Below are 144,179 nucleotides of genomic sequence, written 5' to 3' on the forward strand. Positions count from 1 at the left end.
AGGTTCAAAACTCCATTTACAAAGGGCCTGCCTAATCAGAAACTCCAGAACCTTGACGCAGCCCCTAATGTCAAGAAAATGAACAGCAACATATCTGCAAAAGCATTGCATCTGCAAGGGACGCTCAGCCCAGTTTGAAGGAGTCTAGAGTCCCAGGGGAGCCCCAGGTCTCCAACAGAGGAAAGCAGGGAGTGTGTCAATACCAAATGTAGCTGATAAATCTATCTACGTACTGGCTCAATGGGAAAATTTTAGAAATTCATTAAGAAATCACTCGTATCAATTTTCTCAGTTCCAATGGCATTTAAGGCCCAGGGAAGTGAGGTATAAGGCGAGGGGTGAGTGAGCCCACCATAATCCCTGAGGTGTGCAGTCATGTCCTAGGGGCTCCTCAAGGAGTCATAACAGGTGATATCCTGCGGCAGGATATACGTATAAGCTAAACAAGCTATAGCTTAGGGCCCCGCGCTCTTTGGGGCCCCCGAAAAAATAAAAGTGAAAAAAACTGGATGTACATTTCCAAAATATAAGATAAAGAACAAATAAAATAAAACCTACATACAGAAAGAGTGTTTTGTGTTGTCTAGGCTCCTATGATGCTAGGCCCCACCTGCTAGGCTGCTCCCTAAAATATCACTGGTTTGCTCATTTCTATATATAGGGTTCCTACATTGTACATGGACTAATTGTGTGGCAACGTGTGCAAATGGCTTTAGATACCTATTAGTTCCATAAATTACCATATAGCTTATATTCAACGCAAAAAACAGTGAGAATGTGTTGTTGACAAAGGACAGCTGGACATGTAAAGGGCCCCATTACCTTCAGTAGCTTAGGGCCTCATCAAACCTAAATCTGGCCCTGATCCTGCCCCAAGAGTGTCAGACAGATTACCATCTCAATCACAATGCATACCCATGGCATAGTCAAATGAGGATCAGACAAGACAAAGGGGTGCATTTGACTTGACTCAGGGACCAAGCAACTGTAAATACAGTGGTATCTTGGGTTAAGTACTTAATTCGTTCTGGAGGTCCGTTCTTAACCTGAAACTGTTCTTTACCTGAAGCACCACTTTAGCTAATGGGGCCTCCTGCTGCTGCCGCGCCGCCGGAGCACGATTTCTGTTCTCATCCTGAAGCAAAGTTCTTAACCTGAAGCACTATTTCTGGGTTGGCAGAGTCTGTAACCTGAAGCGTATGTAACCTGAAGCGTATGTAACCCGAGGTAATAATAATAATAAATAATAATAATAATAATAATAATAATAATAATAATTTATTATTTATACCCCGCCCATCTGGCTGGGCCTCCCCAGCCACTCTGGGTGGCTTCCATAGAAAGCAAAAATACAGTAAAATATCATAAAAACTTCCCTGAACAGGGCTGCCTTAAGATGTCTTCTGAATGTCAGGTAGTTGTTTATCGCTTTGACATCTGCTGGAAGGGTGTTCCACAGGGTGGGCGCCACTACCGAGAAGGCCCTCTGCCTGGTTCCCTGTAGCTTTGCCTCTCGCAATGAGGGAACTGCCAGAAGGCCCTCGGCACTGGACCTCAGCGTCCGGGCAGAATGATGGGGGTGGAGACGCTCCTTCAGGTATACTGGACCGAGGCCACTGTACTTTCCTTTGTACTGTGATGGAGTAAATGTGAAAGACTGTGTTTCAGGGGTAGGCAACCTAGGGCCCATGGGCCACAAGTGGCCCATGGGGGTTGTTTAACCGGCCCATGAGCCGTTCCCGAACCAAGCCACCCGCTCAGTGAATCCCCACCCACTGCACTAAACCAGCGCAGGGTGGCATGGGGACTCGCTTCCACAGGGCCAGAAATCACGTCTGTGCATGCAAAGACACAAAAAAGTGTCTGCGCAGACGCAGACACCAGAAATCATGGGTGGTCGTGTGAGCAGGCGCACGCAATCTGGCCCACGGAGGGATCTCCGCTGGAGTGAACCAGCCCAGTAAACCTTGCTGACCCCTGTTGTATTTGATTGACAGGGGCATGCCTGGATCTCAGGTTCTACTTGAGACCACACCTGCTCTGTGACATATCTATGATATCTTGATGACGCTTCTGGAAATCCATTATGGGAAGGTTTGGGAAACTTTTAAAAACCTGATGTAACGGTTTTTCTGGCTGCTTCGTCTTTGTGGTAGTGGAAAGTCTTGTTGCAACAATAAAGATCAGGCCTACAGGCTGCCGTTTTGCCTGTTATCACCTGGCTGAAGTCTCTTGCCTGTGACCCCTGACCTGAACCCATGGGAGTCAAGGTTAGGCAATTGTGGGGTGCTCCAAGGACTATCTTTCACAAATATTTTCTTTTATAATGTTCAAGAAAATAATATCTTGTATTTCTGTAAAGTATGCTGCCTTAAATGTCAGCCTTTAGAGTATTTGTATCTGTTTGATATTTTGTCGTGATCTGTTTGTTTACTTAAGATTCATTTTGCAGCAGGAAGTGATATAGAAATGCTTAAAATAAATCAAATAAATGATGATACGAAAACTGTTCATATCATTAAAAAAAACTATATTAAGTCTCTATTTGAACTATCCAAGGGTTTTTACTTTTTGTATTGCATCCTTCTGAACTGTTTGGAGACTATTGTAGATAGCAATGTAAATTGTTTAAGTAAACAAACAAACAAATGTCTCCCGGCCTTCAGATCCCATATAGGCTATTGTAACAGGTTTATTCATTTATTTATAATTGAACTTAAACCCCACCTTTCCTCTACAAGGAGCCCAGGGTGGCAAACAAATGCACAATTTAAACACAAAGAAAGCAAAAACAATCTGTATTGTATCCTTCTAAACTGCTTTGAGACTATTGTGGCTAAGAGGTATATAAATTGCGTAAGTAAGTAAGTAAGTAAGTAAGTAAGTAAATGCCCCCAGGCCTTAGAATTCCATATTATAACAGATTATTTATTATTATTAATAATAATAATAATAATACCACACCCTTCCTCCCCAAGGAGCCCAGTGCAGCAAACAGATGCACAATTTAAAAACAAAGACATCAAAAGCATTCTAAAACAGTTAAAATATTCTAAAACTAATTGCAATTAAAAACATATAAAGGTAGCTACTATTAAAAACATTTTAAAAGCATTTACAGTGGTACCTCGGGTTACAGACACTTCAGGTTACAGACTCCGCTAACGCAGAAATAGTACCTTGGGTTAAGAATTTTACCTCAGGATGATAACAGAAATCGTGAGGCGGTGGTGTGGTTGCTATTAGCTAAAGTGGTACCTCAGGTTAAGAACAGTTTCAGGTTCAAAATGGACCTCCAGAATGAATTAAGTTGTAACTCAAGATACCACTGCACTGTGCAGTTAAAAACATTATCCCATCTAATTTTTGAGGTGGTAAATATGTCCTCTCTTTTCCACTCACTTCACTTACTTTGTCCTTATTGAAACAACTTTTCTTTACACTCAGACCCAATACACTCCCCAATAGGAAACCGTGCCAGTGAAACACAAATATAACAGCAACTGAAAGAATGCAAGAACTGAAAGTAGAAGCGGGAGTTTTTACATGTCAGTGTCATTTTGTTTCATTTCTTGGATATTCTACATACAAAATAATTTCTGAAAGAACCCCCCCTAACATTAATCCGGCCATTTCAAACATTTTGTTATTCTGTTCACTAAGACTGCCCTGTTAAAAAAACACTATGTTGAGTAGTGGGTTTGGGGGTGGGGGGGCGGGTGTAAAACATACAACAGTCACGTGTGAAAACAAATGACATGATCCAGCACAGTTACAAAATCAAGAAGGGTCAGAATCATAGCTGTCAACGATTCCCTTTTTTTAAGGGAAATTCCCTTATTCCGAATAGGATTCCTCGCAAGAAAAGGGAAAAGTTGACAGCTATGGTCAGAATACCAGGGAGAATGCTGCAAACCAAATTAAGCTAGATAATCAAATGAAGAAAGTATGTAGCATATCTGTCATTCAAACAAATTAGGGAAATATACAAGGATATACAAGATCTGTCAATCAAATGAGAGGTGCTTACATCCTTCATATCCAAGCTAGGGGCTAAATTTTGAGACAAAGGAAATCCATGCCCAGCCTTCCCCCATGATGCTTACTTTCCCCCCAAGATATTTGTTCCATTAGAGGAGCTTACGTGGATATATAGTGTTTCCAAATAGCTGCAGGGGAAAGTGTTAAATCCACTTCCTCCAGTGTTTCGTCCTGACCATCTCTCAAACAAAAACACATGTCTTATCAATTTGCCAAATTTTAAAGAGATTGGGGGTCCCAGCAAGTTTCTCCATCACCTTGTTTAGTATAGAAGCCCAGGAAGCCAGCCACCAAATAATAAAATATAATTGGCTTTTAAGATGCCAATAATGATAATAGGGTGGAAATGTGTTCCAGGTGACCAAATACGTTTCTGGATTAAGCTGATGGCCAACTTCAATTGGACAGTAATCTGTTTAAATGTAACCATTTCAGTTCCACTGGGCTTTGGATTGGGCCCTAGGCATCTTTAAATCTAAACTATCAAAAGCAACGCAGCTCCAGTTTCTAGACTTCTGGTTTCTGTAGCACAAAAGAACATTGAAACATCTTACCTTATTCCAAGTATTTTCTTCTGTTCACAAGAGATTAGTAATAGATCCTAGCAGAGTAGCAGTCTCAGTCTCAAGTATCACCTTATCTGAAGCCCTAACTGGCAGTAAAGCTCCGACGATTTCTCTCATCTAAACATTTATGTGTACGTACATCCTGCTTATGCAAATCTAACAGGTAATCTCCACCTACCAAGCAAAAGTTCAAGGAAGGTAAATGTTAACGGAATGGGTTTGCTGAAAGTGTTGCAACAGTAGGCATTTTTGACGTTAATCACATGACTTACCTGGAAAGACCTGGCAGCTTGACAGAAAATGACACAGCTGTTGCCCAAAAGAAAGAGCACTTCCTTCTCTGTTTATGGCTTGTTTTTCTCTCCAAACCTTAATGTGTAAACAGGTGACTCTGTGGACAGAAACGCCTCCTGCCACAATATGATGGATGGGCTTATTTAACTTGGGACCAGTACACAAAAAACTAGAGTTTAGTTTTCATGCGAAGAAGTCAGCTAGGTTGTGACAGTTGCCACGTATCTGCACATCAGCTGAGGCCAAGACCCTGCACATAAAAATATGAACGTAGTATTCAGAAATATACAACTTCCAACCATGGAGGCCAAGCAAAGTCTCCATCATGGCTAGGCATTGATAGGATCATCCTCCATGAATCTGCCCAGTTCTCCTTTGAAGCTTCCTGCACTGTGTAAAGAAATTGTTGTTACAGTGGTACCTGGGGTTACATACGCTTCAGGTTACATACGCTTCAGGTTATAGACTCCGCTAACCCAGAAATAGTGTTTCAGGTTAAGAACTTTGCTTCAGGATGAGAACAGAAATCGTGCTCCGGTGGCGCGGCATTAGCTAAAGTGGTGCTTCAGGTGAAGAACGGACCTCCAGAACGAATTAAGTACTTAACCCAAGGTACCACTGTACTTTATCTATCCTGAATCTTCCAACATTCAGCTACAGTGGATGTTCGCGAATTTTGGGGGGACGGGACTTTTCTCTAACTACTCTCTCCATGCCATGTAGAATTTTATAAACTTGTATCACCTCTTGCTTGCTTTTTCTCTAAACTAAAAAGCCCCAAATACTTTCCGTGTAGGGGATTACTGCATTCTCATTCTGCAGTTTAATCAGTGCAATAAAATCAGTGCTGCTGCTGTTGCTCTTTACTTCTGTGAGGGCAATATGGCTACCAATTACTTTGATCTATCTATTTAGATCACACAGAAATATGCCTTTGTAAGGCTTCTAATCTATGCTAGAACTGCTGTTGGCTGGAACATTTCCTCCTTTCATTATTATTTTTTAATGAAATCTCCATAGCCCAGATGTAAACGACCGCAGGTCTCCTGAACCTTCAGTAGCTGTATAGAAGAAGGAATTGCAGCATATGTAATTTGCCATGCAAATGACACCTCCTGAAATTCTTTCTTCTACACTACTATTTAGGGTGCAAGAGACCCTTTCTCTGTTCCATATGGCCATCCTTAATCTTCGCCAGCCTACTTTCTGATGGAAATGCCCGAAATCCACTTTTCATTTGTTTGCATTTAAGGTATTTGGAGTTGACAACCCTGATTCCCAAATAAAGTTCTTCTTTAATCCTCTTTTAATTCTTCTTAGACATTTTGTTTAATATGCATTACTTTTGGGGGGGGGTTACACTACCCTATGTGGAGAGAGAAATCTTGCAGTGGGTAAGAATAAGTTGCAAATGGAAAACTGAGGTTCCAGCATTTCCAAAAATCATTGGTCAAGTAAAACAAATAGCTTCTCTTGCTGAATTCATTTGGTTAAATTTAATTGGTTTCATTGCACTGACTACAGCCCATAGAAAACTACACGAGTCCCTACAACTGGCTTCAGGTGCCCTATCCTTCCTCAAGCTATGGGTCATAGAATCACAGAGTTGGAAGGGATCCCGAGGATCATCTAGTCCAACCCCCTGCAATGCAGGAATATGCAGCTGTCCCATACAGGAATTGAACCTGCAACCTTGGCGTTATCAGCACCACACTCTAACCAACTGATTTACAGCCCCCATCAAGCATGACCCAATGGACAGGGTGATAGGAACTGTAGTCCAACAATATCTGAGGACCCAAAGTTGGGAAATGCTGCTCTAGCTCCCTTGAAGAGCAATCAGACTGGTATCCAGAGCCGAGGGCCTTCTGGCGGTTCCCTCATTGCGAGAAGTGAGGCTACAGGGAACCAGACAGAGGGCCTTCTCGGTAGTGGCGCCTGCCCTGTGGAACGCCCTCACATCCGATGTCAAAGAGATAAACAACTACCTGACATTCAGAAGACATCTTAAGGCAGCCCTGTTCAGGGAAGTTTTTAATATGTAACACTGTATTGTTTTTAACACTTGATTGGGAGCCACCCAGAGTGGCTGGGGAAACTCAGCCAGATGGGCGGGGTATAAATAATAAATTATTATTATTATTTATTATTATTATTATTATTATTATTATTATTATTATTATTATTATTATTATTATTCGGTGATGGGCCCAATGTACCACCCCAAGAACTTTGCATAGTTCTCTCACTTGCCTTATTCTGCCAGGCTTTTTGTTGATTTAATTACTTTTCCCATCCCCGATATACAGTTTTATTGGATGCTGTATTTAAAAAAATCATTGCTACCTTGCTTTAAACTTTTATATGTATTGTAAGCTGCCTTGTGAAAGCTTGCCCAAAAATGATATGTAGAAATACAGTAGTAGTAGGAATAATATTTATTTATTTTTTGCTATGTGTCCTCTTTTTCCAGCACACACCATCTTTTTCGGGGGTAGAATTTGAGACAATTTGCGTTTATTTGCTTTGAATGGGGTCACAGTGTCTTTTTTTCTGCTCTTCAAAACACGGCAACCCTATTAACATGCCAAGTTTGTAGACATTAAACCAAATTTACTATTACAAACACGAGAAAATATTTTTATAAAATTTATCTACTTCCTCTTAGGTGACTAATTTTGAGGCACTGGTGAAGGTAGCGAGTCTCTTTCTTCAAGCAGATAATGAGTAAGCAGTTAGTCACTCTCAGGTTTGGAGGGAATACACTTCTGCATAAACCTCACTGTCTGTGTTAGGAGACATTGCGGTTTATGAGGAGATACACTGATGATGTCCAGCTCTATTTCTCCATAATATCTGAGTCAGGTGAGGCTGAGCATGGTCAGGAATGGCATCTGGTCAGGCTGAGCATGGTCAGGAATGGCATCCACTTTGTCACTTGAGGCTCAGGTAGTCTCAGTGGCTAGGGGTGGCTTTTACCAGCTATGGCTAGTGCAACAAAGACAGGGATAGCCTAGCTGCACTGAGTCATACAGTGGTGACCTCAAGACTTGGTTATTGCAACGCACTCTATGAAGGCTACCCTTCCACCTGGTTCAGAAACTCCAGCTGTTGTAAAAGGCTGCACTTAGACCATTGTAACCACACCCCACATAACTCTGGTGCTCAAAAGTTGGCACTGGCTGCCCATATGTTACCAGGCCATGTTCAATCTTCTTGTATTAATTTACTAGGCCCTAAGCAACATTCTTAAGGAAATCAGCCCTGAGTGCTCACTGGAAGGACAGATCCTGAAGCTGAGGCTCCAATACTTTGGCCACCTCGTGAGAAGAGAAGACTCCCTGGAAAAGACTCTGATGTTGGGAAAGATGGAGGGCACAAGGAGAAGGGGATGACAGAGGACGAGATGGTTGGACAGTGTTCTCGAAGTTACCAACATGAGTTTGACCAAACTGTGGGAGGCAGTGGAAGACAGGAGTGCCTGGTGTGCTCTGGTCCATGGGGTCACGAAGAGTCGGACACGACTAAACAACAACAACAAGCAACATGGGTCCAGGATATCTTCAGGACCACCCAATCTCTTATATTCCTGCCAAATTACTGAGATTTGTGGGGGACTTTCTGTTGGTAGCAATGTTCGAAACTCCCATTGTTCTAGGTGCATTATGCGACAGGGAATTTCATTAGCATGAGCACTTTCTAAGCTCTGGGTGCAGTACTGTGCCTAAGATTTCAGATTAAAACTGCAGAGTGGAGGGGAAGGAGGACCTTTTTCTGTCTCCCCGCTTCCAGCTACTCTTTGAAGACTGGAGAAGAGCCCCTCTTAAGAATATTAGTGGGGTGGGTAGGGGAAGGACTAGACCCTGTGAAAAATGAACGTAATATTTTAGCTGAAGTTCATTTACTTTCAGCTTTGTATTCTTGTTATTAAAAAACATGCCTAGACATTCCTTTGTTGCACCCATAACCTAGGTTTAAGGTGCCATTTAACTCCTAGATTTCATTTCTGTTTCTAACAGTAGTTGGTAGCCCCCCATGGTTCAGATACATGGTTTCTAACTAATGGAAGCTGTGCAGTCAGTGTCGTGGGCCCAAACCTGTGGAACTCCCTCCTAATTGGGATTAGACAGGCCCCTTCCTTGAACTTCAGGCTCATAGTCCAGCAGGCATTGTCAAGGTCATGCTTGGTTTTATCTTCATTTTTTATTGTTTTACTGTCCCATCCATCTTCTGTAGACTGTTTTATGTGCATGGCTAGGAAATGCAAATAATAAAGTGGTATATAAATGCCTTCAATAAATAATAGATAGCAAAGGCTGTCTATTAATATAAGCACAGTACAGTACGAAACATGCTGAAAAACACGTACAGGTGAATAATATAGAGACAGAATGTTGTGAAAGGAGAAAAATAGCAACAATCACTCAGTTGCCACCTACTGAGGGACCTGGGTGGCTCTGGGGGTAGAGCCCAGCGAGGGTCATAAGGCAGAGTTACGCACCCAGCAGGAGGGGTGGGTGAATCCCTCCATTTTGGTTTCTCAGCGTTTCTATTTTTTTTCCAATAAGTATGGCTGTCACAAGTAGGGTTGCCATATATATGTCCAGGAGCAGTATCCAGGAACCCCTTCATGGATCACTGCCTTGCCATGGCGAAGGGGCTTGAAGAACTCAGAGAAGCTATGAACTATGCCGAGCAGGGCACCCAAGATGAACAGGTCATAGTGGAGAGTTTTGACCAAACGTGATCCACCTGGAGGAGGAACCAGCAAGCCACTCCAGTATCCCTGCCAAGAAAACTCCATGGACAAAGACAACAGGCATATAAAAGTTATGACGCTGGAAGATGAGCCCCTCAGGTCGGAAGGCGTCCAACATGCTACTGGGGAAGAGCGGAGGGCAAGTACAAGTAGATCCAGAGCTGATGAAGCGGCTGGGCCAAAGCCGAAAGGACGCTCAGTTGCGGATATGCCTGGAAGTGAAAGGAAAGTCCAATGCTGTAAAGAAAAATATTGCATAGGAACCTGGAATGTAAGAACCATGAACCTGGATAAGTTGGAGGTGGTCAAAAATGAGATGGCAAGAATAAATATTGACATCCTGGGCATCAGTGAACTAAAATGGACGGGAATGGGCGAATTCAGTTCGGATGACCATCATATCTACTACTGTGGGCAAGAAACCCGTAAAAGAAATGGAGTGGCCCTCATAGTCAACAAAAGAGTGGCAAAAGCTGTACTGGGATGCAATCTCAAAAATGATAGAATGATCTCGATACGAATCCAAGGCAGACCTTTTAACATCACAGTAATCCAAGTTTATGCACCAACTACTGGTGCTGAAGAAACTGAAATTGACCAATTCTATGAAGACTTACAAGACCTTATAGAAGTGACACCAAAGAAGGATGTTCTTCTCATTATAGGGGATTGGAATGCTAAAGTAGGGAGTCAAGAGATAAAAGGAACAACTGGCAAGTTTGGCCTTGGAGATCAAAACAAAGCAGGGCAAAGGCTAATAGAGTTCTGTCAAGAGAACAAGCTGGTCATCACAAACACGCTTTTCCAACAACACAAGAGACGACTCTACACATGGACATCACCAGATGGGCAGCATCGAAATCAGATTGATTATATTCTCTGCAGCCAAAGATGGAGAAGCTCTATACAGTCAGCAAAAACAAGACCTGGAGCTGACTGTGGCTCAGATCATCAGCTTCTTATAGCAAAATTCAAGCTTAAACTGAAGAAAGTAGGAAAAACCACTGGGCCGGTAAGATACAATCTAAGTCAAATCCCTTATGAATACACAGTGGAAGTGAGGAACAGGTTTAAGGATTTAGATTTGGTGGACAGAGTGCCTGAAGAACTATGGATGGAGGCTCGTAACATTATACAGGAGGCAGCAACGAAAACCATCCCAATGAAAAGGAAATGCAAGAAAGCAAAGTGGCTGTCCAGTGAGGCCTTACAAATAGCGGGGGAGAGAAGGCAAGCAAAATGCAAGGGAGATAGTGAAAGATACAGAAAATTGAATGCAGATTTCCAAAGAATAGCAAGGAGAGACAAGAAGACCTTCTTAAACAAGCAATGCAAAGAAATAGAGGAAAGCAATAGAATGGGAAGAACCAGAGATCTGTTCAAGAAAATTGGAGATATGAAAGGAACATTTCATACAAAGATTTCCATAATAAAGGACAAAAGTGGAAAGGACCTAACAGAAGCAGAAGACATCAAGAAGAGGTGGCAAGAATACACAGAGGAATTATACCAGAAAGAAATGGATGTCTCATATACCCCAGGTAGTGTGGTTGCTGACCTTGAGCCAGACATCCTGGAGAGTGAAGTCAAATGGGCCTTAGAAAGTACTGCAAATAACAAGGCCAGTGGAAGTGATGGTATTCCAGCTGAACTATTTAAAATTTTAAAAGATGATGCTGTTAAGGTGCTACACTCAATATGCCAGCAAGTTTGGAAAACTCAGCAGTGGCCAGAAGATTGGAGAAGATCAGTCTACATCCCAATCCCAAAGAAGGGCAGTGCCAAAGAATGCTCCAACTACCGCACAATTGCACTCATTTCGCACGCTAGCAAGGTTATGCTTAAAATTCTACAAGGAAGGCTCAAGCAGTATGTGGACTGAGAACTCCCAGAAGTGCAAGCTGGATTTAGAAGAGACAGAGGAACCAGAGACCAAATTGCAAACATGCGCTGGATTATGGAGAAAGCTAGAGAATTCCAGAAAGACATTGACTTCTGCTTCATTGACTATGCAAAAGCCTTTGACTGTGTCGACCATGGCAAACTATGACAAGTTCTTAAAGAAATGGGAGTGCCTGATCACCTCATCTGTCTCCTGAGAAATCTCTATGTGGGACAAGAAGCTACAGTTAGAACTGGATATGGAACAACTGATTGGTTCAAAATTGGGAAAGGAGTACGACAAGGCTGCATTTTGTCTCCCTGCTTATTTAACTTATATGCAGAATTCATCATGCGAAAGGCTGGGCTGGATGAATCCCTAGCCGGAATTAAGATTGCCGGAAGAAATATCAACAACCTCAGATATGCAGATGACACAACCTTGATAGCAGAAAGTGAGGAGGAATTAAAGAACCTTTTATTGAGGGTGAAAGAGGAGAGTGCAAAATATGGTCTGAAGCTCAACATCAAAAAAACGAAGATCATGGCCACTGGTCCCATCACCTCCTGGCAAATAGAAGGGGAAGAAACGGAGGCAGTGAGAGATTTTACTTTCTTGGGCTCCATGATCACTGCAGATGGTGACAGCAGCAACGAAATTAAAAGATGCCTGCTTCTTGGGAGAAGGGCAATGACAGGCCTAGACAGCATCTTGAGAAGTAGAGACATCACCTTGCCAACAAAGGTTTGTATAATTAAAGCTATGGTTTTCCCAGTAGTGATGTATGGAAGTGAGAACTGGACCATAAAGAAGGCTGATCGCCGAAGAATAGATGCTTTTGAACTATGGTGCTGGAGGAGACTCTTGAGAGTCCCATGGACTGCAAGAAGATCAAATCTCTCCATTCTGAAGGAAATCAACCCTGAGTGCTCACTGGAAGGACAGATTGTGAAGCTGAGGCTCCAGTACTTTGGCCACCTCATGAGAAGAGAAGACTCCCTGGAGAAGACCCTGATGTTGGGAAAGATGGAGGGCACAAGAAGGGGGCGACAGAGGACGAGATGGTTGGATAGTGTTTTCGAGGTTACCAGCATGAGTCTGACCAAACTGCGGGAGACAGTGGAGGACAGGAGTGCCTGGCGTTCTCTGGTCCATGGGGTCACGAAGAGTCGGACATGACTAAACGACTAAACAACAACAACAGTATCCAGGAAAATCCGGACATATTGTTGGCAGTGTTGTTTTTGGCAATTTTCAAAAACTTTAATTTTTTTTGTTCGTGATTTTGCTCAGAAAGCTCAACAACTTTGGGCAAAACTTTAAAAAGCGCAACAACTTTGCCCCCCAAAAAAGTTCATTGCGCCTTGGTCCAAATGCATAGGACCTTTGTGTCCAGATTAGGAAAAGCAACTTTGTGAATTATGGCAGCCCTACCATAAGGACATTCAGCTGCACCATAGAACTACTCCACCCTTTTATTTCCTTGCGTGCCTCCCCATGAACCCTAAATCTGTTCCAGGATTTCCTCTAACGCTCTGGGGCATTATGGGACATGCAGGAAGAAAAGAGAGCAAGGAAGTTCCGTTGTGCAGCTAAAAGTCCTTGTGCTAGCAGAATAATTTTTTACTAATATATATATTTTTTGTATGGAATTTGTTCTAATATACACCTTTTTTCCAAAGCAATTTTCCTTAAAGGAATGTGTTTTTGAACGTTATTTTCAATCGTATATGCATTAATTTGTACACTTCCTCCTGGCATGTGCATTATATATATATATATACACTACTTGGCAGGAGAAGCGCATTGCAGAATTCAGAAAAGGTAACTTTGCCTTTAAATGCGAATTGAATTAAGTTTCTTCCCTGACCTGGAATGAGGCCCAGCAGGGCCAACGGATAAAGTTTTGTGCGTAGAGCTGCAAAGGGTCAGAGCCTAAGCATTTGGACCAAGGCACAATGAAAATTAGTAACAGTCTGGGGCAAATACCTTGTCCTTGCACAATCCATTCTCCCACATATGTCACAAAAACAAAGCAAGGACTAAAACTGCATTACTCACGACAGTGATCCCAGCCACATGTACAGCACATGTCAATGAAATGCAGAATGCCACTAATAAATTAGGTTTAGAAAGCATTCTGGAAACATTACAGAAAATAGTTTTAAATGCTAGAAAACAATTCAACATTTTATACAGCAGACTGTTCCCCCAAAAAATCGCCGAATCCATGGCAGAGAACTCCAGATATTCAAAGAGGTCCCTGAACACTCTGTGGTTTCCAGGAACTGATATTACTGCCTCCAGCTGAATAATAATAATAATAATAATAATAATAATAATAATAATATAATAATAATAATAATAATATAATACAGTGCTTTTTTTCTAGAAAAAGAGGTGGCAGAATTCACTGTGAACGCCTCCCTTGTTCTCTTAGAATGGCAATGGTGCCCACCTGAGAGGTGCCAGAACTGAGTTCCAGCAAGTTCCAGTTTATAAAACAAGCAAACCCTGAATTTATATATTTACTTATGCCTCACCTTTTTTCCTGATAGGGACTCAAGGCAGCTTACAGATAAAAAAATAAGATAGCCAAAACATACAGGAAAACAATCATCAAAACAGTTAAAGATTGATAGGATTTTATCTATCTATAATCTATGAAAAAACATAACAGATAATTGCAAGAACAGCCAGGCACTAGCATTTTCATTAAAAGCAGGCAGTTCCCCAAAGCCTGTTGGAACAAAAAAGTATTCACCTGCCAGAAGAAAGACAACAAGGAGGGAGCCAGTCTAACTTCTCTAGGCAGGGAGTTCCAAAGTCTGGGAGCCACCACTAAAAAGGCCTTCCCCTTCTCCACAGAGCATAGTCATAATGGTTAGTAACCACTGATCCCTTAACCCCCATGATTTTGCATAATTCTCTTTTAAATCTATCCAAGTTGGTGGCTCTGTCTGGCTTCTGTGGGATCCACACTTCAGCTATGCGGAGCTATTTCCTCCTGACTCATAGCCATTGATGCCCTTTAATTCTCATTTGGTTTGAGAAATCCCTTTTAAAGGCCGCCAAGTCACACCTTGTGGCAGTGAGTCCCACAGGTTATGTGGTTGGTTTGTAAAGATGTCATGCCTTTGGCCTGCCTTGAACAGTTACGTATTTGGGGTGTACAGTATAATCACTAGAAGCGCCCTCAGACAGATTCTCTGCCTGCGGTATTTTCTTATGAGACTTCTAAAATCCTCGCTCAAATCCTCGTTCTGCCCTCTAGGTGGCGCAATGCATTCTCCAGCACCGTGCCTTTGGCTTTGCAGGCACCTCTGAGGAAGCTTTGGCTAGGCTGGCGTTGGGTGCAGCTGATTCCGCTACCCACTGCGGTGCTGCGTTCTATAGCTTTCTATCTCTACGGTGACTTTTTGCTGGCGGCTGAGCGACAAGTCTTTCCGGGAGAGCGGCCATAAAGCTATGAAAAATGCAGAGGTGGAGGTGACAAGTCTGCGCAACCGATGAGGGCCGCTGCCGTCGCTCTCCATTTCCAGCGGCGGGCTCCTCGCTCCCCGGTCGATTTCCATTTAAACAGCCAGCTGTTTTGCAAGAGAGGCTGCTGGCTGCTATTGCTGCTGGCTGGTCCTGCGGCAGAAGAATTTATTCTTTGCAGATTAGCTCATCAGCCCTCGCCCTTCAACTGGGAAGCCTGCAGAAAACTGGAGCTCAGAACTCAATTGATTTATCAAAGCATCCCCCTTTCTGAGCTTATTTTCAACAATCATAAAATTGCTCCTAGGCCAAGCAATGAAGTGATAAGGAGGAAAGAATACTGGCAATCGATTTAGCTTTGCACCTTGGAGATTTCCACTAGAGAGCTATCTATTTGATTTGATTTTTTTTTTTATGACCTTCTTCCATTTAATGCAGATCAGGCAGGACAGGAATAATTTGTAGCATTTCTTGCTAAATTACAAAAATGTTCAGCTGGCTGGGTAATGAAGACGGGCGAAGGAAGGACCCGGAGGTGTATCAGACTGTGAGTGGAGGTCTTAAAAAACTGTACAAAACCAAGCTTCTCCCTCTGGAAGAACACTACAAATTCCACGCCTTTCATTCACCTGCCTTGGAAGATGCGGACTTTGACAACAAGCCTATGATCCTTCTTGTTGGGCAGTATTCCACCGGGAAGACCACCTTCATAAGGTAAAATGTGGCAGCTCTTTACCTTCCAGGTGTACACTAGGGTGTATTGTTAGATAGAAGTGCATGCATGCATGAAATATCCCTAGGTTCATCTTTCAGGATAAATATTTAGCTGCTAATTGTGTTCTTTGTTTCTGGCTTGTGACTTTGAAGGTTATTATTCTTCCAGCTTGTGCTTTGAGCACACTCCAAAAACACTGGCTCAAAGGAAAATCTCACATGTCAGCTTCCAGGCAATGATTTGTTTGCAGGGAGGTTAGAGGGTGCTGGGTTCAAGTAATGGTTATCCCATGCTTTTCCTATGCCTTTCCCCATCACTTTCCTTATTGCAAACAGTCCAGGTTTTTTTTGGGGGGGGGGGAGCAGGTTTGCTGTGCAAGACCTGCCAATCAACTATCATTGCACTACCTGAATTTGCAGGTGTGTGACTGAATCTAGCCCGGAAATAGCAGCAGTCTGGAAGTCCCTCCAGCAGCTCTGTAAATAGTCTCCTGGTGAGATGTAGAAGACCTCTATGCAAACATGAATGAATTAATCCATGCAAGAATGAAAGGCTATTCAAATGATCATATCACCACTGGGAAACAAGTTGTGCTAATTCTGTTTTGGACAGAAACTCACTGTTGTACATTTGTTACCTTTTGCATATAACTGGGGGGAAAGGTTCGGAAAAGAGCAACACAGATGATCAAGGTGATGGAGGAAAAGGTTGCAGCATTTGGGACTTTTTAGTCTAGGGGAAAGGCGAGGAAGAGGTGAGATGATGGAATTTTTGTAAAATTATGCATAGCATGCAGAAAGTGGATGGAGACAGGTTTCCTCCCTCTCTTGTGACACTAGAATTTGTGAACATCCAATGAAACTGAATGTCTGAAGATAGATTCAGGACAGGTAAAAGAAAGTACTTATTCACGCAGTGCAGAGTTAAACTATGGAGCTTGCTCCTGCAGGAGGCAATGGTGGCCACCAACTTGGATGCTTTAAAAGAGGATTCAACAAATTCATGGAGGATTCATGACAGCCAGGCTCTGCCTCCACAATTGGAGGCAGCAGTGCTTCTGAATGCCAGCTGCTGGAAACCACAGGAGAGAAGAGGGCTCTTGTGCTCAGGTCCTGCTTGCAGATTTCCAACAGTCACCTGGCTGGTCACTGTGAGAACAGGATGCTGGACTAGATGGACCATTGGCCTGATCCAAACGGGCTCTTCTTTTGCTCTTCCATGTTATTACTCTAGACCTGCCCTTTTCTTCCTATTCTGTAGTGAGGTTGTGCTGTCTCTGGAGCTTAGTTAGCAGCAGACTTCCTTGTTATCAATGTAGCCTATTCTGATGTAAAACTGTTTTACCCAGGGAGTAAGTACCAAAATGGATTGTACATGGTTGATGTTTCATCACTGTCTTCTGCTTTTATACCAAACGGAATAGCAGACACGTAATGGTCTCCTTTAAAGTCCTTCAGAATGTTAAGCAGGGTTTTAGAGATGCGATTAAAAGATGCATGATATAAAATCATAGAAGTTTAGAGTTAGAAGGGACCCTGAGGATCATCTTCCTAGCCTAATCCCCTGCAGTAAACCAGCAACCTTTGCATGATCAGCCCCACGCTCTAACCAACTGAGCTATCCAGTCCCAGAATAAATTTGGACCTGGCAGATTAAAAACCTTTAGTGGCTATCCGTGATAGCATAATGCTTTAAGTTGCATCTAAAGACAATTGGCTGAAGAGCCTCAGTTTAGTCTTCAGTCTTCCTCCCTGACATCTTGAGCTATCTGCTTTAGATCAAGGCGAAGGGTCAAACGAAATGGTCAGCATCATGACCCGTGGATGAGGTTACAGAGGCATGGCCGGGAAAGCTGGTTTTTGGTATTCTTAGACGGGTTTGGGAACTGAAAATAAAAAAGAGGCCTGCTGTGCTTAAGGTCAATGGAGTATATCTGTCTGGTTCCAGGGGAATCCAACTGCGTTTTCTTTGCAGATCCAAGAGATGGTCTCTTTTGCCAGCTCTCCCTTAAAATCCTTCCTGCTGTGTACTCATTTTCTCACCCCAGGCTGTCTTCTCTGAGTTCCAAAGTGTGCAAACTGCCTGCTGGAGCTGAACTCTCCAGTTGCACCTTCCTTTGAAATTTAAGTGCATTTCTATCTGCTACTGAGCATGATCCAAACTGTAGTTGAACGCAGTTGCCTTTATATATTGTTTGCACTGGACAGAGAAGGCAAGAAGGGACAGTAGAGTCACAGTGCTCTGTATATTGTCATCCCTGCTTACTCGGCTAGAAGCGATTACCGAAGAGGAAGAGGAAGAGGAAGAGGAGGAGGAGGAGGAGGAGGAGGAGGAGGAGGAAGGGGGAAATAGCTTTAGCTTGAGTCCACTAACCTCATTCATAACAAATTTCCTTTTTATTTATTTAGCAAGATTTCTATACCACTTACATAAAAATTGTATTAACTATTCCTTTAAAAATATAGTGGTACCTCGGGTTAAGAAGTTAATTCGTTCCGGAGGTCCGTTCTTAACCTGAAACTGTTCTTAACCTGAAGCACCACTTTAGCTAATGGGGCCTCCCGCTGCCGCCATGCCGCCAGAGCACGATTTCTGTTCTCATCCTAAAGCAAAGTTCTTAACCTGAAGCACTATTTCTGGGTTAGCAGAGTCTGTAACCTGAAGGGTATGTAACCCAAGGTACCACTGTAACCATAAAGTAAACTTTTAAAATACTAGGTTGTAGCCAAAGAAAGTTATCCTATTAACATAAGGATTTCTGCCTGTGTGATTAGACTTCTTCTCCCTGCGTATTCCCTGAGTCTGTTCTGAGGGTTCCCCTAACTCTCCAGAACACTTTTTTTGGGGGGGAGGTACATGGGGAAGAGGAAATTTCCTATTGCTCAGGTGGAAATCCCTGCACTTATGAGCCAATTCTGCTGGATACAATCCTTCAGACATCATAAAATTATCCAAGTATAGATGAAATCAATAGGTTTTAAAAACAAATGCACCTAATGAAATTGCATGCCTGGGTAAGCTTGCTTAAGCAGAAAAGGGTTTTAGCAGACGTCAAAAGCAGTACAACCAAGGCACCTGCCTAATATCAATGCTATTAATAAAATAAACACAAACTGACTACTGCAGTGCTGGCTGCCCATGTGGGCTGTGTTAAAAAACCTTCTCCTTTTATTTGCAGCTTAACCACTCTTTCCACCTTGGAGGTGATATGCACTTCTTCCTTGCAGATTTTTAAGCAGAAATTGATGGCCATCTGTTGTGTATGATTTAGTTGAAACTCTTGCTCTACAATTCTATGGTTCAGTATCACCCACAAGTTTTGTTTTGTTTTCATTGTGCTATTCCTTTCACTGGGCATATCTACCCTAGAATTGCAGACTTGGAAAGTATTGCCCACCCCTCTGCAATACTAAAAATGGTATAAAACATAAAATAGCACAAAACCAATATGGCGGTCATGGTTTCATTCAAAGTATCCTGGGAATTGGAGTTTAGAGAACGTGCTGCAAGTGTGCTGTTAGAGATCTCTAGATACACACACACACACACACACACACCTGTCATTGAACTACAGGTCTCCAAAGAGAAGAAATGACCACAAAAACCAGCCCAGGTTCTGGCCTGTGAAGTATCTATAGCAATAAAAATTGTGAACAGAGCAGGCCAAATTAAACCAACATATTTACGCAGGGCTGTTCATAGTACTGCCTGGTCAGGTGTTAATGGGTGAGTTTCACTTGTTAAGACTGAAGGCTGTGGTCAAGGTTCTTGGATGGATGCAGGCATTGTGTGTTCTCAACCCTTGGCCCTCATGGCTGATAACATCTGGCAGGGAGGTAATTAATCTCTCAGAGAAGTGTCCCAGGCTGTGCTATTTTTCTTGATATTTTTCTCACCATGAACGCCTCCCTTGTTCTCTTAGAATGGGGATGGTGCCCACCTGAGAGGTGCCGGAACTGAGTTCTGGCAAGTTCCGACCGAAAAAAGCCCTGGTCCCAGGCCACCTGAAAGCTACGGCAGTGATACTACTCCTTAAGAAATCCTCTTTGGACCCAGAACTATAGGTTCTGCTTGTTCCCCTTCCTGAACATTGCCCTTGAGTGGGTTGATCAACTCCAGACAGCCTTGAACAAGATGGATATTTTAGGTCTATATCAACCAGTAGTACCAGGGTTCATGCTGGTTTTGACACAAAAACTGCCTTGGTTGCCCCATATGTATCACCTATGTCAGAAGATTCTCTACAATCTCTCAGCCTCATGATTCCATCAACCATGGTATCTTTCTGTGGAAACTGTCTGAATTGGGAGTAGAGGCCACCACTGCTGTGAGTCCACTCCTACCTGGATGGTTTCAGGATGTTGTGCTTTTGTGGGGGGGGAGGGATAATGGTTGGCCCCATGATGTCTTCAAAAAGGGAGTTCCACAGACTTCAGTTGTATTCCTTATGTTGTTTAATATCTACATGAAACCACTGAGTGGGGTCACCTGGAATTCTTGAGTGTGTTGCCACCAGTATGCTGATGACACACAACTCTACTTCTCTTCTCAGTCAGCCTAGCCTCAGTATGAACTGGATGAGAGCCAACAAACCCAAGCTCAATCTATATAAGCCTAGGGTGCTATTGGTGGGAAGTTAATGCTGAAGGTTCTGAGCTGTCTTCAAGAGCAGCCCCACCTAGAACATACTGCAATAGTTTAATCGGAAAAGTTGCCAAGGTGCTTCTGTTTCACTTGACCAGGCTGAATATAGAAGGCACCACTGCTCTTTAAGCAACACAGAGAAGAATATCAACTTGTCAGCATGTGATTCTTCCACCAGTAGTGAATGCATCATGCTTCAGTGATGTGTTGTTTGATGTCCTGGCACAGTCTGTTGCTCACAACAACTTCCTTGTCTCTCTTCTTCCTCACTCTGAATATAATAAAATCCTTGTACTGTTGAATTCTTGTTGCACCATTTCCTCGGCTCTCCTTGGGCAAATGTTGCTGGCTAGGTTTTGCTGCCATTTGACCTAACTGGCTCTCCATTTTTCTTCTGTACTTCATGCAACACCAGATTCTTCTGAAAAGTCCCAGTCACAGCCAGTCTAGATGTGATGCTGTTCACATCATTTCAGCCTTGCGTGTACCCCCCCCCCTTACAGACACACACTCCAGAGAGATTACGTGTGTGTGGACCCAGATTAGCACTGTGCAAGACAGGTGGGGGCTGTTATTTGCTATGGGGAGAAAGCACCCATTGCCGATTGAAAAAACAATCCTTTCTGCCCGTTGCAAATAGTAGGATGTGGGGTGGGGGAGATTATTCACACTGGGCATGCAGCAGAGGCAAAGGATTAAAGCCACACACCCTCCACACCACAGTCCTGATCCAGCTCTGCCCCACACCCTGCAAACTATAACTATACAAGACCAAACAACATCAACAACACCACGTCTAGATTGGACTGTGTTCTGTCTAATTTCACTGTGGGCTGATTCCCCCGCACAAAGTGTTAGGTTTATGTACATGCCACAAAGAAATGCTGTGCTGTCGTACTCATGATGTGCAGGGAAGACACAAATCTCCACACGCTTGGACATGCAGTGGACAAGAGGTAAGGAGAGCCATGCCTAGCCTTTCCTAGCCATGCCTAGCGCACGTCCACTCGGTGGCTCAGATATGCAGATTTCCTTCTGAGCTTGTGGTATTCACTGAACCGTGAGCATTGGTTTCTAAAGCAATAGCCATCGTTGCAGAAGTGGAATCAACTCTGATGCTCCCAGACAGTGTTGAATCTTCTCATAATTTAGTGCTTTTCCTTAATGAACAACTTGAAAAGAAGTTGTTACTAAGCGCAGCAGTGGCAACACCTCCTTCTGTTTCGTCAAGCCAGCATATTTCCTGGAGCACATCACCCCATTAATATTTTTATATATCCATCCATCACTGCCCACTATTTTTTTTAAAAAATGTAAATATAACAAAGAGGAAACAAAATGCAAACATTGCCAACTAACATCAACAATGCAAATATCCTAACCATCCTCATTTCATGATATTCAGCAGGATTCATTCACATAAACAGACCTTTGGAAACCCTGTGCAAGGACTTCTGTTTGTGAAATGGGGCTTTTCTCCCCTGCAATACCCCCCCCCCAAAAAAATGCTTGGGGGTGATCAGGAGAAGCACAGGGAAATAAGTCCACCTTGCAAACAGAATATTTGTAATGGTGTGATGCTGAATTCTACCTGTAGATTTTAGGCTGTATATGTCCACATAGGTTAAAGAAATTACTTATAATAAGCAATTTTTAAAAATTTCTTGGAAATTTGAGTCTACGTGCCTCACTGAATGTTATGTCTTCAGAGACGTGTTCCTTTCCCCCTTATTTGTGAAAACATTTGAATGAGGGGACAGTATCCTACAGCAGTGTTTCCCAACCTTGGGCCTCCAGCTGTTTTTGGACTACAACTCCCATCATCCCTAGCTAGCAAGACCAGTGGTCAGGGATGATGGGAATTGTAGTTCAAAAACAGCTGGAGGCCCAAGGTTGGGAAACACTGTCCTACAGTACTAATGATCTCAGGGACTCTGGATATCTGGAAAACTGGATAATTGGATGATGGGACTCTGTATTATTTAGCATCTCCCAAGAAATTAGACTAACATTGCCTGCTTTGAATGGCTGTATCAAACGTGCTGGGGGGAAATTGGCAAAAAAATAAGAGATGCTTTCAAATCCAAGGGCTCTTAAAGCATGAGGATGCCCTCCCAGTGGAGACCTGACCTTCTCGGTTGGTCTAGAAAGCAGACCACCAAATTCCCAGACCCATCTTCTGATTAATGCGAAGCATAAGTGGTTGGTGCTGGAAATAAGTGTTGATACTTCTCGAGTTGAGCAGTCCTTAAGATTTCCAAAGGCTCTTACTCCCTTACTCCCTGCTTCTTTTTTAATCCTCTTCCAGGGGACAAATAGCTCACAATAGAAAGCACTTCCAGGTAGCAGTCTGCTAACTTGCTAAAAACTGCTGAGGGTGGAGAAGATGGTTCTTTTAGGGAGGCTTGCTGTGATGCTGAACCTTTGCTGTTGAAGTGGCTCTGAGCCTTCCTTTCTCCAGAGGTTTGGCAGAGCCTGGATCTGACTGTCGCTTGCATGATCGTGTTCAGTTTGTCTCATGACTGGAGCCAGCAGACAGGCTGTCCACGCAGCTGCTGCCTGCCTCCATATATCACATGGTTGCTTGTGATGTATGAAGATTTCTTATATACGATAAGCCATTCCCCACCCTGCTCCTCTGAGTGTCTTCAGGAAGACACAGAAGTGAGTGATAGGGAAAGTGTTGTGTAATTGGTGGTTTATGGTTGCCCTTTGGCAGGAAATATACTGAAAGGCTTTTATTATTTTTGGAAGTTAACTCCCCTGACCCTTCAAACACAAGAGGCTTTGCAGATCCACAGCACTATTGCTCAGTTGGCAGAGCAGGAGCCTCTTATTCTCAAGGTTGTGGGTTCGAGCCCCACGCTGGGCAAAAGATTCCTGCATTGCAGAGGGTTGGACTACATGACCCTCGTGTCCCTTTATACTCTGTGAGTGTATGAACATCTGATAGATCTTGCCTCTCCCTTAGGTTCCCAGGGAGATCCCCAAGTCATACTTTTGGGTCTAGCACAGAGCAAGACGGGTCTGTGTCTCCAGCTTCCGGCATCAAAAACTGTCTCCCACACAGTCCCCCTTTGGCCTAATATTTTCCAACCAACCAGGTGAGATAGAAAAAGAAACTGGTCTTACTGGTTCCACAGCCCCTTCTATTAGATGCTAAGTTTCCCTTGATACAAAATCGCAGCCCTGGAAGGGACCCATGGATATCCTGCGGATTGACACACCTCCCCCCCAACCCTATAACAAAATGAAATAGTTTTAATATCACAAATCTGGTGCTGTCCAATAATTTTGAAGGAATCTAGCTCCACACCTGCAACCGCTAACAAGCCTCTGAGCATTCTATATCTCCATATCTAAGCTGAACCAATGACACACCCTGTGCTTCTTGTTTATTTCTAGGTACCTTCTTGAACAAGATTTCCCTGGGATGAGGATTGGGCCCGAACCTACAACTGACTCCTTCATTGCTGTGATGCAGGGCGATACGGAGGGCATCATTCCTGGAAATGCATTGGTAGTGGATCCCAAAAAGCCCTTCAGGAAACTTAATGCCTTTGGCAATGCCTTCTTGAACAGGTTAGTATGATATCAAGATGCTTTGCAATGCTACTGCCATGACAGAAAGATATTGGGCTTGAATTGGATCAAATTTGGGTGTTGTGGATAAAAAAACTGTACCCGGGGACCCCAGTCTCTGAAGTAACCTGTAATCTATCTACTTCTAAGTATACTTCAGAAGTCCTCTTCCAAATTTCTTGCTGGATTTTGTACCTAACCCTGTCTTCAGTGTGGAGCCAATATAGCAGAAGTTTTCCACTAGTCAGTTGTTTGATTTTCAAAGTTTATATAGCAGTCTGCTCTTGCTGCAGCTTACTGTTCATTTGCCTCTGAGCTTGTATGCATTATTAAATACGGCAGCAACCCAAAACCAAAACAAAACAGCATTGATGTCACTGTGTGCGCTATTGGTAAAATGCCGCACAAGTCTCATAATGCAATTGCTGCATTAGAATTGCTAGCTTGCTGTGTTTTTGTCAATGAACATTGAAATGGGAGCAGGAAAAGAAAAAACAGAGAGGGGGCTGAAAGCTGTGACAAACTGTGTGCTTTGGTTCTGGAGATTAATTTAAAACTCTTCGTAGTTAAAGAATTCTGAAGGGGTGAGACACAGGCCAAAGTGAATGAGAGAAACGACAATAACAGAGTGGGGGAATTCTTATTGTCACTTTTCCATGTATAAGATGCCCCCATGAATAAGACGCTCCCTATTTTGGGGGGATTCAGATTTTAAAAAATGGGCGGGGGGGAATTACCCAGGGTTGTTGAGTTTTCTTTAGGGGGGTTGCCAAAAAATTGCACACCCCGCACGTGACACAAATTTCACCTATTGTCTCCTCGCCGGCAGAAGCTGCTAATCGTCCGCCCAGTTGCCACAGCGTCAGCCAATCAGTGCCAACCATTGACGCAGCAACCAATTACATGCCCAATAGCCGCTGACAGCCATGGCAGCAACCAATCAAACGTGGTATTCTGCAAAGTTTCTGCCACTCACCCAGTTCGTCCTGCTCTTTGCTGGGGAAATGGGTTAAACTGTACAATGTGAGTCATGACTTGAATACTCTAGAGATATGCATTACTCTAGTGCTTTAGGAAGAAGGAAGAACCTTTGGCAGACAGTGGATTCTGGATGATTTAACGAGTTCCCTCCCCCTCCCACCCAGTTCTTTAAGATGTGTGGTATGCGGAACAAGCAGCCAGATTAGAAATGGCTAAAATGTTTTTCCTGTTCCCTAGAAATCTATGCGCGTTGTTCTTGAAAGTTCATGTTCCTTCTTGCCTGACAGAGCGGAACCGAATGGAAGAACAAAAGCCTTTGGATGCAGGCAGCAGCTGTAGCTGTAACTGGTGCTATGCTGTTTTTATTGTAATTATTTATATGGTTTGTAATAGATCATACACACAAACACACACACACATATATAGTTTTAATTCTATCAATGCTTACTTGTTTTCTAATGATTGTTTCTCCCCCTCCCCCCCGCAAAGTTTCTAGCAGTTCTTATTTTTGGCCTTAGTCTCATCATGGGTACAAATAAATATATCATAATCATAATAATAACTCGCCCTCCTCCTATCTCACCAGAGATTGTGGGACTCACACCTCTCTTTCATCCATAATCACTGAGCACACTGACTGGGGCTGCTGAGAGTTGTAGTCCAATAGCAGCTGGAGGGCACCCAGTTGAGGATGGCAACTGGCAACATGCTCCTTCAGACATTCATGGCCACTCTTTCCTTTCCCCATGACTCAGCCGCTCTCACATCTGTTCTACCTTCTGAATGTACAGTAGCCTCCGTTGGTTCCTATTTCTGTTCACCCAGTTGTGCAGATGATTGAAGTAAGCCCACTGCAGATCAAAGGATAAGAAGAGAAGAAGACGAGTTTGGATTTGATATCCCATTTTATCACTACCCAAAGGAGTCTCAAAGCAGCTAACATTCTCCTTTCCCTTCCTCCCCCACAACAAACACTCTGTGAGGTGAGTGGGGCTGAGAGACTTCAGAGAAGTGTGTCTAGCCCAAGATCACCCAGCAGCTGCATGTGGAGGAACGGAGACGCGAACCCGGTTCCCCAGATTACGGGTCTACTTCTCTTAACCACTACACAACACTCTTAACCACTACACCACACTGATAAAAGGTAAAGGTAAAGGACCCCTGGATGGTTAAGTCCAGTCAAAGGTGACTATTGAGGTTGCGGCGCTCATCTCACTTCAGGCCGAGGGAGCAGGCATTTGTCCACAGACAGCTTTCCGGGTCATGTGGCCAGCATGAATAAACCGCTACTGGTGCACGGAGGACCATGATGGAAACCAGAGTGCACGGAAATGCCATTTACCTTCCCACCACAGCGGTACCGATCTATCTACTTGCACTGGCATGCTTTTGAACTGCTAGGTTGGCAAGAGCTGGGACAGAGCAATGGGAGCTCAACTCCGTCACGGGGATTGGCAAGCCCAAGACACTCAATGGTTTAGACCACAGTGCCACCCATGTCCCTCGATCAAGGGATAGTGTTATGCTTCAGTGTTGAAATTTTAGTACTATTCTTCTGCTGATTCGTCAGTAATGAATAGATTGGGGTGGTGCATATAATTGTGATAAAATGAAGGTAGGCGATGAACAGGACTGCATGCCACTTGATGTGGGAAGATGGATTTTGAAAGAAGATGTTTTGTTTGTTCATGCAAAGAGATTTATGTTTAATATGATTCAAATAGCTAGAGTGGAGAACTTGAATACCTCACCAAGGATTGTGCCAGAAATACACATATGTGCTTGAAACACAATGTAAATTATACTAGTCACTCCTACTATTTATATCTTTTAATGTAGCAGTATGTGCATATGAGGCTTCATATCCCAAACACTTACCAAATTCTTCTTCCAGAAATCCTACCTTTTTTCTTCTAGCTCTGTTTTTTTTCCAATCATCATACTAAATTTTAAAATCTTGTTATATTTTCATATTGTGGTGACCTGCTAAAGAATCTTCATTATCTTTTTCTCTGCACCATTAAATAACGAGGAACTCGTGCTTAGCATTCTATAATTTGGGTGGCATGGACTGATCTCTTTTTCTGACTGTCAGCTTTGGCAGCTCCTGCCTGGATGTAGGGGCCTAGACCAGTGGCCCCTCTTCTGCCCTTGTATTTGCACATAAATCTGAAGACTGACACACAACATTTTGCATGAATAAGCATTCTATTCCTGCTGAAGACGTTTCATACTTCAAAAATGTAGGGTTGTGAATAAAGAGCTGATCCCCAATCAGCAAGCGCTTGGTTTTGTCTGGATTTTGACAGGCATCTTATATAAAATGTCCAGCTTCCAAAATATATTTGGCAGGTAGACACTCGTTTTTTATTTATTTATGTGTGTGTTTATATGCCATGAAATGCCAGAGTAGGCATCTAAGCAGTCATCGTTAAGATTCACATTGCTAAAATCCGTTTTCTTCCCCACTCCGCCCAATTATTGTACTTGCTGTAATGTTTTATTGTGTTTTTCCCCTCCCTTCACCTCTCTCTGTAGATTTATGTGTGCTCAGCTGCCAAATCCTGTATTGGAGAGTATCAGTATTATTGATACACCAGGAATCCTTTCAGGGGAGAAACAAAGAATAAGCCGAGGTAAGGTAAAGGTGCAGCTTCTTATTTTGGAGGGGGCAGATTTACATAGGTGCAGTTCTTTTGGTTTCAGCTTATGACTTGTTTCAAAATGCACAAGTCAAGATGGCGGCCTTACAATACTGTTCATTTGATCACTGATGTGGAATGTTCTAGAAAGCTTTAAAACAGATCTCAGAGGGGAAATCGGGACAGACTTTCTGCATCTCCTAGGTAAAATTTACTGCACCACTGCAGCAGAAGGGAATAGCTCATGTTTTGAATGCTTTCCACAATATGAAAAATCCTCAATACAGAGAAAAGTCATGCACTGTTGAGGGGAAAGAGTCTTAACCTCACTCGGGGTAGACAATGTGGTGCTCTTAGATGTTGCTGGACTACAACTCCCATCATCCTTGACCACTGGCCAAGCTAGATGGGGATGATGGGAGTTGTAGTCCAATAACACCTGGAACCTTATACTTCATTTCTGTATGTAGGCATGTTTTTCAAAATGGGAGATCATTCAAACTTGGGATGCTTCCCCCTCAGCCCCAGTCGTCTGGAACCTGCACCAATTAACTTCAATGAATGTGTCCATTGTATGTTACAAGCTTAAAATAAGTGTGTGTAATTATTATGTTGTTTGATTTACATCATTTTCTTCTTTCAGTTCTCCTGAGTTTGTTTGCCATGTTAAAAAAATAACCAGAAATAAAATATTTTCTATAAATTTCTTTTTTTTTCCATATAATTTTTATTATTAAACATAAAACAAGACAAACGACAACAACAACGAAAAATAATATATATATATACAATAGTTTCACATCATTTTCCTCACTGCTTTTTCTTTCATACTTCCCTCAGCTGTCCCGTAAATCATCCGTATTCGTCACTTTCATTACGCATTCCTCAAACTTGTATTGACATTATTTATCTTTTTTCCTCCTATTCCCTTTAATCAATACTTATTACTTTTTTACAGTGCTTCTTTGAATCCCTTAAGCGTCATCTTTCCTTTACTTAAACATTCCAGATACTCTACAAATTTCTCCCAGTCCCCGATGAATTTTTGGTCTCTTAAGTATCTAATCTTTCCTGTCAATTTATCTAACTCTGCGTATTCTAACAATTTTATTCTCCAATCCTCTATGGTCGGTATTTCCTGCTGTCTCCATCTCTGGGCCAATACCACTCTTGCGGCTGTGATTGCATATCTAAAGAATTTGCAGTCTTCCTTTTTTATTTCCTTTCCTATTAATCCTAATAAAAAGACTTCTGGCTCCTTTCTGAACGTATACTTTAAGATCTTCTTTAACTCATTGTATATTTTCTCCCAGAAGTCTTTCACCTTCCCACAGCCCCACCACATGTGATAGAAAGTGCCCTCCTTATCCTTACACTTCCAGCATCTATTGCATGTCTTATACATCTTCGCCAATTTCACCGGTGTCATATACCATCTATAGAACATCTTCATCGTATTCTCTTTTAACGTCATACATGCAGTGAATTTTAAGCCCTCCTTCCATAATTTTTCCCATTCCTCAAATTGTATATTGTGGCCCACATCCTTTGCCCAACTAATCATTACCGACTTAACTTCTTCATCTACCAGATTCCAATCCAATAACAGTTTATACATTTTTGATAAATTTTTCGTATCATTACCTATAATCTCGCTTTGAAATAACGATTCCTTATCCATGAAACCTCGTTCTTTACTGTCTTTCTTAAACACCTCGTTCATTTGGAAATAGTGCATCCAGTCATAAACATATTCCTTCACCTGCTCATACGGTTTTATTTTCCACTTTTCCCCTTCTTTATATAACAGTTGGTCATATGTTATCCATTTACTTCCCATATTTAATCTCTTTATACTCTTTGCTTCTAAAGGTGAAAACCAGCGTGGTGTTCTAGGTTCTAATAGATTTTTATATCTATCCCAAACCTCAATTAGGGGACCTCGGAATATGTGGTTCTCAAAGCCCTTATGGACTCTCTTTTTTTCATGCCATAAATAGGCATGCCACCCAAATCTGTTGTTGAATCCCTCCAAATCCAACAGTTCGTTATTCTTCAATTTGATCCACTCTTTCGTCCAGCAAAGACATGAAGCCTCGTAATACAGTTTCAGATCTGGCAGGGCAAAACCTCCTCTTTCTTTTGAATCTGTTAGCAATTTAAATTTGATTCTCGGTTTTTTGCCCTGCCAGATGTATTTTGAGATCACTCTTCGCCACTCCTTAAAGATCTTACTTCCCTTAATTATGGGGATAGTCTGAAATAGGAACAGTATCTTTGGGAGCACGTTCATTTTGATTGTAGAGATCCTTCCCCAAAATGACAACTTCAATTTTCCCCACACCTCCAAGTCCTTTTTGATTCCCTTCCAAGCTGGTTCATAGTTGTTTTTATATAAATCTATATTTTTGGGAGTTATCCAAATACCCAGATATTTTACCTTTTTGACCACCTCTATTTGGGTTAATTGTTGCATTGCTTCTGTTTGGTCTTGATCCATATTTTTTACTATTATTTTTGTTTTTTTCTTGTTGAGTTTAAAGCCTGCCAAATTTCCAAACTGTTCCATTTCCTCCAAAACTGCTTTTGTCATACTTATTGGTTCCTCAATCATTATAACCAAGTCATCTGCGAATGCTTTGGTCTTATACTCGTTCTGGCCGATTGTCACTCCCTTTATAACCTTATTTTGTCTGATCGAATTCAAAAGAACCTCTAATACCGTTATGAAAAGTAACGGCGAGAGAGGGCATCCCTGCCTCGTTCCCTTTTGTATCCTTATTCCTTCTGTAACCACATTATTTATAATCAGTTTAGAAAAATATTTTCTATAAATTTCTGCACAAATATTTCCTCAGCTAGAAATCAGCTTTTATCAGGATTTGATTACTCTTGTGGTCCCTTCCAACTCTACAGATCTATGAGCTATGAGGAAATAGCTGTTGTCCTTTTGGGACACCAGGCCTGTTTACTTAGGCCATTGTTCCTTCAAGCATCCTCTAGATGGGCTGTTTGTTATCCAGATTTCCATTGTCCAGGTTTCTTCATTTAACAAGTGTCTGATTTCATTTTCCTCCAGCCAAAGAAATGGGTTATAGCAGTCTGCACAGATGCCCATATGGAGGTATTTACATCAGAGCAGCCACCTGCTTTCTATAGCCTTGGCTATTTTGTTCATAAAGCTAAATGCTTTGAAAAGAGCAATGAGCTATTCAGGCATGTAGCAAACTAATCCTCACCATATGCACTGCATTGGGGTCTTTTAAACAGGGTTGCCGTTACTAAATATTTGGGATTGTGGGTTTGGCTTCAGTCTATTCAAAGAAAACGTAGGATTGATCTAGAAGGTAAAATCGCCAAATGGTCCAGGCCTAAATAAAATGGTTGAATTCTTCAACTTCATTGGCCCCACAACACCCTGTGATTGTTTAATAGCAATTCAAGGATGCTTAATTACACATTTAGATTGCTCTTGAGAATTTTGGCCTGCCGAGATAGTTTCCTTAATGGGATCTGAAAACTTGATTGTGTGTTAAATGAAAGCAGAGCCTTTAGTCACAAGACTTGGTTGAAGTAGAGAGCCAGCGTGACTTAGTGGATAGAGTATTGGACTAGAACCTGGGAGACCAGAGTTCAAATCCCTACACAGCCTTGAAGCTCACTGGGTGACCTTGGGGCCAGTCACCGTCTCTTAGTTTAACTTAGCTCACAGGATTGTTGTGAGGATTAAAGGGGGGGGGCATGTATTGCCACCTTGAGCTCCTTTCAGGAAAGGTGGGATATAAATTTAATGATGAAATCAAATAAAGACTTTTCACCAAATTTGGAGTCATCAGCTTCCGATATTCAGTGGCTTACATGACAGAGGCAATGCCAGCATGTGCAGATTAAGGCTTCCTGGTATGTTCACAGGAAGTGAGGGGAAATGGTCAGGCCTTCTGGCCTAGTGTAACCTAGGCAACTGTTGCCACACCTGTGCCACACTCCTAGATAAAGCCATAATTTTAATAGCAGCAACTCACTTGCAGCTTCTTACTACCACAGCACTGGAGAGCTTGTTTCTAACTGCTAATTTAAAACGTGATGCTAGGACCTTTAAAATGTAGCTTTGGGCTATAGTCACATCCACAGTATATGTTTAAAGCATGTAGCTTCCCCCCAAAGAATTCTGGGAACAATAGTTTGTTAAGGGGACTTAAAGAAGAGAAATTATCCCGTTCAGCCTAGCTGCCAAAATAGAAGTGAAGAGCCTCTGGTCTTGGCTAAGACCCTGGGATAGCTCAGCCAGTAGAGCATGAGACTCTTAATCTCAGGGTTATGAGTTTGAGCCCCATGTTAGGCAAAAGATTGCTGCATTGCACAGAGTTGGACTAGATGACCCCCAACTCTACAATTCTATGATCTAAGTAAAGTGATGGACCAGTTAGAGCCCACCATTTGCCTATCTTTCCCCAGGTGTTGGAATAACTATGATTCTAGCTGTAAAAGATGTTACCAGATCTGCACCACCTTGCAAGATTATATTAAATAACTGAAGGTGGCCCCCAGAGAGCTGCTCAGAAAGGAATGTGGCCCTCAGACTGCAGAAGGTTCCCCACCTCTGCCATACGGCCTTGTCTCTGTTCTTATGGGGATGTCTTCTTTCCCCAAAAGGTTATGACTTTGCTGCTGTCCTTGAGTGGTTTGCCGAGCGGGTGGACCGCATCATTCTCCTCTTCGACGCCCACAAGCTAGACATCTCGGACGAGTTCTCGGAAGTCATCAAAGCCCTGAAGAACCATGAAGATAAAATGAGGGTTGTGCTCAACAAAGCAGACCAGATCGAGACCCAGCAGCTTATGAGGGTTTATGGCGCTCTCATGTGGTCTCTGGGGAAGATTGTCAACACGCCTGAGGTAGTGAGAGTCTATATCGGTTCCTTCTGGTCACACCAGTTGCTCATCCCAGATAACCGCAAGCTTTTTGAGGCAGAGGAGCAAGACCTCTTCAAAGATATCCAAAGTTTGCCCCGCAATGCTGCTCTTCGGAAACTGAATGATCTCATTAAACGGGCACGGCTAGCCAAGGTGAGTCTCTCCAAGTGGATCTGCCCAGGTTTTACTTTTTGATTTTTTTAATTATTATTATTTTAAAACATCTTTACTGAAAGTTCAAAAAGTACATAACTATATGTGCACCAGACATGGTGAGATGCAAACGAAAAAGAGAAATAGAAATAGAACCCATCCAGAAGGGAAAACAAGGGGGGGGGGATCCAAAACTGTATATTTTACAAGGTGGTTATTGTACTTCACCAGATCTTAACCTATTACAGTATTGTAAGAATGGATTCCAAATATCACTGAATTTGTCCATGGCAAGTCTGTGTTTATATGCGAGTTGTTCATATGTTGCGAGTTTATATGTCTTCAATCCAATTGTAGAAGGGAGCCACATTTTTATTTTTTCCAATTCATCAGTATGAATTGCTGTGGTACAGAGAGCCCACTCATATTGTCCTTTTGTAAGGTTCCATGTGCTGGGTATATAATTCAAGAGATATTTTGCTGTGAGATGCTGTAGGAAAGGAGAAGGAAGGGAGAAGAAAATGAGAATGAAGCACAGATGATCCATTGGAAGGGTACATTATGTTAGCTGTGTTCTGGTGATCCCATTGTTGCAAACACATAAAATATGTACCCACCCTTTGAAATGCCCTTAGGTTCATGCGTACATCATTAGCTCACTTAAGAAGGAAATGCCATCGATGTTTGGCAAAGACAATAAGAAGAAAGAACTCGTGAACAATTTGAGGGAGATCTATGGACAAATCGTTCAGGAACATCAGATTTCACCAGGAGACTTTCCTAATCTGAAGAAGATGCAGGTAAGGGCCAGAAGCAATAGAATCCAAAAACCATGGCAGAATCTGCTCCATTTCAATTGCGCAGAATAAGTTTGGAGCAAAGATGAACACTGCTGCTGCGTCTGTTGCAGAAGCATACCTAGGGTCCCTTGCACCCTTGGAAAGGAGCTGTATTGGCACATGTGTACACACACACACACACACACACACACACACACACACACACACCCCAAGAAATCACCTTTGAGCCACAGTGCAAGAAGGGCTGGAAGCTACTTTCATGTTTGATCTTGCCACGATCGCAGTGGCGCATCGCCACACAGAGATGTGTCATACACTCCGTAGTTTGATAGGTAATTTTGGTGTGCCCCCAGCGGAGGCTGGTTTCACCAACCTCTGCTCTGTTGGGACATTTTGGTTCAAAAGGAATGTTTTAACCTGAAAGACAACCTAGTTTTTCATTTAGAATATTATTGTGAAGGGGAAGAGCCACTGTGCTTCTAAAATCCAGAATGACAGACATCTTAGTCTGTCGTAGTCAAAACGTAACTGTCCCATGGCACCCAAAAGACAGCGCACACAATGCAGGATAAGCTTTCGCTGGCCAAATCTCACTTTGTCAAATGCATGAGGTGGTCTTCTAAGTAGGCAGATTTATATAGTGTGAGGCTAACAATAGCAATAGGCTTGGTTTAGTTTATTACTTTTCCTCCACTTTCTCACAAAGTTATTCACAGTGGCTTACAGAATAGACGATTGCAAACATTGAAGCAATATAAAAATAGAAATGAGCACAGATCTATAAATAGCGATCAGCAAACAAAATTGAAAGGATCACGACGTTAGAATCAAAAGCTGTAAAAAGCCAAGGTCAGTAGCATTTTAAAACACACACCATACGGCTGACTGAAATATGAAAGTATTCAATAAGCAGCTGATAGCAAATGAAGAGGGGATCTGCCTGGATTGTTGTAGCCACTCCTCTTATGTTTTTTTTTTTTTTCAAAAACAAACACATATAATTTCACAATCTTATTTTCATATACCTTCTTTCCTCCGACTTCCCCATACCTCCCTTTCGCTGCATCCTTATTTTACAATTTTTTTTTAGCAACCCTTTAATCCATTAATCCCTTTAGTTCCCTTTCATTAAGTTTTCTTTAATTTTTTAGTTACAGCTGTAATTCTCTGTTTCTTACCCCTTGACATCTTAACACTCCTCAATTTTACAACAGTTTTTAAGATACATTTTAAATTTCTTCCAGTCTTCTTCCACTGTCTCTTTCCCCTGGTCGCGGATTCTGCCGGTCATCTCTGCCAGTCCCATAAAGTCAATCACCTTTGTCTGCCATTCTTCCAGAGTAGGTAGTTCTTGCATCTTCCAATACTTTGCCAGTAGAATTCTTGCTGCTGTAGTAGCATACATAAAAAAGGTCCTATCCTTTTTTGACACCAATTGGCCAACCATACCAAGGAGAAAAGCCTCAGGTTTCTTAGGGAAGGTCCACTTAAGGACTTTCTTAATTTCATTATAGATCATTTCCCAAAAGGCTTTAACCCTCGGGCAGGTCCACCAAAGGTGATAAAAAGTGCCTTCAGTCTCATTGCATTTCCAAGCCACTCCTCTTATATTGAATGGTACACTGAACAATAAAACAGTCCTCACCCGCCACTTCTGTTTGTGACGTTCTTTTCAGGAACAGCTGCAAGCTCAGGATTTCAGCAAGTTCCAGCCCCTAAAGACCAAGTTGCTGGATGCAGTAGAGGATATGCTGACCAATGACATCGCACAGCTCATGGTCCTGGTGCGTCAGGAGGAGTCACGGAGGCCTACTCAGATGGTGAAAGGGGGAGCCTTTGAAGGCACCCTCCACGGCCCATTTGGACATGGCTATGGGGAAGGGGCAGGAGAAGGAATTGATGACGCGGATTGGGTGGTGGCCAAAGATAAGCCCCTGTACGACGAGATCTTCTACACGCTGTCACCCGTTGATGGGAAAATAACGGGGGCCAATGCCAAAAGGGAGATGGTGAAGTCCAAGCTGCCTAACTCAGTGCTGGGCAAGATATGGAAACTCTCTGATATCGATGAGGATGGGATGCTGGACGATGAGGAATTTGCTTTGGCGAATCATCTTATAAAAGTGAAGCTGGAAGGTCATGAGCTTCCTGGGAATCTCCCATCCCATCTCATCCCCCCATCTAAGAGGAAACTAGCTGGGTGAGAAGCCAGCAGAAAGAAAATGGGGAACAGGGAAAGGAAGGGAAGGGAAGGGAATGTACCAAAGTTGTGCCTGCAGTGATGCTAGGCCACCTTTTGGCTTAGAACTGTTTTCAGATGTGAAGAGGAAACTGTTGTGAAGCAAAGCCCCAGTACTTTCTCATGATGAGATGCAACTAGCTCTGTCCTGGTGTCTTCCAGGCTTCCATGTATTTGTTGATAAGAACTGATACAGATTGAAGGTGCAAAGCTGGCTGGGATCTGGAGAGCTTTTTTGATAGTTTCTGTCACTGTCCAGTCAAGCAATGTCTGAAATTCCTGTTGCATATATCCCTGATGCTTTAGAAAAACATTCTAATCCCTGATAGACCCCAAAACTCTGGATGGGAGTTGTGCTTAAAACTTACATAGATCTTAAGTATTTTTGTGAAATAGTCTTTACTTTCTGTTCAGCCTTCCTGTCTGTTGTGCCTTTTTAAAAAAAAAATTATTGAGTACAGGAAGCCTACAATTTACAAGGGGGTTTCTTTCTGGAAAGCCAAAAGCATGTATAGTCAAGAGACAGTGGGTTCAATGGCAAGTGGAATTGCCAAAGTCTCCCCTCCAGATACCTGCCCCCTTTCTATGCCCTTTTTAATTTTTTGTTTTGTTTTGCCAGCCACTTAAAGCTGAATGTGCACAGGTTAAATGCATGTATGTTGCAGGCTTACTGTACACATTTGTCTGCAGAATATCTCTGGAGAACCAGCCCACAGGAAAATCACCTGCATTTTCTTATAGGTTCTTGGTGAGAAACTTGCATTGAAAATGCCACATCTTTCCATTGCTTTGGAAATGCTGGGTTCGAACCAAGAGCCTTAAATCCTTTTCTAGTTAATGGGGTGTCAGTTTGTAAGTTTGTGCCACTGTACTTCTGTGACTTTAGCCTGAGAACAGTGGTGCAGCTGGGAGAATGGGGTAGAAAGAGTGAGAGCTTAGGAGTTCAAGGGAGTCCCTTGCAAGGAAATGATGGCAAGATCAGGGGCAGGGGATCAAGGTTTTTGACAAGGAGAGCAACTCATCCTGGGATTTCGTATCCCTAAACGGGACAGTGCATTTCACATCTCTTTGAATTATGGTCAAGCATGGTTTTGGACTAATATAATTTAGTGTGTTTACATTCCATCACAGATATTGATGTTACAACAGAAATGGCAAATCTCTACTCTTTCATTGTCTGTTCAGCCCATGTAAGACATCTGTCCCCAGAACACCCATTTGCATATCAGTCAGAGGATGGTGATCTTGCTGTTGCTTGTGGGCTTCCCATAGGTATCTGGTTGGCCACTGTACTGAATGCTGCATTTCATAGAGCTTTCATCTGACCCAGCAGGCCTCTTCTGTTCTGTCCTCTTCCCACCTGCAACCTTCATCTTTGACTTAACCCTAGGATAAGTATTCTGAACCTTGTCCAGACAGAATAGCCAAGGTATTTTCTGCTGCTCTTTCTCAGCCTAATTTCAAATCAATCCTTTTTCTCCACCCCATTATTTAGTTGGTATCTGGGTAGAGGTTCGAGTCTATGTGGGTTTTGTTGATGCTGAGAAGGTGGATGAAGACAGAACAAAATAACTTATTTTATACCTGCACTAATATTCTATAGACAAACAAGATTCTCTTCAAAGCTCCTGCTTTGTGTGCCTCCCCAAGTGAGATGAGATGGGGGCTACTAAGCAGAGGACCCTCTTGCTGGTGCCTTCTCTATGGTCTTTCCATTGTCAAGTGAAACTTATTCATCCGGGACTTTAAACAACTAGCTTTTTAAAGCAACTAAAACCTGGGCTTTGATTTTGCGGCCTGTGTTTTTATTTTATCCAGCTGTTTGTTGAATGGTTGCATTTCTCTCTGATAAAAATGAAAGTTATTTGCTGCATTTTATTGTTTTCATTGATTGCATTGTATGTCAATATTGTATTTTAGGCTTTGTCCTGTAAGCCACCCAGGGGAGATGTGTTGATAGTTGGCTATATAACTATAATAAAATTAACAATAAATATTCAGTGTGTAAAAACAACCTTATTGCAATGCATTTATCACGACTTACGTTTATGCATTCATCCTGTTCACAGTCTTATTCTCCACTATGGTGAGATGTACTCTGTATTTAAATTGAGAAATAAATTTGTATCTGTGCCCTATAAATTAGCAGTTGCAGTTTTTATACAGATCTGTGTACTCTTTTTCGGCAGTGCCTAAGTGGTAGCTCTAAAGTGTGAACTGGATTAATTTGGCGCAATCTTTTGTGCCCCATTCCCCACTGTGTTGCATGCTACTAAACTGCAAAAGTCTGCAGGCTAGCCAGAACGCCCCCTGATTTTGCCTGTAAAATCAGTGAATTCCACCTTTGCATGTAAGCCTCTTTGGTGGATCTTGCATTTTTAGCCAGAAAGTATGAAGCTCAGTGTGAGGTCCTGAGTCTTCTGAAGGTAATTTCAGCAGGCAAGCCTTTCCTTTCCTTTCCTTTCCTTTCCTTTCCTTTCCTTTCCTTTCCTTTCCTTTCCTTTCCTTTCCTTGTTCTTGAATGTAAGAATTGTTTCCATTAAAATCTTCACATACTGAATCTATGTTTAAAAATACACATAGACATGCTTGTAGGAGAGGAAATGGGCAATACCTCTTTTAGACAATCCACAATTTTTGATGCTTTGGCATCCACAGCTTTTTAAAAGTATCATGGTTTGAGCACCCTTTGATGGAAATATAAGGGTGCAATGTGGAAATGAAGGTAATGGAAGTATTTCCTTTTTTTAAAGCTGGGGTTATCAATCTGTTGCATTTAAAATAGTTTTTATTGTATTGTAAGCCGCCTTAAAGGTATTAGCCCTGAAGGGTGGCTAAAAATGCTTTATTAGAAACAATAACAAATATTCTGCAGAAGAAAGCAATCGGAGAGCCATTCACATTATTTAAAGCATGTGGCTTCCCCCAGAGCACCCCAAATGTCTAGGTAGGATGTTCATAGGCTTTATTTACAACTATGTATTAAGAAGATAAACGGTTCCATTTAGATTAAGATGCCAGCCTTGGCCATTCCCCACAGACACCTGAAGCTGTTTGTAGTTTCCCATGTTATAGCATCCTTATGTATGTTGGAAGCACAGCTATGATTTGGGGCTCTTCGATCAGTCTCAGTTTCCCTGAAAGTCAGATAAGCAGGCAATGCCCACGAATGTGCAAACAGTACTTTAACCTGACCCTCGCAGTTGCTTCATCCCAGAGTAAACACTGAAGGGGACTCCTGCTGACATTGCTTCAGGTTACTTCCTCTGCTTCCATTAGAAGCCGTTCACTTTGATAGCGCAGACAAGATCATGCGCTTCTTCGCTCGACTCCTCATCTTAGCTTTTCTGGGTTTCATTTCCCTGTTATGGTGGAGCCACCTTCTCTGGAGAAACACACCACAGAACCAAGGTAGGATTAAACTGCCACCATAAGAAGACAATCGGAGAAACAATTATAGCCTAATGCAATCCAGCAATGTATTCTCATTCTGCCAAGTGCCTCTGAGTTCAGTCTTCAAGCGTACTAGAGGACAGGGGTTGTACTTTTAATAATTATTTAGAATGAAGGATTCTGACAGAGGAAGCTTTTCGCACTTCTGTAGCCTTTTGCTGCAGTAGTTGTGGTAGTTCTGTAGAATATCTCATATGGTGAGATATTCATAAATGCCCATTCCTTGGTCCTGTTTACTCAAGTAAATTATATTTGCTTTTACTCTTCTATTTAACAGTCACATTGACTGGAGAGCCAATGTGGTATGGTGGTTATTGTACTAGACTAGGAACTGGGAGACCAGTGTTCGAATCCTCATTCAATCATGAGGCTCACTGGGTGACCTTGGGCCAGTCACTGCCTCTCCACCTAACCTACCTCACAGGGTTGTTGTGAGGGTAAAATGGGGACGGGAGAACCAGGTACACCACCTCAAGCTCCTTGGAGGGAAAGATGGGATATAAATGCAATAAGATAACGAAATAATAATTTGAAAGCATTTGACAGATTCATGCATGGCATCTAAAAAACAAAGCACATATAAGGGGACTCTATTTCGATTAGTAATAGGCAATAAAACAACTCAATAGTAATTCTGCTGCCGTGCAAGCCAGTGAGAATAATTTAATCCCGGGTCCACAGTCCTTAGCACCCTTCCCTTGCACAGACAAACTCCGCTCCCTCCTCCAATCCTATTTTGCAGGCAGATTGGCCATGGAGGATGCGGAAGAAGATGTCCCACAGACATTTGACAGTCTCCTGCATATTCAGCAGCTCAGGAAAAAGGCGCTGAGGTCCTTCTGCAGCGAAAGAGGTAAAATCACCCGACTCCCAGCTACCCAACAGGAAGCTTCCCAGGCCCTGTCTTCAATTATGGTGGACCACAAACTGCACTTCCTGTATTGCAAAACCCAAGCCACTGGGGTGGAAGGCTGGGAGCGGCTGTTGGAGATGCTTCTGGAGAAAAACATTAGCCTGCAGCTGCCAATTCCTCACCACCAGCAGTTTGGCAGCCAAAAGGCACTGAGTGAGTATAACCGGACCTCCATGGAGGCTATAATGCAGTCCTACACCAAAGTGCTGTTTGTCAGGGAGCCTTTCCAGAGACTTATCTCCGCTTACATGCATGGGATGGCAGACGGCCTAAACTTCAAGGAGTTCGTTCAGTACATCTTATACAGCGGGACCAGGAATCGCAGCATGGAGTGGACACCGTCGGTCAGTCTGTGCAGACCATGCCTCGTGCGGTATGACTACGTAATAATGTTTGGGTTCCTTGACAACGAGGTGCGCCATTTAATGCTCCGGGCTGGGCTTCCAGAGAATATCCGGATCCCCGAGTTCATAGACTCCAAAATCCGGTGGACCTATCGCTGGCTAGAAGAGCAGATGCTCAGCCAACTGTCCCTCAGGGAGAGGAAAGGACTGTGCCACTTTTTCAGGTTTGACTATCAAGCATTTCGCTTTCCCCGCAGTTTGCTCTGGAACCTCACTTGCATTCCAGGAAGCGGTTAGGGTTGTTTTGGCTGGAAGAACAGAGAAAGGCCTTTACTGTGATCAAGGACAAATGCAGTAGAAATTAGCTGGTCTAGTGACAGCCTCTTTTGTATACAGAATGGGGATCTACGTTACTCATTGGTCAGCAGAGATTCCTGGTCAGCATCTATTTTTCCTGGAGAGCTACTTTGAAAGCATGAGTGAGAAAGAGCGTGCAGCCTCAGCCTGCTATTTTGTTGTTGTTTAGTCGTTTAGTTGTGTCCAACTCTTTGTGACCCCATGGACCAGAGCACGCCAGGCACTCCTGTCTTCCGCTGCCTCCCGCAGTTTGGTCAAACTCAGCCTGCTATAGTGAACTCCATATATGTTTTATTGCAATAAATAGCACTTTCCCCATATCTCTTGCCTCTAGGTTGGCAACATGGAACATGCAGCGCCTCTCAGGGCTGGATTTTACTTACAGGTCTCTGGTTGCTGACCTAATACAAGTTTCACAGTGATGAACAGAATGAATGGTGTGAGTATACTTCTTAGGAAGCAGGTGATAAAATAAATTTTCTGCTGGTTCTCTTGTGAATCTAATGTTTTCTTCACAGGCTGTGTTCTGATTTTGTTATTTTCCCCTCTCTCTATATATATTTCTTAGTTTGTGGCCATAATAAAACCTAATCCATCCATCCTTACTGTATCTGGTATCCATTCAATCTTTTGAGAACCCCTCCTTCCATACAGTGGTACCTTGGTTCTCAAATGCCTTGGTTCTCAAATGTCTTGGTTCTCAAACGCCCCAAACCCGGAAGTAAGTGTTCTGGTTTTCGAATGATTTTTGGAAGCCGAACGTTCGATGCGGTTGTCGGCTATTGTTTCCAGGGCGCCTGCACCAATCAGAAGCTGCGTCTTGGTTTTCGAACATTTTGGAAGTCAAGCAGACTTCCGGAATGGATTAAGTTTGGCGCTTTTGTTTTTGCTATTTATTTTGCGTTTTTGTTATTGAGGCTTTTTTGGTTGATTTGCTTTTGTGACTGAGTGGAACCCAGTTCAGCTAGTGATTGATTGTGTGACTGCAGAAATGGATAAAAGCCCCACCCACCCACCCAAACAATGACTATCATCAGTAAGTTTTTGTTTTAATTTTTATCATCTACAATACTATCTTATTTATTTTATAGTACAGTACATTGGTTATTGCTTTCATTTTATGGATCAATGGTCTCGTTAGATAGTAAAATTCATGTTAAATTGCTGTTTTAGGGGTTGTTGTTAAAAGTCTGGAACGGATTAATCCGTTTTGCATTACTTTCTATGGGAAAGCGCACCTTGCTTTTGGAACACTTTGGTTTTGGTAACACTGTATTCCTTTTTAAATCAGCGCTTAAAGGTCAGTAAGTTCATGGTTGTTTATGGAATACTTTGAGGAGAATAATAATAATAATAAGTTGTTGTTGTTGTTGCTAATACCCCACCCATCCAGCTGGGTTTCCCCAGCCACTCTGGGCGGCTCCCAACAGAGAAACACTATGGGAGTTTAAAGCACTATTAACACTAGTTTTTGGAACTGTTTTTGTGCACATGTTCTTTCCCACACGTGGCGCACGATATTCTGCTTCAAGATTCTGGCATAGAACCATCAAGGTGAGATGTCCAGTAAACCATATAGGCCAACTCTCTGCTGGATGCAGGGAAGCCAGAGCTGAAACAACCCCCAACAACTGGCTGTGCAGCCTCTGCTTCAAGACCTCTAGTAGGGAAGAGTCCACGCCGCTCTAGCTTGTCTAACAGCATGTGGGGAGCCACGTAAGACAGGCCTGCTGGATCAGGCCAATGGCTCATCCTGTTCTCACAGTGGCCAGCCAGATGCCTGTGTGAAGCCTGAAAGCAGGACACAAGCACAACAGCACTGTGTTCCCCTGCAGTTCCTAGTAAAGGCCTTCGACTAAATGGAATGGAACCAAACCATCCAATTAGTAGTTAAGAGCAGGGACTTAAATCAGGTTCTCTATCCCTGATTTATAAGTGACCAGGACCCACGATGGAGCGATGCAGGAAGCAACAAGGATCAATTCTGAGGTAATCAGGAGTTGGGAGCAGATTTGGCCTCCGGTCTACCTCATTTCAATATGTGTGCCCTTTTGTTTTCTCCCATATGTGTACATGCTTGACATTCTTCTCATGCTATAAATTGGGTGGTGTTATAAATGACTGCGTTTGAGATAGGGAATACCAACACAAAGGGCAAGAAAATCTTCTGCCCTCCATATCAACATTTTGTGGCACAGCCATCCACAGTGTAGAGCCCCCATAATAATGACAGTATTTTCCTAGTGAGTAATTTAGCAAACTTGCAAAGTGCTTTTCAAATCACATTTATTTCCTCCCAAATAGTTCATTTCAAGCAGTGTTTCTTATACATTCAGATCACGAAGACACTAATTCATGAGAGAGTTCATTTAAAAGATTCTATAAAGTCCTCAGTTTCAGCAAAACTACATGCTTCCTGGTAACTTGTCGTTGTTACCATGGACTAACAATTGTAGCTCAGCGTTACTATTGCTTCATATTTTCCAGAATATCACACTACAGGCTTTCAGTTTGCTTCTATGCTTGGCAAGATATTATGTAGACTAGCGAGAGAAACCTCAGCTTTTGTCCTACAAAAGGTACTGTTAAAAAGAACCTTTTATGGGTCAGAAACCTGTAGAAAAGCTGTGGGTTGGTTTATGAAAGCAACTGTCAAGGATGGGTCTTCTTGCATGAGAGAAAGTCACACTTTAAGCTGCAGTACAGAATTATTGCACTGGGGACGGACTCTGAATATGCCCACTCCACAAGTATTACATAAACCACAAAAGTCAGGAGAGTTAACACCAGCGCGGGAGACATGATTGATCTGTTTATTTCAACAGAACAGAAATTGTTCTCTATCAACAGCTAGGAGTCATTTTAGTAAATGGCAATAGTGTCAGCTCATAATTATTAAACAGTTCCAGAAGAGCATTTAATGCCCCTAAGTCAAGATGGGCATATTAGCATACTAAGTAAACCCTTAGAAAAGCAGCAAATGTTTCAGTTGTCATTGGCTCATGCACATATTTGCTTCTGGCAGGCTATTTTCTTACATTGTGAGAACGCCATTTACTAGCAGCAATCAAGAAAATGAAGCATCCATGAATGTTGAGTATGCTTCTGTCTCAGAAGTTCCAGAAAGCACTCTGCTTTCATATAGCACGTCCAATGTCAACAAGACATCCCAAAGGCATGATGCAAATCCGTTTCCCTGAACGATGCAGTGCACTGATTCTTGAACATTTCGGAGATAAGTTCATGTCTAATTCTCCCTGAGAGCTAGTTCCCATAAGGTTGTTTTGTTTTGATATGAAAAGGAGCTGTTTAGCATAGGAAATACAACATTGTGCGGCCTGGGAAAATGGAGTGCAGACTTTTCATTCAAACAGCTCTATTATGAACTGATACACCTTTGGGAAACACAGGACAATCTCAGAGCAAACCTGGCCAACTGGCCAAGACTCTCTGCATTGTGCCATCGTTCGAGGACCAATCTTTTGTCAACTGATCACAGCAATCTGCATGAAATTTCAGATATAACTGTACAATTTGCTTCAGTTCACTCGGAGGGGTTCACCTGAAACTTTGACGACAAGTTTGCAGAATGATATAATCTAGGAGATTTGCAAACGGCTAGCAAATGGGATTTAGTGCCTGCTGCACAAAGCATCATAGCTCAGGAAGAATATAAAGGAAAGCCTAGCTAAATATCTTTCTGATGGAGTGTTTTTCATAACCCCTCTGTAAGGCCAAGTAATGTGCGAAAGCAGTCCCTTGTGAGCCTCAACACATTCATATTTTTGCAACCTAGCCAATTTACCCTGGCCTACTTTCAGCAAAACCAAATGAGGGGAATGCACCATAAGTGAGGCGGCCGGATGCACAAACAGGGCAAGACTACTGCTCTTCTAATAGTTGTGTAGAAGAGAGGATTTCAGCAGGCATAGCTTGTCATCTGTTCTGCACAGCCAATAAAAGATACAGGAATCCTGGCTACTTTTGGACCTGGCCCTCTTAACTATGGGATGCAAACTGGCTCTCCATAATTCATAAGCACCTAGGTAATAGCTATTTCCCCCTAACTCTCTTAAACATCAGCTCCAAGCACACTTGGAGTAAGTGGTACTGAAATCAACATATCTACCTACTCAGTAACTATACTGAGGATCGTGACATTAGCCAACCCTTGTGCATTTGCTTCCAGTGTTATCTCATATCCTCAGCATACAAAAGCAAAGTAGAAGGTGGGAGTAGAGGCTGGGATCTCATTAGCTAAATGTTAATGAACTTCCCACATCCTTATGATTCAGAGAGAGGATGCAATGGGGTCCTGCCCTCATTGTTGCTTGCAATCAAACATCCAAAAGAGGAAGGATGGAAAAGTGGAAAGGGGGGACTGGCTGCATCATAATCGATTCAAATTAGCATTTCATTGAATGTTGTGATTACATTTTAAAAGTGAACATATTGGCAAACGGGTTTCGCTGATCTTTGCCATGAGCTTAAATGAACTACGTAAGGATTTCAGATTTCACTGAGAGCAAAACCATACATTTCCCCCCTCTTTGTTACATTTCACGCCAGCTGTATTCCACCAACAGGAACCCTTTCCTTAGGCAATGGACGATTCAGCTATTAAATTATAAAGCTTCATGAATCTGCAGGGCAGGTGCAGGAACACAGATCTGTTTCCAGCAGTGAGTCATTGCTTCCTTTTGGTCCCCTGAGGTGAAACCAGCTTGATGTGTGGAGATGGTTCCTAGAGGTTACTTCATTCATACTCTCACAGACCAGGGCTTAAAGGTGCCCGGCTCAGCAGATGGACACTGGATAAAAAAAAGTGAAATAATTGAAAGAGAAGGATGATAAACAGCTGCCTTCATCTGAAATGTCTAGACCATGTCCCAAAGTTGGCATGGCCTTTGCTGGGCTACTACAGAATGTAACCATCTTCAGATTTACTTATCTTCTATACCAGGGGCTGATGGACTACAACTCCCATAATCCCTGTCCCTTTACCACACCGGGACTGATGAGAGTTGGGTATCCAACAACAGCTAGAGGACAACCACATTGTGTAAATCAGGGGTAGCCAAACAGAACAAGATTGCCAAGCTGAGCACTTAATTTGGCTGACTGGCATTTCCTACATGCAGAGCACTTTTTCAGCCAGAACTCACCAGAACTCAGTTCTGGCACCTCACAGGTGGGCACCATTGCCATTCTAAGAGAACAAAGAAGGCGTTCATAGTGAGTTCCAGCATCTCTTTTTCTAGAGGCTCTACCTCTCTTTTAAATCAGAACCAGTGAAGGCGGTGAAGGTCCTGTGTGAGTGTCTGGAGGCGGTTGGAGGATGGATGGCGGCTAACAGATTGAGGTTGAATCCTGACAAGACAGAAGTACTGTTTTGGGGGGACAGGAGGCGGGCAGGTGTGGAGGATTCCCTGGTCCTGAATGGGGTAACTGTGCCCCTGAAGGACCAGGTGCACAGCCTGGGAGTCATTTTGGACTCACAGCTGTCCATGGAGGCACAGGTCAATTCTCTGTCCAGGGCAGCTGTTTACCAGCTCCACCTGGTACGCAGGCTGAGACCCTATCTGCCCGCAAACTGTCTTGCCAGAGTGGTGCATGCTCTGGTTATCTCCTGCTTGGACTACTGCAATGCGCTCTATGTGGGGCTACCTTTGAAGGTGACTCGGAAACTACAACTAATCCAGAATGCAGCAGCTAGACTGGTGACTGGGGGCGCCCGCCGAGACCATATAACACCGGTCTTGAAAGACCTACATTGGCTCCCAGTACGTTTCTGAGCACAATTCAAAGTGTTGGTGCTGACCTTTAAAGCCCTAAACGGCCTCGGTCCAGTATACCTGAAGGAGGTGGGAGGCATTCAACGGATGGCTACATATCTGTTCACCCATCGCTTCAAAAACTGTAAATTAAGTAAGTTTGCCTTTAAATGCCAACTGAATCAAATTTGTCCCCTGTTCCTAATAATAATATTGACTTACCTCACAGGGTGGTTATAAGGAATGCAATAATAATTATTATTATTATTTCTGACTTTTAAAAGACATCTGAAGGCAGTCCTGTTTAGGGAAGTTTTTAATGTTTCATGTTTTATTGTATTTTTAATATTTTGTTGGAAGCCACCCAGAATGGCTGGGGAAACCCAGCCAGATGGGCAGGGGATAAATAAAAATTTATTAATAATGATAATGATAATGATAGTGATGATGATGATGATGATGATGATAGGCAACGTGTTTGTATGGCACACTTGAAGATGCCATACAAATGTGAAGTATTCGTTAATTCGTGATAGGGGAACCCACTGAAATGAAAGCTGCAGACCACCAAGGAATGATTACTGAATTGCATTACAGAAGATGAAATCGTGAGAAAGGAGGCCAGTTAACCTACCAGTTTGGTGAAGTTATCCACACAACCATTGCGTATTCTCTCTGGGGTGGCTGGGCTGTCTAGTCGGAATGGCTCCTTCAGTCCCGATTCTTCCCTGGCAGAGACGATGGCATCTTTGATGGCATAAAACACGGAGGCTGACAGGAACAAGGGAGGTTCACCAACAGCCTAGAGAGATTGAAGAGCATCAAGCATTGCTCCAGCCACTACTAATTCACAGCTCACAGTATGCAGTACCCATGGCCAGTACCTCTGATTACGAACTTCATTCGTTCCGGAGGGCCGTTCTTAATCTGAAACCGTTCTTAACCTGAGGTACTACTTTAGCTAATGGGGCCTCGCGCTGCCGCCACACAATTTCTGTTCTCATCCTGAAGTAAAGTTCTTAACCTTAGGTACTACGTCCGGGTTAGTAGAGTCTGTAACCCAAGGTGTTTGTAACCCAAGGTGTTCGCAACCTGAGGTACCACTGTACTGGGAACATAGTAAGCTGCCTTAGACCACCTCACACCATTGGTCCATGGCCTACACTGACTGCCGGTGGCTCTGCCGGTGGCTCTAAGAAATATAAGGCAAAATAGCATTCCTCATTCCATCACTGCTGTTTATTTTGTGTTAAAATGTGCAATGTCTGTGGAAAAGCTGCAGCTCCAGATGATACTGTACCTTGGATGAATAGATGGCTTTGCTGTTTGGACAGTCCCGGAGAAGAGACACATGAAACTCTGTTGGGATGTCACCGAATGCAGGGATTTTGTACATTCCAGGCCCGCGGGTGTACAGGTTGCCTTCTGGGGAATAACGCAGCTCCTCCAGGGTAAAAAGCCCAACTCCTTGGACAAAGGCTCCTTCTATCTGTAAATGTAAAGACACAAAAATCAAATCAGACACAAAATAAAAAGTCAGCCTCTAAAGTCAGCCCCAAACAGAGCACATTACAGTAGTCTTGTTTGGACATGACCAAATCACCACAGCAAGACCATCCCACTCCAACCAAAGCGGGTAGAGAGCACTCCTGGGGTGGTATTCAACTAAATTTTACTCAGAGAAGACCCATTGAAATAAATGGACCTAACTCAGTCATGCTCATTAATTTCAACTACTCTACTCTGAGTAAAACGTATTTGAATGCCACCCAAGGCCACTGATGTCTCCTGGGCTCCCCCAATCAGAACTGAATTGAGAAGTAGGAGTCCTCCAAAATGACCAAGGAAGTTCCCATCCCATAGCCATGTGGAACTTTTCAGTTAATTTTTCTCATTGGCTAGGACATGTTTGATGCCAAATGAACATCATGCAGGAGTGGCAGGAGTGCTGCCACTGCTGGTATTAGTAATAAATATTGGTAGTCCAAATATTTATGGGATAATAGCAGAATGACCTTGTGGCATATGGTCATCATGAGTCATGATTCATAAACAAATTTATCTGTATCTGCCCAATTTCAGTATTTAGTTGCTGGTACAGGAAGCCTAAAGTTTAGGCTAGTATATCTAGTTTTAAGAGTTCGGGTGGTCTGCAGGTTAAAATGAAAAATGAACCCGGAAATATGAGGTTTAGCCTCTCCAAAACAAGACTCCTTTGACTACTTGCTGCAATGGGGCCACTGAAGTAAATAGAATTACTCTAGAGTAACTGACTTGAAGAATGCAAAACAAAAGCTTGGGAACAGTGCAATGACCACTAGATCTAATTTTTCCCCTGTTCCATTGTGCAGAAATGAATCATTTGCCAAAAACTTGATGAGCAAAAACAAGCTAATAATAAATTAGCAATTAACCATCTCTCCTGCCACAAAAGTTCATGCTGCTGTTTATCAGGCCTGTTGCTGCTCATTGACCAATTTAATAATCCAGCTAGCATGCAGACATGCTACAGCACCACAGAACAGGATCGTGTTGTATTGCTTACCTGCCCTATATCTATAGCCGGGTTCAAGCTGGTGCCAACATCCATCACGATGTCTGTGCGGACATTCTAAATATCGGCAAAAGCAAAGGCTGAGTAAGGACAGGACTCACTTTATGCAATGAATTAAAAGGGGGACATATGAACATCAATATGCTACCTTAGAGTCAGGCCACTGGCCCATCTAGTTCAGTACTGTTTAATCTGTTCTCCAGCTTTTCAGGCAGGAGCTTTTTGTCAGCTCTACCTGGAGAAGCTAAGGATTCAGTACAGTATCTGCTCCAGGCAGAGCAGATGCTCTACCACTGAGATGTGCCTTTTCCCCAAGTCTCACTTGAACCTGAATTGACACATAGTAGCTCTGAGCCTGAGCTCCAACTTGGAAGAGATGAACTCTCAGCTAAGCCATGAATGTGCCATATTGTCTGGGAGAAGCCGCTATTTAATAGCCTAGCCTGAGCTAAGAGAGGTGGCCTAAGTTACATGATTATTGCAAAGATCATGGGGAAATAGACATGAAGAGTACTTCAGCAAAAAGGTGTTGGCTCTTGGTTGGAAGTCAAATATCTGAAGCCTTTGAAACTTGAATATAAGTCTTCATAGCTAGTGGCTTGTGTGGAAACCATTCTCAGAACATAATCACTGTGTATATAATATACACAGTATATTTTATATAATATATAAAGTATATAATTGCCCAATTATATGTGTTTCCTCCAGAAGTTCAGACTATACCTCCCTCATCCCTGGCAATGCTGGCTGGGGCTGATGGGAGTTGGAGTTCAACTGCCTCTGGTTGGCCACAGGTGGCCCATCCCTGATATACACAGAGCAGTCAGGTATTTCACTCAACGAATACCAGAGCTGGAAATAAACTTCCTTATCAAATATACTCAGGTTATTAAGTACTTTCCCAGTCCACCAGAACAAAGAAATACTTTTGACAAATCTGCCTAACTTACTTACCTTATGGTCACCTGTCAGACAGTCAATCTCAACCTCAGAACAAGCCACACCATAAGAGAAGTAGCAGAAGGGCTTTCCTTCATTTTTCTCATAGTCATACCCAAGGTCTGGAATTCTTAAGGGTGGCAAGAAAGAAGGAAAAAATGAAATCTGCAGGAATTTTGCTCATCACTTGACTGAAAGAAAGGTCTTTTTCTTACCCCATTGAATCACTTCCTGGTGGGCAAAAATGCAAGTTACTGGACTCAACAAGAATTCGGGGAGTTTTGAGGATCAGGGCGGTAATCATGATTAGTCGAAGTTTGGAGATCTGCATGCCTTTGATTGCTCTCTGAAATATGCCAGGCCAGATCCCCACCTCTCCCTTTTTATCTTTCAACCATACTAGATTTTTAGTTGCTCTCCAGCCTCTTGTCCATATACCTCTAGAACTATGCTTCTACCTCTTCACTCATGTAATTCCAAGGGGTTACAACATTGGGCCTACTACATTATTATGGAACAAGCCAGGACACTGATGATAAGCCATGGATGAGGAACCTCAGAGGGCCAAATGCAGCCCTCCAGCTTTCTCTGCCTGGCCCCTGGGTCTCTCCCCTGGCCACATCCCTTTGGCACCCACTCCAGTTCTGGATACAATGGTAGATCCAATTTTAATACTGTTTATTAATGCTGAAGAAAGCAATGGATGGGATCTCTACTCCTTGCAGTCATCCCATCTTAGTCCACCGCTTCCTTTATTCACAAGCATGAACAAAAAATCGAGTTTCCTTTCAATATTAAGCAATACAAAACATTTCAAAAATCAATTTATTGCAAATTTTAAATGTTTCCCCTCTTTTTCCAGCTCCACCTAAAACTATTAGAGAAGTTCAGGCTTCAGTAAAATGTCCTCCTCTGTTTTTACCACCCACAGAGAGTGTGGATAATTTGAGGAGATCATTTTCATTCAGCTCTATAAGCTTAAATTGGTTGCTTGTTTGATTCCCAAAACTACTGCAGAAAGTAAGGTAAAGGTAAAGGGACCCCTAACCATTAGCTCCAGTTGTGGCCGACTCTGGGGTTCATCTCACTTTATTGGCCGCGGAAGCCGGCATACAGCTTCTGGGTCATGTGGCCAGCATGACTAAGCCACTTCTGGCAAACCAGAGCAGCACACGGAAACACTGTTTACCTTCCCGCCAGATATTTACCTATTTATCTACTTGCACTTGATGTGCTTTTGAACTGCTAGGTTGGCAGGAGCTGGGACCGAGAAATGGGAGCTCACCCCGTCACAGGGATTGGATTCGAACTGCCAACCTTCTGATCGGCAAGTCCTAGGCTCTGTGGTTTAACCCACAGCGCCACCTGCAGAAATTAGGGCATTGCAAATGATGTTGCACATAAAGAATTGGCAAGTGAGCTTGAAAGCTCTTGTGGAGCCTGAGTTTCTACACCAAAACGGCACTTTAAATAAAGTAAACTGAAATCTAAGTTAGTAGATAGTTAGAGATCCAATGTTGTTCCTGTCCAGATGTTGTTGACTCCAATTCCCATCACCCCAACCCTTGCCCATTTTGACTGGGGCTGATGGGAATTGGAGTTTGAATGTCTGGAGGGTGTCACTTTTTTCCACACCTTATCTAAGGTCTTCTGAAGCTTGTAGGAGATGCATAGTTCTGAATTCTGTATTTACAGAATGGGAATATTAAAGGGTTGGTTCTACTTTGGAGTCTTAACACTTTAAGGTATGATTTGAATGAATGGGAACTGCTTTTACATTTGTATGCCATGGGTCAGGTAGAGACTGCAGATGACTTTAGTGCCAAGGAAAAGTTAGCAGGCACATAAAGTTTATAAAATACAGCCTTCAAAGAGATTACTAGATCATATCTTCTTATTATATGCACACTTCATATATGCACACTTCATATGCACACCAGTAGAGATAAAGAGCACCCAATAACATTTAGAAGTATTATTTGGAATCCCACTTGGTTCCTGTTCCAACTCACCTGTAAAATCCTGTAGCCGACAAACTCACACAATCACAGTAGGCTGTTGACACCTATGAAAACACACAGAGTTCTTTGTGTCTGAGTTTTTTAAAAAAAAAAATTAGTTCTGCTGAACTAAAATATTTTTCGCCCTATAGGACACACTTTTCCCCCTCCAAAAATGAAGGAGAAATGTGTGTGCGTCCTATGGGGCGAATGCAGGCTTTCACTGAAGCCTGGAGAGCGAGAGGGGTTGGTGCGCACTGACCCCTCTCGCTCTCTAGGCTTCAGGAAGCTATCCGCAAGCCTTGCAAGCCCGGGGGGAGTTCTCACGGGCTCACAAGGCTTGAGGGCAGCAGCCTGCTTTGCGCAGGTGTCTGCAAGCCTTGCAAGCCCGGCGGGAGTTGCCGCCGGGCTCGCAAGGCTTGCGGATAGCAGCCTGTTCTGGGGGCTGGGGTCGGGGGAAGCTCAGGTTTCCCCTGCCCCAGCCCCGCGGCTGGGGGGGGGGAAATTATTTTTTATTATTAATTTCCCCCCAAAAAAACCGAGGTGTGTCCTATGTGCCGGTGCGCCCTATAGGGCAAAAAATACGGTAGCTACAATGTATTCTGGAAAAGCTAGCAATGGGTGTGTTTTTTCAACAAAATACAAATGAGCTAAAGGAAGGAGCACTACCTTGGGTATATAGAATCCATGTGCAAAAAGGGGAGCACCATTATCAACAAGCCTTACATTTGACACCTCTAGACCCACCAGGCCCAACTTTGTGAAATAGTGCACAAATGGAGCTGTTAAACAGATCCCACTCTTGAGAGATATCTTCATTCCAAATCACAAAGAAAAAAAATCTAAGGGCAACCTTCGGAAGCCTAGTCCATCATCAACATCATCTGTTATCATTGTTATATAAATCAACATCAGGAATGCCACTCAAGTTCATGGAGGGATTTACATGTATCACAAAACATTAAATACAATTCATAACAGAAAAACTAAAGCCCCAAATAAAATAGATCACAAGAACTGATGGTGTCAAAATTATCCTCACCAACTCATATGAACGGACTGTTTTCTGGTGTGTGTGGGTAAAGAAAACACCCCATCCTATAGCAGAGGTCACTGCAGAACAGAGTGCCAGTAACAGCCCTTTGATGATGGCATAAGATGGTGAGATAAAGTGGGACAGGGACCAAGCTAAAGGAAGGAGCAAGGAGGGGAAGCTGCTTAAGATTCACAAACCATCACAGTTCAGAGGTGTATCAATTGCATCACCACCTTGGGTATATAGAATCCAAAGTTTCTCTTGTTGAAGTCATACTTGTTTGGGGCTTACCGAACTGCTGGAAGAATTGAAAGAATATCAGCCAGTTCCCTACTAGCTCCTTTAGCCCCTGTCACGCCACAATGAATTAATAGATAATTGAGATTTTCCTAATGCTAGCAAATCCACACCATGCTTCCAAACTGCGGCAGACACAAACATACCCAGTCTTCCCAGGAACCTTTTGGCTTAGCAAGTTTGATTGGCTCCAATCTCTTCAGGATGGTCTGGCAAGCATTCTAAAAGAAAGAAAGAAAAATAATTCAAAGCAAACAGAATGCATCTTTTGATATTACAGCAAATTGCCACCAGGTATTCTCACTTTCCCATAAAGAAGGCTGATCGCCGAAGAATTGATGCTTTTGAATAATGGTGCTGGAGGAGACTCTTGAGAGTCCCATGGACTGCAAGAAGATCAGACGTATCCATTTTTAAGGAAATCAGCCCTGAGTGCTCACTGGAAGGACAGATCGTGAAGCTGAGGCTCCAATACTTTGGCCACCTCATGAGAAGAGAAGACTCCCTGGAAAAGACCCTAATGTTGGGAAAGATGGAGGGCACAAGGAGAAGGGGGCGACAGAGGACGAGATGGTTGGACAGTGTTCTCGAAGCTACCAGCATGAGTTTGACCAAACTGTGGGAGGCAGTGGAAGACAGGAGTGCCTGGCGTGCTCTGGTCCATGGGGTCACAAAGACATGACTAAATGACTAAATATTCTCACTTTCATCAATCTAGATGTGGCAACAGGTGTCCACATATCACAGGCTTCAGAATGTCTTGTACTCTTTTGACTAACTATGCTTTTAACGGAAGGCTCTGGCTAGAAATGGGCAAGGTCCAAGGTTCAATCCACAGCATCCCCAGAGATAGCTGGGACCAATTATCGCCTGAAGTCCCAGAGAGCTGTTGCTCATCAATGTCAACAACACTGAGCTAGACGGACCAGTGGTTTGATACAGTAGATGATAGCTTCCGATGTAGCATTAACATATTTCCTAAGTTAATACCATTGTTCAATTTGGAAGCAACCTAACATTCGCCACATCACCAGAGAATACACATAATTGGCTCCTTTACTGTTAAAGTCACCACACTGGGCACTTTTAAGCAGCACACATGCTGATAGTGTGCTTTCCTCCGAAAGCAAAGTCTGCTAGAAGCCTCCCACAAGGCATATCTTCATAGAGGCAACCAGACAGATTCTTTCTGGGGTGCAAATGCAGTGCACTGCAGACAGAATCGGTAGCATCCCCTGTAGAGCGGTGTGTTGAGTTCTATCCCTTACCAAGACAGCCATCCCATTGATATCAGCACTAACAGAAGCAGCTGTTGGAGATGCATTTGGCACTGTGTTGGTGCTTGTCTCACTGATGTAGATCTTGGAGGTGGGAATTCCAAGAGTCCTGCTGGCAACCTGCAGAGAGACAATGCCCAAACATGAACTTCATTGCAGTTGTCATCGCCACCAATGAAATCTGTAGGACTTGAAACAGTTCTTCTTATTCCAAGTCCACAAAGCTCCAAAGACTTTTGAATAGTCCTGTATTCTGTCCTGTTATGCAACTGTGGGATATTTTTTCTGATCCATCTTCATTTATATTTGTAAGTAAAATGAAAACACACAGGAAAGATGCTATGCTTCTCAAGAATGCTGCTTTGTAATCCTGCTACACATCCTCCATACCTTGTGAGAAAGTATGGGTTGTAGTTAATCAACTCTTACTCAGGGTAGACATTAATGGCCATGACTGCTCTGAGTAAAAGTTTATTTATTATTAAATTCCTCCCACAAGAACCCATTCTTTGGATTTCACCCTACATATCCACATTTAAATTAGAATGGATGTGGGGGGAAATTGCAGCATCTGTAAGATAACATTCTGAAAACGAATGCTGCAGTACATTTTTAATACATTTAATGGATAATAATAATAATTTATTTATACCCCGCCCATCCAGCTGGGTTTCCCTAGCCACTCTGGGCAGCTCCCAATAGATTAAAAATAGAATAAAACATCAAACATTAAAAACTTCCCTAAACAGGGCTGCTTAATGGATGTTAATCAAAACAGCACCAGACAATTAATGCATTCATAGTTTACCTGGATCATCTTGGTATGGAGGCCCTGTCCCATCTCAGTCCCACCATGCGTGAGCAGCACTGACCCATCCGTGTACACGTGTACCAGGGCACCAGCCTACAACAGAAATCCGAGAGAGAGGCTGTCAAAGACTGTTTTGACACACAAGCTCCCTGAAGCACATCGTCTACATACAAATCAACATTCCTCACTTCAGGCAGTATCCAAGGCCTTTGTTCCATTAGCGCAAGGATTTACATTTATGCTACTGTACTGCTCCCGATTCTCCTCTCTCTGTGCATGCATTGTGCCCTCGTCAATTCTGCTCTGGAAGGTTGCAAGAAACCCCAGAACAGATTTTTTTTTGGGGGGGGGAGTTCCACTGTGCAAGGGTAAATCCTTGCTCTATTAGAACAAGAGATTGAATGCTACTTTGGATAGAAGTGTGTGTGTGTGTGTGTGTGTGTGTGTGTGTGTGTGAGAGAGAGAGAGAGAGAGAGAGAGAGAGAGAGAGAGAGAAGATAGAAATGATCCAAAAAGCCTAAAAATTAACTTTCGATTGATTCAATACTTAAGAAAGCACTGCTTCATTTCCTGATTCCTCTTCAGCCCATGCATTCACTGACTAGGGTGGGGGCTGGTATCCCCCCCCCAACAACATTAGCAAAACAAGAGTCACAAAGAATGCACAAGAATGAAGGCGGACTGGTGGATGACATACAACATAACCAAGGCTGGAACTAAAATGTGCCTTGGATGTATTGCTTCTAACATTCCCATTACTGGAGAATCTTGAAGATGGACAGAAGCATTTTGCCACAGAACCTTGCTGCCCAGCTGTAATAGTTAAGGGTGCTTGCCAACCTGATTCAGGAAGGGAACTGTGAAGCTGATCCCAAACTTGGTTGGAATAATGGCCATGCCCCTCTTCTTCCAGCGATTCTTCCTGGGGAAACAGAACGATGTCAGACTCTTGTTCCCTTGCAGCATGCACCCATGCCTAAACTGCTTTCTCAGGCATGCTCTCTTTTCCTACACAATTTTACATCAGAACAAGACTTCATCGGAATGGGTCCAGGGAGCGAATTGAAATCAACAAATCAACATGCACTTTTCATTGATTTTGAGCTTCTCTTTTAAAACACAATGGGTTAATGTTTTCCCCAAAAGATTGTACCTTCTGCAGAGATGATTTGTATGGATGGGGGAGAAATTTGATTCAGACTTTAATTCCAGGCTTACTAATAAGGCCTTTATAGAATATTTTAGTATACCTGATATCACTCTGAAAAGCAAGATACTTACCTGTTAAACTCATCAATAAGTTTCCTTCTGGAGTGATAGTCCGAATTTGCAAGGCACTCATCCCAGCATCTTCGCAAGGTGAATCCTTCTAGCTTTTGATTGAAGTGAGTCAGGTCTCCTTCATTATAGAGATTGAGTTTTCGAACCTTTCCAAAGCAAAACCCCCATGGCCATGGTCACCAACGAGTCTTTTGGAAGAATGACTTTAACAGAATGTGGAATGCTGGGCATCTTGATCCTAAACACGCCTTCTTAAACATGGAGGTCGGCTCCCCCAAAATTCTGTAGTGGGCAGCCATTTCAGGGTCAAGGGTTGCATTCCCTTCAGAGAAGGGGACTACACAGCAATGGTGGTCAGTACAGCCAAACCAAAAAGTAGACAGAGGACATTCCACACACACACTTCATCCATCTCACAAACACACACATCCATCCGCACAAACATAGACATGCATCCATTCATAAAAAGCAGAAGCACACAGACACTCATCCTCTCTCTGCTTCACCCATTCGTTCTCTTTCTCTCTTTCACTCTTCCGGCTGGGTGAAGTGTTGCGCTGAAGGAGGCCAACGACCACTTCCCACTGGAGTATAAAGGAATGACACACAACATCCTTGATATGTAATATCATTTTGATATCCAACCCATAAAGGACTCTAACAATCAGTGTCAACACTGAGATTACATTACCCAATGTAAAGCTGCAAAAAGAGCTCACGGGTACCGAACTGGTGAGATCTCATTTCTTTAACATCCTTTGACTGAAGCATGCAGGGTTTATGGAAATGTCCAGCCTTTTCCTCTAAGAGCACATATCCAGTGCCTCATTTACGTACAGTATAAGCTAAACAAGCTATAGCTTAGGGCCCCACTCTCTTGGAGGCCCCCCCCAAAAAAAAAATTTAAAGGGGGAAAAATCCTGGATGTACGTTTCCAAAATATATGATAAAAAACAAATAAAACAAAACCTACATATAGCAAAAGTGTTTTGTGTTGTATAGGCTCCTATGCTAAGTAATGGGCTAGCCAGCTCCCTAAAATATCACTGGTTTGCTCATTTCTATATATAGGGTGCCTACATGGACTGGTTACATGGCAACACGTGCAAATGGCTTTAGATACCTGTTAGGTCCATAAATTACCATATAGCATATATTCAACACAAAAAACAGTGACAATTTGTTGTTGGCAAAGGACAGCTGGACATATAAAGGGCCCCATTACCTTCAGTAGCTTAGGGCCTCATCAAACCTAAATCCAGCCCTTCACGTACCTCTTCTGCTGGCAGCCCACACTTCATGGCAATGTCGCTCATCCAGCACTCAGTAACCATCATTCCCTGGGGACCCCCAAACCCACGGAATGCTGTGTTGGAGGACAAGTTGGTTCTGCAGACTTTGCCTATGCCTCTGATGTTTGGAATGTTGTACGAGTTGTCCATGTGAAACAATGCTCTGTCCATAACCTGGTGACCAACAATAAAAAGCAGATCAAAAATAGACTTATGAACTAAAAAAAAAAGACTTAATTTACGAACCATGCTTTTGTTCTTCTGACTCTACAATCATAAGTTGCACTAACTGACAAGTAATCATTTACATGTTTTTTTCACAAACACACCAACTGGAGCAAATGTATGCTCATCCTCATATATTGTGTGGTGCAGTGATTAGACTAGAACCTGGGAGATGAGGTTTCAAATCTCCACTTGGCCATGAAGCTCAGTGGGTGACCTTGAGTCAGTCACTGCCTCTCAGCCTAGCCTATCACACAGAGTGGTTGTGGCAACTAATTAAAGAATAGGTAGACCTATTAGCCCCTTGGAGGCAAAGATGGAGTATAGACACAATAAATAAATATTGGCAGCACTAAATTTTTACAACAATACTGCCATCTTTCTATTTAAATCACTAACTGAAATTGCAGGTTAAGTAGTAGTCAAGATGTTGCATCAAACATTAAAACTGTCCCCATTAGAGAGGGCTTGGGGACAACTGATCTTTGTTTAATGAAACACAATTTCAGGATGGGACCATTTTGACTGAAGGAGGTCGGTGCAGCGTGTGTGTGTGTGTGTGTGTGTACACACATACAGAGGCTTGGGTATGCTTCTCAACCAGTCACCCCAAACTACTTTTTCTCCCTCTTAGAGTCAGAAATGAAAAGCAGCAGAATGTATCCTTGACTCACGCCATGAGAAAGATCAACAGAATTCCCTCCATTGCAGTAATATGTCACATCTAGACTAGTAATCCTTCCATTCTTCTTAAAGCCAACCTGGAAGAAACAAAGGACGGAGGAATACAGAATTCACCTGTTACAGTTACAGATAGGTAGCCGTGTTGGTCTGCCATAGTCAAAACAAAATAAAAAAATTCCTTCCAGTAGCACCTTAAAGACCAACTAAGTGTATCTGAAGAAGTGTGCATGCACACGAAAGCTCATACCTAGAACTAACTTAGTTGGTCTTTAAGGTGCTACTGGAAGGAATTTTTTTATTTTGTTTTCACCTGTTACAATTACAGATGTTTGTTTAGTCGTTTATTCGTGTCCGACTCTTCGTGACCCCATGGACCAGAGCACGCCAGGCACTCCTGTCTTCACAGATGTTTTAGGAAGAAAGAAATCTAGGAAGCTGTCAGACCCTTTGGTTCATCTAGCTCACTACTGTCTATACTGAGTGGCAGTGGCTTTATTGACGCAGGATTTTTTTGGATTTATTGACGCAGGATTTTTTTGATGCATGCAAAACATGTGCTCTGCCACTGAGCTACAGTCTTATACCTCATGCTCCATAAACCCAAAGTGTAAAAGACAGCTATTGGTAGATTCCAGCAGTCCTGTTTAGTGGTGTTCTTCTCCCTATCTGTAGCATTCCACATACAGTCGTACCTTGGAAGTCAAACAGAATCCATTTGATTACCAAAAAGTTCAGAAACCAAAGCGTGGCTTCTGATTGGCTGCAGGAAGCTCCTGCAGCCAATCAGAAGCTGCAGAAGCCCCATCGGAAGTCCGGCTTCCAAAAGAACATTCAAAAACCGGAACACTCACTTCTGGGTTTCGATCGTTTGGGAGCTGATTTGTTCGGGAGCCAAGACGTTTGAGATCCAAGGTATGACTGTACTGCTAATACTGGTGGTCCATATATCTCCCAATGCTCTATACTCCAAATCAACCACTTTGGCCACACCCATCTTTGACATGCAGCCCCCACAGGGTTGGCAATGGGTGACTGTGGCCGTCAGCTGAAAAAAGGTTGGCCATCCCTGTTGTGTAGGAATGAACAATGCATTGTACCTAAAGATCCCCTTACATTTTTTAATGTGACTTTCCCAAGATGGCATACTTCTCTTAAAACAACAAACAACCAACATTTCAATTTACCTTATACTGCCCCAAAAAGGGATGTCTTCCACCAGAAATCAGCATATCTTCATCTCGATCCAGCATGCATCTTACTGGGCGACCAGTCCTGTAAGGGCAGCAAAATCAGGCTGAGAATGAGCCTGTGTCATATAATTGACACAATTTATTTTCATACATACGTACGTACAACTTACAGGCAATCCCAAAAACCGAATTTGAATAGCTTACAGGGAATTAAAAAACAAAAACAAACTTACAATAAGCTAATAAAATGCAGGTGAGACAAGGTTACTGATTATACAGCATCACTATAAAAAAATGACTTTGAAACAGAGTAAAGGGGGAAAGATTTTGCAGCACTAACAACACAATCCCATACATATTTATTCAGAAGTAAATCACACTGTGTTCAGTGTAGCTTATTCCTGGATAAATGCACACAGAAAGGCAACCTTAATGCATTAAAACTAAAAGGCAGAGAAATTTAAATGTCACAGGGCTAAAGCAATATGAAGCTACAACGTAAGTTAGAAGGCCTGGGAAAATTTAAAAAATGTTCTTGCCTGGTGCCCAGTTCATCAATTTGTTCAGTTGTCTCATTGACAAAGCTGTAATTAATATTTCCAGTGTGTCTGCTCCAATACTGAAAAATTCACTGAGGAATCCTGTGTACTTTATCATCCTTCCTCTTTATCCAGTAAGTCTACTGTGGACAGCTGAAATCATCCTAACATTTATTTCTCCATATTTTAATTAATGGTAGATCTTTCACTTCCCAGTGTTTTTAATCAATCACTTTGCTTCCATCAGCAAATGGCAATTTCCTGCCCTGTTCCAAGTTCTTTCAAAGGCACGGGGAGTAGTGCTATAGCCTCCCAAATCCCTGTTATTTCATGAATCTTACTCACTGATCCATTTCCAGAATTTCTGAATTTGGGGAATGCCGCTGAATTGGAATTGCCACTTTAAAACAAATTATTGTAGGACTTGCTTTTAAAGGCTCTGCTCTTCTCTCTGCTTAAAGTACCCAATACTAAATATCTTATTCTATAGTTCTAACTTGAAGGTTGGATCCCCACACACCTTCCAGAGCCTGTTTTGAAATCCAGAAGTTCTGCATCAGTGGTGGCAAAACTATGGTGTCCCAGATGTTGAGCTCCAAATCCTATTGTCATTTGTCATTATTAAATTTATTAGCTGCTCTTCATCGGCATGCCCCATTGCCGATTACAACAGTTTAATATTTAGATTAAAAACAGTTAAAACAGTTAAAACAGGCTACAGTCAAAATAACAGTGTTGATCCTGAAAACACAAATTTGAGATGTCCATTGGTGGGAGTTTAGTCCAATAACATCTGGATGACCACAGCTGCTCTGTCCACCATTGAACTTACAGGAATCCAGTGGGTTCCAGGTGGTTCTGGTAGCTTCTGTGATGCAGAATTAGTGTGTTGGCAAAGCTTCCAGAACTAACTGTGTTGAAAATTAACAGTCTCACTTTAATAATTAAGCTTGTTTTTGTTTTTTGCTTGCCTTAGAAGGAGGAATTCTTCTCTTGCAATGAACCATGAAGATACTTTTCATCTACTTTTCCTAGAGTCTCCTGAAGATGAACATGCTAGATCAAGTTAAATTTGACTTGAGTTTTTCCGATTTGTCCGTCAATGACCTATTACTGTCCAGCTCTGCTCCCCCGGCCCCACAACAGCTTTGAAGTCACTACACCCCCCCCAACCCCATGCCACCTCCAATAGGATTCTGCACTTACTCCTTCACCTCCCAATTGTACCAGCCAATGCTGGTCCTTCAACCTTGCAGTTATTTATTTTATTTTATTCTTTTTTTAAAAAGGAGATATATAAAAAGGACCAACCCCACTCCAAAAAAGAGGGGGGGAACCTGACTAACAAAAAAAAGGGGAAATATTTGTTTCTGGATTTAGTTTCAACCACATCGAAGGCCTGCTTTTGAACTGGGGCTAACATCTAAAACTCAGAAAAAACATGTTCTGTTGTGAAGTAGGGAGAGGGGCAGGCTATCCCAGGGAAGATATAAATAGTTCTGAATATCAACGCTGTGTTGGGGAGGGGGAATCCCTTTGGCCTATTGATCCAGGAGTCTAATGACTGCAAAACTTAGTCCTTGTTAAACTAGTGGCCTTCTCTTTTTTTTAAAAAAAAAATAATATTTATTAAGTTTTTACAAAAAGAAGTTTACAAAACAAAAAACACACAAACAGACAAAGAGAAAAAACAAAGACAAAAATTTAAAAAGAAAAGTTTAAAAATCACTCTTTCAAATGTCATACCCTTCATTAACTTATTTTCATGACTTCCTCACATCTCCCTTTTTTGTATTCCATTTACAAATTTGTTCAGCAAATTCATACCCTCTTATTTTGCCCCTAATTATTTATCCTCACATATTGTAATCTAATCATATTGCTAGAACCACTTTGTTTCATTCCAACATCATTCACATTCGAAAATTTTGCAGTATTTCTGTAAATAAATTTTAAATTTCTTCCAATCTTCTTCCACCAACTCTTCTCCCTGGTCTCGGATTCTGCCAGTCATTTCCGCCATCTCCGTGTACTCCATTAGTTGCATCTGCCAGTCTTCCAGGGTGGGTACATCCTGTGTCTTCCAATGCTTTGCGATGAGAATTCTTGCTGCTGCTGCTGCGTACTAAACTAGTGGCCTTCTCTAAGGCTACAAGATATGGGTGGGCTGACCATTTACAATACCGCACCACATTTATAATTAACAGCAAACAAGTCAAAAGTCAAATCCCACTGTAAACTGGTTTCCATCATGTTCCTTCACAGCAGTGGAAGCTGCTGCTCTTTCCCAAGCTGGAGAAGAGTAGTCCCCCATCACGCGTAGAGCAACACAAATAAAGATGCACAAAGTGCTCAGTTATGTGGATGTCTAGTTCATACTGTTTCTCTCTCACACAAAGGAATGGAAACTTTCACAAATTTCCCTTGCCTTTGAGCATTCATGCAGAAGACGCCTGTCAAATAGGAGGCTATAAGCATGATAGAAAATGGAGGTCTTCTGCAGTATCATCTAGGATGGCTTTAAAAGAGGATTAGATGAATTAATGGAGGAAAAGTATATCAGTGCCTGCTAGCTATGATGACTATTGCTCTGTCTGCACAGTCAGAGGTGGTAATGCTTCTGAATAACAATTACAGTGGTGCCCAGCAAGACGAATGCCTCTCAAGACGAAAAACCCGCTAGACGAAAGGGTTTTCCGTTTTGGAGGTGCTTCGCAAAACGAATTTCCTATGGGCTTGCTTCGCAAGACAAAAATGTCTTGCGAGTTCCTGCGGGGTTTTTTTCCTCCCCCCCCTTTTTCTAAGCCGCTAAGCTGCTTATCTGCTTATCCGCTAAGCCGATAAGCCGCTAAAAGCCGCTAATAGCGCTAATAGTGCTAATCCGCCAATCCGTCAATGGGCTTGCTTTGCAAGACGAAAAAACCGCTAGACGAAGAGCCTCACGGAACGGATTCTTTTCGTCTTGCGAGGCACCACTGTACTGGAAACCTCAGGAGGGGAGGGTGCTATTGTGCTTGAATCCTGCTTGTGGGTTTCCCATAGACAACTGGGTGGCCACTGAAAGCAGGATGCTGGACTAGACAGGTCATTGGCCTGATCCAGTGGGCTCTTCTTAGGTTCTTATGCAGAGTTATGAACTCCTAAGTGGTGAAAGGAGCAGGGTAATGGTCCTGCCAAAGTAAATGCAGATGTTCTAGATCTGAAACAAGTCCATAATCTTGATCCTCTTATAAACAACAAAGAGTTATCCTAATATTCAACTTCAGGTTATCCCAATGTGGCCATTCATCACAACTTACTTATCTGCAGCCACTGCTACAACTGTAGAGAGAATGGTATTTCTTGTCTCTTTGCCTCCAAATCCTCCTCCCATTCTCTTGACTCGAACCACAATTCGATTTGATGGGACCCCTAAGGCATTGGCAACAAATTCCTGGTACCAAAAAACAAAAAAATACATCAGCCTACAGGCAACAATAGAGTCACTGAGAACAAGACACAAGAGCAATCCTACTCTTGAAAAGACGTTTATATATACACTACAGTACAGTGTCACCAATTAATGAGCATCTCACTGGAATTTCTAGTACTGCTCTGAAACATCTTTGGCTAGCTTACTGGCTCACCTGTAATTAATAGCACAAAGAAGCACGAAGTCCAGGTCTCTTTGGTGTCCATTTATTTACATAGGACTTTTTACAAAGTTGAGTGGGAAAGAAGGACTGGTAGCTTTGAAGAATAAAATATAAATGCCTCCATTTCTCCACAAACATGCAGCTTTTTGAAGGTGCTGATCTAGCAGGCAGAGTTTTGTTTTTGTTTTTCAAGTGCAAATAGCCTCATCAGGGGAGGTGCTGATAAGTTGTGGTTTCAGGGCAGGCAGCCAGGCTGGCAGAAATTTATTTTTAATGCTTTATTTCCCCGGCTGCTGTCCTAAAAACATGAGAAGAGCCCTGGAAATCTAGTCCAACACCTGTTCTCAAAGCAGCCAAGCCAGATGCCTATGGGAGGCACCCAAATGCAATAGCACTCTCCCCACTAATGATTCTCAGCAGCTAATACTCAAGTAAAACATAGGCTAAGGGAAATTCCTCTACTGAAATTAACATCTGTATTGGTGGATTCCTCACTGGTACAAAGGTCTACAGTGGAGGAGGGAAATGTTACATTCTGTTTCTCTGATTCCATTAATTTTCAGCCCATCCTGCACTGATGCTAATGCGCTTTTAAATGCCTGCATGTTAGACGCAAATATGAGTTTAACATCATGTGTAGTTTGTCCCAACCAGCAGATGGCTCCACATCTTAGGTAGAATACTTCTGAGGTGGAAATGGGTGTGACACAAATAAACTGAAATCATACAAATTCATAGAAGGCCAGGCCATAAATTCCTGCTAACCAAGCTGGCCAAGGAGACTGAATCTCACACTCTGGGCAACCTCAAATCACAGAACAACAAAAGATGGTACTCCACAAAGACCACAGGATGCCTTTACTCCAGCACTGCCCTGTGGCTTCTTCATAAGCATCCAGTATTTATAAAAGGAGACAAACATAATCACAAAGCACTTATGCAAACCAGGTGGGTTTTTGTCCAGCAATATCGCACAGGTTTTGTACTTCAATTTCACGGCTTCATTCGCCAGCTTAACGCTTTCACAAGGGATTGCCTCACCTGTGTCTTTGTTAGGTTCTGAGTAGATACAAAGAGCTCCATTTCTCCATCTTCTCTCTTTGGCACAGCAATAGTACAGTGAGACTCCAGATAAAAATGCTCCTGTCCACCGATATATATCTCACCTGGAAGGGGCAAAGAAGAAACCTCCCAATGTAGTAACTATCTAAGTCCAAAGGATTATTTGGGACTTAAATGACCCTTCCAGCCACCAAATTTCTTCTTCTGAGTGCTCAAAATCTAAGGGCTCGGGAGGAAATGAAGATCCTGTGTCTATCGCTTGCCTTCATCACCTTGCTGCCACCTACAGCACCACCTGTGGAACTTCTCCCAGTTCCCAAACAATCTCTCTTCCTTCCCTCTTCTCTTTAATTTATTCTTAACAGGAAGAAACTGGATTCCCTGGACTTTTACACCACTCAGAGATCGGAGTGGCATGCAACAGTCTACAGTCTCCCATCGCAAGAGCCCTCACACAAGCCACACCTCCCAGAGTAGAGACCACTCCATTGTGCTCTTAGCCAGAGTAGTCAACAACCAACTGACGGTATTTTGTAGGTGGGTGGGTTTCAAGCGCATACCAGGACATTTAGATTTGCACACAATTCAAGTGCAACAAAACTACTTTTAAGAAGAAATGGACTTTTTGCAGTTAAGAAGTTGATGGGGGGATGAATTGAAAAGTGTGGAATGAACGAATGATAATGGGGAGATGTATAAACACTCTTCAAGCAGGATGAACACTCCTTGTCACAGAATTTCCCCACATAGATATCTGAAGATCAGATACACTCCAACCTCCACAAGGTAAGCTTTGTGCAAGCAAATCAGGATAAAACCTGGAGGAGCCCTCAGACAAGTTGGGAGCCTCCAACCAACCAGTTTGCTCAAGGAAATGTTGCCAAGTTTCACCCAATTCTGGGAAATGGGGAGAGCTTGGGCCCAACCATGGACCAAACCAATGTGTTCTACTGATGGTTCTCCCATTTCTAACTATTTTTTCCAGAATTGGAATGTCAAGTGTTACACTAGTATGACTGATGTGAAGATTGCATAACATTAATGATTTTCTTAGATGCACATAACCTTATAAAGAAGAAAAAGGGACCTCACCTTCCACAATATGATCAGCCTCTTCAAATCCTTTCTGGATGTTCCCTTTCTCAATCTTCCTCACAAGCTCAAAGAAGGACTGTTTTTCAATGGCTTCCTGGGAAAATTACAGGAAAATGATGGATATTTGGAAGTGCAGCAGACAGCTTTGCTTGCTGTGTATAGATGCCCTCGAATCTCTGCCTTTCCATTCTGCTTGATAAAGTGCTGCATAACTTAGCCATGGTTGGGTCACTTCTAAAACATAACCTCACCTATTTTGCATCTGGGATTAGGGACAATACAGAACAGAGATCCTCTACTTTTGACAGTTGTGTGGAAGAAAAAACATTTTGGTGAAGCAGTGTAAGTGTTGCAGGAGTGAAAAAGGCAGCACACAACCCAATTCCCTGTTCTTCACAACTCCCAGAGCTTCAAGATCCATCTCTTTATTGGATGCAGTCACCCTACTTGCATCTCCTGTTCATCAGGATTAACATCAGTATCCAACCTTGCCGCTAAAATAAGTATAACAGACTTCCACTCACATGACAGGACTTTCCTTTATTCACTTCCACACTGCAGCCTCCGGCGTGCCCTCAAAATCTTCTCCAGAGGTTTGCAGGACCTCCAGAGCAGGTTTTGAGGGTGTATGGAGGGTTGCAAGATGGAGAAGAGGAAGTGGACCTCTGGTTACTCTGCAGAAGTCCACCTGTCCAGCAATGGATATACATTGGACAAAATCACAAGCAGTGTCCCTGCTGGAGCTAAGCAAGTCTGGGTCTATCCAACACTTGGATAGGAGACGATCTGGGACCATCTGCTCGGGGATATAGGTTGTATGGCTCTGGCCTATGAGGAATGGGCTTTATGCATGTAGGACAACACAATGGAATAGGGGCCAACATCTGTACATCAGAAGGGGCCCAAGAGCAGAAAAAGACTGCCCCCTATGGACAGAACACAGGCTATACACATATAGCACACAGACAGTAGCTGTATGGAGCTAAATAAATTATTAAATAAAAGGAATATTCTGTGCCCTAAATCTCTCTTTCTATTTTCACCCATCCATATCAGAATCATAGTAGTGAGAACTCAAATAGCTGCCTCCAAAGGATTTTTTAAAAAATCTCGACTAATCATCCAGAAGGGGATTGCAGTAGTGTCACCTTACCTCAATGGTGACAATTGGTGTAAGGTCCTCATATGTGATCTTCACTGCTCTGGCAGCTCTTCGGGAATGTTCTTGTGTGTCTGCCAATATTCCACCAATGATGTGGCCAACACATGTGACCTACAAGTCAAAAGACTTCAGTTTATTCACTGACTTCTGGGAATCTCAGTTTTGTTCTTTGTGCTGTGGCATTTAATTTTGGACACAGTATCTTTGAAATGCATCTTCATTTAAAGGGGGAGGGTCAGGATTTTGAATTAAGATATGCAGTTAAATAACAGTAAGAGGTAAAACTTCAATGCACACAATCAGAAGTGACCCACTGAGTTCAAGTGGAAGTACTTGTTTTTCACATAAGAGTACACAAGATGGAAGCCTTGCACAATATGTCTGCACCAGCTCGATTCCCCTTGATTATCATTTCAAGCACAGCAAGTTTGTGCCTTATCCTATTTTTTGCTATTCATTCCCATGCTTAGAATTCTACTAACAAGTTCCTGACATGAATAACTGTTAATACTTCATCAGGGAGGCATCAACATCTTGCAATTTGTTTGCAGGTTATCTGTGCAATTATTTTAATTCCAGCCCTTGTCCCACGTATCCTCCTTCATTTAGTAGAGGTTCTCTTCAATTTTTTCTTTTCTTTTCTTTTTGAACATGCACAAATCTACTAATTCACTACAAAATTTATTCTATTAATTTCTGAAGGGGAGTACGGGGGTGAAAAGGTACTGGAAGCCTTTAGGTAGGAAACATAAGCAAATATTTGGGAATATCCTTTCTAAAGAACCGGCAGGTGGATTTTATCTCCTGATCTCAGCATTAAGCATCATAGCATTAAGCTTGGAGAGAAAGACCTCTGCCTCCTCTTCAAGGGTAAAAAAAACCAGCATCCCCCCACCAACTCAGCAGTTAATGCAGTTTGAAATGCTGACTTGAAGTGGAGATTCAGGGCACTCTCTGTGTGTCTCCTATCTTATCTCCAGTCTTGGCTTCAAGTCGTGGAAGACCTGCTCCCTGCCTTGCAGGCCTTTTCCACCTGGCGTGGGAAAGCAAGGCCCGGACTGACTCCAACTACAAAAGTTGAGGCTGCTAAACAGACTCTTGGTCTGGGGTGTTGTTTGGAGAGGGGCGTTGTTGCTGTTTAAAGATACAATTATCAATATCTGAGGAGAAGGAGGAGGAGAATGTGGTAGTTTGCACTTTATTTACAGATTAGGAGATCTTAGAAAGCAGTTGGGGCTGACAGGCCAAACCTGGCCCAGAGTCTGCAGGTTAGCCACTCTTGCCTTTGGTACAGCTTTGCACATTTTACAAAAGGAAGGGGAAAAGGTAACTACATACAGTGTCCTTTGCAAAGACGGTTTCATCATTAGCAATCCCAGTGACGTTACTCCCTGGAACATCCTTAGCGGAGACAAAACAGACAAAACCAGGGACATTCTGGGCCTCTGTGGTGTCAATAGAACTGAGGAAACAGAACAGCACAGAGAAGCATTACTCTAAGTTATCTAGCCCCACAGCTCATGTAAGCAGTCTCTGAAGAAAGGATTCCCTAGAGCAAGTTTGGCCAAAGTCCCAAAGCCTAAGTTGCCAAGCTGCCTGCCATGTGGCAGACTGGGAGTCACAGCACAGCTTGACTCTTCCAGCCCATCATCTTGCAAGCTACTCTCAGTGATGGAAACTGGCTACATGTTGTTGTTGTTTTGTAATATTCTTGAGAGTGGAGGAGGCAGAGGTGCCTGGTGCCTCTGAAGTGATCCTCTAACTGCCAGAGTGGTGGGCACTCAGCTATCACTAGTGTAAGAAAATAGATCTGTTGCAGAAGCAATACGTACACAATCTTGGCATGGGCTTTGGTGCTGGTAACTAGTGTTAGGTACAGCTCATTCTCGTAGTGAGGAATGTCATCACAATAGACTGCCTCCCCACTTGCTTGCTTGGCAGCTGAAAGATGCACAAGGGGTCTCCCCACCATGTCTTGAAGGGACTGTCCAGGAGGCACTTCCTGTAACAAAACCAAAGGCTGGTCATACATGCCCAGGACTAGTGGTCAGATGTTGATGCTAATATTGCTGGCAAATATAGTATCTTCTCCAAAGTCTAAAATTCCAGTAATGGCAGTGGGGGCATGAGGATGCATAGAGCAGTAATCATCATCACATTCAGCCTCATGCAGAGCTCATTCTATGCAGGAAGAAGTGCTCATTTAAACAAATAAATAAGAGGAAAGAAGGCCAAAGTTAGAATGGGAATAAGCTCTTGATCAATATGAGACCTGGGGAATGGAGACAAAGAGTAGCACATTTTATAGACTTGGGAACTGGAAGGCATGATCATTTGGTTCCTCTTACTTACCTGGAAAAACTGTACATTTTTAACAGGATCCTTGTGAAATAATTGAGTGGCGCTGGCATACCTAGCAGGGACTGTATCAGCAAGATTATTCTGTAAAAACATATTTGAAATCCAGTGTAAGTCTACGCATATGCCTCTTGCATTTTGCACAGAGCATCACTCTTATTTTTAAAAATAAACAAACCCAAAAACTTGTGAACAGCTAATACTACCTATGCAACTTTCCCTCTTTGTGACTTGTGTAAAAAATCAAATCACCCAAAGTTCCAGTTTTGGTCCATCACTAACTGTTAGAGAGAGGAGTGATTTGAGTAAGGAGCAAGTCCCCTTTCCCTTTCCAGATTTCCCCCTTTCCCTCCTCCTCCTCCTCCTCTTTTAGTCTGTTATGACAACTGCCCACTCTAGACCATGCCTTCATATCCTTAGAAAGGCCAGAAAGCTTCAAGGACCCAGAACCTACAGTGCAAAACACCTACCACAAAAGTCTTATTTCCTCTGTTATAGAGATGGGCAACTTGTGGCTTTCCATGTATTGTTGGACTACCAGTCCCATCATTCTTGATAATTGGCTATGCCTGCTGGGGCTGGTGGGAGTCCAACAATATTGAAAGAACCACAGGTACCCCATTCCAGCCTTCTAGTATGCCAATTTCTAAAGGAACCCCTAGAACTCAATAGAATCTGTCTCTACACACTATGGATTCCTGCTGAACCCTCAACCTGGCAAGAAGATGGAACCACTCACATTGCCATTGAGTTCCCTGCCTAATTTCTGAAGCACTGTGAGATAGAACTTGAAGAAGAAGCTGAGGACAAGGGTCCGTCGGAAGTCCACCATGCCACCCGGGGCTGAAGGGGACAGGTTCATCTCGCCAGCCAGCAGGCCACAGGCTTCCTGCAAGAGCTTTTCCTTCCACTCCCTGTAGGGGCATAAACCATAAATTAACCCAAAACTCATTTCATTTGTTCCACAGTCCGTAGGCCAGGTCAGGAGAGCTGTAGCCCTCCGGATTATGTGGGGTTCTCCAGCTCCCATCAACTCTAGTCAGAAATACAAAATAAATAAAAACACGGTAGCAGAAACTGTCAGCAAGGGGTTTGGCATCCAAGACTCTCACGCAGGTACATGATGTTATTAGGTTGTTGCTTTTTCCTTGAAGGGGTAGGACATATGCAAAGACCCTTCTAACCCCTAGATCCAGCAAGCTTTGAAATATAAGCCACACCAGCTTCCTGATGAGGTGATCACCCAGGCGATGGGCCATGAAGGGGAATAATGAAAAGGGGGTCTGTGTGAGATGGCAAATGAGCCCTCAGCTCACAGATAGTTAGAAGGACAATGTGAGAGTTGAAGAGCCAGAAGAAAAAGCAGCAAGCTGGAAAGAGGATAGAGGATAGAGAATCTGTTTGAATCCGAGGCTGCAAGATGGACGAAGCAAGGCCCTTTTTGGGGTGTTAATGCTGTGAACCTCTCCACTGTAGGCTCAAGGTTGTATATATGTGTCAATAAACCATATATCATAAAGACACCACAGTCTCCGCTGGGCCACATTCTGAAGAAAATGCAAACCCTGGGAATGCCGGGAAGCCCTGGAGCCTTGCATCCCTTGGAGACTGGGGTGGTGTGCAACAATAATTTCCTCTGTTACACAACATCAGGGTCTAATTCTCCTACCTTCCAATGAGCTCCTGACAAGTTTTAACAGCCAATACAGTTGTGGGAGCCATTCCTCCATAGCTCAGCTTAATATCTTGCACTTGATCAGTTCCTTCTTGAAACAGGACTCTCATCCCACAGGTCACTATAGCAATGTCATCCTCCCGCCTTGAAGCTTGCTTGAATGCTGAGAAATATTCACCCTAGGAAAAGAAAAGGAGAAAAATGTTTGCCTCAATTTGTTCTCTTTGAGCACAGGTAGGATCAAGAGAATGGACAGGTTCATAGTCCATTTCTATACACAAAACTAAAAACCAGAAAGTTCCCAAAAATATGTATTTTATTTTCATCCCAGGGCAGCAAGTGTAAAAAAGAAGCTGTTAATGCATATCAACAATATTAACCATTCATTTGTTCATTCATTCATTTGTGGTTTTTTTTTGTTTGCTGCCCATCTGACTGGGTTGCCCCAGCCACTCTGGGCAGCTCCCAACAAAAAAATAGTAAAAACACAAGACAACATCACACACTAAATTCATTCTGCAACTTAGACCTCTTCACTAAACAGTGCATAAAATTAATGTGTAAGGCTAGTTGTTCACGTACTTCCTTCTCTATGAACACTGGTCACTAACAGAAAAGTAGGAATGTCTGGATAGCAAAGTTTTGAGTGGGTTAAGGTAGCCCTGGGCTAGTTGACTATCCATTACCTCCAGTATCAGAATTTAGTGTTTCGTGCCCAGTTTGCCATGCAGTCAGGTGACAGTACCATATGTAAGATAGCAGAAGAGACTGCAGTCTTGGACAGAGTTACCAGTACTTCCAAATGAGACTTCTTAAAATGAGCAGGATTTAATGTTGTTTTATGTATGCACAGCAGAGGGTGCTGTGAGCTATATTTCTAAAAAGCAAAATTCACTGATTGGCAGATAGAATCATAGAACTGTAGAAATAGGAAGGATGTTAAACCAGACATGGGGAACCTGTGAACAGATGTTGTGGAACCCAGGCTTATGATTGATTGATTGATTGATTGATTGATTGATTGATTGACTCTCTCACAAGTGTGTCCATATCCTCCATGTCTATCTCAGCCACGCTTTAATTTATTTATTTTTACATGTACACCTAAATTCATGAAGTGCAAGTCAGCCTGATTCACTGAGAGAGGAGGTCACAATCTTTGCCCATCTTTTCCCAGGACAGCAACTCTGACCGAGTTACATTTCTACAGGTAGGTGACAACAAAGCCACTTGGCTCTGATTAATATATTGGAAAGCAAAGGACTCAGCAGGGGAAGGGGATAGGCCTGCCTTCCATTTAGAGTAGATGTGGGGAATCTCTGGCCCTCCAGGCATTGTACTGTAACTCCCAACATCCCTGACTATTGAGTGTGCCTGTTGGGAGGAGGAATGTGAGTTCCTCACCCCTGAATTACAGGTTCATTCTGGTCCCTCATTTGTGGCACAGAAACAGTTATTCCATGCCAACTTAATAACGGTATACTGTATTGGAACAAGTGCTGAATCCTTGAGAACAAAGAAAACCTAAAATAAATATTACATGACCTCACTTAAAATCAATGGAATTCCATTGCTGGAAAACTACTGTAAGCTGGAGGAGTTCAAGAGGGACTTGTCCTCAACTAACCCTTACAATTTATCCCCAAACAAATGCTTTCACTTCAGTCAAAAAGAGGCAAAAAAGAGGAACAAACTTGGTTCCTTTAACTAGCTGCCTTGAGTTTCCTTGAAAATTAGGCTAACTTCCCCACCACCACCACCACCACCACACACACAAAAAAAAACATGAATAAATAATACCATTTTAAATATAAGGGCTGATCCTGAGCAACTATCAAAAAAATTTTAATCAATGAGCTCTTTTCCTAGAAGTAGGGCCTGAGAAGCAATGGGGGCTGAATAATGTGGTAATATCTCTCTCTCTCTCTCTCTCTCTCTCTCTCTCTCTCTCTGTGTGTGTGTGTGTGTGTGTGTGTGTGTTACATGCATACTCCTTCTTGTGCATATTTCAAAATGTCCCAGGGCTGTACTTCACTTGAAGGAGCTGGGGAGTATATTGGTTATTTTCTAGGAACTAGCAAGTGCTGTCATTCCTTCATTTTCCTTTCATTTTTGTGATCTCCCTGCGTTCCTGAGGATACTCACCTTTCCTTCAAGGATGGATCAGTAGAACCAAGAGAGATTTTGCCTTCCCATTAAAGTAACTGTTGCTCTCTATCTAGCTTTCAAAGCAATGCTATACTGTATTCCAATCACCCTACCTTCCTGCTGAAGGGAATCTCAACCGAGAGCAGTATTTCCTGAGGTTTAAGCTTAGTCTTCCTATAACCAGTGAAGAATGTCTCGTCCATCCTTATAGTCCTCCTTCCCTCTGCAAAAAAAAAAAAAAAAAAAAAAGGCAGTACACATTGGGTGGAATGTGTAGGGAAATCATATTCCATTTCATTCATTCTTAGTGCGAGTGTTGCTGGTTTTGAGTCTCTGCAATGAGAAACTATGGAGCTATACTTAATGGAAGACTATATTCTAGCAGCTACAGTCATGCTGCAAAGTATATTCCCATAATGTGTGTGTGGGGGGGGTTTCTCTTGTGTACAGTCAGATATTGACTGGCATCAGCAACTTTTTGCAGGGTTAGGGTCTCCTGAAGACCACTCTAAATGGGTTAAGCAGGACATCCTTGCTGACAAAACTTGGGAAGGCAAACTCATTAACCCAGGACAGGCGGAAATTGGTATCAAATCAGAGGCTTAAAGGAGGCACTGTTGTGGCAGGGGGCATCCCCAGCATGGGGAGACCCCAAAGGAGTAACATCCTTTAGGGAAGAGCAAGGGGTGGGGTGGGGACCGTCTTGGTTGTATTAGCATAGATTTTCCTCTCTGGGTGAGAGCCAAGGATGGAGGGATGTTGGGTGGAGTAGCCACATTTGAGAGGCAGGTTGGTTTCACGTATACACCCTAAGTGTTTGTGGTTATGTGATGGCTTCAGTGGGAATCTGGAGTGAGAGGCAACAGGGAAGGGAGATGGTTGTCAACAGGAGAGTTGCGCCCTGCAAGGTTTAATGAGAGGGTTTTGTCTGAGCACCTTCTCATATATGATCAAACCCAGCTTGCCAAAGCACAACCACAGAGGGGTGGTGTGGGTGTGTTAGGGAACACACTTAAGCTCACAAGTACAGTTGCCCAACACTATTACATGTGAATTGAGTGTGCACCCATGAACAGGTCCAACAGTCCTCTTTAATGGTCAAAGATTCTGTGACAGGAATGCAGAGGTTCCTTGACAGACATTAATATGTGAACAGTGTAAACCTTTTTTGACCACTTGGATACACACTGCATATGAGCTACCAGTACTGCCAAATACAAAATACTGCCTCATATGAACTGCCAAACGCTGCAAAAATTCGAACACTGAAATCAATCCAATACAGATAGAAAATATCTGGAGGGCATTTAGAGGCTATCTTTGCATTCAGAGTGACCTGGAAAAGATTCACCATCAAAATCAACAAATCAAAAGAAGGATCTACTGGAGCAATGCTACCAAGTGTTCTCCACCAAAGCTGATGGGAACAACAGTCGCTGCAGTGCTACCTGATTCACCCCAGAAAGAACAGAGGTACAAAATTCCCTGGGCTGTTATCATGTCATAAGCAAGCCAGAAGATGGTTGGTGATGCACCATCTGCCATTCTTACTTAAAGCTTACCATTTGATGCCAAGGTCAGTTTGCTCCCACTTGCCATAAACACTGGATTTAGGTCAGATATTGGACTTGCAGTCATTATATTTCCCCCAAGAGCCTGAAGCCAAATACAGAACGTGGTTGGGTTACAAAGCAGCCAGAAAGGCATTGCAAGAATACTTCTTTCCATTTAAACACTGTTACTGAATTATCAAATCCGGGCGGGGTAAACACCCAACACAGGGGTGGAGCAACATGAGTGAGGGATTTGCTGGAGCCCAAGCCACTTGCAGGAACGGGACCCAATCTGAGCCTCTCTCTGCCTACTGTATACTCCATACTTCGTGTGCCATTGTATCTCAGCTCCCATCAGCACCAGACAACAATCGGGGTGAGGAGAGCATGGTATAAGAGGCAACATATGTCTGGATACCAGTTGCTGTTAATCACTAGTGAGGAGACTGCATTCAGGTCCTGGTTGCAGGCTTGCCCAGGGCATCTGGTTGGCCACTGTGAAAACAGGCTACTGGACCAGATGGACCTATGAGCTGATCCATCAGGGCTTTTCTGACGTTCCCCAGCCCTACTCTAGAGCTCTCTTGCTCAGCACCTTTCCCCAACACTTCTCACCTATAATGCTCCTTCATGTGAGCAATGTGCAAAGGGCCTAGAGTCAAACTGGAAGTAAAACTGCAAAGCAAGGCAAGATTCAAAGGAAAGGCGCATTGTGCCTGCTATTTTCTCATTTGAGTCTTTCCGCATTTCCAGATAGACTGTTTATTTATTTTTTTAACAAAAAAATAACAACAAATTACTAGCCTGCACTTCAGTGCAATTATTGTTCCACTTTTCTGACTGTGAGTCATCTGACGACAAAAAAAGTGACAGAAAATTGCACTGGAAAATGCAGAATAGCAACTGATAGCTGTCAGTATCATATAATCTCCATGCAAACACGTCAGGATGAATGAGCAACAGGCACAGGCACCGTATAATCTTGTGCAAGTTTGTGCAAATGTATTGGCATGAATTCTCAAGGAACAACTGTCCTGAAAGCTGCCTTTGCTCACATCAAAAGGAAAAAAGGTCTTGAGAGCACTTACAGCAACATTTCGGATCTGAGGCCCTGCAAACCACCTCAGTTGTTCTAGGACCGCTTGAAACACCTCTGATTTGAAAGGAGGAAGGTGAGCCACCGCTTTTTGCAGAACCTCTTCCATGTGGCTCAGAGTACATGAGGCTCCAAAACTAATTCCTGGAAAAGCAGAGACACAAGAGGGATTTGGCTGGTAGCTATAACGTAGTCTCTCAAGATGAAAGAGCTGCCCTGAGGCATTGGCAAGCCTTGGCAGTGGCGTTGCAATGGGGGGCGGAGGGCAGTACACCCTGGGTTCCATGTCTGTGGGGGTGACAAGAAGCCACCCCGCGGAGGCTCGTGGCGGCGCAAGCAGCCATCGTGCTGCCACAGTCGCCTTTGGAGGATCCTCTGTTCGCGGCTGCAGCTGCGAGCAGAGGATCCCGGCACCAGCAGCAAACCGATAAGTACAGTGCATGTGTGGCATAGCATGCATGCACTGTACATAGGGATGCCGCACATGGGCTGTATAGCGGTTTGCCGCCAGCACCGCTCCAGCGCTGTACCGACGGTGCCGGAATCCTCCGTTCGCGGCTGTAGCAGTGCCAGAGGGATCCCGGCACCGTGCGTATGGTGCTGGGGCGTCATCGCTACGTATGGGGACATCATACGTAACAACGCCGCACATGTGCCCTACGTAGTGACACCCGCCCCGGGTGTCATGACACCTTCCTTCACCCCTGGGCCTTGGTAGCATTTTAAGGCCTCTAAACCAAGAGGCTGTGGCTTCTTGGAAGCATTTTATTTCCTTCAGCTTATATCTTGGGAGTTCCTGGGGCACCAGGAACTCTAAGCACGGTTAAAGGATGTTAAAGCTGTCAGCATGTCAAGTTCAATGGAGACTGGTCCATTTGGCCATATGAGGCAGTGCCCAACCTGTGCTGGTCTCCCTGCCTTCTTCTCCACCAGCCCCAATGGGCACCAGCCACCACTGAGCCAGTTGCCACATTTAGAGGATGCAGAGGCAGGAAACTATTTCAGATGTGCCACTTTTTGCGAGAAAGGCAAGGAGTGGCTGAATCTATGATGTGCTGGGTGTGTTATCAGTGCAGACAGACACAGACACACTACAACATGGGGGTTCGCTCCCTTAAAGAAAAAAATGAGGCGGTTTGTTCAGCAGCATGCTCACTAATAGTATGCAAAGTAGACAATTATTTTCATTTTGGAACTGCCTACATAAATGCAATCGGTACACCTTGGCCTTGGGAACAAAGAAGGTATCAGAGCAGGGCATCCACCTACTCACTAGATCAGTAGTGGGCGGGAGACAGGCCTGTGGACCTAATTAGTGACAAATCAACATCCAGAATCCTTTGCATTGCTTAGAAGTCTTTCCTTGCACATTCCTCAGGCCCACGGCCTGTCTCCTGAGGCGATAAGCATGTTGCTACTTACCCTCCTCTGTGTGCTGAACTGAGTTCATTTCAGGGATCCAAGTTGGTGCTATGATCACAGGGTACAGCATGTTCTTTAACCGCATTTCAATACCTCAAGGAAACACAATCCAATGAGGTCAATGCAGACATGGCAGCTGGCCAGACTTAACAGGTTTACCAATGAAAGAGCAGGGCTGTTACTTAACAGGCCCAGCCCACCGAAGCCTGTTTCTGTGATGATATCTATAGTGACTCTTAGAGCTTTCGCCTGAACAATCTCTCCACAAAGCATTTGCACTGTTTTGCTATGGAAGTTTAAGGTCAAGGGCCAAAGGGATTCTCCATTGCAGCTAGCAAAGTCAACAAACACTGCCTCAGCACACACAGTTTGATTTCTACGGGAAATTACAAGATTCTAGCTAACATGGCATTAGCAAACCATGAGGGTAAACATCAAGAATGGGGACAATAGAGACTTAGAAAGGATGGTTTTCGGGAGATTTAATTAGACAGGCTACTTTCCACTCCTTACCTAAAATGTGCATTGTTTTCAAATATGTAAAGGTCACCTCTAGACTCTCAGAGGGTAACAATACCAACTTGCCATTAGGTTCTGGAAGCCCCAACATCTGCACTGGAAGGTGCAGTTTGCCAGGAGCCTGGCCAAGGGTGGGGGCATGCTCAGATTCTTCATGCCAATCTCAGGCACCACATGCTTTGCATGCAGAAGGTTCCAGATTGAATCCCTGGCATCTCCAGGCATGGCTGGGAAGGACTGACACTCTTGAGAGCTGCTGCCAGTGAGCGTCAGACAAGATTGAGCTAGATGGACTAATGGTACAGCTTAGTATAAGACAGTTTCCTATGTTCCAGATGGAGCACATCAATTATACCTCAAAGCTCAACTATTAAAAAGCTCAACTATTACAATGGAGGCAGGGCAATCTCTTAAGATGGTTTAAAGAAAGGTATAGGTAAATTCTTAACCAGGCAGGCAATTTAAGGCCTTCTCCATACTTCTGTTTGTGCCACCTCTTTCCTCCAGAGAAAACCTGCTCTTTACAGCTGAATCAGAGCAAATGTCAGGCAGATTTTCCAAGGATTGACATTTGCTCTGATTTAGAGGGGATTTTCCCAGGGAAAGCAGTGGGGCAAAAAGCAAACCGCTCAGACCCATGCTTTCTGGGCCTGGAACAAGCAGAAGTGTGAACGGACCCTTAGCCTTTGCATTGTACTGACAAAAAACTCAAACTGACAAAAAACTGAGTTCTTTCCTTACCTACTTCAGTGTTCCCCACCACAAGCTTGGCAGTTGGGTACTGAGCTTTGAGCACCAACAGTTCCTTGAGGCTTGAGGGCTGAAACCACATCACTCGCTCCCCTTTGAAGCACAGTTGCTTCTGAGGCTGATCAATGTGAGTCTGAGGAAACAACACCAGATTTAGCTTCAAATCACAATACGTTGGCACAGGAGCAAGGAATCAGGGCTCTGTATGATTCTTCCTATGGAGAAGCAAGACTGAAACCATAAAGCTATGACAAGAAACAGAAAAATTAGAAGTAGTCAACTGTTATTGTTGTGCTTTGGTGTGTCACGCCTTGCAAAATATTCATAGGCAAAACAAAACCATATCTTAGGTGAAAGCAACACCACAATGTAACTTTGTCCTTCAATATACATGTAGCAGACAGCCTTCCAAAAGTCTTTGAAGTTTAACCTTCCAATGCTTTGGGCAGATCATTATGATTATGAACCTCAGCCACTTCTTTATTCCATGTACTTTCATAAAGAAAGTGAGATCTTTCAAATTTGCTTAAGGGGGGGTGTGTGATTGTCATGTGTAGTTTGACCCTTAAGCAGGTGTTTTTCTGCCAATACTCACAGGAACTCAGTTCTGGCACCTCTCAGGTGGGCACCTTTGCCATTATAAGAGAACAAGGTATATATTCGTGGTGAGTTCCGGCACCTCTTTTTTCTAGAAAAATAGCACTGCCCTTAGGTGAGTTTTAAGTGTCAGAAGCATCCATAGAGCAGCTGAAGGAATAAAGTTTGGATGGGATGTATGTGCTAGCCTCATGTTCAGATGTCCCTATCCTCATAGGTCAGGGCTGAGGAACCTTTTTGGTGTGGCAGGCCTGATCTCGATCTCCCCCACCCTGCTGGACCAACTTTGAAAAGTGGGCCAGACCATGCACCTGTCAAGTCATTTGACATCATATTGAATGCACAGGTTGGCCCCACCCCCTAGGTGTGGTTGTGAACTGGCAGTGGTCCCCACCTGTCATGTAGGAGCATAGAAAGCTGCCTTGATCTGAATCAAACTATTGGTGCATCCAACTCCATGTCATCTACACATATTGGCAGAAGCTCTCCAAGATTTCAGACAGGGTTCTCTCCCAGTCCTACCTGGAAGTGCCAGAGACTAAACCTGGGGTCTTCTACCACTGAGCTTTGCCTCTTCTCCTGGCTGTGCTCAGTGTCTGGTTGAAGACAATTATCTGGACACAAATAAGGGTCCTCCACCAAGGCAAGGACAATGAATGACCAGGGGACCAGCAGAGCTTAACAACCATCGCTCAAGGTCAATGGACAGCCTTCAGCCACTCACTACCTCAGAATATCCTACCCCACAGGCCAGTTGGAATGATAATATGGGACAATCATATGTCCATCTCCAGGAACTTCATGAGGAAAGACCAAGACACAAAGGCAGTTAAGAAGTTGTATATCTCTGTGCCAAGGCTATCCTAGGATTGCTATACCAATGCAACAACTCCAGTCTACACAAACATGGAATAACAAGTTGTTCTGTACTCCATTGCTTCATATCTTGGGTCATAGGAAGTGCTTTTCCCTATGGAACTGTAAACTCCCAGAGATAACAGCCCTTCTGTTGTGTACAACTATATTTTCCCAAAGCTGAAAGACCAGTGGCTCAATCTTGCCTATGGTTGTTAATTCTCCCTCTCCCTACTTGTGTTTACCGTATTTTTCGCTCTATAACACGCACCTGACCATAACACGCACATTGTTTTTAGAGGAGGAAAACAAGGGAAAAAACATTCTGAATGAAACAGTGGATGTATCATTTTTGGGCTTCATGCTGTGGCCACAGACATGTGATCTGATGGTGAATTTGGGGTGACCCAATGCCAAAATCCTGAGAATTCCTGTGGATCCATGCTTTGTAACCACGTTTTTGCACCATTGCAGCCCCAGGCAACAGTGGGTGCGTGATTTTTTTGGTGCAGGCTGTAGCCATGGACATGCTATGTGATCTGATGGTGAATTTGGGGTGACCCAATGCAAGGATCCTGAGAATCCCTGTGGATCCATGCTTTTTAACCACGTTTTTGCACCATTGCAGCCCCAGGCAACAGTGGGTGCGTGATTTTGGTGGGGCAGGCTGTAGCCATGGACATGCTATGTGATCTGATGGTGAATTTGGGGTGACCCAATGCAAGGATCCTGAGGATCTATGTGGATCTATGCTTTGTAACCACATTTTAAGTGGGGAGCGAAGGAAAAACAAAGAAGGGACATTAGAGGGGTGTGCAGAGAAGCAGCTGGCTAAGAATGCAGGAGAGGGATTTAACCGGTTGGAGGAAAGAAAGGCAAAAGTTTTCCCCCACCCAAGCCAGCCAGCCAGCCAGCTCTCTCTCTCTCTCTCTCTCTCTCTCTCTCTCTCCCCCTCCCTCCCTCCCCTCTCCCTCCCCCCTCTCTCTCCCCCTCCCCCTCTCTCTCCCTTCTCCCCTCTCTCTCCCTCTCCCCCAGCAGCACCGGAGCTTGCCTGGAGGGGAGGGGCTTTCCCTGCTCTTTGTTCCGTTTCAGCAAACACAGCAACGAAACAGAGGAGGGTGGGCAGTAAGACCCTGAGGCAGAATGCAGGAAAGCAGCCGCTTCCTCTTTTCAGGTTTCGCTTTTCCGCTTTTCCTTGAAGCGTCGCGATTTGATTTTTGCCTGGTTTTTCGGCTCCAGGGACCACACATTCGCTCTATAACACGCACAGACATTTCCCCTTCCTTTTTAGGAGAAAAAATCTGCGTGTTATAGAGGGAAAAATACGGTAAGTGATTCACTGCTTAAACTACAGAGGCTGAAGTGAATTCATGGTCTATTGTCCCAAGACAGTGCATCATCTCAACATGTTCTCAGCCCATGCACAGAACTCAATGGATACGTAAATCTTCCATGCAGGAGGAACACCACAAGAAAGTCATGAGAAGAGAATGTTCTTACCAATAACTCTGGTGGGAATATTGGCTCCTGGGTAGGGTCTAAAGGCTGGAATTCAGATGGATTGAACAGCTCTGAGGAGATCAATCCCTGAAGAAATTTTCATTGGTTAGTGCATATATATTTTTTCTCACTGTTAAAGAAGATTACTATTTGTATGTCTTATTCAAAACATATCAATATTACTAGCCCAACACAGAGCAGTAGTAAAATCCTCATAGTGATACTTTAAAAAAAATTAAAATCCTTGCTACGAAAAGGACTTGAAACAATCACAATATTTGTTTAATAATGAACATTTAACTTTTAAATATACTTATCATGGTTTAAATAGGTATATAGATGCACATTACATCAATAGCATGGAAGCACCTTGGTCCACAGAGGACCTCCATGACCTAACAAGAACAACTGCAGTTGAATTAAATTGTGCACTGCTTCTGCTAACTCCCACTCACAACCTGTTCTCCCAACAAGATACAGGAAGGGGCTCAGCTCATTGTTAGCCTCCCTCCCTCAGAGATGACTCACTATGTTCCAAAGGCTGATGGCACACCATTTCAAGACCAATAAACAAAGGTATAGCTTCATCTGTACTTTGCTTAAGCATGGCGTGATATTCTATATATTTATTTCAACAAAAGAAGATGGGAAAAGAGGAACTACAGTAATAGGTTTGGGGCACTTACAGCATTGTTCTCTTTTCCATTCATGCAACAGCCGTTCACTTTTTCTCCACAGCAACCCTGACCCTATTTGGAGGCGAGAGAAAGAGCAACATGGGAATCAGGAACTTTCTTACATGGAGATGAAATGTCATTTGTGTGGGAGTTCAGAACTTAACTGGTTAAGTGTTCTGAGCTGTGCGTCAGCTTTCTGACGTCAGCTGTAGAAGCTGGGAGGAGTCTGGGAGGAGACTGTATCTTGTTGTTCTCTCTGTGTGTCTTGAGAGAGACGGACATGTTTTAACATGGCTGCAAGCAGTGATGGACAAATGTTTGAATAAAAGCTGTAAATAGACGGATCTGTCTGTGTATGCTTGCATGGAGCAAGGGAGAAAAAGACTGTTTTACACCGCTGTAAGCTACTCTGCTAAGCCGTGACCAAAGAGACAGCAGACTTTGGTGCGCAGCTGGAAGGAAGCGTGCCGGACGCTGCAAATGACTGATTGGGATCGTAAAGCTGTCTGAGTACACGGCTCCATCGATCAAGCTCAGAGATCGTTATCTCGCACAGGTTATGGAAGGTCAGTAAACGCTCGTAAAACAGTCGGTGTGAGCTCCAGGAACGCTTTGAAGTCGGCACAGAAGCTAGCTGGAGGTTGGAAGCTGCATTCCTTGAGTCTAGCCTAATGCCGGGAAGCAGAGGGAGTTTTTGCCTGCTTCCGAGAGACAGTGAGAGCTTCTGATACAGAAAGCTGGCTGGAGCTGGAAGCTGAGACGCAGCTGAAAAATCGTTTCTCCATGGAAGGGTGAGGCAGACAAGCTGTACCTGATCGTAAGTAAGCTTGGGCCCCCTTGGGAGAACGGGAAGAAAATGGCAGAGAGCCAAGATATGCCGGTGGAAAAGCTCACTTTAAAAAGTTGGGCAACCTGGAGCAGAAGAATAAGGGGCTGGTTCTTGGTCACTGGGCTTTGGGAAGGAAGCCAGTCAGAGCCAGCTGAAGCAGGCTGTGAATCTGCGGTGCCTGGAGATGGCAAGCAGAGAATGCAACAGGAGCTGAATATGCTCAGAGCATGCGTTGATGCTTCACTGAGGCCCCATTTGGAAGGTGTACAGACACCAGGGGCTGCCTGGAAGGTGCTGCGAAGTTTGTGTGAAACTGCAGCAGGAGGCCAGGGCCCTGGAGAAGAAATGGAGAGCCCCAAGATGGCTGCGGCCCCAGTTCCCGGTACTTCAGTCTCAAGGAGCACTGTTGGGCAGATCGGGGGGGCGAAGAGTTCCAAAGGCAAGTTTAAGAAACTTTCCACTGTTGCTGAAGCGGAGAGCAACTTCAGCAGGGGCCAGGCTGGTGGGAGGTGCCGTTCCAGGAGAAGGAAGGCCAGGCCAGCTGGGAGGAGCCCCGGGCAGTGTTTTTCCACTGGAGTACAACGTCTGCATGGCAGCTGCCCCCACCGGAGCACAGAGCCGATGCAGGATGTTTGCAAGGACACTTCTCATGGGAACCAGGCGGGTTTCCATGGCAACAGGCCTGGGAAGACAGGCAGGCGTGGAACTGAGCCAGGTGGTCGTGGTAAACAACAGGAAGAGTCTTTTCAAACAACTGCCTGCATGGCCTTGTTTGAGCACAGCTGTGTGGAAAATTCCAAGCTTAGCTTTGTAATCGACTCAGCAGCTAACCGCAACATGGTTCCAGAGACATCTGCAGTCAAGATGGGGAATTGCACGGCAATTCCGGCCGGACAAACTGTTATGTTCGCAAATGGACAGAGAACCCAGATTAAAACTGTCACTAACGTTTTCCTTTCTGTTTTGCAGGAGACGCTGCAGTTTTGTGTTATCCCAGAGGGGGATCATTGTTTGTTATCTGTGCCTTATTTGTTAAGTAAGGGGTTCAAAGTTTGTTTTGAAAATGATGTCTGCACAATCTCCAGAGGAGGGAGGTTACTTGCCAAAGTTAAGAAGGGGCAGAATGATCTTTTCATTCTTAAAACGTCTCTTGGGGGTGAGGGGAAGGTTGAGAGAGCACAGGCGCAGCGTGCTACAGTTCCCACTCATGTTCAATGTGCTTGTGCATGGCATCAGAGGACCAATCATAGTTCTCTAGAAGAACTGCAAGTACTTCCTGAGGTTACCAGAGGGTGTAAAATTAGAGATTGTGGACGTGCCATTAGTTGCGCCACATGCAAGCAGGCGAAGGTGAGGGGGTGCAGTTACCCAAAGGTGGAACGGGTAACCACTAAACCTTTTGAGCTGGTTCACATAGATTTGGCCGGTCCTGTCAAGGAACCAAGTCTGGGAGGGGCCAGGTTTCTGCTAACTTTTTTGGATGATTTTTCGCAGAGCACCTGGACCCACGGCCTCAAATCCAGGGAGGATGCAGCACAGCTGATCAAGAGCTGGGTTGAGGGGGTGGAACAGAGATTCTCCACCAGGGTTCAAGCGATCGTCAGTGACAGAAATGATAGGTACACTGGTTCTGCTTTGCAGCAGTTCTTTCACAGAAGAGGGATACGTCACACAGTTACTTCACCCAGTAAGAGGGGGGTGGCAGAGCTGAGGAGTGAAGCTCTGGTTAAGGCTGGACAGGTGATGCTGAAAGACGCCAGGTTACCTCCAAAGTTTTGGCTGGAGGGAATCCGTTGTGTGTCGTTCACCTGGAATCGTGTCTACAACTCACTGGTAGGTGACACACCGTACTCGTTGTTGAATGGCAGGAAACCTCAGGTTCATTTTCTGCGCAAGTTTGGATCTCCTGCGGTTGTCCCTGTGCCTAAGGCTTTGCAAGGGCCAGATGGAGCCAAAGTCCAGAAAATGATCTTCTGTGGGTATGAGCCAGACGCTCGTGCATGGAGATTTGCTTATCCGTCAGGTGATCAGAGTAAGGTGCTGGTCAGTAAACACGCTGAATTCTTTGAGCAGTATGAAAGGCCAAAGATTTCTGCACAGCGTGATGTTCTTTCAGAATGTCTCTCTGATCCAGAGGACAGTTCTGGTGAGGAGGAAGAAGAGGCTGAGTCTGCTGATGACGACCAGGTCACTGACCAGGGTCAGGAGCAGGGTGGGGCGTCTCCACAAGTTGTTAGGAAAGGACAGCCCAAGAGTGAGCCTAGTTCTCCTGTGAGTGTAATGGAGAGGATTCGAAGACGCTTTAAGTCAGAGGGGGAATCCTGTGATGCAGAGGACACACCTGCTGGTGACAGTGAGCCAGAGGAAACACCAGAGTTTGTGCCTAGGCGATCCAGTCGCACAACCAAGGGTATTCCACCTGAGAGGTACCAGGCCACAGGTACGTGGGTAAGTTTCGCACAGTGCGATTCTGAGAGTTGTGAGGTGATTCCACAGATGCCCAACAGGTACGCCAAGGTAGGGCGCAAGGCATTGGGGAAGGGATTGATCTCACAGGGTGTTGCTGAAGATGTTACACAGGTTTTGTCAGAAAGCAACGCAAGGGGGTGTGTGGGAGTTCAGAACTTAACTGGTTAAGTGTTCTGAGCTGTGCGTCAGCTTTCTGACGTCAGCTGTAGAAGCTGGGAGGAGTCTGGGAGGAGACTGTATCTTGTTGTTCTCTCTGTGTGTCTTGAGAGAGACGGACATGTTTTAACATGGCTGCAAGCAGTGATGGACAAATGTTTGAATAAAAGCTGTAAATAGACGGATCTGTCTGTGTATGCTTGCATGGAGCAAGGGAGAAAAAGACTGTTTTACACCGCTGTAAGCTACTCTGCTAAGCCGTGACCAAAGAGACAGCAGACTTTGGTGCGCAGCTGGAAGGAAGCGTGCCGGACGCTGCAAATGACTGATTGGGATCGTAAAGCTGTCTGAGTACACGGCTCCATCGATCAAGCTCAGAGATCGTTATCTCGCACAATTTGTTCTATCTTTCCATTTAAAACAGCAACTGCTAAGATATAAGGCACACACATAAAAGATTTAAAAGGACACACACTATTTTAGATGATTACGAACAGAGAAAATCCTAACAAATACAGCTGTCCTTACCCTACTTACTTGGAAATAAGCCCCACTGAAATAAGTATGTTTTAAATAGAGCAAACTCCCAGGAAGGTGTGAATATGGCTGCAGACTTATGTTTATATCCAGGAATGCCAAGAGGCATGTTCTGGGGTACTGGTATACCAGACCCATAGTCAGCAGGTACCCCAGACTCTGGGCTTTTTTTTCCCTTTTCCTTTTCTAAAAGTAAGGCCCAGATTCAACTAATGTGGTTCACTAGGAGATACCAGCACAACACAGCTTTCCCCATCCTTCTCCCGGATCCCTTTCACATTCCACTCTGAAGGGTCAGGAGTATCCCCAAAAGAGAATGTAGGTGAGGAAAGGGGGATCAGTCCATCTGAAAATGCTTGTGCATTCTCCTCTAGGAAATATATGAGGGGTTTAAGAGACAACCAACATTAAACTATTAACCAACTTACCACATTATTTTGCTTTCCAGCCATGCAGCAACCAAGACCATTAACTTTATTCCCGCAGCATCCCCCATCCTAGATGGAAAGAAATGTTTCAAAAGAAGCTCCATCAAAGCTATTTTAATTTAACACATTTGCTAATGAAACCATTTAACCATACAGATTTAGGGCTCATTCAAGAATTCAAGGTTCCCATACCTCCATTAATTCTCCATAGTCCGTATGGAATTCTGCTACAAGTCCACTCACTTTTTCCAGGTGGGCGGCATTGCAGCCAGGCATCCAGGGCCCTGCAGTGATCTGGTGGGGGACTGGAATTGGCGCCCTCCACGTCACTGTCCAGGCTCCATCACTGGCGCTGGGCGGGGCCCCGCCCATGGGTGGTCCTGCTGACCAATCAGCACCCATGGGAGGCGTGGCCACAGGAAACCCTGAGCTGGCTCTCCCAACTCACCCACCCTCTTTTTATGCTTTTCTATGACACAACCTTGCTATGAACAAATGTCAGCCGCCACATTGTTGGGGCTGCGTGGGAATTTTTCCCACTTGGCAAATTGGCACCAGTCATTTGGCTTTTGCCTACCTTAAAGCAATCATCACAACTTTGTGAGATTAGGAACTGGGTAAGCCTTTGTTTGGATGGAGGGGAGGTTGTAGTCTCCGCCTGCCCCTCCTCATTAAGGGTATCCTGTTAAAGGGATTCGGGAGTGTGGATTCTGTCTGATGCCCAGACATGAGCTAGGGCCATGCCACAACCCCATGGGGACCCCTTGGGGAGCCCCTATTTGATTTAAGTCATAGGGCTCCCCCTATTGGTGGTTTACTTTTAAATGGACTCCCTGCAGATGGGCAGGAGTCGAGATATAGCCTAGCTTCACCCAATGTCTTAGCTAAACCGCTCACATCTGTAACCAATAAAGTTTGGCTTATTTGAACCCGTAAACCTAAATACTAGTATCCGTGTGTTTATTATCCACTAGGGAACTGCGGATCACGGAGTCTTGGCATGCAAATCACTGCCTAAAGACACTTTCCCCTCCCTTAATCCAGATTTTCTCATACCATCTCCTTTCTAGAGTATCCCTTTCCCTAAACAGACTTAAATTAATGAAGTGAACACCAGTTTGAAATAAATTTGCCAGCATGGGATATCATCTTCAAGGATGCTTTTTATTGTACCAGTCCTACTTAAATGAATGGGAGCCATGGAAGGGCAGAGTGCTCTTTCACATCCCATATAATTTCAATAGAGTTTGCACCAGAACTCCTCCAAGAATCATGATCTGTTCCAGAAAATCCAGACTTTAGAACAAATCCTCCCTGCCCCCATTAGAAGTGCTAGCTCTGTAAAGCATAGGTAGGCAATGTGAAATGTGCCTTCCATATGTTGCTAGACCACAGATGGATGGGAGTTGGAGTCCCACAATATCTGGAGGATGCCATGTTCGCTACCTTTGCTGTAACAACATTTGTGGCAAGATTGCTAAAAATGGAAGAGGCCCTGGAGAAGTGATAGCAAACTGATTTGTATCCAATGTTAGTCCTGTTCAGAGTAGGCCCACTGAAATTCAAAGACATGACTAATGTACAACCATTAATACGAATGGGTCTGCTCTGAGTAGGACTAACATTGGACACAGCAGACCAACCTTTTCTGTTTTAGGTGTATAATCCATTGGCATTGATCAAAAGCTAGCCTAACTCTATGAAATGCTTTTGATCTCTGGCTTCTTACCTTTGCAAATGTCCGGTAACCCTCCAGAATGGGCCTGTAGCCAGTACAGCGGCAGAGATTTCCTGAATCACCAAATCAAGTTGCAGAGGTTAGGAGTCACTTAAGGATGTACAAGAAAAAATGATATTTATTTTGGCTCTGCTCTACCATGGAGGACATTAAACTTTCTGAGGATATCCAAAATTCACCCCCAGAGAAATGAGTAAATATCATTGTGGTTCTATATAACTTTGAAAATGGGGTTCCAATCTCAAATGGCACCACAACCATAACCTCCAGGTAACACAGAATTGACCTGAACTGTTTGCCAAACTTCCTTTCCAAATGTTTGCCCAGCTTTGCTGCTACATTACTAGTTAATAAATTTTGCCTTGTAAGCTCTCTACCTTACAAGGATTATCTGAGGGCCAGATGGTAAAAGAGATGAATAACTTTTGTGCAGTTTCCCTAGCAATCTTTTTTAAAAAATAAGATGATTTGCCCAACTCCACCCTGCAATGATCTGATTCTATCAGCAAGGACAGTCTAATTGGAATGCATGAGGGGGTATGTTAACTTTTTATTTTAAAAAGGCACACATACTCTGCTGAGTCACAATGACAGGGCCATTCCCACCACCGCCAAGGATGGCAAAGCAGCTGAAGGAAGCTGGCTTTCTTTTCTTAATATCCAAGGTGTAAGGTTGAACATGTAACAGCCCATCACTTCTCCAATCATATATGCAGTCCCCTCCCCAAAAAATAAAGTTGTGTCGTGGGGGTTGGATAAAGGTTAGTAAGATTCAAAAACCTTTCACCTTGGAAAGCATCTTCAATTGCTTCCATTTTGGGTTCAGGCTGATTGCGAAGGAGCGTGTACATAGACATAACAATGCCAGGAGTGCAGAAACCACACTGAGACCCATGGCTTTTGGCTATTCTTTCCTGGAAGAAGGCAAGGACAGAAGGCTCTTATTAGTATGACAATGGTCCCCTTAGTTGATCCAGGACCGAACAAGGTCTTGCCGAAGAAGGCACAGAGTTCAGAGGCCTAATTTCTTAAGTAATCTCTAACCACATCTGCTGTGGTATGTGTGTAATCGTGCTTTATCCTTAATGGAAAAGCCATGCTTAAACACGTGCCTAAAACATGCACATTCTTCATTTGAGGATTCACTGCCAGTAGTGATGTACTCAGTCATAATCACTATAATATTTCTTCTTTCAGCGGTTGAAACTTTGAAGAAAAAAACACATTCATTATCCTACCCATGTGCACAAGAGCACAATCTCGGTACTGTTGCTATGGGTTTCGTGCAGTGTCCATTTCTCCTGTGAGACTTCCCAATTCACCCTGCATAGTTTGTCAATACATAGTTGCAATAACTTTTCAACTTGGTTCCACCAGTAAATGTAATAAGCATACTCCTGCTTTGCTCCCAAGATGACTATAAAATAGCGCAGAAGGGTGCAATGACTTCATCTTGATGAACTGTATCTACTCTTGGTGAACCATACACTTTTCTCCAACTAGAGAGCACCCTCCTCTTTCCTTTAGCCAGCTCCTTGGCTGCCATACGATGCCTGAATTGATTGGGAAAGGGCTTACAAAACACATAAGGCTTAGCAATTCACTGTGCCTTGGGCAAGGTAATATGGAAGGCCAGGGACTGTTAGAATGTAGGTTCAACTCCACACCTTACCTGCACTGGGTGCAACCTTGTCTTAGTGCTTCCTATGCCTTCAATGGTAGTTACTGCTACATGGTGGAGAGCACAGATAGGGAATAAACAAGCATTTGCAGAAAAATGTCTAGAGCCGTGAGTTAAGGAAGTTGTTCACTTTGTAAAATTGCTTGCTGGTAACACTAATGAAAGCCAATGGGCGGGGGGCCGCTAGGGGCGCCTTGGAAGATGGCCGACAATACCATCTATCCAGCCTGCACAAGGTAATTAGAGGCTGATTATGGGGAGTAAATCAGTCTCCCTTGTCTTCCCTGGGTTATGGGGAGATGCTGCCTCGCCCACTGTTGCCATAAATCACCCCCGAGTTCGGAAGAAGGAGAGGGTGAGAGGCACTGGGCGGAAAGCCCTCAGGCAGGCTTTGGAACTCTCCGACGCTGCTTCCAAGAGCGAAACTAGTTGCGTTGCTTAAGAGTAAAAAAAAACTGGAGAAGTAAACACACATGCTTCAAGCGAGGTCAGGAGTGTTTTATCTGCTAAATAATTCCACCACTGAGATAATGAAGATTGGACGGAAGGAACAGAGATAACATCAAAGAATCGCAGACATATTGGTATGTGGAACAGAACGGAAAGGAGGGGGACTTTCTACTTTTTTAACATGATATACCTAACAACCCTCCCCCTTAGAAGAACCGCCATAACGACCAATTGCAAGTGGGACTAAAAATAAACTGTGGGGGGGAAACAATAAGAATTAAAGGTTTTATTCTGTGAAAGATTTGGAAAGAAGAGAGGCTCTCTTTGTGATGCAGTAAGAAATGAGATCCGACATGGACAGGCAGACCTTTGTTGCATGATATATGGTCTTAGGGAGGGCGAGTTGCCGATCTGTTATCAGGATGGGATCGTAAATTTCATAGAATCATAGAATCATAGAGTTGGAAGAAACCACAAGGGCCATCAAGTCCAACCCCCTGCCAAGCAGGAAACACCATCAGAGCACTCCTGACATATGGTTGTCAAGCCTCTGCTTAAAGACCTCCAAAGAAGGAGACTCCACCACACTCCTTGGCAGCAAATTCCACTGTCGAACAGCTCTTACTGTCAGGAAGTTCTTCCTAATGTTTAGGTGGAATCTTTTTTCTTGTAGTTTGGAACCATTGCTCCGTGTCCGCTTCTCTGGAGCAGCAGAAAACAACCTTTCTCCCTCCTCTATGTGACATCCTTTTATATATTTGAACATGGCTATCATATCACCCCTTAATTTGAAAGGGGAGGAACCCTCCTGGAGAGACTAATTAATGATGCAGCGGGTCTGGTAAAGTCAATGAGCGGACATCTAGACTGTATTTCATCGGAATGGAACAAGATGGTGATACCTGCTCGAACGGAATTCCTGGACTATTAGATTTATGGAGTGATCTACAAGAGAGCATTACAAAGTCCACACAGAAATATAAACAAGACTGTTTCTTTCAATCCACTTGCGGAGAAAACTCAGAGGTGACCGAAAAGGAAAATGAGTAACGACAAGGAGTGAGAAGATGGGACTGGGAACATGTGATTGGGCGACAGAGAGAGGGTGGAGCTGCTCAATACCTACTTTGCCTTTGTCTTCACCCAAAATGAAAGCAGTGACCAACCTGGTGATAACAGGATAAATGATGCAAGGAGAGACCTGCAGCCTGAGATAGGAAAAGAAGTGGCAAGCTACTTTACAGTAAAGGAATTCAAATCTCCAGGGTCTGATGAGCTGCACCCAAGGATTCAAAAGGAGCTTCTTGTAAGCCAGGAAGGTGTACTGTACATAGCCTAAGTGTTATAAATCCAACTTGGGCTCCAACCCAGATAGAGTCATGGGCTGGAAGGTATTCTATGCAACTAGAAGCTCAAGACATAGGATGGAAGTGATTGCTGTGCCTCTTGTGTTGTGAGAGGGATGGGAAGATACCACACACACTCCTCAAGCACTACAGGCAGATATCACATTGGATGTGTGCACAGATATACACCCACGTTCCATTTGAGCACATGGTTCCCAACCCAGGAAAGGAATTCATGCTCAGAATTTCACAGGAAACCCAACAAAGTTTCCCAGTTCCCCAGCCCCCAGCATGCTGAACAATGATTTCCAAAGCAAGACTATACAAACTACTAAAGCCAACATTCTGAAAATGTGTGAGTTCGATAAAAAAAGGGTGGGCTATGAACTCCTAAAGATTTAAATTAAGTTTGTGCTGCTGTGAAGAGAAACAAGGCAAAGGGAAGCAAAGCAGGGAAGATGAGCTAAGAAGAGACCAAGAGAAGAGTAGATTCACTCAGTATACTGATACTGAACTTTGGCACAAAACTGTCCATTACATTAAAGCAAACATTAATCTTACTAAGCAAACAAATCTGGGAAAGGCCAGTGGGATTTAATAAGCACCCTTATCAGATGCTAAAGCTAGGAAATCAAGATAACAGCAGGGGGCAAAACATTTGGATGTGCCATAACATACGGTAATCATGTGCTTTACCATTTCTAGGAAACCAAAAGGATTGCACAGGCCAGGGGTGATGAAGCTGCCATCCCCCAGAAGTTGCTTGACTCCAGCTCCCATTGTCCTTGATCACTGGCCATGCTGGCTGGGACTGATGGGAGTTGAGAGCCAAACCATACCTAGCGGGACCAGGTTGGTTCCCCCTACTCTATACAGTGAGATTGTTGTGTGAGCCAGCCCCAATTCTTGGCATTTTAAAAGGAAGACTAACAGCACCATGCTAAGCACCGTGTCTATTCAGAAGCAAGTCCTCAGTGGGGCTTACTCCCACATGAATGACGATATACTTGCAGCCCAAGTGATTACATAAAGGAAGACCCAGCTGGCATATTGTGGAGCTGCGTGAGGCTTGAATGTAGTGCCAAGCAGCTACTTCGGCAAATATTTTTAAAATAAATTGCATTTTGTCCTAGATGACTATCGCTCAGACATGGGGAACCTTCGACTCTCCAGAAACTGCTCTAGTACAACTCACATTATCTCTGACCATTGGCTACACTGGCTGGCACTGATGGGAGTTGGCATCCGAGAATTTCTGGAGGGCTGCAGGTTCCCAGTCATAGGCAAACTTTCTGCCACCCAGCAAAGGAACAGAGCAAACAAAGTTATCAAATACATTTGAAAATTTATGGGAGGAACAGACTTTACACAATTACATTTTTCCATCCACTGAGAATCTGTCCTCCGTACTGCCGATACCTACATTAGAAACCCATTCACCCATCTCATCACTTGCCATTCAAAGGATACATGGTTTTCTTCTGGGATCTGTCGAACTTGGAAATCATAACAGTGCAGGCACCACATCCACCTTCTCCGCAGCCCAGCTTGGTTCCACATAACCCCACTAACAGTATTGCAGTTAAGGAAAAACGTACCAACCGAGCAAGAAATTCTTAAATATATCTACAGCCACTGCTTCTTATAGCAGGGTCAGTTTCCAGATGCACAGAGTAAATAAAAGATTGAGTTATCCAATTTGTCTAGGACTATCCAACACTTTCTTAGGACACAACAAAAACATATTGCGGCCTAGGTTTTTTCATCATCCTTCCAAACCATTTCTGTTTCCTTGTTAGTGGCAATTCACTTATTTTTGCTTGTGCAAATAAATGTATCAGCTGATACAAAAGTACAGAAGAATGGTCTTAAATATCTAGATATGAATTATCCTTTTTTAATTGCTGGAGTGGATCAGCCAGTGAAAGAGAAACGCAGAATTGTGTTTACAAACACGTGCTATATTTACTTCATAACAACACATGACCAGCTAAAGAAACATCAGATTTAGGCATCACTTCCCCAACATAGTTCATAGATTTTTAGTTCCGACAAAGATTCTTATGGATGTTAATGCATATCTTTGGATGGAAAAAATGCATGATATTTACCTTAAAAGTATTCTTAATCTAGTTAGCACTACATGGCCACTTGTCCATGAAAATAGAGGCCAGCCCTTTTTTTGTGAAAAAAACAAATAGTTGGGCCCTAAAAATCAGTTATGTATGAACCCCCAGCACTGCAGAATTTGCTTCAATTTTAATCAAAACCAGAGAGGTATTTCCTCCAAACCACCCAACCAGCCATTCTCTCTCCAATCTGTTGATTATCCAACTCCCCTCCCAAACCAGTATTCCAGCAGGACCAAACCAGTATTCCAGCAGGACCAAACCATGAGGAAAACAGGGAGAGGGAGGGACATATTTCTGCACCTGGCATGGTGTGTTGCCATGCACTGGACCATGAGGCTTGAGGAAAGTAGTTAACTTCATTCCCTGGCATCAGAGACAGGACTGGGAGAGACTACCCTCCCCTCTACCCATGGCTTGCTGTCAACTACTGCAAACAGGAGGCTTCCAAGTCTGTGAGGGAGACCGACTCGTTTACAAAGTCAAATTCGCTCAGAAATAGGCCAAGCTGTTTTTCAATTGTGGGTCATGGGAGTAGGTGGCTCAACAAATTTCAGAGCCAATCTGACAGAAGCCAAAAAGGGGGGGGGGGGGTTGGTACAACAGAGAGACTGCTCATCTCCACATATTAAGCTATTGCTCTCAGTCTTGAACATTAAACATCACTGAGACTGGGAATGATAAGTGTAGAAATAGCAGGAGAAATGGTATTAGCAGGTGCCCAGTTCTAAATTCAAGTGAAGCTCAAATTCTGCAGGACCATCTATACAACTATGCCTTGGCCATTTTAAAATCGTATGCACGACGTGCTGGCTGACATCAGATACATTTCCTTCGAAGGTAGGTTAGCAAAGTAGTTTCCGGGTCCACATCCTTCTCCACCACCTGGAAGACAAGAAACATGATTTCCTTAAGATATGTGTTCATGCATGGGCTATAGTCAGTGCGTCACCAGCATCAGAAAGTATTTTGAGAAGTCAGAAAATTCTGATGATTGTCAGTAAATCTCCCAAACCATCATTTTAAACAAGCAAACAAACAAAAGAGCTCTCTGCATTATGCTATGGTTATGGCATGGGTATTTTAGCACTGTAGGATTTATCCCTTTGGTTTTCTAGGTGCTTGTATTATGGTGTTTGACTTGATGGATCTTTTCGTTGGAAAGGTTGTTTGTTATTTATTTGCTGCTTGATAGATTCTTGTTTTATGGGAATTGTGATTTTCAACCTGTTTAATTTTCTACATCATCAGGAGAGCTATTCTTATTGGGTGACTGTAAACTAAGAAATCTTTAATAAAAAATATTTTTATTTTAAAAAATAGAATAAATAATAGTATGACACTAACTATATTGTGGTATTTCTGTCCTATGCAGTGTTTTGTTTTGTTTTAGAAGCTCCAAGTGCCTTTCCCCCTTTCTATTTTGTTGAATCATGGAATTTTAAAACTGGAAGGGACCTTGAGTCCAACCCCCTGGAATGCCGTAATATGCAGGGGATTGAACCTGCAACCTGAGCATTATCAGCACCACACTCTACTTGGTTTTATAAAAGTCTTGCTAACTACCATGTGTACTGTATTCTCTAGCGGAAAGGGCAAAGGGAAGACCAGCATTGTCTTATCCATTAGCCAGTGAAAGAGCAGCTATTCCGGTGCTTGCTTTCCTCTTCCCTCCCCATTTGCTTTTCCTTTTGTGTGTGTACAAAATATGCAGGGGCAGGTACCACTTATCTTTCAAAATATGTATGGTGGTTGGAGGGCAGGTAATTTTGGGCACTTTATAAGTGAAATAAAATAAAATAATAATTGATAATAATAGCGGTTAAGCTATGGGCACTTTCATGAATTGTGATTTTTTGAGGGGATTTTGACTGACAGCTCTCCATGGGTGCCATAGGAGGTACTGGCAAGCAAACTGATGCTCATGGATGCCCTGCTGCTGACCCCTGCAGTAAAAGCTTAAAATCTGCCTGACAACATCTGAAGTGCTTTTTTTTTCTTTGTTTACCTTGCCTCTCAGGTTCTAGATGGAACTTCAGATGCCTGGGGCAGCACAAGCCTTTGTTCCTGCCGCTGCAGCTATCGCAAGCCCGCAGGATCAGGAAAGGACATTTTGTCAAGATCAAAATGGCACAGTTTTCTTCCTACATGTAGAAGGCAGGCATGGGGAAGCACACATAATTTTTATTACTGCAAAGCAGACTTTGTGGCACCTCAAGTTGCCCTCCATTCCTACAGTCTTGGCTTAACACTTTTGGCCTTGCCAACTCCTCTCATGGCTTTAGCCAAATTAACCATTTCTTTGCAACAAAACAGCTCTTGTGCAATAGCTGCTTGCATATGACCTTCGTTGGTTTTCTCAGTAGGCTAATCCAAAGTACGTACCTACAAGCCATGTGTTGTACACATATGTATGGGTCATAGCACAGTGGTTTGGCAGGCGGTCCCAGATTTAATCCCCAGCTTTGCTAGGTATGGCTGCAACTTCCTCCAAAGCATACAGTCTTGGGGATTATGGCAGCTGGGGGGGGGGGGCTTTTTACTTTTAGAGCTCCATAAAATTATGCACGGGGTGGAGGAAAAGAGATGTTTTTCTCCCTATCTCATAGTACTAGCACTCAGGGACATTCAGTGAAGCTGAATATTGAAAGAATCAGGACGGACTAAGGACTTCTCCACATGGTTCGTAGTGTTACAGAAGTTGGGTAGAAAGCTTCCAGGGTCTGTGCTCCTTTGGAGAATTGAAGACGCAGCGGAGACTGTCCTAGCTTTAAGAAATATGATTTATTCACCTTTTTACACCTTCAGTTTGCACGGAAACAGTCCAGATCTTACAGCATGGTCATCTCAAGCAAGGCTTGTTCCCCACAGCTCAGGACTCAAGGGCATCTCCCCCAGCCAGCCTTCAGCCAGCCTGCCTGACCTGGAGCCCAGTCTTTATTCTCTCCCTTCTTCCCCGCACACCTTGCAAAAGGCAGTCTTTTCCTGCCACTTTTCTCACACACCCCTTCACCATGGCAACCTCAATCTGCCCAGGCCCAAGATTCCTCTTACAGTGGCCATCAACACCTTTTGTCATGTTGTTGTTGTTGTTGTTGTTGTTTAGTCGTGTCCACTCTTCGTGACCCCCTGGACCAGAGCACGCCAGGCACTCCTGTCTTCCACTGCCTCCCGCAGTTTGGTCAAACTCATGCTGGGAGCTTCGAGAATGCCTCTTATCCCAGCTGAGGCCCTAGCTTGGAAAGGAAGCTTAGCCTGTATTTTTCCGCTGACCTCCAATCTTCCCTTCAATACTCCAAACAATCAAAACCATACCATTTATTAATTTACAGGGTTTATAGCAATAGAACTCAGTCCCACAGGAGGAAGTTATGGCCACCAACTTGTCTGGCTTTAAAATAGGATTAGACAAAAATCCACGAATGGCAAAGGTGTCAGTGGCTAGTAGCCAAAATGGTGACATTCTCCATTAACTGCCAGAGGCAGTAAAGCCTCCAAATACCAATTGCTGGGTAGAGAGAGCCCTGTTGTGCTTTGCTCCTGCTTCTGTGAGAAAAGGATGCTCGCCCAGATGGGCCTTTGGTCTGATCCCACAGGCTCTTCTTTGTGTTCTTTGGGGTGCTCAGTTATGTACAAGTTGTTGTTGTCCCAGTGCATTCTGAGAATTCTAGCAGGAAGAGAAGGTGTGCCAACCAGCTTCTTAAGGAACACTGAGGGAAATTCCCCAATGAAGAGATTGATTTTCCAAACGTGTCAAGACAATAACCACTTGTGCAGCTGTCTCTCATTCGGTTTGACTTGCTCTACAACTTCTTCTTTAATCCTTTCCTGCTATGCCCAGGTATTCCATGCCCTGCACACATAACAATTTACCCAACTGTCGTAACTGTTGCAGTTTGCTAGGCAGGATTCCTGACATCTCTTTCCTCTTTGGAAACAGAACCCCTTCTTTCCTTCCAACGCTTGGCCTCCATCAAGTCCTTCCACATTTTTTTAAAAAAATTACAAATTATACTAAAACAGAAAGAATTGCATGTTATTGTTGTATATGCAAGCTGCTTTACAGGCATGATTAAAAGCAGCACTAGAATATCCATCCACCTTCAGGGGGGAAGTATCCACTGCCTATTCTAGGACTTAATGTTTCAAGCTGTGCTACTGAAGAAACACATTTGGGCCATTGAAAGTTCCATTTCCCTGCTGACTGTTGTGGCAAACTGAAAGTGGTGGTTTATCTAGGATAGCTTCCTGGGCCATTTCCCATCTTTCTGTATACAATGTATGTCTTTATGGTGCTTAGAAGCCTGTCTGTTTTGATATTTGGCTGCATTAGGCTGTAAATTTGCAGCTAATCCGCTTCACAACTGCATTCATTGTTATAGTTTGTCCCATATTGTATATTTTAGTAAAAAATTGCAGTTTCTTTGTTCCGACTTCTCACGTTGTCTTTTGAAACTGAAATCCCTTGGGGAAGGCGGAAGGTTTCACAAAACTGCCCTGCCAACTTTAAGCTGCTGCCACCTGTTTTATCAACCTGGCAGTGGTGACAGCCTAGCAGTTTGAAAGCACATCAAAGTGCAAGTAGATAAATAGGTGCCGCTCCAGCAGGAAGGTAAACGGCGTTTCCATGCGCTGCTCTGGTTCGCCAGAAGCAGCTTAGTCATGCTGGCCACATGACCCGGAAACTGTACGCTGGCTCCCTCAGCCAATAAAGCAAGATGAGCGCCGCAACCCCAGAGTCGGTCACGACTGGACCTAATGGTCAGGGGTCCCTTTACCTTTTAGTGGTGACAGTGCCTCTGGGAGATCCTCTTCCCTCACAACGAGGCTGCAGAGTGAGTGCAGGAAGCAATGACTTCAAGTCTGATTGACTTAATAATGACCAGTCAGAATGAGGGCAAATGTCCCCACAACACAGCCTCCTGAGGCCAAAATGTTGCTCCGGCCAAGGAGCTCAATTTGACGCAACTCCTCATTACCTTTTAATTCATGGGTAGGCAAACTAAGGCCTGGGGGCCAGATCCGGCCCAATCGCCTTCTAAATCCGGCCCGCGGAAGGTCCAGGAATCAGCATGTTTTTACATGAGTAGAATGTGTGCTTTTATTTAAAATGTATCTCTGGGTTATTTGTGGGGCATAGGAATTTGTTCATTTCCCCCCAATAAAAATATAGCCCGGCCCCCCACAAGATCTGAGGGGCAGTGGACCGGCCCCCTGCTGAAAAAGTCTGCTGACCCCCGATTCATTTAATTCATTCAGAACCTCTAAAGGCGAGAGCTGGTTCTGGAGAACTCTTAATCAGAAACTTCGCAGCCAGCTCAGCCTCTGTTGTTAGCAATACTGCTTACTTTCATCTGCCCTTATTAGCTAGACACTTAGCTTTTATTTCAAAGACTTTACCCTTAGGGTCAGAAGGACAACATTCCTTTGCATTTCTCTTCCTGGCCGTAGGGCATGAAGTCTCTGTTGTGATTATTATTAACAGATTATCTAAGCACATTTCTTACTCATGCGCAATAAGGTGATCATGTGCTCCTAGCTCTTACCACTGCACAAGCAACTGAAAAGTGTTTATTCGATGTTTGCATCACCTAGATTGGCAGAAGACTCAGGGCGTACAAACATAACACATAATTTATCTATGGAATCGGTGGCTCGTGTAGGTAAGTGTCGTGGGTTGGAGCCCCACAATGGGCAAAAGATTCCTGCATTGTGGGGAGTTGAGCTAGATGACCCTCGTGGTCCCTTCCAACTCTACAATTTCTATGATTCCTGTATTACCCTTTCTACTGAGATCTACAGGAATTCTTCATCTTATTTTACCCTAGAATCATAGAACTGTAGAGTTGGAAGGACCACCAGGGTCATCTAGTCCCACCACATGCTCTAACCAGCTGAGCCATCTCAGTTCTATTATACGCTTTAGGATAAAGTGCTTCATTTTTATTTTTTTTCTCCCTTACTTTCTTAATCCTGAACAAAACAAATTCCTTCCAGTAGCACCTTAAAGACCAACTAAGTCAGTTCTTGGTATGAGCTTTCGTGTGCATGCACACTTCTTCAGATACCATGCATGCACACGAAAGCTCATACCAAGAACTGACTTAGTTGGTCTTTAAGGTGCTACTGGAAGGAATTTGTTTTGTTTTGACTATGGCAGACCAACACGGCTACCTATCTGTTTCTTAATCCTGATCTGTTATGTACTGTGTTGAATAGGATCCAAAATGCAGCAGTCTGATTGGTCCACAGGAGCCACCCAATCCAGCTCCAGGTGGAAGGGAATCTGCAACCTGATTGGTGTACAGGAGAATCCCCAATCACGTGGGGCCCATTGTGTAAATAATGTATATAAAGCAGACACTCTGGGGGAACTTCCATTCCTCCTCCCCACTATGAGCTGAATAAAGAGCATGAAATCCACTCTCGACTCCGAGTATATTTCATGGTCACTGGGTTCAATCAAGTTTGGAATCATACACGGAACTCATATATGCCACGAAACATGGATACACCTACTCATTCATCTTTAAATGTGAGTTAGACAAATATATGGATGGCAGCAGCTATTCGCTGTAATGGTGGATTGATTATTTATATGGAAACTCCATATTCAGGGGCGGTATACCACTGAACACAAGCTGGGGAGGAGCAGAAAACCAACAAAGAGCTATTAACCTCAGAGCCTAGCTTGTGGGCTTCCCTAAGGCACCATATAGTTTGGTCCTGTACATTTTTTGAGGGCATGTTTTGAAATTGAAGCAAGGGAGAGGGGCACCAGGATTGGAGCTACAGCATAGGAGCGGGTGGAGTTTTTTAGGTGCTGTTTTCCCAAGGAAAGTCCCCTTCAGAGCTCCCATAGCAGCTTCCCCCTCAGATAGCGCTAGCAGTTTTAGTAGGTGAATTCATTTTGTCTGGGCAGCAGTGTGTAAATGAATGGTTTACAAGCCCTCCCCACGCTACTGCTCTTTATCTTTATGCGGTTAACATGTAAACACACCTATTTCCCCAAGAGCAAGATGTTAAAAAGAGAAGAAAAAGAAAGAAGTTTCCAGCTACAATCATGCTGCACTCTCATAAGAGGTCAAGGGACGTTGTGTTAGCAGCCGATACATAGCAGAAATGAAACAGGTGCTTAAAGACACACCAGCAGATTTGCCTGTGAAATAAGAGTTGGCTGGTGAAGTTTCATTGTAGCTTGTGTGCCTCTGCAAAAGCCGTATCTTATCATTTGTCCCTTATCGCTCGGCCCCATAGCCTTGAAGTCACACGCAGCACAATACAGCACTGGTTATTTTTGCAATGTCAGGCTATCGGCAACAGAGACGAAGTAACCTTTCTCACCAGCTGCAGGACAAGGTATCATGTTCTGTTCCAGGCTCTCGGTCAACATTCCCAGGGGGTGTGTTGCAATGCTCCACCCATATGTACTTCAAGTCTCCTGTTCCGGTAAGCATTGCATAATGACGGGCCTTTGCTTGCTGCCGTGTTTGCAAGGATCTGAACAAACGGTTTGCAACAGAGCTCAATCTTCAGAGCTTCCAGGTTATGGTCTCCTCCTCCCCATTTCACCCTCACGACAACCCTGTGAGGTAGGCTGGGCTGACAGTAAATGGCTGGTCAAAGGAGCTTCCTGGTTGAGTACCCTGGCCCCTCTGGTCTATCACTCTAACCACTACACCTCTTGCAGTTTTGGTCAGCTTTATTTAGCACATGCACCAAAATACAGTGGAAACTCTACTCAGGTATGGAATCCGTTCCGGAGGTCTGTTTGTGAGTCAATCCGAGTCGCTGGGAGAAGCGCCATTCTGTGCATGCAGCAGCTAACATTCTCCTCTCCCTTCCTCCCCCACAACAAACACTCTGTGAGGTGAGTGGGGCTGAGAGACTTCAAAGAAGTGTGTCTAGCCCAAGGTCACCCAGCAGCTGCATGTGGAGGAGCGGGGACGCAAACCCGGTTCCCCAGATTACGAGTCCACCACTCTTAGTTGAGGTTCTACTGTAAGCTATCCTTATGGGTGGGCTGATGGGTAAAATACCAGCCTATCTGGAGGTATTAACCTTAGGCAATTTCCTGGATTTGTGAAATGCAAGTGTGCACTTAGAATCATAGAATCTTAGAGTTGGAAGGGACCCAAGGGTCATCTAGCCCAACCCCCTGGAACACAGGAATCTCAGCTAAAGCATCCATGACAGATGGCCACCCAACCTCTGCTTAAAAACCTCCAAGGAAGGAAAATCCACAACCTCCCGAGGGAGACTGTTCCACTGCCAAACAGCGCTTGCCGTCAGAATATCTAAATGCGGTTTAAAATATACGATGTGTGAAGCAGCCCTAACCCAAGTGGAAATGGCATAGGGAGGCAGTGAGCATCTGCTTGGCATGCAGAAGGTCTCAGGCTCAATCCCTGGCATCTCCAGGGAGGGCTGGGAAAGGCTCCTGTCCAAAGCCCTGCAGAGCTGCTGCCAGCCAGTGCAGACAATACTGAGCTACATTGACCAATGGTGCAACTGTGTAAGGCAACTTCCTATGCTCCTGTGTAACTGCCCTGTGCTGAGTCAAACCACAGGTCCACCTAGCCCAGCATTGCCTGACCCAATTTAGCTGTTAAGAGATGTATTTTTTACATTTATATCCCACCTTCCCTCCAAGGTGCTCAAGGTGATGTACCTAGTTCTCCTCCCCCCCTTTTGTCCTCATAACAACCCTGTGAGGTAGGCTGGGCAGACAGTGAGTGCCTGGTCAAAGGTCACCCAATGAGCTTCCTGGCCAAGTGGGGATTTGAACCCTGGTCCTTCAGGTCCGAGCCCAACACTCTAACCACTACACCACATTGGCTGGAGGTCCTATGCCCTGCCTTCCCACCCAATATCCTTTTAGCAAGTGGTGCTGGGGGTGGTAGGGGTAGGACAAGGTACATGCAGCCTTCAACCCTATGAGTTGCAGGTGCACAATTCATCTCAGAAACAGGTGTGTAAATGGGGTCCCAACTGTGCCCTGGTGGCTTCTGGAAAAGCTGTTGACTCTTGTTAAGCCTTGCATTATTACTGCTTTCTTAGAGTGACACTTGTAGGACACACACTGCAGAGAGGGCCAGATTCCTGCCCAAATGTTAGGGCAGTCAGATGTCAGTACTCTGCTTTCCTAGGTCCAGCCTTGCTGTCACTAAAGGACAAAGCGCAGGACAGACAAGTCAATTTGCTCTGTGATTTGCTGATGCAACTCAACCCCCGTCTCCACCCCTGGCCCTTCCCAACCTTGCAACCCAAATGGAAGCTCTCTGGAGCTCCCAGCGCACAAAGGTGCGCCCTGGTTGACACCGCTGGGCAGTAGCAACACAGAACCATCTGTTTGCTCGGGAAGGTCAGCTCCAGCCCCGGGCAGAGGAACAGAATTCCACCATGCTGAATCAGATTAATACCACTATTTATAGAGGGGAGGTGCTGATTCGTTTCAGTCTGTGTACTGCAGTCTCGTGGCCGGAACAAAATCTCCACACAGTCAGGCAGCTCCGGCTAAATTAACCTAAGCATAGCCTTGCTGGGTCAGACAGAACGACTAGGTGCAATGCTCTCTCTCTCTCTCAAATGCATCAGGAACAGAACAACCTGCCACCCCACCCCTGGCATGCAGCTGCTTCGCTGGTAATCGCTAGCATTTGATCTCTTTATGCAGAGGTGGAAATCGCTGTAGGTTTGTAGCAATCATCGTGTTTGCTTCTGTAATTTAATTTAGGGAGGATATCAGTCCACCAGCAACTGCCCAGCGCTGTCACTCAGTTGTTTGTTGCTGGCTGGACAAGCTACAGGCAGAGGGTGTGAAGAATAGTTACCATATGTTATCTACATTACAGGTAGTCATATTTTTAAAATGTCATAGAAAGCAAACACAGGATGGTTTTCCTTGCATGTACTTCATTCACTGGGCATCTTTCAGTAGCCTTCTTCCATTCTGCTTTATTCAATGTAAGTTTAGGAAATGTGGGTGTTTATTGAATTGGGGTCTATTTTTTTTAATGTAACTATTTCAGCAATGAAACAGAAGCATTCTCTGGAAGAAACAGGCTGAAAAGCATTACAGATCATTATTATTTTTTGGCTAAAAGAAAGTTGGGTACTATCTTTCTAAAAGAGAGAGAGAGCAATAGCAGCAACCTTCCACTTGGTCATTTGATTAACATGTCTCCCTTACTCTACATTTAAAAAAGTTTTAGTAGTTCAATAAAGTTTGCTTGTTTTAGAAATGATGATTTTTCAGTTTCACAAATGCTCAAGGCTGTTTAGCTGCATGTGGAGCACAGTTCTCAATAGTGCAATCTGCAACTTGTGAAGTTAATCCAAGGGCTGAGATACAAACAAAAGAAAATTAAATGTGAGGGGTCTCCCCTACCTTCTTGCCATTGACAAAGAAGACCAGCTCATCTGAAGCCATCCTCTTCAGCTTCCTAACTTCATCCAAGAGCAGGGCAGGATCCCAGATCACACTTTTCCGAACAGTCCCAGCGCCACAACAATCTGAATCCCTGCAATGGCAGCCCAAGAATAGAAGGAGTTCCTTAAGAATCTTTCACCTTATTCCAACGGTAGTGCCCTGGGAGAGCCCAGGTTATATAAGAGCCACCCGGAGGCGTGCCAGCTGCACTTGGCTGTGCCTTCTCTTTTCTTCCCCCCCCCCCCTCTAATGATAGCACAGGAGAAGCTGAACAAAACAAAGTCACCGCCCCTTTCTATGGCACAAGATTAGACTGAATCACTCTTCAAGTAATTGCTGTTCCAATAGATCAGGGCACCCAGAACCTGGCACAAGAAAGTTTGCCAACAAGTCGTGCTCCTGTTCTTTCAGCTCCCAGGTAGATTTTCTAACCACTTCTGCCATCTCTGCCACCCCATTATGCCACCCACCTAGCTATAGCTTCATAGCAGATTTTACTAACTTAAAAAGAAGCATGTTGATCGTGGGACCCCTTGGCTAGTGATTTACACAGTTAGAACAGGGTTCCCCAAACTTTGGTCTCTGGCTGTTTTTGGACTACAATTCCCATCATCCCTGACCGCTGGTCCTGCTAGCTAGGGAGTTGTAGTCCCAAAAATAGCTGGAGACCCAAGTTTGGGGAAGCCTGAGTTAGAAGGTAGCTTAAGGCTGGAGACAGGAGTCCCTACCCCACAAGTATCTGTCAAGCGCACACTCATCTGATTATCTTCTCCAGCTATAGGTTTAGTAGGTTTTGCAGTGTGGTATTTCAAAATGTGACAAACATCAACAGCTGGACAAAATAACACGATAGAAATTGGTCAACTCCGTTAAAAACTATTATGAACATAAGAAGAACCTGCTGGATCAGGTCAGTAGCTCATCTAGCGACCAGTCTTTTCTCAGAGTGGCTAACTGGCTAACCAGGTGCCTATAAAAAGCCTGCAAGTACAGTCTGAGTGCAAGAGCACTCCCTCAGCCTGTGGCCTTCAGTAACTATGGAGGCAGAGCACAGTCACCATGGTTAGTAGCCATTGGTACCCTTTTAATAATAATAATAAATAAAATTTTATTTGTATCCCACCCTCCCCTAACAACAGTAAAAGTAATACAGCATTCTAAAATCAATTCATTCTAAAATCAATTCAAAATCAAATTAATGGCAACCATTGGGCTAGAGTTCTGTGAGGATTACCAAAGGAGGGGATCAGGCTGTGCCTTGGCCAAAGGCCTGGTGGAACAGCTCTGTCTTGCAGGCCCTGTGGAAAGATGTCAAGTCCCGCAGGGCCCTAGTCTCTTGTGATTAGAGCGTTCCACCAGATCGGGGCCATGGTTGAAAAAGCCCTGGCTCAGGTTGAAGCCAGCCTAACCTCCCTCTGGCCCAGGACCTCCAAGATGTTTTTGTTTGAAGACCATAAGGTCCTCCGTGGGACATACCAGGAGAGGCGGTCCTGTAGGTACGAGGGTCCTAGGCCGTATAGGGCTTTGAAGGTTAAAACCAGAACCTTAAACCTGATCCTGTACTCCACCAGGAGCCAGTGCAGCTTTTCTTTTCTCCCAAGAATCAGTTTAAACCACTGGTCAATATATTGGCAGTTCTGTCTCCATCCGGTTTGTCTCCACTGGCCTGGAATCTCCTCTTCAACTCTCCAAATATTATCTAGATACTACCATTTATTAATTTCTACCATTCACTAACAGACTCTGGTACCCTGGATCTGTGACATTATGAAGGAAGGACACTAACTCGAAGCAAGTTCAGAATAAATCGTGGGTAACAGATATCAGCTTAATTCACAAGCTGGAATGGTTGGTTTTATAGACATACATTCATTTTGGACCATAAAACTAATATTTGAGGTTAAAGGTTTAACTGATGTTTGGGAAATGCTCGATCCATCATTTAAGGTAATAAAGGCAACATTTTCTTCATCAATTAATGGTCAATAAATCTGGATTGTGGAATGTGTAAACAAGATAAGCTGGATGTCAAGATAGAAATAGTCCTGGAGATGGGCAGCCTTGCAACTCAGAGTTTGGGAATGATAATAAGTTGGAAACATTTCAGGACTGGAAAGGTCAGTGAGACAAGTAAGAGATAAATTAGGGTTCGAACCTGACAGATACAAGTACATACAAATCAATTAGTTCCTGAATAGTTTCTATAGAAGCCAAGATATTTGGAGAAGATAGACCATGTTTGAAGCATTATTATTAGAGGCTGACAAGCCCAGGTATTTATCAAAACTGTATAAAATAATTGGCAAGGTACGCAAGATAACAACCTAAAAATAGATGGCAAAATGGAACGAGGATCTGAACAGCAAGATTCCAAGCATAGTATGAGCATTTGTTTCAAATGTGTTCAAACTACTCAACTGCAGTATCTTATAAAGAGAACTGTAATAAGATGGCAGCCCAATGGCACTGGGCTCCATGAAAAAGGTGGTCAACAAGTCAGCAGATGGAAATGGCTGGACATGTCAAGAATCGAAGTGAGACTCTTAACATGTGTGGTGGGCTTGTAATAAAGTGCAACACTTTTGGAAAATGTACAGGAGATGGTCTGGGTTATTTTTAAGCTCCTGATGGTGGCAGAACCATAACTATTCCTGTTAAATTATAAACAAGGCCGATGAGTTATAAAAGAATACCAGATGCAAATTTTCTATGTGACCATTGCCAAGATATTCTTTGCCATGAGCTGGAAACAGGAGGAACCCAAGCAAATGGGAAAGTGTCAGGAAAATCTAGGAACAATTAGAGATTATAAATTTGATAGCAAACAGGAAAAGACCAATTGGATACCAACAGTACCATATTAAAAGAGAGCTGGATACCACCAATATAGGACTAAGTCATATGCTACCGATATAACCAAAGTTTCTTTTCCCCTATTGAAGAATGGGTAAGACAGAGGAGTACTAATTGACAATCTGTGTTGGTTTTGGTTGATTGGCGTTTTAATGGATGTAGAATTGTAAGTTAGGATGACATGTTATGTATATATCAAGCTATAATTAATTTTTTTGAAGAATAGCCTACAGTTGATGCATTAATGTTAGGATTCACTTGCTGAAGGAAACATAGAACTTGCCTTAACTAGAAGATATATACATGTCTCCATTTATGAGTCTTTTAGGAATGTTTAGGGAAAGTAATTCAGTGAGCATGGGCAAACCCTTACAGATTGTAAAACTGTAGGGATTGCTTAGAAGCAGTAAGACAAATTAGGCTCACAATCTAAACTATGGGGCAGTGAGTAATTATCTTCTTATGATAAGATTCTCAGGAACTGTTTAATGTGCTCTGAAGTTTGGGTGTTATCAGTTTCCTACCATCAGACGCTTACTTACCTCCATCTGTGCTGGCAGGATCTCACAGGATGAACTCAAGAATTCTTTCCTGGGCTACAAATTACTTTCTGTTGTACCTGAATTGAACCCACACCACATCCAGCTGTCTCCCCTTTACTGTGATGATCTTCCTGGCAGGTTGGTGTGCAGCCTCCCATGTGCTCTCAGTGTCCTGACAGGTAGCAGAAATCAAAACTTGCTCCCTTAATTTCTGCAGTCCTAGAGCAACTAGCATTTGGAACAGATGAGGGGGGGTTGTTTGTTGGTTTTTTCAGTGAGCAGGGAAAAAAGAGCTCTCTGAAGTTTTTTTCTGGTTTATGGATCTTCTCTGGCTTACCCCCTTTATTACTTTCAGTTGTCACATTTGTAGCCTACCTTTCCTCCAACACGGTGGCGAACATGGTCCTCTCCCTCTCTGTTTTATTTTAAAAACAACCCTGTGAGGTAGGCTAAGCTAAGAGACCGTGACTGGCCAAGACCACCTAGAGAGTTTCATAGCTGAGTGGGGATTGAACCCTGGTCTCCCAGGTCTGAGTCCAACGCTCTAACCATTACACCACACTGGCTTCCTTGTCATGGGTGTTCTTCCTAGGAGGTAGGAAATGTTGTGTCTCAGTGGCCCTAGGTCACTTGGTGAGTGGCAAGGGTGCTTCTTTTCTGCTCTACAAACCCAGGTAATGTTAGTCCAGAATCCTATTCTGCTGAGCTCCTGCTTTGTACATCTGTAATATTGTGCCATCTCTGGCATAACTGAGCTTCTTGATGAGTTGATGGACACCATTCATGGACAGAGGCAGGGGGGAGGAATCCTGTTCTTGTACTTCTGTATTTCAAGTCAAACTGCAATTGTGCAAGCATCTCAACTGAAGCTACTGTGACTATTAATATACTGTATGTCCTATCACATCCTGTGCATGTTGATTCACAGACAACTCCCAGAGTTCAGCAGGGCTGACTCCCAAGTCTGCACATTGGCCACAACTTGAATGAGAGCCACATTTCAAACTTTCCTTGCTGGGTGGAAACAAAATTATGCTAGACTGTGTCCTTGCCCTGGTTTTATTTCTTGCAATATTTTGTGGGGGTTGGGTGTAAAGTGAAACAAAGTTGGTGCAAGCACTGGTTAGGAATGCAGTCGCTTTCCCCTCTGGTTTGTCTGCATTGGTTTCTTCTGTGCTCCTCTCTCTTGGGGCTTCGTTTACATTAGGTCTATGCAGAAGATGGCACGTTCCAGCAGGTTCTCAGGCAGGTGCCACTGCTGAATGTGAGCTGCCTCAGTCAGTGCTTGCTTTTTGAAACCATGGCATCTGTCCAAGTGCTGAAACTTGCATACCCAGTCAAAAATGGGTCCTCTTTTTCTGATGGTGGCTGTGGTGCTGTCTGCCCAGCAATGTCTGAGAATTAAAAGCAATTAACACAGCTTCTCAGAAAGTTTTTTTCAAATATAATGATCATCTAAGAAATGCCAGCGTTACAATAAACACACCCTTAAGAATGTGAAAGAAGCCTTCCTAGATCAAAGGCGGCAGGTTCAATCCCCAACTTCCTCCAGGAAGGGCTGGGAGGGCCACTGCAAGTCTGTGTAGACAATACTGAGCTAGGCAGACAGTGATGCAATTCCCAGGTTCCTGTCTTACTAAATCAAGGGTCCCTCGGGTCCAGGGTCTTAGGAGTCACCAGTCAAATGCCTTCAAGAAACATGCGGGCCTAGAGAACAGCCTTCCACCTTTGCATACCCTCAAGACCAGGAATTGTTCAGGATGGGTACTCACAGTACAATCTAATGCAGGCTTACTCAGAAGTAAATAGGGGTGTCAGCAGTCCAACAAAGACAGAAACGGAAGCAGAAATTGCTAACGTCCACACATTTGTCTCATGCCCATAATAGGTATCAATCAATAATAGGTATCAATAGGTGGACTTGATCAGTAGTGACTGCAGGGCTTTCTCCACAAATGACATGCAAGTGATGTTTAAGTATTTACTAAACTATATTCATTTTTCCTCTGTTCTTCCCACATCACCCTCTGTGTTCTCAGCATTGATTACGGTATTTCTTAACAGTTTTGCAATGCCCATTGTTAATACTTAATGCCTATCTTAGTCACAAGCACCAGCTGCTGCGTTGAGCAAGCAGTAACAGTGCGCACCTGTATAACGCATATATAATTACAAGGCTGCATGATATGGTGGCATTACTATACTGTCTCAGCTTCACACAAACTTTATTGTGGTTGTCATTACATCATTGCTCCGAACCAGGACAATGCAGTCATCAACACACTAAAGAAGAAACTGAAGCAATAGGGAGAAAGCAGGATAGTGACATGACCTTGCTTACTCGCAGTCCCACTAAAGCCAGTTGCAAGGATGACATTTGGAGCATGGTTGAAGGTGCACACCCATTCAGTACTGAAGCAGGCCTCGATTTTTATTTATTCATGGCATTCACATCCCCCCCCATTACCAAACAGCATCTGGTCCTACTTAAAACCCACAGATGGGCCCCAAACACAGCACATGAGCTGAGCACATGCTGCAGCATGGCTAATAACCATCAATGCATGCAGTCATGTGGCTGCATTCTGGGTAGCCCAGAATCACAAGGGGAGATGGGGAAAACAGGATGTAGAACCCACATTATTCAAATTCCAGATTAAGAGGCCTAATCACTAATGGATGCCAGCTCCCCATAACCAAGCTTTTTCAAATTTTGCAATCCTTTTAGGTGTCCTTTCAGGCCACCCACAGGCCATTTCTGTAATCCCTTTTCACCAAGTAGGAATACGTCTCCCAGCAAAGATGTCACCAACTCCTGGTTCTAAATGAGGTTCTTCTGCCATGAAATAGCAACACAGCATAAGGACAGGGAGACATGTCATTAGGGGTGGGATCTTTGGGGAGTGCAGCATCATAGGAGGCAAAGGGAAGGTGGATAGTTCAGTACTAAGGGACAAACTTTGCAGGCAGGAGTTCAAGACCTGGCAACTCCTGTTTTGATACAACAACAGGAGCAGCTGCTGTGCAGGAAGAGGTGAGTTAGATCAGTCCAAAGTTCTGCAGGGACTCAAATACGCTCTGTGTGGCTTAGGAGAGTTCGCTGTGCACAGTGCAGTCTCCCACTGAACTGTCTGGAGAAAACTTCACTGCATGAGCATAATAAAGGCTCCTTACCAACTATCCGCCACCAGCCCAATTACTACATCAGCTCTTACTAAGGCCCCATCTGCCCTGTACATTTAAAGCAGTATTATACTGCTTTAAGCGGCCGTGTCTTCCCTCTGGGAAGCCCAGCTTGTTAAGGACACTGACAGTTGTTGTGAGGCACCTACTTCACACACAGAGTTACAGTTTCCAGAGTTCCCTGGGAAGAGGCATCGACTGTTAAATCTCTCCAAGAACTGTAGCTCTGTAGGGGACTAGGGGTCTCCTAGCAACTCTCAAGAGAAAGGCATGGCTGTTTAAAATGCTATGATACTGCTTTAAATGTACCGTGCAGATGGGGCCTGCATTTAACACAGTGTTATCTGTGATTTGAAATAAAAGTAGTGACCAAAAACAGTTACACTAAACTGAATTGCATGCCTACCTAATAACTGGCTGGCTGAGAGCCATGGGCCAAAAGTCCTTCACCCCATCCCAAGAGCTTGCACCTAATACCACTAATGGCCGCATTTTGAGTGATAGGGCTCATCCACACTTCTGTTTGTGCTGCAGTTTCTAGGCACGGGACTGTGATTTGTAGGCATGGGACCAAGAAGATTCCCTCCCCCCCCATCCTGCCCCTTTCCCCAGGAAAACCGATTCTATATCAATAAATTGGAACAAATGTAAATCTGTCAGAAGTTAAATCGTTATAACAAAAGGGGGGGAAACCGCTATGGAAAACCACAAAGAAATTTTGTTTGCACTTCAGCACCATCTAGTGTTACAAGTTTATAATGCATTCAAAACACTGTTTTATGACTAATGTAGCTGAGTCCCTCATTGATGTAAACAGTGGGTTTTCCCAGGGAAAGGGATGGAACAGGGGGAAAACCCTTCTTGGATTTGAGCCCTTAAAAATGAAGATGGATACACATATGCAGGAGCACAAGACATCATGTGCCTTGCTTGAGAATGGAATGTACACACCACAGGAAAATGACAGGCAGCAAGTGGATGGGGGAGGAAAGGGAGGGGCTGAATTTGAGATAAAGATGATGCACGTAGTCCTGTTCTCCTGGCAAAAGTTCAGCTGCTCCCATTTAGGCATTTAGTGGAAGCCAGTAGGTGTAGACAGATACAGTATCATCCAGGTCAAGTCGGTTGATTCTTTCCCTTGCCTTCCTGGGCCAGTAGGGTGGGTGTTCTCACCTGTTCTCTCCTTCTCTCAAGCAATTCCAGCTCTCTCAAAGAAGCTCATTCTAGATGAACTTGCTCTGCTTCCTATTAGAATAAGGGTGGAGCCAAGGGAGCTGAATGAAGCAGCAAAAGCTATTTGCTAGCACTACATTTTGACTCCTCAGATATTGTATGCGCATTCAGCACCTAGCAAGACAGGTAGGCAAGCTCCACATCGCTAGATGCAAAATCTTATTGCTGCACTTCCTTCAAGCCTGACCCCACTTTTCTCCTTTGTAGCTTTAGGTGGCCACCAATTTCCTATTGTTAAATATATATATCCTTTATTAGGCATAGCAAACCACACATTATCAAACAGACACCGTATACAAATTGTGCAAAATACAAGCTCAACATAACAAGGTTTGTCCCAGTCAGATCTTTAACTCCAGAGAAAATCAATCTGCATAAATAATACAATACAACATTACCACATCACCAATCAATTAAGAACCACTAAATCTCTTTATAATGGCCCAAGGTCTAGGTCAGTGGTGTCCAATTTTTTTCAAAAAGGGCCAGACTTGATGAAGTGAAGGGCTGTGAGGGCCAACCAAAGTTGTTGACCTTTTGTTAGGATTGAAGTTGTTTACCTTTTTTGTGATTTTACCCCAGGAAATAAACTGCCACAGGGGCCAGATTAAACCAACCAGTAGGCTGGATTAGGCCCCCGAAACAGACTTTGGACATGCCTGGTCTAGGTTTTCAGTCACTGTGTGGTAAGAATCACATGGTTCTGAAAGTTGATGCAAGTTCACTTTTGAAGTCATTGCACTATTTTGAGGAACCTGGAAACAGTACTTTCCTCACTTAGACACAACACAGAACTACTTCTAGGAGACAGCTTGATCCCCGAAAGATGGGATTGTCGCTTTGCCGCTGGTGGGGCTGTTGTGGATTAACCCATCAGCCTTGCTCAATCTGGATTTCCTGGGGTGTGCTGAAGGGGAAGTGAAAGAGCCTTCTGCCATGCCCAGGTATTCTTGGAACATCGAGGAGAGGAAGTGAAAGGCAAAACATCTCTGTAACCCATCCCACAAAAAAATATTGTTTTGAGTTGGGGGTTCAGTCTTCATAATCCCTTGAGTTCCTTCCAGTTTGTGGGGTCCTGTACCCAATAAGGGAGAGACACAAGCTTCTTGGATAGAAAAGACACATCTGCAGACACCAGCATAACAATAATCTTGAAATGGGTGGCCTGAAAGGCAGGGACTGAATGGCTTGGCTTGGCTTCACTGTCGAAACTGCTCACAAAAGGTCTTTGCCTAAAGTACCTGGGATTTTCCCCAAGATTAATTGAGAGCCCTAACGTGAAAACTGCTCTGAGAAGGATAACATCATTTCCTAAAAAGAGGAAACATTTTGGTTGGCCACATCAAAATCTTTGCAGAGGTAGAACCACAAATAATCTTCCAAATGATCTGTACTGGCTTTCCCAAAGGCCATCACTGCACACACACACCAGCCATTAAAAATGGTTTAGAAAAATCTCATCTCAGTTTATTCCATAGAATCTGTGTAAACTATGGCTATCAAAGGAAAAGGGGGGATAAGAATGAAGATGAAACCTAAAATATCCAAATGCTGGAATACAACGAAACAGATTCGAATGCCAGAAAAATATCCATAGTAAATATACCCTTGATCATAGATTTAGATTACATATTGACAGTGTTTCTTCATTTAATAAATACATAGGCAAAGGATAGGTTTTATTGATTGCTTAATCCTATCCTAAGAAATAAATCCTACCATTAAAAACTATGAGCAGTAGGATTAAACAAAAAGGAACTTAAGACAGCAAATCACTAAGCACAATAAATGCCTGTTTAAACAGATCATTTTTGAAAGCCACCTAAACAAAGGCAGAAAGAGAAACCAATGGATATACTCAGGGAGGGCATTTCTAAGTTTCGGCATCACCATTAAAAAGGCCCTATTACTTGTTCTTCCTCTAGCAATAATGAGAGAAGAAGAAGGGTTTGGATTTGATATCCCGCTTTATCACTACCCTAGGGAGTCTCAAAGCAGCTAACATTCTCCTTTCCCTTCCTCCCCCACAACAAACGCTCTGTGAGGTGAGTGGGGCTGAGAGACTTCAAAGAAGTGTGGCTGGCTCAAGGTCACCCAGCAGCTGCATGTGGAGGAGCAGAGACGCGAACCCGGTTCCCCAGATTACGAGACTACCGCTCTTAACCACTACACCAAAGAGCAGACTCTTTGCAGTCAGTCTTAGGGCTTGGGCAGGTTCATAAGCTGAGCCTTAAAGGAACCTGGTCCTACCAAGGCTGTTGAGGGCTTCCAGGGTTGGCACCAGCATTTTAAATGGAACCCGGGGCGGGGGGAGGGAATCACTGTAATTGATGTTGGGATTATTCTGGCACCCACCTTTTAGACCAGTTGCAGTTTCCAAGACATCTTAATAGATATGGACATAATTGGAGCAGGAGTGTCACAGCCTTGCAACATCAGCTCTGCAAGATATCAGTTTGAAGGACGAATGGTGAGTACGCAAGTCCCGGTAAGGTAAACAATGCAATGCACAGAGGTCTCTGGGGCAAATACACCACATGACAAGTTGTTAAGAGAAACCAAGAACAAGGCAACAGTTAAATAACGCTAACTAGACCCCAGTAAGCTCTCCCTATTACCTGGGCCAAAAACAGTAGCAACAATACCCCTCTCTAGCCATTTGCTGGCCAACACAGCAGAACAGAGCAATCACTTTCTCTGCCCTAGAACTATTTTACTGGTGCAGAGAAATCTGCTGCCAGATTTGCCAGTTCAGGTCTTCTTGAGCCTTACAATGATTATCTAAAGCTACTCTCTATCATTTAAAGTAAAGGCTACAGCTAGTGAACTAGTTAAATCTGGTAAACTGTTTCTCTCGAGTCATCTAACTGGGAGGGCTCAGCACTGTCTAGTCGCTGCTTTTCCATTTTATGGTGCAACCAAAATTTATAATAGAGCACCTGTGCTAGTGCAGGGCTTTTCCATGTGCATGTCTTTATGTCCAGTCTACAACATAGCGGGCATGAGCCCCAACCCTTCACAGTTACTTACGTATTCTCAGCATGAAACAGTAATGGAATCTGCATAGAGGACCTTTTCTTCTAGCCGTTAAATATTTTGTGTGCTTTAATACATTTCAAAAAAAAAATCAGATTCTGCCCATCTAAAACCATTGCAACTCATTTCCTTCCTTCCCTCTTTGCAGCCCATCCTTTTCAAGAGCATGTGTTTGCCCACAAAGAATCCTGGGAAGTTGAGTTTGTAAAGGGTGCAGAGGATTGTAGCTCTGTGCCTGGTAAACTACAGCTCCCAGAATGCTTTAGGGGAAGCCAGGTGCTTTGAATGTATGGTGTGGTAGACTGTAATTAAACCAACAGGCAAACAGGAGGAGCCCTGAAATCAGATTAGCTTTGGTAGAAAGAAGTAATTGATTAAGCATGGGGGGGGGGTCGACAGGAGGAGCCTTAAAATTTAAAAAAGGAAGGGTAAATAGCAATAAGGAACATAGCCACACCTGCAGAATGGATATGTTGATGGTCCATTGTTTTTCTTAACCAGAAATATCTGCAGTAGGGGAAAACAAGGTGCCTGCTCTGTGTCTACACCAGTGGGTGGACAAGGGGCATGGATGTCTACATACAGCTTGGATTTTCAAATCGGATCAAAGCTGGTTTGGGGGAAAGCACATCAAAATGCAGCATTTCTCAAGAACCTACAGGATAGATGTGCATTGTGGTTTAACATTGTGCGTACAACACTTCACAAATTAGTGGTAGAAGTGTACTGGAGCCAGTGGTAGAAGTGTACTGGAGTAAACAGGACTGTGTACACAACCAAAAATTCACACAGCTTCTGCTACCAATGGGGAAAGACTTCTCCTCTAGCTTTGATTTCCTATTCCCAAAGCCATAGTGATACTGATGGACATATTCAGATTTCTTCTCAGCTATGGCTAAAAAGCAGTAGTCTTCTGTATGTCTCCAAAATCTTCTGTATGTCTCCAAAATCTTCCTTTGCCCTTTGTGTTATGTACTGAAGTTCTCACCCCGGGCCAGCAGGGGGATACTGGTTTCACTCAGGTCCACATAGGCAAATAAGGAATTGAAAGTGACGTTCAGTGATTGGATAGTTACAGGAAGTTGTTACTGTTGCGTTGTAGTGGAGCTCTGTATAAGCAGGCTGGCTGAACCCTTCATTTCAGTTCTGTTCTGGCCTGTGAATAAACAAGAGCTGTTTGAAGAATCGCTGTGTCATCTGATATGTTCACCCACAACGTAACACTTTGGTGTACTCATCTATTGTTCATACCCTTCCTATTCATTTTTAGAATGGACAATTTCTGGCAAGTTTTTGAGACTGAGTGGTATGTGCCAAAGCATGGAAGCATCTGATACCTTATCCAATGTCCTGTTAGCCACAGAGACTTACTGTGAATCAAGCCCCCTTTGTGTTCATAAAATTTATTATAGTTATGGAAATTCTCTGTGGTTACAAATTTTGCACAGCTCTTTGCAGAAGAACTAAACTCTTCTGTTTTTCAGATATGATATTTATTTATTTATTTATTATTCCTGTTGAATAAATTGGCAGTGATCAAAGCAAGACTGAATCAGATTAATAACCACATGTCTCTGACCTAAGTTCTTAATATTGCGTGATAGCTGAGAGTCTGACCAAGTTCCATCAAGCTTTATGCTCAAGCAACTCGACCCATTTCATTTTAGTATCAGACACAAAGTTCAACCGCTTTCCTTGAATTTTAACAATTAACTTTGGTACTGGCCTTTTAGTATCAAATCCGTATTACTGGACTTTGGACATTTACCTTTAAACTTCTTCCTGCTTCCACACTCCTGCCCCTTGCATCTGATGAGAAGATCTTGGCAGCATTGTGAGATTTTATTGACTTTCTAAAAGCTTTGTCCATCGTAGTTCTCCCAAGACAAATATACTTACCTTTTCACAATTCATACCATGCTCAAGGCAACTTACAACAAGGGGGGGGGGGAATAGTGTCAAGCAGCATGGAGTTGATCCAGTTCCTCAGGATTTTATCATCTCATTCAGCAACATGTGTAGACCAGAATTTAGTAGGGGCATGTTTTTCCATCTGCATCATAGCATAGCCATGAAGATGAGCATAATAAAAGATATGGGTTGTGAATGTGGTCTAAAAATTGCGGCAGAATCCACTGGTGCTATGCTTAGCCCTGCTTGGTGGTTCTGCATATAGTAAGAGCGGGCGCCACAATCCCTCTTCCAAAACTGCCTGGGACTCATCAAGTGTCTAAACACAGCAACTACAAGCAGGGCCGGATCTAGGTTTGATGAGGCCCTAAGCTACTGAAGGTAATGGGGCCCTTTGTGTCCAGCTGTCCTTTGTCAACAACAAATTGTTGCTGTTTTTGTTTTGAATATATGCTATATGGTAATTTATGGCCCTAATAGGTATCTAAAGCCATTTGCACAGGTTTTATTTTATTTGGTTTTTTTATCTCATATTTTGGAAATGTACATCCAGTAGGGCCCTAAGCTATAACTTGTTTAGCTTATACGTAAATCTGGCACTGACTACAAGCCCTAGTCAAGCCCAGCCCAGCCAGGGTGGGGGGTATCTTTTCACAAACCCTTTTGAAATGGATAGGAGTGAGTTGTGTGTGATCCTATTTGTACTCTTTTATATATGTCATTTTTTAATTAGTTTTACATAAAACCTATGCACCATAAATATAACATTTTCACACACACGAAAATAAAAGGGTTCTTTCGAACCTTGGGACCTCCTTCCTTCCCTTCATGGGTTCCCATTCTAAATTTTATTCCTGCATCTTTTACTGTCATCTATCTGTTATATAATCATAGTATCCAAAATCCATATTACATTACAAATTTCATTGTATTCCTGCCAATGATTTCAACTGTTTACAGTGATCTCTCAAATACGTTAGAAAGTTATTCCAGTCTTTTAAAAAATACTTGGTTTTCCTGATTTCTGATCTTTCCCATCAGTCTTGCCAATTCTGCATATTCCATCAGCTTGGTCTGCCACTCTTCTCTGGTCGGTACTTCTTCTTCTTTCCATCTCTGGGCAAGAAGCATCGTTGCTGCTGTCACTGCATGCATAAAGAGTCTTTTATTTTATTTTGGTAGTTCCACACCTATAATGCCTAACAAAAAAGCCTCTGGGGTTTTTTTTAACAAAAGTTATCTTGAACATTTTTTTCAACTCATTATATATCATTTCCCAGAAAGCTTTTACCACCCCACATGACCACCACATATGATAAAACATACCCTCTTTCCTTTTCTATTTGTACCCTTTCAAAGCTCCCCTTCATTTCCTTAGGGTCTGCATAAAATACAATTGTTCTTGCAGAGTCTGTATCAGAGTCCAAGGAATTGAACAGTGGGAGGTGGTGGGTGAATACACACCATACTTTCAAAGCACTCTCCTCCCCCCAGAAACCTGGAGACGGTAGCTGACCCATCACAAAGGTAAAATTCCCAGCACCCCTCACCAACTACAGGTCCCAAGATTCAGGGAGCAGGGTGTTTTAATTGTATGCGCATCACTCTAATAACCAAACTGCACATGAAATTATCAGTGCCATTAGCCCTTGTGTGACTGGGTTTTTCTTCCCAATAAATTGGCGTGGGTGGAGGGAATAAGCTGCATCAGGGCCATATTGAGAGGGCGTTAACCCTTTGCACCCCTAAATTGGTGGTGTCTGCTATTTGCCAGGGCAAGAAAGCTCCTAATGATGGCAATGTTTTTTTCCATTTCATATATCAAACATAGGAGGCCCTGAATGCAGCAAGGGGCAAAGGGTAAATGCCCCCTCACCCTATGCCACTCTTCCACTCAAAATGGGGCAGAGACACACTGGCTACTTATCTGAGGGGGCAGCCACTCAAGGGCTAAAGTTATGAACAATATGAACATGTTTAGCTAGACCCTAATGTCTGTATCTGTAACGAAAACAACAAGAATGATGGCATCTTCCACAGAACTGAAAAGTGTGTTCCTGGGCCACAGAATTCCACTCAGCCATCTAGTGGCTGCTTGCAGGAAATTGCCGCACCGTGTAACTTTAGACAGCGACTGACAGGCAAACTGAACTGTGAACAACAGCCATGTTATGAAACTCTGGATGAGTTAGTTATTTGCACAGTGCCTGCCAATGCAAGATTCCCATGAAGAAGCCGCAGCTGCGAGGGCAAGGGACACACCTCCAGTGAACCTAGGAATTGATTGGTGTGGGAAAACAGCTTTGTAAGGGAGGCGGAGACTTTCAAAACGGGGTCAGCTGAATTTGTGCACTTTGGCAGTGTTTATCAGGGCCACGTGCAATCGTTGTTCATGGTCTTTGGAAGAGATGGTTGTCTGGCCATTTCTGCTGATCTAATACTGCAACTGCGGTTTCACTAGATGTCCTGAAAAGTTAAAAAATAATGTCCTTGGAAACCTACATTGTGCAATGGTGCCATTGAGAAATCAAGAGAAGCTGGCTGTTAAATGTCTCAAACTCAGACACTTTAAAGACATCTCATCTATCCTTTGCTGGTACTACTTTTGAGACAGAGCATACTTGAAATAAATTACAACATTAAATGAAACTGTGGCATATTGCTCTAACAAGTTCAGACCAGGTTACCTCCTAGAATGCCTTACATCATATACCTGTTTCTGGTTACTTGGGAAAGATACTCTGTATGCACCTGAAGCTCATCTTATGACCACTAAACCCATGGCCTTTATTGTCTTGGGCCCATTGTTGTTCAACGTCTTTATAAATGACTTGGAAGAAGGAATTGAGGGGATGCTCATCAAATTTGGAGATGACACCAAACTGGGAGGGGTAGCTAATGCCGCAGAAGACAGAAACATAATTCAAAATTACCTTAACTGATTGAAGAACTGGGCACAAGCTAACAAAATCTATTTCAATAGGGACAAATGTAAGGTTCTGCACTTAGGCAAGAAAAACCAGATGCACAAATATAGGATGGGGGACACCTGGCTTACTAGCAGTACATGTGAAAAGAATCTAGGGGTCTTGGTGGACCACAAGCTTAACATGAGTCAACAGTGTGATGCAGCAGCAAAAAAAGCTAATGCTATTCTAGGTTGCATCAGCAGAAGTATAATGTCCAGATCAAGTGAAAGAATAGTCCCAGTCTTAGTCAAACCACAGTTGGAATACTGTGTCCAATTCTGGGCACCACAGTTTAAGATGGAGGAGATATGATAGCCATCTTCAAATATCTTAAGGGCTGTTACATGGAGGAGGAAGCATGCTTGTTTTCTCCTGCTCCAGAGGGTAGGACTCGAACCAATGGCTTCAGTTGCAAGAAAGGAGATTCCAACTAAACATTCAAAAAAACTTTCTGACAGTAAGAGCTGTTCAGCAGTGGAACAGACTCCCACGAGAGGTGGTGGACTTTCCTTCTTTGGAGGTTTTTAAACAGAGGTTGGATGGCCGTCTGTCATGGATGCTTTAGCTGAGATTCCTGCATTGCAGGGGATCAGACTAGATGACCCTCTGGGTCCCTTCCAACTCTAAGATTCTATGATTCCATGATTCTAATCCTATAAAGTAGATTAGGTTGAAAGAACTCATAACTCTTCCCAAGAATTCCCTAGGAGATTTTTTATTCGACAGGGATTTGAAGCCCACACCATAGTCATCTCATCTAATGTTTTAATGGCTCTGCTTTGTTTACTAAGCTATAACCAACTTTTATCACATATATCCTGTGTTGCAAAAGAACTCAACGCTGGAGCAAGCTATGTCATTAAGGTGATCTGCAAACATCAAGGTGTTATGTAAGGAATCATTTTACACTGAATTTCCCCCAATAACAAAAGCTGTTAATATGCATGTGCACTATAGTAATGAGCATGTATGCTCTAGTAAGAAAGTTGAAGGTAAACTTGTAGCTGCTTTGTTTTGGCTGGAAGAAGTACTGTACAGTGAAGCAAAGGGTGGCTGAGAAGGATGAGGAAACAACAAAAGAACAAGTTGAGCTGGTTTTGTGATAGAAAAAGTAGCTTTAATAAAAAGGAACAAGAAGGTTCCACCACTACAGCCGCTTCCAGATGACCCATTTATTTGCAGGGAGGTTAGATGGTGCTGTGTTCAAGCAAGGATTAACACACACTTTCCTGTCACTTTCCTTATCGCAAACAGTCCACTTTGGGGGTAATTGGGTTTGTTGTGTAAAAGCTAGTAAAACTACAATTGCACAACCTGAAGTGTGGTTGATTCCCACTTCAAATAGCAGCCATCTGGAAGAAGCCTTCGCTTTCACCAAGGACTGATCTCATGATTCCTGTTTCTCGAGGACAAAGCTCTACAGGAGATGTCTCCCAACTCTGTAATGGCAATACCACAAGATAGATTAGGCCATGGCCCAAGTTTTCCATTGCACTTTGCCAGCCCTGTGGGCTCATTTCTGCTGCTGGTTGCCTTTTGAGTCTTGTAATGTTGCCTTGTCAGTCTTCAAAAAACATGCACAAGGTTGTCAGTGATCTACACCTATCATCTGCAAAGCACTGCCCTATAAGTGCAAGTAACTTCATTAGAGAGAGAGACTTCTCAGGATTAGTGCAGAATAGGACTGGGTTAAACTGTATTCCCCACCTGCTGCAATCCTTATAGATATTACCCTTCCCCTCCCTGGCTGATACTATTTGCATTTTTATTTTATTTTTTACTGTATTTTAAATGCAAAGACATATTTAACATCTGGTTTGGACCTTAGCTTTAAGGATTGACAGATAACTCTTATCACTTATCAGCTGACACGGTTCTCAAATCAGAATCTAGAGTCAAAAAGAAACGTCTGCATTCTCAGGCAAATCTGAATTGGTCCTCCTTGGCTGGGTGTGCTCAGCACAACGCATTTGCTATTGCTGTCTCCATTTGGCAGGTTGGCTGTAGTTCATTCAAGACCCACACGATGGCCTCAGCTGCTTGAGACATTTCCTGCTGCTGACTCCAGAAAATGACATGCTCTGCTTGAGCCTGCCGCCTTAATTAGAAGCACAGTTCTTGTTAAAATTGGAGTGCCCTGGCCAGTGCATAACAGCAATTATTCACGAATCCCATGGGAGCAGTGGGATCTTATGTCAGGGCCAGCAATTGGTGACAAACTACTTTGCAGAGGGGGGTGAGGGGATATTTCATATGGGAACCATGTCCAGAATTTCACTTCAGAGGGAGGTGGATGACTAAAAGTGGACACAGGAAGTTGCTCCCAGCTTAAGTAAATATTGAATACTACCACAGCCGTTGGCACATTCTTTACATTGCTAACATGATGACTATATGAGAAATGAAGATGAGGGCAGACAGCTCGAGACAAGGGAGAATACAGTTCCTTTCTTTCTGTAGCCAGCTTTGTCCAGTTATCATCGAGAATAGAACCATGACCTCAGGGTGCATATGACAGGAAAGATATATATAATAGGCCTTACCCCCAGTTTTGCACCCACACAATGCCAGAAGAATATCAGTTGCAGGAGGAGAGAGTGCTTTTGTGCTTGGGGCTTCGCTCAAGCACCTGGCTGGTCACTGAAAGAGCAAGATGCTGGACTAGATGGGCCATTGTTCTTATGCTCTTCTTATGTTCTAAATTGACAATTGTATTTAAACCATTTTTGACTTACCAGTCTTTTTCTAGGCTAGGGGAAGAGAGAGGTTTTGGAATCCGCAAGGGCACATTTTAAAGGTCTAATGGCCTATATTTCCATGCTTTACTTTGATGTGTATTTGGTGATTTTAAATATCTGCTGGGGTTCTCTCCCTAAAGAGTACTTGGAACTTGGCATCCAGGAATTCTCCTCTGCACCTATTTTTTCCCTTAAACCAACAATATAGGGATAGCTCTGGATTCAGTGTAGAGAGCGAGTCGAGTCTCTCCCTAGCCCAGTTCCAAGACAAGATGGCCCCTCATCTGTTGTTCTCTTACGCTCACTGGCAGCATCGTTTCCAGCCAGGGAGGTTGGACTCACTGGTCTGGCCACTTTAGCAGTCCCTTTTCCTACATAATCACATCATATATCTATAAAATCCACCGGCTTGGTAGTGACTCCAAACATGCTAGCTATGGTGACTGTCTCTCCCTGCCCCAATCCTTTAGCACCATTTTTACTCGGTCCCACTGAGCAAAACACTACTTACTTCTGACCTGGTGGTGCGTTGGAAGAAATAACAGCATATGAGATCAGGCCCATGTGATTCTAGGCTGACACATCTATTTTCCAAAAGTATACTTGCCCAGCCTCCTCAAATCCCTGAAAATATATCCCAGCCCTGCTCAGAAGGACAAGTCTTGATAGCTCTTGCTATTGTTCTCAAAGCGGATTCCGAAGTTCACAAGCATCATTGGATTACTCTGACCTCCTTCTTCCTAGATTTTTTGTTGTTGCTGTTGTTGTTTTGGTTTATGCGTGACAATTACTACTATTGCATTGGATCATGGGTAGGCAAACTAAGGCCTGGGGGCCAGATCCAGCCTAATCGCCTTCTTACTCCGGCCTGCGGACGGTCCGGGAATCAGCTTGTTTTTACATGAGTAGAATGTGTGCTTTTATTTAAAATGCATCTCTGGGTTATTTGTGGAGCATAGGAATTTGTTCATTTCCCCCAAAAAAATATAGTCCAGCCCCTCACAAGGTCTGAGGGACAGTAGACCGGCCCCCTGCTGAAAAAGTTTGCTGACCCTTGTTCTGGATTAACATCTCATTTGTGTCTGTTTATGATGTTTCTGGCTGCTGAAAGAGTTCTTATGAGGTTATGAGTTCTTTGTTATGTAAATGGACATTATTGTCTTGGAAGGTGTTTAGTAGGGCCAATTCTGGGGTGATTTCTAGTATTTGCTTAGTTATTTTACATATTTCTTGTATGGCTGTTGTCCAGAATAGTTGTATTTTTGGGCATTCCCACTGCATGTGGAGGTATGTGCCTGTGGAGGTGCGCCCTCTCCAGCATTTAGGTGAGGTTACTGGTGGACCCACCCCATTCACACATGAAAAGAAAGCTCACCACAGCCAAATGAACAACCACACCCTAGGCCAACCCCAACTTCTATCACTACCAAAAGAATACAAACAAATAGCAGACAACCTGCACAAGCGATGCTGACACAAAACCCCACACATATATTAAGTAAAATAGAAACATCACCACCCGTACCCGCCCCACTCACCTTTTCCCCCTCCACCTCTTTCCCCTTTTTTCTTCCTAATGTAACACTGATGTCTCAACAAATGAAACTGATCTGTAAAAATGTAACGGGGGAAAAAGAGAGACATTGCTCATGCTTTTGTAAACCAAGAAAATCTTTAATAATAATAATAATAATAACCACATCTCATTTGTGGAAGACTTTCTGTTTGCCTGTTTTGGTCTGCCCTCTGGTGGTAAGGAAACACTTGACAATTGTGCTAGAATTCGCTAAAGGATGGTGAAAGTTTGCTTGTAGGTGGTTTGAGGGATGGAAGAAGATATCGAGTCTGACTTATGCAGTCAGAGCGATCTGCTTATCACTGTGTCCACTTGATACTCTCTGAGCATGTCAGTACACTGCATGGCAAAAAAGTTCATAAGGGCAAGAAAACTAGCAAGGATAGCCTTACTATTAAGCTGAGTAAAGTGCAGCAGGTGCTGAAGGACAGGGAGTAGCAGTGAGTTGCTGGGAGGACATCCCACTGTCTATGCCTCCCAGCTTGCCCTGTGACCTCCCAGCCAGCCTCCTGCCCTCAGGTGCTTTGGAGGATAGTAAACCATCACCAACCGAAATGAGATTTAATTACCAGTTATGTCAAGTTTTGTATATGGAATGGGAGGGGCATCATCTTGTCCTTCACCTCAAGGCAACAAAACTTATTGAGCAAGCCCAGTAAACTAGGCTCATCTGCGTCATCCTACCAAGCAGTCAGGAGACACAGAGGAGTCACAAAATACATGCTGGAATGGTCACTTGCAAACACTGAAAGACTCGCTTCACACACACTCCCACAAGCAGGGCTTTTTTTCCCCAGCCGGAACTCACTGGAACTCAGTTCTGGTGCCTCTCAGGTGGGCACCATTGCCATTCTAAGAGAACAAAGGTGAGTTCCAGCACCTCTTTTTCTAGAAAAATAGCACTGTCCACAAGCTCCATGGGAACCATTACTTTGTGGTTCCCAACCCAAGCAGCTGCTCTGAAGCCAGAGCTGATTATGTGATCCTTTCCCACCTAAAATGCTGAGCTATGAAATCAGCTGTACTCCCCTCCCCCACAAGCGTAGTGTATTTGGCATTAATTTAGCAGCAACAATACATGCTAGCCCAGATGTGACATGCATCTTTGCCAGAGGGTAGACAATCTAAAGTAGTGTTGGGTGGAGTGGGAGTTTGCCAATAAGGTAAACAATTCCAGAAGATATAAATCTTAAAATAAGTGCAACATGTCTTGGCATCTATTGTGCTCCTGGAAATGATAAGCGTACTGCGCCTATTACAAGCCAATGAAGTATGCAAATGAGCTGTAGTCCAGACCACGGCTGTATTTTCCACATGGCCTTCCTTGAATGCTTAACAAGTCATCTGCTGGTGAGTTACATAGAACATTTTTACTAGTTCCTAGTCTCAGCTTGGCTCCAGTCGCTCTGCTGTCTTTTCTTCCATCGTTTGCTTCACCCTTCTGGAATTTTTAACTATATACTTATAAGAAGGCCTTTTCCAAAACTAAATCCATCTTGGGTTGTTGAGGTTGCATACAAGTGAAGGTCTCTGTGCTCCTGATATGTCTCCCGAAATCTGCCCCTGGCAGCACTGACACTAATCCACTTCAGGGATAAAATGTTTCTTGAAAGACTGAGCATACATTTGGCAGCAAGACTACTGTTTGTCCATCTGGTTGTAATAAAGACCTGGGCTCTGGCTGAATGGAGGAGCTCTGCACCATAAACCACCAAAGGCATATGAGGCCTTTCCCACTGCAGTTTGAGTTCAAATCCCAGCAGCAAACGGGAATTAGCATGAGACTTTCTGAAGAAGAAGAATGCAGATTCCCAATAGTGTGAAATATTGGCTGGAGAGTTGACTCCTTGGGCAACAGCTCCTGAAGGGGTTAAACCTGGGGTGAGAAACCTCTGGCTCTTCAGTTTTTGCTGTGTTGAAGTACAATTCTTATTGTGGTAATAACGGCTTGCAACCAGTTTACTTGCAGGATCACCTTAACCCATATAGTGCACACTCCGGAAATGATCTCTTTCAGCTTCTGCCTTCTGGAAGAAGGTACAGGGTTATAAAGACTAGGACTAGCCGCCTGAGAAACAGTTTCTATCCATATGCGATTTTGGTTTTAAACACAGTGTAAGGTAGTCTGTATGGGAGTATATTGTATTTAATTATGGGGTATCAGAGTTTTTAGGGGGCTAACCAGGCTGGGATAAGCTGGGATAGCAGGCCTGTTGGTTTTTGAATGTCTGATGTAGATTTTTTCAATTTCGTTGTTTTGTATGGGACAATGACAATAAAGATTATCGTATCATATCATATATGCCCACCCAACATTGAGTAAATAAGCTATGCCCCATGTTGGAGAAAAAGGTAATATTCAGCATGTATTTTTTTATTTAAAAAAAAATCAGCTCAAAAACTTATTTTAGGATTTCTGTGAGTAAAGACATGCATCTTTTCCCTAGCTATAAGATAAACATTTTTAAAACATACACAATACTTTGCTGCTCACTACCGGTTTTGTGTCATAGCTTGTGATGATATGTTTAGCTCAACATCTGTGAGAAAAGGATTCCCTACATTTATAAAGTGTGTATTTGTTTATGATGCTGCTGTGTATCAAAATTATAGACTTCAGTTCCCTTAGTTAAAGACATGAGAGTTGGCTAAGTGTTATGTGCCAACGAATGCAAATAATCTCTCATCACACCTCATTGTTTAAAGAACTCCTTTGATGTACCCTGCCTGTTTGCCTGTTCGGCAAACTTCCTAGCAGATAATGATTGATATGGACTCTCTGGATCACCTGCAGTGCAAACTTAAGCAATCATAACCAAGAGTCTTATGGCATAATCTTTCATGGGCCAGAGCTCACTTCTTCAAATGCATGGCTTTGGCAAATGAAAACTTGCGCCGTATGAAATTTGTTGGTCTTTAAGGTACCACAGGATTGTCACTTGTTTTTTCCTAGCATGGTTCCCAGTCTGGTTTATCAAGGAAGTCCTGACTATACACAGAATATTACAATATAATTCCCCTTGGTTTTAAGTTTTGATTAAAAAGCCAAAAAAAAGGGGGGTGTCTAAAATTTCATGTGTCCTTCTGTGAAAATTCTTGTAACGGTAAAAATCCAGATTTCACTGCTGGTACCATCAGTCTCATAAAAGTCATGCTAGAAAGAGACAGAGAGGTGTTCATGAGTAAAGTACAAATCTTGGAGAGGAGACAAGTTTCTGTACCACAAAGGCCTTCCTGGTGTAGAATGAGCTTCAGTTTTAAACTGGAATGCCAGGTCTGTGTATACTATTTTTTTCCTTCCACCTCCTTGCTAGACCCAGTACCTGTGCATTTGTGGTGGAGCAATACAAAGGGAGAGGAGAATAAGGTCAGGTAAAGGGAAATGTGATGGAGGTGACATGCAGACACCCAGGGCTGGTCACTTTGTTGCTCATATCAGCAAGGAAGCCTGGCCTGGAACCTTTTATGATGGACAGAAAGTATCAGCTGATCCTCTCTATCCTATTGGTGCAAGTAGGAGTCTTCTCTGGCTAGGTATTGCTTGTCCCCTTACTAGGAAGTGGGTAGCACCGTGGAGAATGCTGGCTGCCATGTTGCCCCCAGCTATATTGTATGTTGGGACACAGTCAGCAAAGCATCTTCCAACAACTGCAATGATCTCACAGGTCTCTATGGCTCAACCCTCTCTAGGCTTGGTTTCTACTTCCACTACAGAGGCATCATGCCTCTGAATACCAGTCTCTGGGAATCGCAGGTGGGCAGAGGGCTGTTGCACTCATCATGTCCAGCTTGCAGGCTTCTCACAGGTATCTGTTCAGCCACTGTGAGAACAGGATGTGGAAATAGAAGAACTGTTGGCATAATCTATCAGGCTCATCTTATGTTTTTACATACTCCTCCTTCTCCTCCCTGACCAAACTCACAGAGTTCTTCCTGAGCTACCTTTATCTCAACAGCTGTAAACATTCCCAGTTACCACCCAGTGTTCCTGGCATAAAACCCAAGTTTGATTCACCTGAAGGGCAAGATTTTTACCTCAGCCGTGATCTCGAAATTCAGATCACAAGCCAGATATTCCTAGATCTTCAAATTGTCTCATTGACCGGTGACAGTGGGCTTCACAAAGCCTTTCTTTCCATGAGGTATGGATCATCACAGCTGTTTTATTGGCATAGCAATGACTTCAAAATTACCACTCATGACTCAGTTCTGTCTTTCTTTTCCCACATCAAAATAACATTTGCACATAGGATGTGAATTGCTAATCAGACCACACACGTTTAAGTGTTTGCTGTAAGCACTGATGAACATATAACTTTGTTCAGAAGTATGAATGTATGTTTTCGGGCCTTAATAAAAAAAATTATTAACTTCAAGGGAATCCCCCGATCGTTAATACCCTGCTGAGGTAAAAAAGCAGTTACAAATTTCAAAGATCACCACCACAGAGAAGCTGTCTGTGTGCTCTTGTGTTTATTCGTCAGCATCTGCCTTTCAGATTGAAACATACAGATCATTGCATTTGCGAATGGCCTAACATGAGAACTACTAAATGTCAGGAGACAGAAAGCAAACAATTGTTCAAGGTGTGGGACACAAAACATTCTAGCACTGCAAAGTTTTATCAATTTCAACAGAACAAAAATAAAAAATAAAGAACAGATTAATAATTGTTTTAAAACTTTGTTTTTCTTGTCCTAATTAAAGGCTTCAAGCTATAATAACTTAAATTGATAGATTAATCAACTAAAGCTTTAGTTGATTTATCAGCAGTGGGGGGAAATTTGTGAGGGAAAATCTTAATAGGATGGACAGTTCATTAAGTGAATGATGATTTATTTATCCAGGTTAGTTTTAGTTCTTGTCTGTTTTACCATCAGGGGATAAAGATAAAATAACAAGTGTCAAAACAACAAGAGGTGGCTTGTTCTTATTACATTGTAAGTCATCTTTACTTTCTTTCAGCATTTTAAAGGTACCTACATCAAGGGTTTGGAAATGTACAGATGTATTTCAGCTTTATTATGAATAGGTAAAAGGCAAATGTTTAATGAACAAAAATTATTTAGTTATCTGGAGACCCGTTATTGTCTTTACGTGCTCAAAATGTACCACATCATGATTGTTGCAACCATGGCACATCTTCAGACACAGTGTGGAAGCTCTATATACACAAAAAAGTAATGAAGAAAAAAATTAAGGAATTTGTCCTTAATACAGGCATTGTAACCACCCACCTTGTAAATAGATAAAAAAAATGAAACAGTATTGCTGTTTTTCAAGTTGCTAGTTGCAGAGGAACAAATAGTTACCAATCCAAATGAAAGTAAGGGTATGATTACCAGATTATTCACATGCTTGATAAATTTTTCACATGATAGCAGGGTCATTTGAAGCGTTCATCATATGGATCTCACAAAAAACTACCTCTTTATCCCAAAGCAATATGCAAGGCAATTCTAGAGATGTAGGAGAATTCTGATGAAAACAGGAGAGGAAATTGCCCGTGTTGGCTTATTTGTCTCATTTATGGAACGGAAATCAATGCAGCGAATATGATTTGTATTTACTGATAAGTTTCTTTCAGTCTGCAGATGATATGTAGTTGATTACAGTTTTCCCTCATCTGCATTGTGTTTCCTTTGCATTGAAATCAATGGGGTGGAATAATGTAATGACATTACATGTCTGCGTCCGCGGTGGACAGCAAGATGAACAAAGTGGAATCCACTTTGTTCGTCTTGCTGTCCACCGCGGACGCAGACATGTAATGTCATTACATTATTCCACCCCATTGATTTCAATGGGGTGGAATAATGGAATTCCCTCCCATCAGATGTCAAGGAGATAAATAACTATACAACTTTTAGAAGACATCTGAAGGCAGCCCTTTATTGGGAAGTTTTTAATGTTTGGTGCGTTATTATGTTTTTATGTGTATTGGAAGCTACCCAGAGTGGCTGGGGCAACCCAGCCAGATAGGCGGGGTATAAATAATAAAATTATTATTTTTATGTAGTGTTTGGCATATGGTGAGCTGCAGCCGAAGAGAGACAGTGCTGCCTGCAATGACTACAGGGCAGAGTGAAAAATGATCCCTTCTTACATTCCCACCTGACACACATACGTTAACAACCTTTCTATGGATTGAATGTTTGGAACTTGTAACCATAATTTTAGAGCAGTAGAACATTGTGAGGATTTCCCTTTAACTTAATCATTTATCATAAACAATAGAGAGTATCCATTCACTCTTGGGGGACAGCTGTATGTTCAACACTTCTCAGTCTACCAAATATGACAGAGTCTACAGATCTAAATGCTTCTTAGTTATACAGTGGTACCTCGGGTTACAGACGCTTCAGGTTACAGACTCTGCTAACCCAGAAATAGTACCTCAGGTTAAGAACTTTGCTTCAGGATGAGAACAGAAATCGCGCGGCAGCAGCGGGAGGCCCCATTAGCTAAAGTGGTACCTCAGGTTAAGAACAGTTTCAGGTTAAGAACGGACCTCCAGAACGAATTAAGTTCTAAACCCGAGGTACCACTGTACAGTCAAGAGACTTAAACAATATATCTCTGGTGGACTTTGATAGCTGAGAGGTATACTTTTAGGACTGACCCTATTCTCTTGACTGTAGCTGATTTTAAATATTTTTAATATCTTGTTTTTAAATTGTTGCAACTTGCCCTGGCACCTCATGGGGAAGGGCAAGTGACAGATCATTGTCACCATCAGGTGTTGAAGATTTGGGTTTTGCTGCCTTGGTTACATATGACACTGTGGTGAAATGTGATTCCCCCCCCCCCTTCCTTAAATGTAATGATGGTTCATATTACCTACGGCTATAGTGAATGGTTGCCCTATAATAAAATGCAGCTCTTAAGAGGTGGGGTTATTTCTCTCTTGGCTGTTTTGCTCATGATGTGTTAATTATAACTGGAAGGGAGTATTCAATCATCAATAAATCAATGATGCTCCCAAGGGCAGCTGCTTCCAGGCTACCTGTTCTGTGCAGAAGTTGATTACCCTCACACAGTGTGAAATTCCATTTCCAGGGTCTTCCATAAATATCAGCCCTTTGAAGAAGGGTCCAACTCCATGCCCTTAACTCTGTGCAAGGAGGCTGCATGCCAGCTGTCTGAATCTTTCCCACAAAAGGGTTGACCAGTGCTGCAGATGTTCCTAGAACATTAAGGAAGGTTGGATATTCTACTAATGGTCAGAAGGAGTGCCATAGGCATGTAGCCAAAATGGCACTATCCATGCACAAGAGATAAGCATCAGCATGTCTGAGGAAAACTCAGAATTTTGGGGGACAGAGGCCGAATGGGAGCATTTGGGTGGGAACCAAAAAGGGTTTCGGGACAGGCCAGTGAGCACTGAGAATGCTAAGTGAGCATGGAATGCTGACTGGCTGTTGGAGGGGGAGAGATGGAAATCCAGTGGGGAGGGCAAATAGAATGGAGTGTGCTTAGAAAGGGTGTGGCTGGCTGGCCCCCTGAAGAGGAGCACTCCACACTGCAATATTTCACTTGCTCTTTTTCTAGGTTTTGGCTTTGTGGTAGATTCTTTCAACCATTATGGCTGGCAATGGTTGCCCAGTACCTGTTGTGACTCAGGCTGCCGCAACACCATTCTTCTTTATTGCTCTTTCCTCCCGATGTTTATTTTTATTCAGACAGATTGTCAAGGGTGCCATTTCTGAATGAAATCTCTTACAGCAGCAAAAATCACAAAGAGTCTTGCAGTGCTTTCAAAGACCAACAGATTATATAATGTGGCATACACATTTGTCCACATATCAGATGCACCAAAGCTCATTTGTTTTGTTTGTTTTATTCATTACATCTTTATCAAGTCAGCCCCCTGGGAGGTTTGCAGCCTATGCCACAATAGATTTGTTCAAGGTGGTGTTGCATGACTCTTGGTTGTTTTTTCAGCTCCAAGAAGAAAGTTGAGACAAAGTCTCAGGGCTGGCTTCTCCTTTCCAGGAGCTGGATATTTCAGTCAGGAGTGCCAGTGAATGAGTGAAGGCAGAAACAATTGTCACCCTCTGCTTGGAAAAACAAGTGCTTGTTATAATGGAATGCCGAATGCCTCAAGAGCTAGACAAGTGGCTGAGTTTAAAAAAAAAAGGCAGCGGCAAATTCTTACATAACACTGTACACATATTTCCCTTGGTAATAAATTATAGGTCTAAAAGTAGAGCCATACTTTTCTGTATGGAGGGCGCAGGGGGAGAACCCACAGACTTAAATCAGAACTACATCCAAATGATCTTTCCCAGTAAGGCTCTGTAAGCCTTGAACCGGTGAGCAGAGTAACCAGGGAGACTCCCAACATCTTATTCTCTGTGCCACAAAAGGCGGCTTGCCAGAAAAGGAAGCTACAAGTCCATCAAACTAGTTAGCTGCTGCTTTTGAGCACCACTGGGGCAGCCGGCCAAAGGAGGTACTGCAGACACAGCCAGCCTTAAGTCTGCCACACTCAGGCTGATCCCTGTTGACTCAGCAGTTCATCAGTAATCCAGGGAGTCGTCAACAGGCTCATCACAGCTATCTGCCAATCACCCATTCCCACCACCCTTCTGAGTAATACCCCTCCCCACCTTCTCACTATATAGAAGGGTCTGGTGACTTCTGTTTCAGTGTATCTGAAGAAGTGTGCATGCACACGAAAGCTCATACCTAGAACTAACTTAGTTGGTCTTTAAGGTGCTACTGGAAGGAATTTTTTTATTTTGTTTTGAGTAATCCAGGGAGTCATTTATGCTTTCCTTTGTACTATAGCCATCTCAGAAGCTGCTTCTACTCCTCATAGAGCAACTTGTTTCTCAGAAGGGCATTTTCTCAGAAGACATTTTCTTGGCTGGAAATCTTCTGTCCCCACTTTTTATTTTCTCATCTAGAGACAGAAGACCACTTTGTTGATTTTTCTCCAAGTATTCTGCAAATCAGAGGTCCCCTACAACATCCAAGCTGGCAGGCGGTACTCAGAAGTGATATCCACAGTGTGACAGGGCTAGGAAGAGATAGTGAAGGCCAGGCTTGTCTGGAGAGGTAAAGTGGTGCCCTGAGGGTAGAGCATGGTCTTCACTCTTTATAGGTGGGGGCCCCAAGGCACTGAGAGGCAATAGCCCTGGACAGGAAGCTATGGCCTTTGCAGGGTAAAGAAACTACAGGGGCCCAGTTTTTATCAAAGCCACACCCCTAAAAAAGATTCTCACCCACACAACCTCGTACTTTCCTGGTAAAAGGTGGCAATTTTTCAGTGGAAGCTTAGAGCCATCTCTCTCGGGGAATAACCATAGCTTAGTGGTACAGCATCTGCCTTGCACACAGAAGGTGATGGGGAATAAATCGTAGGTAATATTTAATCCTAGATACCCAAGTGTGGGGGTAAAGAAATAGTCAGCTTACTGCCTGTATTCAAAGTGTGGGGCCAAACAGATTCTACGATGGGAGACACCCCTAAAAGACTTTAAATACACTATTAAAACCTTTTTCTACCTGTCTCTGCAATGAAAAGACCACACACTGCAAAGTAAGTTTTAAAATGATTTACTTACATAATCCAAGGTCTACTGCATGTGTTATTCATTGCAGTAGCAAAAGTAACACAGGTTCTTGGATATAAATACAGAAAAATAGCTTCAGACCTGTGCCTGAAGCAGGGAGGTATTGTGAGGCATGTCCTCCTCCATGGCTTGCATCGTGAAGAAGAGAGTGAGGAAAGGAAGAGAAGAAAAACACCACTTCCTCCCTCACAGAGATAAGGAGGCATGACCACACTGAGCCTACTCTAGCAGTTAGGGCTCTGTGGACCTTAACCCTTTCATATACTAACTAGCAAATCATGCACACTTGTGTTGGACCGCAAATCTTCCACAGAAGATCCCAGTTTCTTTTTTTTACATTTATTTATTCAAAGTTATAACAAAACATATTTTCCAAAAACATATCCTTATTCCCCCCCCCATTTTTCCTCCCCCCTCCCCCCCACAGAACCCATCCTCCCACCCCACCCCCTGACTTCCCTCAGTTCCAGTCTTTGGTTTCTCCAATAACACTATTTTCTGCATGTTACAGAGTTGTGTAGATCTTCAAACTGTTTAGCTAATTATTATCAGTAAAAAAAATTGTGAATATTTATTCAAAACCTGCCAAGGAGTCCAGTTCGCTTTGTTGCGTCTTCAAATACTTTGTGAAAGGTTCCCATTCATCCTTAAAGTCACAGTTATCCTTGTCCCGTAACTTATATGTCAATTTTGCCAGTTCTGCATAGTCCATCAATTTTTCTTGCCATGATTCTTTAGTTGGGATTTCTTCAGTCTCCCATCCTTCTGCTACCAGAACTCTCGCGGCTGTTGTCGCGTACATGAAGATGTTTTTCAACTTTTTTGGCAGGTCTTTCCCTACAATCCCCAACAAAAATGCCTCAGGTTTTTTAACAAATGTTAAATGGAACATTTTCTTCAATTCATTGTATATCATTTCCCAAATTTTTTAAATTACTTTACAATCCCACCACATATGATAAAATGTTCCCTCCTTTTCCTTACACTTCCAACATATATTTGAACTAGTTTTGTACGTTTTCCCTAACTGCACTGGTGTTGTGTACCATCTGTACATCATCTTCATGTAGTTCTCCTTCAATAGGGAACAATCTGTAAATTTTAAGTCAGTTTTCCATAATTTAACCCAATCTTCCATCATAATGTTGTGACCTACATCTTGTGCCCGGAAGATCCCAGTTTCAATCTCTGCTGTCTCTAGGTACAGCTGGGGAAAGCTCCTGCCTGAAACCCTGGAAAGCTACTGCCAGGTGGAGTGGACAATAAAGAGTAAGGTGGACAGATGGTCTGATGGAGTATAAGGCAGCTTCCTATGTTCCTAGAAGCCCCCCCCCCCAACAAGAAGCTAACCCACCCCCTGCCAAGATTGGTGACAATGGGTGGGAACTAGTGCAGGCCTGTGATAGACTGATGTTGACTGTAGCATAAGGTTTCATAGACTGGACTAAAGCCTTCTTCATCAGATGCAAGCTGCTTTTGATGATGTGAGCTCAAGCCTACATAAACTCAAGCCATAATACATGTATCACTCTTGGTGCCAAAGGACTTGGTACCGTTTCCCTTATAACAGACTAACACTCTTCTGGAATTCAGGAAAACATGAGACACCACAAGCTGCTCTTACTCCCACTTTCCATGAGGATGAAACCACAAAAAAACATTATGTCAGGCAAACTCTGAGTTGAGTCAACAGAGATTATATATTTAGTTACATTTGTACATTCTTCTTTTTTTAAAAAAAATGTACAACCTGAGATTGTGGGATACAGTGACAAGTACATCTGAAATATGAATATTAAGTGTAATACTATGTCATACCACATTTGCCAAGAAGATGTAGGCAAAGTTTACAGGTAAGGTAGGGGGGTGACTGTGTCGAGTCAAGGAAACAGCAGCTGGAATGCTGCAAAAATAACTCTTCCCATGGTGAAAAGGTCTGGGGATGAATGCAGGAAATAATAAAGCATGGGTGTGGGGTGTTCTTTTTTAAATGTTGTTAAACCAGAAATAAACTCTTACTTGTCAGATTGCACACAGGTTAAGAAACAGTCACCAGAGATAGTTCAGTTGGTAAAGCATGAGACACTTAATCTCAGGATTGTGGATTTGAGTCCTACATTGGTCAAAAGATTCCCGAATCACAGGTGGTTAGACCAGATGATCCTTATGGTCCCTTCCAACTCTACAATTCCATGGTTCTATGATCACCCAGCTCCAGTGGTAGTTCCTTGGGAGTGGGAGTCCAAGGGTGTCCTTTCAGCATCCCCAGCAGCGTTGCACTCCTCAGAACAGGGATGTGAGGGCACAGGAACAGGGGAGTTCTAGCTTGGTGACAGTGGTCCTGTGGGGCCACAGCCCCAGAGCATCCCTGGCCTCACTGCCGTTGCCTCACCCATGCCCATTCATTAGCCACTGTTGCCCAAGTCACTGTGCATGCAGGCAGCCATAGAGATAGATGCTGGTGTAATATCAGCATTAATCCATCCTGGATCAATTCATGACACCAACACCATGTTGCATGTTAAGATGGCACACTGGCACCAGAGTTGTGTCCCATCCAAATATTTGGACAGTCCAATTGGAAGTTAAGCACATGTTTAAAAGTCAAAATGTTTTCCTGGATTATGCCCTTATTTTCCATTATTGTGGCTCATTGAATCAGGCTACTAAGGCTTTCATTTTTCAACATGTAATGTTGAAATGCTGTCTAAATGAAGGGAGTTATTAATACACCTGACCTAGTTTCACTGACTTAATTTCCATTTTCAACTGTTGGCAGGTATAGTAGATAGGTTAATTATCTTCCCACTGAGTTGATGGAAATGGTAGTTGAGATTTCAGAACGTTGACATGGGGAGTCTTGGCATTCGTATCTATGGCATTGTGCTGCCTTACCTTCTCTACAAATTACAAAACAAGGTACAGGAGAGCATAAGGGGAGCATGCTGAATCAGGCCACTGGCCCATCTAGTCCAACATCCTGTTCGCACAGTGGTCAGCCAGATACCCTTAGGAAGCCTACAAGCAGGTCTTGAGCACAACAGCACTCTGTCTACCTGCAACTGATATCCAGATGCCCACTGCCTCTGAGAGGGGAAGTAGAACAAGGTACCAAAAGTCCTTTAGCTTTTTTGTGAAGCAGAAGACAAGGCTACTTTAAACGGGTCTACAATCAACTAAGGTGGGGTGGCCGACCTTTTGGGGCCTGTGAGCATATTGGGCATGTTGATAGGGAATGCAGCAGGCATCATCACATCTGATTTATTATCTGTTCCCCATTCTGTTTTTCCATTGGGTCTGGGTAAAAGTTGGACCCAGTAGAAATAAAAGCAGATCCCCTTGAATTTGCCTGATTTTATAAATGGTCCCCCAAACCATCACCAAATTAGAGCTTGCAATGGCTGACTGCAAAGGATACGATATGATACGATATCTTTATTGTCATTGCCCCATACAGAACAATGAAATTGAAAAATCTGCATAAGACATTCAAAAACCCCTAAAAACTCTGAAACCCCATTTTAAACTACAATATACTCCCATAGAGACTCCTTACACTGCGTTTAAAACCAAAATCGCATTTGAATAGAAACTGTTTCTCAGGTGGCTAGTCCTAGTCTTTATAACCCTGTACCTTCCTCCAGAAGGCAGAAGCTGAAAGAGATCATTTCCAGGGTGCGCACTATCCTGCGCTATCTCTGCAGCTTTCATATGGCACCTGGCAGCATAGATTTGATCTAAGGTGGGAAGAGTGCACCCAATTCTCTCTGCAGTCTTTACAACCCTGGACAACCAGACATTTTTTTTCACAAGTTAGCATATACTTGGGAAGAGGAAAAGAAACCACCCTTGCTATCTCATGACAAAGGGGCCAGTGACTGGGCAGAGATTTCAAAGGCTTTGTAGGCACAAGGCGAAAGTGTTATTGTGTCCATGGGCACTCCGTCAGTGATCCCAGGATTATCTCATGCCCTGTAGGGCATTGCTTCTCAGGTAGCTAAGTACTATAGACACCATTTTTCAAAAGCCAAGACATAGATCCCTGCTTTTGAAAATTCTGATATCTCTATAGTAGTTTTTGGTGTATGTGACTGGTGCCACAAGCCCACCTCCCCCCCCCGGGGGGGTTATGCATATCACCTGGGGTCTGCAGACCACCAATTGGGAAACAGTGCTGTAGGCAGTGGCGGAGCTTCATGCTCCGGCACCGGGGAGGGGCGGAGAGTAGGCGGGGGGAGGGCTGGCACGCATCCTGGGGGCGTGGCACGCCGCCTGCAGGGGTGGGGTGCCCAGCGTGGGTGGGGGGAAGCCGCGATGGCACCCTGCCAGAATCACGCTGCCGGGGGCGGTGCACTCCCCCCACACTCCTCTTCCTCCGCCAGTGGCTATAGGGCACTGAACATTTAGTAAACGATCCAGTGCATGCTGAACTGTTCTGTGCACTAGATTTTGCTGTGCTAAAGTCCTGCATTCATAAATCACCACCGCCACCACTCCCCAAAATTGAGATACATGCATAAGTGATTTCAGGATTGCATCCTTATTAAGCAAGGTTGTTTGGGTTTTTTTACTTTGGTCATAAAGCTATATTCCAGCTAGGAAGACAGAATAAGCAAATCCACTTATTATCAGTCACCTGAACCTTTTCAGAGACATGACTAGTCCATGATGAAAGGCTTCAGTTCCATCAGTGCTCAATTTTCTCACACATCCTTTTTGCTTAAAAAAAAAAAGTCAGACAGAAAAAAGGAAACACACAAATAACCAGAATGTTGAGGGAAATGAGACATCATCCTTTTCCCAGCATCTGGTTGCACATGAACAGAATAACAAGAGTTCCCAGGATTTGCTGATTTGACAGAAGTTGCATCCACGTTAAAAAGAGACTTTTACCATTTGAGTGAAATAAGTAAAAACTGAGGTAGGAGATTTTCTGTGACAGGACCACAGATATGGAACTCTGACCCATTCTGAAGCATGATTGCTGCCATCTTTGTCCACCTTTTGACAGGCGGTATTCAACTAACACATCCCACTGGCACAAGGACTTGCCCCAATGACCTCCACAAATCTGCTCCTGAGGGTTAGGAAAACCCCTTAGAAAAACTGGAACATGAGGTAGGGGGAATTCTGTTGTGCAAGCAGAAATCCTTACACTGATGGTCTGTTAATGGAGTTCGGTGCAACTCAATGCCAATTCAAACAACTTTTACTCTTCCAGGCTTTTAGAGTGGACTGGTCGAATATATTCTATGGGATGTAGCTGCTATAATGTTGCTGAGGAAAGTTTTGGTGCTGATTGATATAATTTTGTCAGGGAAGGTATTGATAACTGTTGCAGCCTGCTGTTCTATATGGTCTCCTCCTGGGTAAATTGTGACATTTTAACTTTTGTTATAGTTTTCTTTAAAAACTGTTGTTACCTGCCTATGTTCACAAGCGTGAGGAGGGGAAAGATATCACTTATAAATCAAATAAATGAATAAACGAATAAGCAAACAAAAAGCAAACATTATTAAAAGAGGAGTGATTTAGGTGATTCCCAACTGTGTACAGGATGTAAGTGATGTCAGATTATTCATGGAAGATGTTTCATAGCTTCCAGGGTATTTCAATACCAAGGGTGTTTCAAATAGTCGACAAAATGGAGAATTGATTTATAAAGTAGTCTACTTTGAAGAGAAAGCAATAAAACAAAAACAAATATTCTAATTGGGAAAGATCAAGAATAATTAGCTCCCTTGACATCTGGGTTTTTTCTTTCCTCCCTGGAATTATTTGGCATTTTAAAAATGTGTCCAAAAAGGGAATCCTTATTATACTGCATACTGAAATTTATTAATGATTATGGAGAATTGCAAAATTGAAAACTTGCTAATAGTGCAATCCATGTGCAGTGGAACCTTGGTTTTCGAACGTAATGCGTTCCGGAAGTCCGTTTGACTTCCAAAACATTCTAAAACCAAGGATCAAAGGGCTGTCAGCAAGTTCAATGGGGGAAATTGAGAAATGCATTCGAAAACAGAAGAATTCACTTTCGGGGTTTTGGCATTTGGCTTCCAAAACATTCGGCAACTGAGACGTTTGAAAACCAAGGTTTGACTGTATAGTTACTCTGATATAATGCTTACTGAATTCAAATGAGCTTATTCCAAAGTAAATGTTCATAGGATTACAGGCTAATGGAGCAATCCTATGCATGTTCACATTTTCCTGAAAGCAAAATATGCATAGAATGATAGCCTAAGGCTACAATCCTATCCACACTTTCCAAAGAGTAAGCCCCACTGAGCAGCTGGATTTAGGCATAGGATTGCATATTTGGGCTTACTTTATCTTCTGCCCGTCTCTTTCCAGGCACAGGTCCATACTTTAAAGCTCCATGTCTGAGCAGAAGATGGAAGGGCTCACAGCACTGGCACTCCAACAGATCCTGATTCCCCATTAGGTTTCTGTGGGGACACTCAGGTCCTTCAGAACTTCCAAGAAAACCTACAGCTCTGACCCTTGGCTCTGAATGACTCAGTCTGAATTCAAAACTGCTGACCAGGTATATGACTAAAGGATGAGTCATCTTCCCACCTTTCTGGCCCATTCACAATAGTTATCTGATAACCATAACATAACCATCAGTGAACACAGGGACATGCCCAGGCAAGATCTGGGCACACATAAACCAGCCTTCCACAACCTGACAGATTTTTTGAATACAACTCCCAGCATTCCAAGCCATTGGTCATGCTGATTGTGGCTGATGGGAGTCGGAGTTCAATAAACGTTTGGAGGGTACCACATTGAGAAAGGCTGCTATCGACTCACAGAGTGGCTGGGATAGGAGTGAGACTCTTTGGGAGATCATCCAGACCCACCCCCAAATGCATGACAATGCAATACAGAAATATAGAACATGGAAAAAATGGTGAGGGGAAAACAACAACATTGTCCCTTGCTTTTCTGGCCGGAAAGCAAAACAACCAGCCTGGCCAATTTGGCCGTTGTCTGGTGACCCTAGAAGTACCCATGCATGGCGTTTGGAAAACATTAATACAAAGAAAATAGGGTTTTTTAAAAGAAGAAGAAAAATAAATAAATCCAAGAATCCTTATTTGACCAGCTCTAAATTCCTCTCTCTGCTGAGGGCCAGAGCATGTCCCTTGTATTACTTAACTCCACTTAAGGGCTTAAGTGGTTTAAGAGGTTTGTAGGGCTCGTGCTAGCCTTCTGGACGCAGAGAAATATCAGCCCGTAAACCTTTGCACTGTGTCTGGCAACTCAGAAATCTTTCATTAATGATGAAAAAAGGGTTAGTGCGCTATGGGGCCTGATAATATCAGGCTGAAGCTGTGGTGCAATACAATGACATGTTGAGGAAGGCTGGGGAATTAAATCAGGGAGGAGGGGGGAGATTTACATTACTGTTTTCCCAGAGTTAATCAGCTTTTCTGTTGAAGTCTGGCTTCGGTTTGCTGGACAGACATCTCCCTGGTTTCCTGCTGTAGTCAACAGAAACTATAGAGCTCTTACTTATAAAATGCCTGGAGGAAACTCAAGAGGAAAGAAAGCAATTGTTCCATTTAAGATTGCTTAAATGCCTACGGGGAACTCCTCCCTGTTTGAATAGGGCACTGCACTCCCTTGACTTTTATGGTACATAAACATGATGTGGAGATTTCATTTCAAAAAGGAGACTGGATTAAAGCTATTTCTTTGATTAGCATTCATTTCATTTCCCCCCAGTTTTTATGGAAACACCAGCTGTGGTAGCTTCCCCAAACACTCAGACCATAACATGGGTGACAACACCTGCTGTGTGTTTAATCCCAAGCGATCCAGTAAGTCTTGTTCTTGTAGGTTGCCCAACCTTGTAGGTTGCCCAAGTGTTGAGGAAGAGAGGCGTGTTACACCATGTTTAGTCATAGAGCCCAGCATCCATATTCTATAAAGCTTCTGCCTCTACTGCAAGCAATCGCAAAATATAAGGAAGTTCCTTCTCTCTCACAACAGGTGCACTTTTCGAACCCTTCTGGTGCTCCGAGACCTGGTAATTATTGGGGTTTGTGCATAAGGAGGGAGCAGCAGGGGCATCCTCTCAGCGGCAAGCAGCTATCTTCATGGGGACAGGGCAGGGTGAGACACAGGAGAGGTCAAGGGAGCTGTAGATTGGCAGCAATGATGGCCTGCACTTGCAAGATGCAGACACCAATACAGTGCTCCCCGGACTTCACTGCTGTCTCACACTGCCCCATCCACAGTCTCAGTGAATGCAATAGTGTCAGGAAGGTGCCTCTCTTGCACTCCTGCTAGGCTCTGCCATATCTCTTCTTTTATGCAAGGAAATGCTGTGCCTTCCCAGAATCCTCTAGGCTCTGGTGTGCATGGCTGATGAGCAGCACCAGGTACTGGAATAATCTGTGCTTGGTGTAACCTGTGAATAAAGTTCACCCTCCCTGCTGCTCCTACAGTATAGTCACCTCAGGGACCAGGGAAGGTCCAGGTTGGCATTGTGTAGGTTGCAGAAGCATAGCTGTCAACTTACAGATTTGAAAATAAGGGACCAGCAGCCTCGAAAATAAGGGATCAGCAGGCAAAATAAGGGATTTTCAGAGCACAGGTATGTTCAACTTCTGAGCCCCTCTGAGCCAAAGGCAGAAAGCCCAGCCAGCAGCCAAACGAAGCCTCAAGCGGTGGCTCCCACAGCGCAGCAAACCGGCAAAGGGGATGCAACAAGGAAAACCACTGTCAACTCTCCGCTGGGAAGCGCTGAGCAAAGGCGAGTCCACAGGCAACACGTCCGATTTGATCAGCACAAGGCATGCAAGCTCCACCCCCCAGTCATTCTTAGACTCCTTATTGGGTGAGCAACACAGCAAAGCAACACAGTTGGAGCCTCCCTCCTCCCTGGCTGGCAGGGAGGGAGGGACAGGAGCTGCTTCCTTTGAAACCCAGGAAATTTAAGGGACATCATCAATAAGGGACAGCAGTGGGACACGGCGCTAGGATAAGGGACTTTCCCGCCAAATAAGGGACAGTTGACAGCTATGTGCAGAAGACAAGGGGCATCTGGTTGGTTCCACGCATACATTGTGTAACAGGAGTCAGTGGAAGCTGTAGTACTCTTGAGCTATAAGACTCTTTATGCATCTCAGTACAACTTGGAATAACAGAGCACTATTCTAGGCCAAGACAGTTCCTACTGTCTTGTTCCTATCCAAATTTAGTGGTATGTTCAGCTCAGTTGGACCCCAGCATCTGTTGCCAAACTTCCAGTCCCCGTCCCCCCCATAATTTGCTGGCAATCCTATGACACGAGGTCGCCGGCTTTTATTTTCCAACAGTCACAGTTAGATGCCCACAGAGTAGGTCTGAGGCAAGAAGAAAGGACTTCTGTCCTACTCGAGCATAAAATGTGAGGATTCAGCTTGAAGCTTATCCCTCCCTCTCCTGGTGTGCCTTTCTCTTTCTCTTGCAGCCTTTTAGAACACTGTAGAGAAAGGTAAAAAGAAATAATACAATGTTATGGGGGTCACATATCATATTAGTTGAAATTTATTTTAGCATATATACAAATATAGCTGGCAAACTATTTAATAGCATTACAGAG

At 43.4% G+C, this 144,179-nt stretch overlaps 3 protein-coding genes across 6 annotated transcripts; 2 read left to right on the forward strand and 1 right to left on the reverse strand.

Moving 5' to 3' along the window:
* Positions 1 to 14,877: 14,877 nt before the first annotated feature.
* EHD3 (EH domain containing 3) lies at positions 14,878 to 37,833 on the forward strand. Of its 3 annotated transcripts, XR_014154414.1 has the most exons (8): positions 14,878 to 15,736; positions 23,787 to 23,963; positions 27,483 to 27,580; positions 30,666 to 30,710; positions 32,240 to 32,652; positions 33,288 to 33,452; positions 35,129 to 37,038; positions 37,088 to 37,833. XR_014154414.1 is itself a non-coding variant. In XM_081854185.1 (7 exons), the coding sequence occupies exons 1-7, from the start codon at positions 15,510 to 15,512 to the stop codon at positions 35,654 to 35,656; spliced, it is 1,653 nt and encodes a 550-aa protein (XP_081710311.1). In that variant the 5' UTR covers positions 14,878 to 15,509; the 3' UTR covers positions 35,657 to 37,833. The 3 variants fall into 3 exon arrangements, 2 of the variants coding, with proteins under 2 accessions (XP_081710311.1, XP_081710312.1); XM_081854185.1 differs by having other exon boundaries at positions 35,129 to 37,833; XM_081854186.1 differs by lacking the exon at positions 30,666 to 30,710 and having other exon boundaries at positions 14,879 to 15,736; positions 35,129 to 37,833.
* Positions 37,834 to 38,946: 1,113 nt separating this feature from the next.
* LOC309338664 (carbohydrate sulfotransferase 8-like) lies at positions 38,947 to 41,357 on the forward strand. Of its 2 annotated transcripts, none has more exons than XM_081855985.1 (2): positions 38,947 to 39,102; positions 39,887 to 41,357. In XM_081855985.1, the coding sequence occupies exons 1-2, from the start codon at positions 39,003 to 39,005 to the stop codon at positions 40,696 to 40,698; spliced, it is 912 nt and encodes a 303-aa protein (XP_081712111.1). In that variant the 5' UTR covers positions 38,947 to 39,002; the 3' UTR covers positions 40,699 to 41,357. The 2 variants fall into 2 exon arrangements, with proteins under 2 accessions (XP_081712111.1, XP_081712112.1); XM_081855986.1 differs by having other exon boundaries at positions 39,891 to 41,357.
* A 2,192-nt stretch (positions 41,358 to 43,549) lies between these two features.
* XDH (xanthine dehydrogenase) lies at positions 43,550 to 105,124 on the reverse strand. Its single transcript, XM_081854125.1, has 37 exons — positions 104,915 to 105,124; positions 95,352 to 95,409; positions 93,866 to 93,962; positions 90,591 to 90,699; positions 89,706 to 89,832; positions 88,910 to 88,971; positions 87,181 to 87,249; positions 82,771 to 82,833; positions 82,085 to 82,171; positions 79,124 to 79,265; positions 77,864 to 77,956; positions 76,434 to 76,585; positions 75,355 to 75,448; positions 73,906 to 74,015; positions 71,639 to 71,823; positions 70,709 to 70,883; positions 69,964 to 70,053; positions 69,444 to 69,613; positions 68,950 to 69,073; positions 67,603 to 67,722; positions 66,442 to 66,543; positions 65,334 to 65,453; positions 63,957 to 64,090; positions 60,113 to 60,200; positions 58,919 to 59,005; positions 58,002 to 58,193; positions 56,728 to 56,873; positions 56,287 to 56,368; positions 55,444 to 55,539; positions 54,627 to 54,755; positions 53,505 to 53,579; positions 52,038 to 52,090; positions 50,041 to 50,155; positions 49,078 to 49,143; positions 47,833 to 48,021; positions 47,167 to 47,334; positions 43,550 to 45,569 (listed from the first exon to the last, which is right to left on the reverse strand). Exons 1-37 carry the CDS (start codon positions 104,954 to 104,956, stop codon positions 45,519 to 45,521), a joined length of 4,062 nt encoding a protein of 1,353 aa, XP_081710251.1. The 5' UTR covers positions 104,957 to 105,124; the 3' UTR covers positions 43,550 to 45,518.
* Between the last annotated feature and the right edge of the window lie 39,055 nt (positions 105,125 to 144,179).

The sequence above is a fragment of the Podarcis erhardii genome (genome assembly GCF_964252035.2).
Source record: "Podarcis erhardii genome assembly, chromosome: 3".
In the NCBI taxonomy this organism is placed as follows: domain Eukaryota; kingdom Metazoa; phylum Chordata; class Lepidosauria; order Squamata; family Lacertidae; genus Podarcis; species Podarcis erhardii.

Bases quoted from the DNA above. Each gene is read 5' to 3' on its own strand.
- EHD3 (XM_081854185.1), top strand. From the start codon at position 15,510: ATGTTCAGCTGGCTGGGTAATGAAGACGGGCGAAGGAAGGACCCGGAG. The intron at 30,711-32,239 runs GTATTTACATCA...TTTCCCCAAAAG, and splicing joins GCACAGATGCCCATATGGAG to GTTATGACTTTGCTGCTGTC. The intron at 33,453-35,128 runs GTAAGGGCCAGA...CGTTCTTTTCAG, and splicing joins CTAATCTGAAGAAGATGCAG to GAACAGCTGCAAGCTCAGGA.
- LOC309338664 (XM_081855985.1), top strand. From the start codon at position 39,003: ATGCGCTTCTTCGCTCGACTCCTCATCTTAGCTTTTCTGGGTTTCATT. The intron at 39,103-39,886 runs GTAGGATTAAAC...CCTATTTTGCAG, and splicing joins AAACACACCACAGAACCAAG to GCAGATTGGCCATGGAGGAT.
- XDH (XM_081854125.1), bottom strand. From the start codon at position 104,956: ATGGCTTCAGATGAGCTGGTCTTCTTTGTCAATGGCAAGAAG. The intron at 93,963-95,351 runs GTATCTGATGTC...CAATACTGTTAG, and splicing joins AACCTACCTTCGAAGGAAAT to TGGGGTTATGTGGAACCAAG. The intron at 90,700-93,865 runs GTATCCTTTGAA...TCACGGCTCTAG, and splicing joins AGATCCCAGAAGAAAACCAT to ACATTTTTCTGCAAATGCTT.